This window comes from Dendropsophus ebraccatus, chromosome 12 (assembly GCF_027789765.1).
Source record: "Dendropsophus ebraccatus isolate aDenEbr1 chromosome 12, aDenEbr1.pat, whole genome shotgun sequence".
Lineage (NCBI taxonomy): Eukaryota > Metazoa > Chordata > Amphibia > Anura > Hylidae > Dendropsophus > Dendropsophus ebraccatus.
In genome coordinates this window covers 50,904,674-51,016,746 of record NC_091465.1, presented here as the reverse complement: position 1 = coordinate 51,016,746, position 112,073 = coordinate 50,904,674, and the positions used below count along the sequence as shown (strand labels likewise).

Genomic DNA, 112,073 nt, shown 5'->3' with positions numbered 1-112,073 from the left:
TATAGTAGATGACATCCTCTGTGCATCCCCTATAGTATATGGCCCCCCCTCTCTTTAGTCCCTACTTATAGATGGCCCCTCTGTGTAGTCCACTATAGATGCCCCCCACTGTACATCCCCTATTGTATACGCAACCCCTGTGTAGTCCCCCTTACAGATGGTCCCCAACTGTGTCTCCCCTATAGTATATGCTCCCCCCTGTAGTCCCACTTATAAATGACCCCCTCTGTCTAATGTCTCTTATATATGCCCCCCCCGTGTAGTCTCCCTTACAGATGGCCCCATCTGTGTTTTCCCCTGTACAAATGTTGTCCTTCTCTGCCCCCCTTATACATTGCCCCCTCCCCCCTGTGTTGTCCAACCCCTTATAGATGCCCCCTATACTGCAAAGCAGTAAAAAAAAAACAACAAACACACACACAACTCACCTAACAACACGCTCCCCTGTCAGCTGTCTTCTCTTCTTCTCCCCCGGCTGCTCCCTAAGGGGTGTCCCAGGCAGTGGCGTAGCTATAGGGGTCGCAGCGGTCGCCATGGCGACCGGGCCCCTACGCTAGGGGGGCCTGCACGGCCCCCCTTGCCACTTGTCTCTGAGCATCCCGAGAAGCTGCGGCCGCGCAGCTTCTCGGGATGCAGAAATTGCTTTGATGTTCCGCCCGCACAGTGAGCGGGCGGAACATTAAAGCGATCAGAATACAGGAGCAGCGTCCTCCTCCTGCATTCCCTCCCATAGGCTGCCGGCACTTCATACCAGCAGCCTATGGGAGGCCGGGACGTGACCTCTCCGGCAGGCGTGTTGATGTGACGTCATCACGCCTGCCGGAAGTCCCGTCCCTGCGGCCCGCAAGATGGAGCCCGAAGAGGAGGAGAGCTGCTGCCTGCACAGCGTGGATTAGGTGAGTAGGATGTTTGTTTTTTTAGGGGCACCTCTGGGGGCATTATTAGTATATGGGGTCACCTCATGTGGCATTATTAGTTCATGTGGGCACCTCTGGGGGCATTATTAGTTCATGGGGGCATCTCTGGGGGCATTATTAGTTCATGGGGGCACCTCTGGGGGCATTGTAAGTTCATAGGGGGCACCTCTGGGGGCATTATTAGTTCATAGGGGGCACCTCTGGGGGCATTATTAGTTCATGGAGGCACCTCTGGGGGCATTATTAGTTCATAGGGGGCACCTCTGGGGGCATTATTAGTTCATAGGGGGCACCTCTGGGGGCATTATTAGTTCATGGGGGCACCTCTGGGGGCATTATTATTATATGGGGACACCTCTGGGGGCATTATTAGTTCATGAGGGCCACCTCTGGGGGCATTATTAGTATATGGGGGCACCTATGGGGGCATTATTAGTTCATGAGGGCCACCTCTGGGGGCATTATTAGTATCGGGGGCACCTCTGGGGGCATTATTAGTATATGGGGGCACCTCTGGGGACATTTTTAGTTCATGGGGGCACCTCTGGGGGGCATTATTAGCTCATGGGGGCACAGCAGGGAATCCTACATACAGGGGGCACAGCAGGGAATCCTACATACAGGGGGCATCCCACATTCCTACTCGCTTTACTGCACATAACACCAAACAGTGCAGTTACTTTGGGAGCCTACAGGGGGGAGAAAGGAAAGGAAGTTGCTAGAAATGTGCGGAGCCTAAATTGTTTGTCTCGCAGGTTCTGAAAAGATGAAACATATCTGGAAGGAATCATCCTGGAGGTCTGGGCCGGATGGAGAGGAAAAGGGAAAGTGACGCGTCAGATCAAAGAAGACGTCACCTGTGAGTCCGTGTATGACACTTTTCTTATTTTGTAGAACATCATTTAGTAGGGGTGCCCCGAGGTGACAGCTACTACATTATCTGTACTCAGAGATATCACTGTGTTATCTGTGGTGTTACATAGGACTGCAGGTGACATCTACATTATCTGTACTCAGAGATATCACTGTTTTATATGTGCTGTTACATAAGACTACAGGTGACTACTACATTATCTGTACTCAGAGGGATATCACTGTGTTATCTGTGGTGTTACATAGGACTGCAGGTGACATCTACTACATGATCTGTACTCAGAGATATCATTGTGTTATCTGTGCTGTTACATAGAACTTCAGGTGAAATCTACTACATTATCTTTACTCAAAGATACCACTGTGTTATGTGGTGTTACATAGGACTGCAGGTGACTACTACATTATCTGTACTCAGAGGGATATCACTGTTATCTGTGGTGTTACATAGGACTGCAGGTGATATCAGGTGACTTCTCCAGGTTGCAGAAGTTCAAACTTCATCGTGCCCTGCTGACAGTTTATTATGGGAGTTGTAGTTTTGCAGCATGTGGCTCTTCAGGTTGCAGCACTACAACCCCCATCGTTTCCAACTGGCAGTTTATGATGAGAGTTGTAGTTTTTCAGCTGGAGAGTCAAAGATTGGAATACAATGATTAGACAATGACACAGTACAGTCCATTAATTATAGGGGGCAGTAGTGCAGTACATGAGGTGGAGGCAGTGGCAGTGCATTAGAACATGGTGGCACATTAGAGTAATTGGATATAACGTTACATATGACTTTGCCTGATCAGGTGAGATGGGGGGGGCCCCAAGCTAGTATTTTGCACCAGGGCCCATCAGCCTTTAGCTACGCCCCTGGTCCCAGGGATTCACAGGCAGCACAGGTACCAGTGAACTCAGTGTCCGCCACGACCTGTACTTCCGGCACAGGGAGCGCGTGTTAGCGATGCTCCCTGCGCCGGAAGTACCGGCCGGGGGGGGGGGGGGGGGGGGGGAACTGAGCCCATTGGTACCTGTGCTGCCCAGAGATAGGATGGAACAGCAGTGCGGTGGCAAAAGGGGGGCCCCCTCCCACGTCCCATCCTATCTCCAGGCAGCACAAGTACCAGTGAGCTCAGTGTCCGCCCCCGGCCTGTACTTCTGGCACAGGGAGCTCGTGTTAGAGACGCTCCCTGCGCCAGAAGTACCAGCCCTGGCGGACACTGGAGTCTGCGCTGCTTGGGAATCCCCAGAACACCCCTCCCCTGGATCCCATATAGCTGCAGTACCCAAGAGGCCTACACGGCAGACTATGTTAGCTCTGGGGGCCCCATAGCAGTTGCTACGAGGGTAGTTCCGCCCCTCAGATGAGCGAATTTACAGTACAAACTGCTTCATTAGCTCGGCATTCTGCTTATTAGCCGTCTGCCTTTGAAAAAGTACATGCTGCTCCAACCCAGGTGCCTGAAAAAGCTGGATCCAGTCCTGGGAGAAGTTTCCCAGGAAAGGATCCAGCTTTCCCAAGCACCCGGGGTGAAGCAGCGCAGACTTCATCTCTAGCTACAGGTATCATGTGATTAGAGGGGATAATACACTATTCTGCATGGCTGTGGGATGGACCCAAGCTTCTTGATCCAATAAGACCTGGTAAATATATTTTTCCTGCTGTGAGGTACACCAAAAGAAGCATGGACAATGCTTATTCAGGTGTAAGCCATGGCACGTACATGTTATTTTTCCTAGACCTTGATATATTGGGACAGTTTGCAGATTTCTGGGTAACAAAGACTGCCATAATATACGTGTTAAAAAAAACACATGGAAAAATGGCACAGATCAGACTAGTGTCCCTATCAGGAGGACCACTGCTTTAACATGTGAGGCGGAAAGAAATGACTAAATCCAGATGGAGTGTAAGGGTATGTTCACACTGAGCAAAAGAGGCGGAACTGACATGTTATTTCTTTGAGTGGAGAGTGACTGAAGCAAAGGTGCGCAAACCCTTCCATCGAGACACAGAGGCAGGCAAGGTTCCGTGGCGGAGAGATCTCACGCTCAGTGTGGAGAGATAGGAGGCATTTCTGTCTATTGAATGATGTGGGAGGTACATAAACCATTGCGGAAGCGTACTAGTCTGTTTCCCATAGAGAGACGGTCTAATGGAGAAAGCCTCAGTCTTTGCCCTTTTCACATGCTGGAGCTATTAGACATATATAGCAAATCCTGTATGTTTGGGAAAATCTATTTAAAAAAGCTTTGTAATCAAATGATGCTCCCTATGGAGACAAGTCTGTATTATCCTAAACACCACAAAAAAAGTCTTGTCCCAATGGAATCTAATAAGTACTAATTAATAATTTCTACAAAAATGGACCAAACTGTAAGGTTGAATCATATAAACATCTTTATTAATCAGAAATTTTTAAAATACATGATATAGATGAACTGGTTAAAAAGAGCCAATGGGCGTACACACAGAAAACAACCACCCACAGGACAAGTAAATCAATCAGTAAAGAAGCAGTATAGTATAAATAGTGAGCAATGGATCTATGTTAAATATTGCACAGTGGACTATATTCCAAGAGACACATTGCATGACCCCCCCAGCCTTTAAAGTGCAAGTGATAGTTGCATAATGCCCCGGTCCTTTGTTGTGGCTAAACTGGAGGTAAAAAAAAAAAAAAGAGTACTATTAATATTACCTGCGGTATGGATGTGTGCACGTCCCTCTCCAACGCATGTTTCGCGCGGAGCTTTTTCCAGGAGGACCTCCAGTTTGGCCACGACAAAGGACCGGGGCATTATGCAATTATCTCTTGCACTTTAAAGGCTGGGGGGTCATGCAATGTGTCTCTTGGAATATAGTCCACTGTGCAATATTTAACATAGATCCATTGCTCACTATTTATACTATACTGCTTCTTTACTGATTGATTTACTTGTCCTGTGGGTGGTTCTTTTCTGTGTGTACGGCCATTGACTCTTTTTAACCAGTTCATCTATATCATGTATTTAAAAAATTTCTGATTAATAAAGATGTTTATATGATTCAACCTTACAGTTTGGTCTGTTTTTGTAGGAATTAATAGTTTTGCAGCCAGGGACAGGCTGGTATTGAGCAATGTAGGAGTTTATTATTTTTTCTAATAAATACAAAGCAGAACTATGTGGCCACTGTATTCTTTATCAGCACAGAGACCACTTCAGGATTGGCTTACTTACAGAATGGTATCTAATGTTCTTTTCCTTTATGCAGAATTTGAGAAAATGAGATTGAGTTCAATTAATTGGAAAACCTCTAAAAAGATCAAAAGCAAAATGTAGTTATATTACAACATATCTGTTTTTACAAAGTGCTTGACAGCTATGGAGCCATTGGACAACTTATTATAGGTAATAACCTGATATTTAGAAGAAAAGACTGATTCCTTTAGCTCATAAAAATTCATTCAAACTTTATTGCGAATCTTTAAAATAACCAATGCGTTTTGAACCTGCCCAGTTCTTAGTCATGGTATCTAGAAACTGTATTGTCACCATGCATGCTCCTCACAGATATGCTGCCTAAGAGTTATATATAACTCCCTGGCAACCCTACAGGTGGTTACTATACCTAACCAGACCTTTTCAGACCCAGGTACCATGACTAGGAACCAGGCAGATTTGAAACACCTCAGTTATTTTAAAGATTTGCATGAATACATTGGCTGGGTGCTGACCAATCTTTGTTTCTTTGTACTCCTTTTATTCATTCTTGTTACATACTGTACCTATATAAAAAATATTGCAATGCATGGACTGACACAATGCTGATGTGGACATAATGGCTGGGGAGAAAAGCCGCTCAGCTAAAACCCTTTGTTACATTGCATGGTAGACCATCTTAAGCAATTGCACACAAAATGCTGCAGTTTTATGTGGTCTTTGTATGTGGTCCATACCTGTGGTAACTTTTGGACTGGAGAACAATATTCTTCCTAATACAGAGGTGCATACTGATCGCTGCTACTCTATAGACGTTGTTACTACAGCTTTAGAAAACTAGTCCAGCCATTGCAATAACTCTGGGTACAATAAAATTACATCAGTTTGGATCTTTGAGCCTTCGAGTTGCACACAGATTTCGACACCATCTCCAAGAAGAAAAAAAGAAAAAACAACTTGCACCAATTGCAAGTTTACAAGCAAGCAAGCACTATGTATATGTTGGAAATTACTAGCAGCAACAATAGGTATGCAATGGGGTAGGCCATGTTCTTCTTCTGGGCTCTGGCAGCAGCGGAGATGGAACAAAAAGGTATGCAGAGGTAACAGGTTAGGGCACCCAAAAGGCTTTTTGTGAACAGGTAGCTGTGGACCCAGTTACTGATTTTACACTGTCATCCAGGAGAGAGAAGGTATGTCTCTGCTGACTGATCCCTTATGCATCATTCACACTTGCATATTTTTCATCATTATTGTTAAATTGTTTAAAAAAACTTAAAGGGTAACTCATCACTTTTATGATGTCTGAACCAGGAGTCATTGGGGTGGTTCCCATCAGCTTCTGTCTGCACCACAAGCATTGGTCTCTCCTTATGGTCAAGCAGGCAGAGGATTCATTTTTTAAAGCTGGTGGGTCAGGGGGAAGCTTCCAGGGACCGCCCTAGTGTCTTGATCATAAAGACAGGTTCTCTTTAAAGGGGTTAGAAAATGCACAGCTTCTGTCCCTGTCCCCAGGTTGTAGTTGGTATTGCAATTCAGCTCTATTCAGTTCAATAAAACTGAGCTGCTAAACCTCCCTCAAAATAGGTGCTTTTTTTGGAAGAAAGCAGCCATGGTTTTCAAAGTCTTGACAACCCCTTTAAAATAAGCACTTTGGAGATCACAAATACACATACAGACCAGCCAGACCCCAGAACAAAGGTTTGGAGCAGTGATTTTCCATTATGCCGTTATGATGGACGGTCAAGAGAGCCCCATACACCTTATACAGATGACCAAACTAGCCGCAAACAGCAGGTATGGCCCACAATAGAATAAGGTGTATTGGGACCCTCACACTGTTGGCTGGAGCGGTCCTGTTCTGCTGTGTCTAGTCACTTTCTAGTAGCTACCGGAAGATAAATCTACATATTTATGTGTGTGAATGTGTTTAGGAGTATGTATGATGGACTGTGTTACAGACAGTAAATCTGAAGGCCACAAAAGCATAATAAAGTTACGTTATCAAAGAAATAAAATGAATGACACCATACTTTGTTGCTTTATTTGCATATAACAGTTTTGCATAGATATTACAAAACAGTATAAAGCATATAAACACATTCCTTTGTATGAGTTTTCTCCTTTATAAAAAGGTTAAAAAAAATTGAATAGCAGATCTCTGCAGTTACTATAAAAAAAGAAATAAAACTGGTAATACACATGTAAGGAGAATGGTAAGGGAATGGTTAACACAAAGGCAGTATTAACAGAACTAGTAATAGGGCAGTAGGTTGGCCTAGTACACAATTTGGCAGATAAAAGGGTGAAATGAAAAGGTATACACAACCTGCCTCCCGGTGTATATCAACATTACACAGTCCCTTCATTCACAAAACAGTCAGCACACTGCAATATATTAAAAAAACTAAAATGAACAGACCACTCAGGGTTTCTTCTGGTTTAAGAAAACAAAACTATACAGGGAATAAAAAGATAAAATAACTACAGCTGGTTATGTCATTTGGCTTGGTTGGGCTACCTAGAGGAATTAGGACAACCTTCATCCATCGCCCCTTTGAATCGCCGGGCATATCATGTTGCCCTTGAATAAACGCCATTGACCTGCTGATGCACTGACCTCCAGGAATGATTGGTATACGTAACTAAAAATGAATGGGAGAAAAGTGAACCTTCATGACCTTACTACTCTATAGAACAGAGCGTTTAAGAATTTTTGGTACAGTATATTGTCACCTTAAGGGCCTATGGCCAATTTAAGGAACGGAAACAATTTCCACACATAAGAGTGAAAAGCCCTTCAAAATATCCAGTCTACAGATTTCACAGCTTTGCCTTCTACAGATGCAGAACTTAAATTCTCTTATCTAGTGCAACTGTGCTTAGCGGAGCGTCACTAAGGTCCAAAAGGACCATCAGAGCAATCGCTAACTTAGAATTGTTCTAACACTTTACAAGTGCTTCTGCATGATCAGGGAGCAGCCACTTTCCTTGTCCATATAGCACTTTTCTCATTCTACAATGGCACTTTCTCCAGGTACATCTTTATCCACATTTGTACAGTCTCACCTTCTTAGCACTGTCTATATACACCTATTTACACTCTATTCTTTACTGCTTATCTTTCATTTCCAACTTTCTTCAAAGCCTTCATTTTAATTCTACATAATCTGTGCCATCAAGAAACGTAACTTCCTGCCTCGCTCATGATCCATCTTGTCTTCTCAATGTCCTATGACAGTCCAAATGTCTCTGAAGAATCTAGAAACTGGACTGAAGGAGTGTGATCCGGATGGGCTCCCTCTCTTCCTTGCAGAAGTCAGCGACCTTGCTCATACTCAATGGGTTATAATGCAGGTCCTCTATGAGGAAATCGTAGCTTGCCACCTGTCCGTTACACTTGGGTAAAGCAGAACCATCTTGCTTTGTGACTGGCCCGTGATCTCTGCCCTCTCCCTGCTTGTGTGCTGGCCAGTTCTCATAGTGTAGATTGTCTGAAAGTCGACTACTGAACCCGTCATTGGTCATGTCAGGGCTAGAGGCTTCCTCAGAACAATGCTGGTGGGGTGAAGAGGAACAGCAGTGCTCATCTTTCGTTGTATAGATTTTTTCATCTTGAAGAGAACTGGTTGATGTGGCTTGGCAATGGTCTCTGACTTCACGCTGTTTGCTGCCGTGAGAATCTTTTAGAAAGTCCCATGGATACACTTCATCTGATGTGGAGACGTCACTGTTTGTATCACAGTCATCAGCTAACGCTTTGGCTGTAGGAGAGAAATGGTGTCAGTCAGAATGTCATATTAATTTGGTTCTGACTAAAAGTTATTTCCATTTAGTCCTAGGGTTATTATTTCTATTCTGTGTGTTAAGTGTAATGCTAAAACATGCATTGTGGATAAATACAATGCAACAATATAAAGACATAAAACATTAGAGTAAGTCAGACACAAGCTAGAGAAGATCTAAGCAATCGGTAAAATTATAAAAACATAAAGCCATTACAAAAGGGGACGCTCGCTCAGAATACTTCCCTGCTGTAATCCAAAACTGACAGCTGCTAACAAGCAGCAGCACTTATACTGATGGATGCTATCCATGTATTACATGAGGAGCCATTCATGTGCAAGGATATTTCTGGCTGACCACAGCTTGCCCTGGCTAACACACATGATCAATGCAGGGACTCATTTATTTAAAAAAAAAATTATGTAATGTGGAAACAGATCAGTAGAACTTCTGTAGAGGAGTCTTCCAGAGTAATAATAATTCTAGGAATAAAGTAGTTATCCAGTATAGTCTTATTTTTATTATATATATATATATATATATATATATATATATATATATATATATATATATATATTTATATATAGATATATATATATATATATAAAACAAAATACCCCTTAAGTGCAGAAAGACAACATCAAAGCCATTCAGTCACCTGTAAATGTTTTTCCACGTTGCGAGGCCTCTGATGCAAGCGTATAGGACAGGTTGACAATCCGTTCCCTCTCCTCCTCCATTGAGATGTTGTAGCCATCATCAGTGCTAGAATATGAAAAGCGAACATTTACAAATAGGAAAAATGTAGGATATTTACTAACACTTGAAATCATACAAATAACTAAAATACGCGCAAACCTAGATTTATGCAACATCTCCCCCCCCCCATTAAATATGCCTACTATGCCTACGAGTAGACATGACAGTACCTGGTCCTAGACATGGTGGTTTTCAGTCTGTCCCCAGTGCTTGGCTTCCCTTCTTCGGGCTTTTTGACAGTTGCTGTGGTTTCTTCACCTGATCTGGGCTGAAGTAAATAAATAAAATTTTATATTAATAATCACATTTCCACAACATCACCAGAAATACACCATGCTATGGGGCAGGACTGCATGCATGTAACTCTCTAATACCTCACATGCATTTTTGACAGATTACTACTACTATATATGTTGAACCCATGCCCGACATCTAGTCTCAGGCCTGGCATACACTGCTCTGCTTACCCCATGCCTACTACATGTCAGCATAAAGCCCTGACAGTTCACATCACCCCTCTAGCTCGCCTTCAGAGCTCCCCCAGGGCGATCATACAATGCAGCACAGAAGCAATGGTTCTAGCATGCAAACAATACATTGTTTGAAGCTTACCCCCTGCTTATCGTAGCTGCCATTGTGCATGTCTTTTTTCAGTTGCATGCAGGCAGCAGTGACAATTTTACTGCTTGTTCTTAATGGAGGAGTCACCTTTACCATTGGTGAGATTTCATGGCTTGTTATGGAGGTAACATTTTCAGGCTGTGGCTCCATGACAACACTGTAGGTAGGGTCCTCGGGCATTGTATCAGATGAGGACTTTTTAGCATTGTTTCCAGTTTTTCCATGTGGAGGTGCAGATGCGTTGCTGGGGTAGAAGGAAGCGGTAACCCTCACCAGTGTTGGTTTTCTCTGTTCTGGTGCGGTTTTCTCAACTGGTTGAGAGCTTGAGGAAGAATCTGAAGAGGAAGATCTCAGCTGTAGGGAGATTGAAAATAGTAAATTTGAAATCTTTGCTAGAATCATTCAATACAGGCCCGACTAAATTCCTTAATAGGGTATTTGAAAAATTGGTTTCTAAATCTTATCAAATTCAAATTATACAAGACACAAGATAACAGAATGCAGTACCGCATAGCAGTATACTAGAATACAGAACGCAATACCGGATAGCAGTATACAAGACACAGGATAGCGGATGTCAATGACTTTAGCAGCAAAAAATAAAAAATAATAATCTTAAAATTAAAGGTAAATGCTTTCTTACTTGCTTAAAGCATAAACATCAAATGTTTTACTCAATCATAACATACTCACCCTGCCCCCTATTGGACCCGCTATAGATCTCTGGGAGTTTTGACGTTGTGCTGTAACACCAGGCTTAGGTTTCTCATGAATCTGAGCCTCCTGATGCCTTCGCATTCTCTCCATCTGCTCCTCGGCACTCATTCTTTGCTTCCGTACTGTTCCCATCTCTGGCACATTGGGTGGTGATGCCTAAAAAAATGCAGATATAATAAATTATAAAAGAAGTCAAAGTTTTAGACTAACTGGGTTGTAGAGATTACAAAAACTCCCTTACCTTTGGTTCCAGAATCATCCTAGGACCTGAAGGTATTGGTACTGGGCAGGAAGACTGGGCTGGCCGAACATCTATCATATCCTTAATTGGCAAAGCAACATCTTAAATACAAGAAAAGTGAAAATAATTTATTGTATTACAATTTGCTAGCAACCCCTTGAAATAATAAACTATAAGTTATAATTTGCATTAGCATCGCCTATATGCCCTATTGCTTATTTTTACAGCTAACATTCTGAAAATAAACATTACGAGTGATTTCATAAGAATACATTACAGTTGTATCAAATTATTATGATCACTAGCTAATATGCAGAGTAACCACAGTGTGCAGCACAGACAGCAGTTGACAGGGACTCCCACATGGATTAGTGGCCCAGAGAAGACCATGAAAATATTCCCCAGACCATAATGCTGCCACCACCAGCTTGCGTTCTTCCAGTTATGGTTTTCCTTTGATGTTTCTTGACACATGATTATCCATCTTTTCACTGAAGTAAAAAACTAGACTCAAAGGCAACCCTCTGAGGTCCAATGATCGCCCATCTGCAGCGGAACCCCATATGCAGTAGAGCTCACTGAACTGTTTTAAACATACACCTGGTAGCCCCAATTTGTTTTGACAATGAGCTTCTCCACTAACACACGTTAGTCCGCCATCATGTACCTTAGCAATCAAATTTAACCTTCCACATCAATGGCACGTGGTGCTCTGCAGTTTCCATGCTGCTTATTCTCAATGATGCCAGCAGCAGGTGAACAGTGCACCCACTGCACGGTTTTAGAAATACCACCAACCTTGGCCCAAAAGCCATTAGTCCTCTCTTTTTGCAACTCTGATAAAATTACATATGACAGCAATGCCGAATTAGAAGAGAGGACTCTTGCTGTAAGGCCTCTTAGACAGTTAGGTAATTGTGTGGGTGGGACTGCACAAACATAGCTAGCAATATAGGTGCAGCACTTGCTTTAAAAAGGTGTAAAATAAGATTACGCTTACCTCTCCACGATTCCCCGATGTCATTCTGCCTTGTCTCTGCATACCACGCTGACCACTGCCAAGACCATCTCGACAGTGACAGCCCGGTGAGCCAATCGCTGACAGAGACGGGACAGCCCTGAGGCCATCACAGTAAAGAACAATTCAGAAGTGGCAGCAGGGAACGCAGAGACAAAGCAGAAGAACACCGCAGGATTGTGGAGAGTTGTTTTTTTTTTATTTTTTTTTATTCAACCATTTTATTTTTTTTCCATACAAAATTTTAAAGAAAAGCACATATAATACCAACATTAGGCAGAAGCATTCCAATAACAATATAATCTCTTACAATTATGACCTAATACCGTTTACCCCGTTAATACACCAATTCATAATCAAGAGACATCTACTTTTCTCCATTTATTTTAACTTGCTTTGTCCGTGAACCTGCCAATCTGGCCCAGTCAACAAAAACTCACTCTAAACTTATTTAACTACTGCCTACTTAGACCCCTCTCCTCCATCCTTCCCCAGTATAAAAGGGTTTCAATTATGACTCCATGATATCCTGCCCGTACTCCAGATAGCAAAGCAATACCCCCACCCCTGTGTTTTATGGGAATTGTTACTATTACTGTAGCTCCAGCATCTTTTATCCATAATCAAAACTAAACAGAACCAACTCATCCATCCTACAAACTTTCCAAGTGGTACTCCATGGTCCTCCTGCTCCCAACCTGGGAACGTTCAGACCAGCCAGCTCCACTTTCTTAATTCCACATTTACATACTATTTCCGGTGACCCCATTCTCATGACATCACTTACACCTCTCCTGGTCCCTCCAGTGACCTTCCCAACCATTTATCATGATCAGTTGAACCCACCAAAGGGGACAGGTTATTACTGACATACATCTCTGGTTCTAAATAGATAACTAAAAAAATATCCACAGAGGAAAAAACTAAATAAAATAGGTAATAATAAATAAATACAAATAACTAAATAATAAATAAAAAAACAACTAAATAAATTATTATTTTCTTATCACAGTTTAAAGGGGGTGCCACTCCACCATCCTTTAAACACACCAGATGCTACGAAATCCCCCAGGATTGTGGAGAGGTTAGAACAACTTTATTATTTTCTGTACCCTTCAATCAGCCATCAGCCACACAACAGCTACGTGCGGCCGGAAGCCAATGGTTTTTAACTATATTGAAAGACAACCAACAACCCAGCAAACAATTGCTAGCTTCTCGGTTGATCACTGTCTTTATTACTGGGAGCGATACAATAGCTCTGTGTAACAGGGCCCTAACTCAACACACATGACTTCCTTCAGGAGCGGTGTGCTGTCGACATTAAAAGTAGGAAGTGGTACTTTTAATATGACTCATCTGTGTAGATATAAAAGAAAAATAGACATAAAAAGTTGTCACTTACCACTGGGTGTGCTGGGTGACTGGGGGGCTGCTGTGCTGTCTGACTGCTCAGATAATCGGTCTTGCTCATTCTATAATAAAAAAAAAAAATACAATACTGAATTTCAGTACGATGACCTTGGCTTGCCTAAAAGCAAATAGGAAAGATCTATCAAGGCTAATGCAAAAGAAACATGGAATAGTTGCCTATAAAAAACAGGTACTAGTATAAGATGGCTAGTATACGTAATATACTAATCTACTCTAGAGAGGTTTCACTGTTAGCGTTGAGCGATCCTGTCAAAATGTTTGATTCCCCATGGTTGCAGAAGTTGGATGCCGCTGTAGGGATTACTGGAAAACATGGATACAGCCTGTGCCAAACTCAAACATTTTGACAGGTTTGCACAACACGCATTATATCATAGATGTATCATGTTCTGTAACACTGTATGAATAGATTACAACTAACCTGCTCACTGACCAGCCCTCTAGTTTGTCCTTCAGGCTCAGTACTTGATGTTGGGTGATCTTTGGGTAGTGGTGGTCTGGGAGGGATGGCTTCTGACTCCTTTATCAAAAGAAATTAGAGCAATTTTTAAATCTATACACTTAGAAAATGAAATGTTATGTAATGAAATTAAATGGAGAAAATTATTCAAGCATTTGCTTTTAGTACTTGGTCAACCTTAGTGTTGACCTATTGGCTCATAAATATTAAGGAATGTTACCATAATGCAACAATTTGTTCTACAGAAGGCATTCAGCCTTGTTCATCTGCCCCCTGGTGCTGGCTGTTTCGTCAGTGGCAGTTAAAGGAGAAGTCCAGCGAAAATTTTATGAAAGTATTGTATTGCCCCCCAAAAGTTATACAAATCCCCAATATACACTTATTACGGGAAATGCTTATAAAGTGTTTTTTCCCTGCACTTACTACTGCATCAAGGCTTCACTTCCTGGATAAAATGGTGATGTCATGACCCGACAGCTGTGCGGGCTGTGGCTGCTGGAGAGGATAATGGCAGGGGGACACTGAGGGACACAGGGCACACTGAGGGACACAGGGCACTGGAGGAACACTGAGCATCCCTCTGCCATCATCCTCTCCAGCAGCCACAGCTCGCACAGCTCTGGGAGTCGGGTCATGACATCACCATTTTATCCAGGAAGTGAAGCCTGTATTTGTATGACTTTAAGAAGTCGATAGGTGAGAAGGTTTAATAGTAACCCATGTCTTACTATGAACACCAGCCTAGCTTGCAGCATACATATAATATCATAGCACACAAACATAAGGCCCTAGTGTGAAACGTGCTACATGATGGCTTCATTTCGACACTGCTAAGGAGAGATATAGGAGGGTCTTTGAGTTATAGAAAGAATAATGTCCCAAGACTTTGCACTACAGTATACACAGAATGCAGGAAATGTGGCTTGGCTTACATTGGGGGGTTTCTCTTGGACAAAGGGATTTAGCCCAGACTGATGGTAAAGAAAACTCCTCTGGAAAGTTGGCTGTGTCTCACTGGCAGGCGAGGGTGGCATCATTGCTGCATATAGAAATTAAATAGCATTAATACAACCTAGTAAGGCTTATGCTTTTAACTTCAATATAAGTGGAATAGAGAGAAAGTAAAAATAAAAAATCTAAGAATGGAAAAGAGTTTTTAAGTACCGGGATGTCTTGCAGGATCAGGAATGATGTGAAAGTTGTTTTTGTTAAATCTTAGACCAGATATGATGTCATTGATCATCCAGAGATCTCTCTGGGCTGCCGCCTGGTCCTGAAAAGAGGAGAGATTTACTAAATCCACGAAAAATCTGATGCAGGAAAGTATTTACTGCACAACTAGTAATGGGAGCCTTACCTGCGGGTGTCCGATCTGACTGACACGTTCCAGAGTTTCCCTCACAGTGTGCAGTTCATTGTCCAACATCCGGTATTCTTCCCAAGCTCGGTCTCTGTCCTAATTAAAAAAAATGCAAAACATAAACCTTAGTATTTCCTTATAAATATCCTCAGCCACGTCTGTATGATGATTGATAAAGCTAATGGCAGTAGGTGAAAATTTGGTACATGCAATATATTACATTATCCTGGCAGAATTATACTAGATTATGCTTTTAAAATGTGTGTATAAATTACTACTTGTACCACTATCCTCTATGAACTCCTGCACTCGACCAGTATTGTGTTGCTTATACCAGTAGTAATAGGCATAAATGCTATCATCATAGGCTTCTCTACTACTATGGCAGTGTGAGGCTGGGTTCACACTCAGTATATTTCAGGCAGTATTTGGTCCTCATATTGCAATCAAAACCAGGAGTGGATTAAAAACACAGAAAGGCTCTGTTCACACAATGGTGAAATTGAGTGGATGGCCGCCATATAACGGTTAAATAACTGCCATTATTTAGATACAACAGCTGTTGTTTTAAAATAACAGCAAATATTTGCCATTAAGGGTATATTCACACGGGCGGGCTCGCAGCGAGATTCTCGCTGCGAGCCGGGCAGGTCCTGTCAGTTCCCATAAACTACATACTTGCTGCGGTCTAAACGACCGCAGCGAGTATGTAATTATACCGCGCTTAACCTCTTCTAGTCCCGCCGGCTCCCCCGCTGTAAGCAGCATACATTACCTGTCCTTGCTGCACGGGTCCGGCGTCCTGCTCTCCCGTCCGGCCAATTAGTGGCTGCGGCTGGGCAACACACTAATTGGCCGGACGGGAGAGCAGGACGCCGGACCCATGCAGCAAGGACAGGTAATGTATGCTGCTTACAGCCGGCGGGAGTAGAAGGGGTTAAGCGCGGTATAATTACATACTCGCTGCGGTCGTTTAGACCGCAGCAAGTATGTAGTTTATGGGAACTGACAGGACCTGCCGGGCTCGCAGCGAGAATCTCGCTGCGAGCCCGCCCGTGTGAATATACCCTAAGGGTACAAACCCACTTGACGTATTTGCTGCGTGAATCAGTCTAAAAAATAAGCAGGCAAAACGCAGGTTGGCTTTATACAATTGTTCTGTGTTAAAATACGCAATTGCGCATTTTTGAAGCGTGAAGCTTGTTGTTAGCAAAGCATCAGTTGTTAACAACCTGTGTGAAAAACGCATGTAGCTTCACGCTTCAAAAATACGCAATTGCGTATTTTAACGCAGAACAATTGCATAAAGCCAACCTGCGTTTGCCTGCTTATTTTTAAGACTGATTCACGCAGCAAATACGTCAAGTGGGTTTGTACCCTAAATGACGGCCTTCCGCTTAATTACAACATTGTGTGAACAGAGCCTGTGTTTTCGATCCACTCCTGGTTTTGGTTGCTATGAGGACCTGACATGAGGACCAAATACTGCCTGAAATATACTGAGTGTGAACCCAGCCTGAGAGTGTTTTAGCAGACTTTCATGATCGGTGTGCCTATATGGGAATTACATAGGTTTCTGACAAGTCTTGATATAAACTGTGAAAACTTACCAAAGAGAGATCGCAAAGCCTGGCCCGCACGTACACCAGGTCGTCCTGCAGGAGCCTCTGCTGGTACCAGATATTCTCTATCACTTGTTCCTGTCCCTGGAACTCTTCCAGGTGTTGATGTGTTGCCTGAAGAGCATCTTCCAATTTTTCCTAATGAAAAAGTACAAAGAAAAGTGAATACTGTATGTGTGCTGTAGATCATGTGTACAGTCATTTGAATGGGCAGCTTGTATGCTTTATATTCCGTATAATACAGCTGTCACTACAACCTGTGGGAGTGCCAGTCATCAAATGAGAACCAGGATTCCTATTACAATTCATTGGCATACCCTATGGTTCCATTCCTTATGCTATGAAATCAAACTTAAAGCTTATGTGCTCTTAAGGAATCACTATACTTGTATCATATAAGCAATAACCATAGGTATATTGTGATGGCTCTGTATAGCACATACACAACAGCTGTTCTCTTTTAGGGTACGTTCACATGTACCGGATCCGCAGCAGATTTGATCTAAATAACTGAACACAGCATCAAATCTGCTGCAGATCCTGTACGTGTGAACGCACCCTTAGTGAGAGGTTGTTCTTCTGTTTCTTGTATGGCACTGTAACACTAGGCAGAACAATAAACCAACACTTTCCGTGGAGATAAGTAGTCTTATCACAGGCAGGATTACACTGAAAGGTGACACTAGTATAAAGATAAGATTGGATCAGACCATTTATAATAGACCAGGAAAGGGGAACCTGTGGCCCTCTAGCAATTGCAAAACTACATTTGTCATCATGCCTTTTTGGCTGCCCAGGCATAATTCTTTTTTAGCAGTTGGGGGGCTGCTTTTATATATTTTCATGTCTGTAGTGGGTCTGTATCTTGCCATTGCGGTGAGCTGTTGCATTTTTTGTGTTTTTGCAATTTCAGCCATAGCAACATGCTCCTGCCTAGTGTGAATGGTGTTCTAGGAGAGCTGGCAAAATTTGTCTTTTTTACTTTATATACCTAGCCACCATTATAAGCATAGATTAAAAAAAAACTACCTTCTCAGCTCGGAGATGAGCAGATTCCTCTTCAATTCCAGCAAGTAGTTTATCCTGACCACACATCTTTGTCAGTAAGACCTGGCATTGAAGTAAAAAAAAAAAAATTAGAGGCAAATAGTGATTAGATAGCCATTCATGTACAGTACATACAAACACAAACAGTTTAGGAGCTTCTGGCATCACATTGAGTCATGATGTTTGGAGTTCTGAGGTCTGATCTGCAGGACGTGTGTATGGCCCCTTACAGTAATGCTTCCATTAAAAGAAAATATATAAAATGTTAAAATATCTATATCTTCAAACTGCATAGAGATTAGTGAATGGAGCAGTAGCAGTCATTCCCATTCTGTGCATAGTGAGAATACCCCTTATTTTCATGGCTTATCAGACTCGGGCACTCTGGTACTCCAAGTATCTCAATCCCATTTATATATTCACACTCCATCCAAGTGGACTTATATGACCATAATGCAGAAATATATGGAAGTTGTATATTTTGCCATAAATGTCATCTGATTCAGTCAGAAAACAGCAGGGAGACATTTCTTAAAGGTTTTGTTTTGGAAATGTTTTCCTTATTTGTTCCCAAGACCAGATTTTATTATTGGCTCAAAATACACAGAACTACATTACAGCCACCGGAAAGCAGCCTCCATTGGTGTCCTATGCCCAACACACAATCTGTCCATAAATAGTCTTTTCATGGCATACAATTGTACATCCTAACGCTAATATTAAAAGAATAAACTAAGCATCTTTATGCACAAATTTTAAAAAAAACAAGCAAACAACAACAACAAAAAAACTTACATCAATACTATTCTCTGCCATGCGAGCTGGGTATGGCGTCCGCTCTCGATACTGTGGGGTTCCAGGTGGCTTAAGAATATGACAACAAAGCAAGACTTAATTTTAAATGAATACCACTACTGATAGATTAAAGAGTATAAAGACTGGCTCCATGTATACTCTTCCAATTTGTATTTATTGCAAAAATTTGGAAATCTTACCACAGCACTCAGCGACATCCTCTTTCCAACAGGTAGATGGGGGCGATTGGAACCAGGAGGCAAAGGTGGCAGCTGCGAATAACTCACCGAGCCCTGCAGAGCAATAACAGCTTTGTATCAAGAAAAATAGGAAAACATATATAAAAGATAGCTTGGGGAGTAAACATAACCTCAAATCACTCTATATCAGCCTAAAAGGGAGTTATTTAGCAGTCTATTGATCAAAATTGTATAAGCTGTTTCAAACAAACATTCACGTTGACACTACAACTTCTGGCAAAAAAAGCAGAACAAGACAATGTTTGATAGCAGAATATTCTGGCTTCATGAAACACAACTTAAGCATGTGATAGATTAGGTAAATGAATGCCATATGTTTTTGTTTTTTTTCCCAAATGAAGCAGAAGAAAAAAAAAAATGACGAAATCTTTCAATATTAAAGAAAAGTTTAACGACTAATCCCCATAAGCACTGACACAAGACTAAAATGCTAAAATGAGTCTGAAGGTAAAAACTCATCATCATGCAGCTAAGAGAAATAAAAATAGGGAAGCCAGTAGTAACAATAGAAAGGATTGAAAGGGTCCTTTTATTAAACACCCAGATTTCTTGGTTGTGGGGGTGGCAAACGAGTGCCATTAACTGGCTCTTTTGCTAAGCTTTTACATGGCAATAGAAATCTTGTATCATTCCTGCAGCCATGGAAACTGACAGCACAGATATGTATACATCCATACTGTCAGTTTCCAGATCACAAGCAGTTTACACTTACCAGCCATGCTGCTTGTGCCAGCTCTCTGGTCCATGAGACAGCTGTTTTTTCAGGCCCTGCCTCCTCCAGCTGTAAATCAATCCAGAGGAAGCGATGGCCTGAAGATACATCAGCGGCCGGAGGATCGGAGAACCAGATGCAGCAAGGCTGGTAAGTATAGGCTTGCTTGTGATCTGGAAATGGACAGCAAGAATATGTCAGTTTCCCTTTATCTTTCTCAGCCACACAAACCCTGTTCCCAGTCAGCTGTATGTGCAATTTGGTGCAAGTGTAAACAAAATGGGAGTATAAATCTCTGAATCTGGGGCTTCTATATTTTTTTTTGGTGGGATTTGTAGGAGCTTGAACCAAAAGCATTCAGCACCATTGTCTTCCATACACAAGAATGAATAGAAGCCACTTGTACACAATTTTCTAACAACCATGAACTAGAGGATAGACTGACACAGAGTACATACAAGTAACAGATCAGCATCCAGAGATTGGACACTATTTGACCTCTTACAAGTCAGATGGATTTTTATGTATTTTTGTGGCCACATAAAGCTAATGCACATTTTTTACTACCTACCTTCCCACTTCCTAATACCTAGTAATACTGTTATATGAACCCCTACAATGATTCACTCACCATCTTTGACAGGTGTCTCGGTGTGTTGCCAAGACCTCGACCGGAACATACTGCAGGGGGGAGAAATGACCTCTCCGAATACTATTGGCAGAAAGAGATGGAAAACTTATGAAAACAGGAAAACAGTTGTAAAGAGAATTTTTCCATTTGGTTTATGTTCTGCAGAATTACAAAAAAGAAACAAAAATCTATTTGTGATCCTAATATCCAGGTATGTACCCAATGACTACATTACTGGAAATCATGTTATACGCCCAACTAGAAAGTTTATTTGCAAACTGCAAAAAGCAATGTGAGCAGCATACATAAAAGACACCTACCCTTGGTCCTTGGCTCCTATGTCTTCTTAGTGATGGAGTCAGAGAAAGATCTGCAGGGTATTCTTCTGCTATGATCCTCTCTGATGGAGCGTTTGGTCTGACTTGCATCCTATTGGTGGGATACCCATGGACTCTGGGAGGCAAATTAACCCCACAACCATCTAGTCTTTCATCTTCTGCCCCCAAAGGTTGTGATCTTCTAGTATACCGATTAGGACCCTTTGCCATTGTAGCTGTAGTGAAGGAGTCATCAGATGGCAGAACATCGTACCTATCAGATGGTGTTTGAGGCCTTGATGCAGACTTTACAATGTGACTTCTGGTTCTAGAGCTGGCTACAAAATAGTCTCCTGGTCTTTCATCGCCGTGTCTGATAGTTGCAGAGTTAGGGACTCTGTCTTCTGAAGGAAGGATGTCCACTCTCCCAATTGGTGTATTGGATCGAACAGTTATTCTTCCCAATGATGGAGATCCAGTCACAGCCACAAACACATCCTCATTGGAAGCAGTTTTATGCTGCTGTGTTTGCACTTTTGGACTGAGGCTTGGTGTAAGAGGCATGTCCCTCTTGGTTGGACTTCCAACAGGTAACACAACATTTGCCAGAGAACCATCGGGATGGTGGGGAGATTTGTCACAAGGCAAAGGGCTTCCATACTTCAAGTTAGTAGGAGGACTTCTCTTTATTATCCTGTGTCTTGTAACTTCCGAAGGTGTCGGTGGAAGAGACTGTGATCTCGAGGCTTTAATTATCCTTTGAACTACATACTCCACTCTTTCTGGTGAGGTCCTTGATGGAGAACAAGAAAGTGGGGACATTTTTCTAGCATCATGTGTTTCGATAAGTTCAGATTGTGCCATGAATTTTTCATCTTTCAAGTTCCAGTTGCGTTCTGAAATGTCAGCTCTATATACATGAGAAGGGACAATGGCAGGAGAAGAAGGAGCAGAGCGGGAGTGAGGAGAGGAGTATTCATCATGTGGGCATTCAAACCCTTTTGGTGGATGCCTTGGAGGACTCTTGTCCTGGTAAGGCCTGCAGAAATAAAAACTATTAGTATATCTTAACAAAAGTATTAACACATGTAACTTGCAAGCACTTTTTCAGGCAGATCACCCATGTAGACAATTATAGTTAGAATAACATAACACAACAGATGCTTACACTGACAGACACTTATGAAAAGGCACCCACTCTTCATCCTCCGGAATGGAGTCCTTCCCCTCCACAGACATCTTGGATTCCACCTCGTGTCGGTTGTAAGTGAATTCCACATGCTTTACAACACTTTCTGGAGTGGGTGGAGGGACAGAACAGTTTTGGGATACAGAAGTATAATGTTGCATAGCATCTGTTAAAGACTCCCTCAGCCCACTGAACAAGCGATCTTTCTCCAAATCTCCGTTTCTGTCCTGGTCTGGAAGGCTGTCTCTGGAGCTCTCATCTTGTGATCTGGTTTCAGACAGATGGGCAATCTCCAAAGATTCGGCACTTTTTCCATCATCTCCAGCCGTATTTATTTCAGAGTGGGAGAAATCCTCATAGCTGGCATAAAGCTCGTCCTGTGGGGTCAGGCTGTGACCATGGCTATTCCTGAAAGAAAACAAAATACTTAATGTTCAATACTTAATACTTAAAGTATAACGCTGTATATTGGTTCTGTTGTGAGTCTCTATATATCTTATCTTAATGAATTAAAACATAACAAACTTAACGTAAAATGTTAACAAAATTTCTGTCTTAGGGTATAAACCCACACACCGTATACGCAGCGTATTTAATGCTGCGATATGCAGCAAATACGCAGCAAACACGCAGCAAACATGCAGCAAATACGCAGCAGATTAGATCTAAATAGCTGAACACAGCATCAAATCTGCACCATCAAAGCTGCTGCGTATTTGTTGCGTATCTGCTGCGTATACGGTGTGTGGGTTTGTACCCTTAAAGGGTTTTCTAGGACCTTTTCATTGATGGACTATAAATTGTGTCAGCCTCAAATGGAAGCCTGAACTAAAGGTATTACTATCTACATTTTACAGCTATCTTTTCGACAATCCTATCATCAAAAGGCTCTTTACAACTTCAATAGACATTTACATTGTGTGGAAAGTATACCATGCCAACTGCTAAAGTGATAGTCACATATTGATAGGATTTACTTCCGCTAACAATATCCTTTCTCTCTGCCGTTTGTTGAAGCCAAGGGTGACTTTCTTTTCTTATTTCTCTCATCACGTATATTCATACTTTCATTAGGATTCTGTCTGCAAGCCAACATGAAACTACAGAAGCCGCTCAGTTCACTGGCTTCAGATGGCTCCTGCATATACACAATATTAAGTCACCCAATATTCATACTTGTTTTTGTTGTCACCGACGACCAGAGCAGATTGATTCATGGCACGGATCCAGGCATTCATGTCTTCCTGAGTGTCGGCTCCAAAGTAATAAGTCCTCATGCCAGGATGTTCTGCCTGAAAGGTTAGAGTGCATTAATGCTGGTTACAATGTGCACAGAAAGGCGGTGCTATAAGCTTATATCATGAGCTCAAGTAATATTATAAGCAAATCAAAGTACACAAAGCAGACCTTAAAGCTGAATCTTCTGTTCTTTACTTCTCTTGGGTTAGCTGGCAAGATTTCATAGCTTGGTAATAAAATACTGCCAAGTACAGTTTCTTCTCTGCTGTCTGCAAAAAAAAAAAAATATATATATATATATAATAAAAATAATAATAAAATATAAGTTAGGCTATGTTTACACGTCAAAAATTGAGAAAAAACATCCGATTTCACTATTTAAAAAGAACGTCCGTTTTTGCAGCAATTTAACTGACTTCAATGCAATTGCATTGAAGTCAATGGGAAGACGGACGTCCTATGCACACAATGCATTGAAAAACTGACGCTTTTGCCGCGGACGGCAATATAATGAACATAAACATTATTTTCGGACGTTTTTTGCAAATAGCGTCCGTTATTTTAGACTCAAAATAACGGACGTAATTTTAAACAGAGCTGAAAAAAACGTTGTGTGAACATAGCCTTAGGCTATGTTCACACAACATTTTTTCAGCTTAGTTTAAAATGACATCCGTCATTTTGAGTCTAAAATAACAGAAGTCATTTAGCTGTCTGGCCTCCCCTTAGTGCAATGACTGGTGTTTGTACATTATTTTCGTTTGGAGTTACTAATTGGACTTTTGGATGTGGCTTAATTGAAAAGTCCATAGTAAAAACAGAGAAAGAACAGTGACAAAAGAAAAACTGTGTATGAACAACTATAAAAACACGTCCGTTTTTTTTATAGACGTCTGAAAATAATAATCATGTTCATTATTTTGAGGTCCGCGGTAAAAACGTCCGTTATTTAATACATAGTGTGCATTGGACGTCCGTCTTTCCATTGACTTCAGTGCATTGCCATTGCAGTCAAAGCGTGGCAAAAACGGGCGTTTTTTTAAATGTCAAAATCGGCCGCCTTTTCTTTATTTTTGACGTTGTGTGGACAAAGCCTTTGACTGCGAAACTGTCAACTGTGAGAAGGAGAAGTAGCATTGCTGCTCTACTTTACCTCTATAATAAAACAAGCAGAAGTCTGATAGCACGAACCACCTCCTCTTCCACAGACGCAAGCCTGCGCTGTCCTACAAGAAATAAAAAATGTTCAGAGCCAACATTCATACAGTTTGGACTTCAAGCCTTTTGTTTTGCAGGTTTATTACATAATTTATATAATGATCTAAAACATTTTCAATAAAATGATTAGAGATGAGCAAACCTTGAGTGTGCTAGGGTTCGTCCGAACCCACATATGTGGCATGTGATAACTGGTGGCTGAAGAAGTTGGATGCAGTGCTAGGAAGTCCTGGAAAACAAGGACACAGCCTATGGCCTATGGCTGTATCCATCTTTTGCAGGCAGCCTTGGGGTCCTATTAGACAAAGTGATTTTTAATAATTAACAATAAACAATCAGAAATGATCATCATTTAAATTAGAAAAATAACGATTTTTCACACAATAATCGTCCAGTGTAATAGGGCCCTTAGGACTGCATCCAACTTCTCCAGCCACTTGTAATGAAATGCAACACACTCAGGTTTGTGCATCTCTATAAATGATGTCAAGGTATATGTCATTTTCTAAAATGCCACTAGAGGGAGACATAACACCTTTCACCATTACAGTTATCGCTGCCTTTGGTTGGTTTTATCTTTTCTTTGCATGCAGTATACTTACTGTAGCTAAAAAGCAGAAAATCAATGGAACTTAAAATAACCGTAGCATCTATGTGCATGTGAGAAAATATTTTACACTTTACATATGAAACCAAGATAAATAAATATGATTGTATCCACGTTAGATGTATTCTATGTGCTTTCCTGCTTTTTTCGTCACTTACCTGTTTATAAAGCCAGCCCCGGATCACCACAGGAGAGTTGGGGTCCCTTTTAATAGAATACTCTCTTTTTCCAAACGTATGCACTCTCTTTACCGATCTGGTTGATCTGGTTGACGGCTTAACACAATAATAATGAGGTTCATGAGTATATTTTGAAGGTAACATTCATTTTCATTGTTGCAGATAATAAAAATCAGATTTGTCATGTCTCCTGATTAATGATGGAAGGAAATTGAGTGGAATGTGCGACTGAGTCACTGCAGAGCCCAGCACTTAGGCCTTTCCAAGCACGTGTTAGAGCTTTCTTCTCTAACAAGTGACATGTGCCTGAAAGAACTGGACAAGGATCTAACCTAAAGAGCCCAAAGCGTGGGTTGATTTATTCAGATCCATCTCATATCCTGGAAGTACAATGGTAACAGATACCATGCACTTAAAAGTCGATGTGCATGTTTTGTATAGATGGAGTAATGTAAAAGCAAGAAACCTCCAGTGGAACACTGTAAGGCTATGTTCACACTACGTATCAGACCGGCCGTTCCATGACCCAGGTCGGGTCATGGAACAGCCGCTCTGTGCCCGGATCATTGCGGCCTGTACTTGCGGCCCCGTATGGGATCCCAGCCGGAGCGTATACGATGTGTATACGCTCCAGCCGGGATCCCATACCAGATAAGGTTATGTTGCGCTCTGCAAAAGGTACGGCCGTTGTTGCCGATGGAAACAACGGCCGTACTTTTACGTAGTGTGAACATAGCCTAAGGGTGTGTGGCTAACGTTATGGCACAGAAATCAGAAGGGTAGCAGTGTGGTCACATACTAGCAGATACATTAGATTGTTACATAACTGGAAGTGAAATTTTGACATCAATTCTTTGGGCGGACAGGGGAATCTGCTGAAGCATATAATGGAGTCTATGGAGCCAGCGGAGAGGCAAGTGGGAGCACGTGGGGACAAGCGGCGGATTCTGCATGGTGTTTTCTGACAGAATTACTCAGTGTGCATATACCCTTAAGTTGTGTAAACTTGGCATATGTAGTAAACATTTGGATCAGGATTGCATCTGCCATGAGGGGAGATGAGCATCTCACCTCAGGCGTCCGTTGCGGGGTCCCTGGGGGGAGGTGGCATGGCCCACAGTGTTGCAACTCCACTGCTTATGCCCACTGTCCACACTAACTCACAGCCAACAAACTATAGGTAGCGTAGCTACACACAATATGTTTCATCCCCCCAATATATCCAGTTTCCCTGGGTAAACGAGGATTAGAATGTTTCTTTAGGCTGTACTCACCCTTGACCCTTGGTTGACAGAGGCCGTGGTGGTGATGCTGCTGGCCATGCTAAGCCCACTCCTGGGACGCTCCATTTCTTCAGTCATGGTTCACAGGATCTAATGTGACAGGGATTTTCACTTGCTGGATCAGAAGTTCATAAATGTCTCTGTAATATAAGCAGCTCATTAATGATCAATCCCTACTTAGTCAGCCAGAAAGCAAACTCTAAACAGGACACAATGTTTCAATGGCTTCCAGCACCATGCTGTGTGATGGCTAGATAGCATTGGTTCACAAGGTGGCCAAAGCAGCAAAAACTTTTTTTTTTAGTTGTGCTATTCTGCAAATACAAATCATGCCAGGGTTCAACATGCTCCTTTTAGGGGTCTGAAAAAGTGGAGTCACAACTTAGAGTTTAATCCTAATATTTGCAATTTACGAAACTTTCCTAGAAATGGGTATACAGATAAAACCATTTTGAGGGGATGGCTGAATAACTTCTTGGAAATATATTTTCCAGTCTAAACCCCAAATCTCTGCTTATTTCCCATAGACACACAGACATACTACGGTATCTTCCAGCTGTACTGCACAGCCGTACAAATAAATGAAAGCTTTGTGATCATAGACCAGTGCAATGTCTGCAGGGCCTGTAAGGAGTTCATAGTATAATCTTTGTAGATTCCTTCCAGGGGTTCAGCCAGGGCACACACTAGCTGGGGACCAAACATTGCTAAAGCTGGAAGTGCATGGGCCAAGGCCTGAGACAATGCCACCATTAATTTTCCATACTTAACTTCATTACAAGATCAAGGATTAATCATTTACAGTCAGTCATTTTATAATACTATTACCAAGCACTGAATGGACACAATTAAAGCCTATTAAAGTACATAGCCTACAGCAACATAATCCCAGTCCTGTAAGACTTCATATAAAGGCCTATAAATGGTCACTTTCTGTGCCGCTCCCCTTTTCCAAGTACTGCGAGATGAATGGCATTTATAGAGCTGCCGTCAGAATTCCAACAAGAGCTCCAACCAGTGTCAGTGGTTGGAGATAATAACCGGTTATAATAGACCACTGTCCTGCTGACACTTGACACGTTTAGGAATGTGATGAGCAACAGAAATAAGGCAAACTTAAAGGGGCCATTTAAATTTGTACAGAAAGAGGCAATTTTTCCCCATTAACTACTTTTTATTTGAATTCAAAAAGAAAAGAAAAAAAAATTGAAAATAAAGCAACTCGTTTTTAAAGGGCAGAAGATCTCAGCAGATAACTACAGAGGTTTCCCTGGTCATTTAGAAGGCCGCCTAATAGTAAAAAGTAACTGTACAAAAGACCTGTTCTGCTGCACAGTCATGGACACAAGACAAGTGCCAGCTGAAAGTTGTCCTGCCAATAGTTATCACAACCAATCCCTTCATTAACATGCACTGGCTGAACATCCATGTTATGTCCATGGAGAAATAAGGGACAAGCGGCTGCCAGACACCTCTAGTGCCAAAGAAAACCCAGCACAGCTGACCCTCTTTACTCCAGAGAATGGATGGAGCCGGTTAGTACACACTATATTGTACACAGTCTCCACCAAAACCTTATGAACTGATATAAAATAATATAAAATGGATGAAATATAAAAACCTGCAAATTTGTCACTCTGGCCAACTTAAAGAGAATCTGTGAGCGTTATACTATGCTCAGAGATTGTGTCATGAAGGTGTTCCAAGCAGCAGCATGCACACCTCCTCCCTCCCCCACCTGCCTTGAAGTACAGAGCTCTGCTGGGAGGAAGGAGGCGTACATACTGCAGCTCAGCATGACCTATAGGACTCTTGAACTTGGAAGGAAAATGCAATGTTATAACTTTGCATACAGCTATCAGCTAAGGGCCCTATTCCACCGGACGATTATCGTTCAGATTATCGTTAAATCATTTGAATCTAAACGATAATCGTTCGTTTGAAATGCAGTTAACGATTTACGACCGAACGAGAAATCGTTGATCGTTTCATAAGACCTGGACCTATTTTTATCGTTGCTCGTTCGCATTGAATAAGACATCGCTCGCTCGTTCGCAATAGATACGAACGCAATAGCGAATAAATAGCGAAGAAAACGATCGCAATTACGATCATAAGTAACAATTATCGTTCCATGGAAATGAGTGAACATTTTCAGGTCTTTCGCAATAGCGGTCGTTTGAGATCGTTAATCGTTAACAATTATGCAAACGATAATCGTCCGGTGGAATAGGGCCCTAAGAGACAGTCATTGTTTTATCTCCGTATTAGCTATCGGTCCATGTCTGAAGCTTGGGGCCTAGTATACAGTGGACAGATAAAAGTAATACAACTTTGTACCTGTCAAGATGTTAAAACCCCTTTAGGAAGGAACAAATTTTACCCCAAAAATGTGTTTGACTCGCATCATGGTCATCTAAAATGCATCACATTATATTCTTTATCTACCACCATGGGCCTGAACTAGTGCACCATGGAATCTGTTCTTCTAGTGTTAGCACTGGCTGCATGCTCCACTGGCACAGGGAGTGGCATGGATAAGCCTAGACATAAAGCTTTGGACTGGTATCATATACAGGTTGTCAACACACAGAGCTTATCTTTTATGTATAAAACTACAGAGAAACAAGAACACATTAGTCTAGCAAAGAACGCAGCAGTAATGCAGCGTTTTTTTTTTTTTCTTTACTCTAGTAAAACAATGAATCACATGTAGCTGGTTAGGATTGTGGAGATGGCAGGACACCTTGTTGTTTCAGCAGCTCTGCATTGACCCCACTGACCCCTCGCTATGAACGGAGGTGACTTTGTGTGTGAAACTTTATCAGGAAACGCTGCTTGCCAGAAACTTCCAACAAAGTTGAAACACAATATATACAAGTGAGAGAAGGAGGTAGATTAGTCTCAGACTGGGGCTGATCTCACTTGAAAAGGGAGTAGGTCAATGTAATGGTGTATCCAAGGGGGAGTGGAGAGGTGAGAAAGAATTTGGCTAGGTTCCACAGAAGGGATATTGCAAGCCTCACCGCTCACGCCGACCAATATTCCAGCATTACTCATGCACACTATACTTCTAGGGAAACGGCAAGCTCTCACCTACACCTCATACTATAGTCCCTTATTCAGAAGCAAAGTTTGCATAGGGTTAAAAATTCTACCCACTTGTTACTGAGGACTCTCCATCATATACAGTATGGCTTCTGAATGGCAATGCTACTCACATATGCATTGATTCAGCCCCCACCTCTAACATTGTTAACATATCAGCTGGAATTCCTAGTAAATTCCCAACATTTTGGTCCTGACGCTACAAAAATACAATTTCATGAGCCTCTCTGCCATTTATGTTAATTCAAATCATATTGGGAAAAAAATGCCTAATGTATGGACATCCAGCTGGCACCCCCTTCACACATTGACACCCATGGGCTATTATAGTGGGACAAGAGACGTTTAGACATGCGTTAGTAGCCGCTTTGTGTACGGCAGCCTGGGCTAGAAGTCTGGGGCCCATGCCCAGGATCAAGTGTGTGGGAGACTATGTCAGAAAACAAGAATCCATTAACAATGGAAAGAATGTTCCCCACCTACAAATCCGAAGAGTCAAGGTTCAGATTGGGGAAAATATGAATGTGCTATTCATGTAGACGCAAGAAAGGTCAGCAGCGGCTATTATTACATTAACATTTTTTGCACAGTACGGCAGCAATATTACTGGGATATCTATTGTCTCTGCTCACTAATAAATGGATGTCTACGGTATCAGAGAAACGACAGGGTCTTCTGTGCCATTAGGAATATGTAACTACTATCATACACAGGCCTGCTATTCTAAGGAGGTATTTGACCCCTAGAAGTATTGCTTCTAGGGATTTCTCCAATAAACCATGCCCAGTGGACCACAGAACCACAAAGTGCCCAATTATTCAGTAAATTTACAGCTTTACACACAGTGCAAGGTGTTAAAAATAAGCTTTTCATTGTTTTTAGTCAACTTGGCATGTTAAAAGTAGGTTCAAACTACAGAATCAGTGCGGATAAGTTCTGGCGGATTCCATGGTTTGTATCAATTCACAGTGGCGCGCCTATCCGCCCGTGCCATAGACACCATTCCATGTCCAGGCCAATTCTGCTTTCCGCCGAAAGAACTGACATGTCTATTCTTTTGGCGGAATGTGGAATCCGCCCGGCCATAGAATGGTGTCTATGGCATGGGCGGATATGCGCACTGCCATAGTTACATAGTTAATATGGTTGAAAAAAAGACATGTCCATCAAGTTCAACCAAGGAGGAGATGGATACAGGGAAGGGGGAGGGGTCATAAGTTTCGTCAAATTCCGTGGCTCGTACCTATTTGCACAGATTCTGTAGTGTGAACCTACCCTTATACTGTGTGACTAATGGATTTCTAAACTCATGGAGAGGCCTCCTAATATTCCGCTGTATCACTGTAATGAAAGTCTATCACCACTGGACTTGCTCTGCATTTCTCCACCTTGTTCCCATAGCTAAATACAGCAAATGAATGTGTGGTATTCTATGGAAAAGAAGGTTTGTATCATTGCCTATTATATAAATACACACAGTGCAGTTGTAGCTACATTTTCACTTACAAGGAAAGCTCTAAACACTTGAAGGAGAAAAGAACTCACACAAACTGGACAGTCGGAAACTATCAACAATCCTAGTCAAAGGGGACCCACTGTGTAAAGCACCCACCTGGGACCGGGTCATGACTTTAAATACTTAAACGATATTGCATTAATCATCTATTCCTTGAACTTGGTCACCTTTTGCCTCGGCAGATGGAGAGGAGAACAGACCTTGCGCCTTGCTTGGCTTAAATAAACAGCAGGTTCCTCAGCTGAACACAGAGCTGAAGCCATTAGACTGGTTTCAATTAGGGAATCATGAATTTACAACAGCAGTTTTTCTTTTATGGAGGGAAAAAACTTTAACAGTAAATGAAATCTTGGGATCGAATGGAAAAAAAGTTAATTCTATCAAAATAGTTACCACTGTACAAGCTGTATACAGTAGCCTCCTGAATATAGAGGCGTGTTCGCATATCTCGGTCAGGGTATGTGCACACTAGGGACTACGCACAGAATTTTCAAGAGGCCGTGTGGCTTCCCATTAAAAAAAATTTAATTTCCGCTTGTAGTCCATAGTGTGAACCGTTATTTTACCTCGTCAATCCACTTTGGAGGGAAAATGTTGGATAGACCACAGGGCAATGGATGAGACACCAGATGCAAAGTTAGTGCCTACTGGCATCCCCATCCTCTCTCAATAAAGACAGTGCTGGAATCCCAGATAAATGCCTAAGTACAACTATGTAACTATAGCAATAGAATAAGATAGAAAACTTTATAGACAACTTTCATGTGTGAGCGAATGTTGCTGTGGACTTTGTTGCAGAACATTAGGGGGGCAGTATGTATCACTAGTGCAATAATTTTCACTTGCTGCGCAGAAATCTCCGGTCTTTGTGCAAAACCTATCATTAGGCACTCGGGCCTTGATAAATTTTGCGCAATTGTTCCCACTTTTTTTTTTTTTTTTTTTACTAACAGCTTGTCAAAAAAATAAATAAAAAAAAACTCATGCCAGGGTCTCAACTGCTGAGCAATTATTTTTGCACAAGACAAAAAAACAAAAACACAAAAAAAAAAACAAAACAGCAGATCATACTTAAAAAGAAGCCAACACAAAACCATGCCACTGCACGAAAGAAATATGCGTAAAATTTTAGGACCTGCTCAAAAAGCTAAATACGCCAGAACAAATTACACAAAAACAATACATGTGCCCCCTGGGGCGTAAAATGTTTTCATAAGTGACATCCTCAGAATAGGTCATCAGTATCAGATCAATGGGACACCCAGCTCCCCCCTGTGGAGCCAAAGGCTAGTGGCTCCATACATTGTATTGTGGTCATGCTGACTTACTTGCAGCATATCCACAAGATACATGGGCTCCACAGGGCAATTTCTATATGAATGCAGACTTTCTACAGTGCATGGACTCGCCCACTCTGTTACTTTAATGCACGGTGGAAAATCCACAGCATAACCAGCCTACGGTAATATACCCTTAATGTTCTATCTAATGTATTGTTTGGAGGTATGAATGCAATAGACATGCCAGCACATCTGACCTCTGGTATATACCCTGTATAGTTGGAATAGCTGGCCTATGGTCACTTGTAATGCACACACTTGCTGAGTTACACCCCTGACCTTGAGTGTGGATCACAGGGGCTGCAGCTGCGTTTAGAAGGGGGGAGGTTTGTTTACACACACAGACAGCGTGTATATACAGAAATCTATTGATAGGTGTAGCCTATAATGAGCTATGGGGGGGGGATCTCTTGTCCGCATGACTAGGTATGAAAGAGCAGCATGCAACACTATCTGGCCAGGAACAGAACTTAATGTGCATTTATTCTATAAAGTCAGCCATACGTATGTGTTCTGATAACATAGCCCTTTTCATGCTGTTAACAATGGGACATACCACATTGGCCAGAACTACAGAAATTACCAGCAGACCGATCTCCTCCAGTCCATCCCAGTAACAAAACCTCCTCCCGCTGACGCAAGCAACATAATGACACTGAAACCACTTAATATGTGCTTGCATACACAAGCCACAGATGTTGTGCTTTAGGTCTCCAGACCACTGACCCCTGGAGTCTTACAATGACTGGGAAGCCATGACTTACTGAACAACTAAGTGAAGTTTATGCTACATAAAAGCTGGAAGACCCAGATAATGTATTTTACAAATGTAGTGGTAGGAAGCAAGGAACACGAGGAGAACTCCCCTATGTAAACAAGGCCTCTGACAGGTGTTGGCGTTGTTGTACGCTATTTCAGTAGCGCAGCTGCTAATGACTTGGCCTTTCCTCTCCTTGTCCTCTCTTTATCTTTACTTCCCACTCTTTCCATTTGCAGCAGTGACAGGCAGCCAGTGGAATGTGTGTCCTCTTATTCTCCATGGGAACTATCCTCACCTCTTTCCGGAGAGTGAAGAAATGATAGAAAAGTACATTATAAGGCATCCCAGCCAACATGGAGCTCTCTGCTGAATATTAGGATCCGGCCTAGTGATTTGTTCATAAAACATTTCCTAATACATGGTTTTGGCAGAATTGTTAGAAACACAACTATGGGGTTTCACTTTTGAAATAATGAAAATCAATTAAATATATATAAATAATTTAATATATATATATATATATATATATATATATATATAGATATATATATATATATATATATATTAATATTAAAGCAGCACTGCCTTAGTAAGTCTCTGGTTCCTACATATCTTGGCCTGGATCAGTGGCCGAATTTGAATATGTAGCAGATAATCCACAGCACTCCAACGTCAGCCAAACTGTGTTTTATTGAAACATGGTGCATGACACGTTATTTTATGCACCATGTTTAAATCAAACACAGTTTGGCTGTTTGAGCCAGACGTTGGAGTGCCGTGGATTATCTGCTATTAATGTTATTGAAATGGACCAAGCATCTTCACTAACAGACTATATTTAGTCCATTAACAAAGGATAAGCCACTGTATATGTCAGCATACTTCGGGACATTATTTCAATGTTTAAAATGGACATACAGTACTAATCTAATGTATCAGCATCACTGATCAATGTTAACCAGAGTATATTAAAGGGGGTATCCAGGGTTCAAAAAACATAGTTGCTTTCTTACAAAAATAGCACCACTTTTCTCTTCAGTTTACGTGTGGTACTGCAGCTCAGTTCAACTGAAGGGAAAGTAGCTAAGTTGTAATACCGGTTTATATAAGAAATAATCTATGTCTTCTAAACCTAGATAACCCCTTTACCGTCCACCATTTACAATGCATACTCCTATGTATTCTTATGTACTCATGCACAAGGCTCCATCTCCCTCCTACAGGCCCTTTTAGATTGACCGATTCTGTCTGTCTCTATGATGATCATCACAAGGCTCAATCGTGCACATAGGTCATTGTTGTATCATTTGTGTGTCTTTGTAAATGGTGTGCAGCCTATAATGAGTATTTAAATGGTGATAAAAAAAGATCCATTCAGCAGAACAACATGTGTCTGGACGTTCCTAGAAACGCTCATTTAGACAATGATCTGTCTATATAAAAGGGCTTTATCTCAAGTTATCCTTCCCCTTATCCTTATCTAGTTTTGCTTTCTGTCTTTCCTGCCATCCACTTATGCTATGGTCAGGCATAGCCATTTCTTTTGACAACACAACTTCCCTCTACAAACATCCACACACCCTTATTTTATCCTTTATTCTTTTACCTATCACCTCTTCTAGCAGTTCAAGTTCCTGGCTGAAATTACATTGCAGTGCAGGATTTAGTACCAGCCACATGTCAATTTATAGCAGACTTGATATAAAATAAAATTGAAATCAATAGGGAAAATAAAATCTGCACTAAGTTCACAAGAAAAGAAAAACAAAACAAACAAAAAAAAAAACACCAAAATCCGTGAGGATTTTTAAGAAAAATTGCTGTAAGTAAATCCTTCTAACAGGTAAGCAAGTGTCCACTTCATTACATACTATCCTTAAGAGACGCAGTTTTGTTTTTTGTTTTATAAGTATTTTCCTCACCTGAAACTATGGGAAAGGTCTTCTATTTTCACACCCAGGACCTTCTTTCTCAACTAAGAGATAAAAACTTTTAAATACAAGACTAAACCACTCGGATTGCAGTGCATTATTTCCCTAAGTTACATCGCATATATCTTCCTCAGAGTTTGCGTGTCAACGAACACACAATGTTCAAGGTTTTTTTTTTAACGCTCTGGAGTGTCCTGGACACTTGAACTGCTGGGACACATGTAATATACTTCCCTTCATATAGAGATGTAAATCATAAGAGATACACAATATTTCCTGTTTATTATTGGCAGTATATACTATAAATATTTGAATAAAAAAGTCACAAAAATAGTATACAGTTTATATACAATGTGGAATAGCCCCTGGCATCAGCTCGTCTAGGATTCACAAAAGGATCCTCGAAGTAGAGAAAATTTCTTAGTCCGGATCTCATGCTTGATCATAGATAATAATAAATATTATATAAAAAGTATCTTCTTGGGAGAACAAATACAGTCCAAAAGCAGTATCTGTAACAGGGTCCCCACCTACCATGTGCCATTTATACTACTTGTCACCCTATGTGCCAGGGCAGGGCCCGATTGTGTCTGCACACCCTACGGCTAGGTTTCCAACAAGGGAATGGAAAAGCATTTATCTAGAAAAGGTGGCTGCAAATAAATGATGATACTTTTCTGACCGTCATTAGTAATAGACGGACGTCTTTTCCAGATAAATCACAGCCCATTCCGGTAGTAAGGAACATATGAGGCTATGTTCACACACTGACAAAATTGCAGCCATCACTTCATGACATACAACGGCCGATATTTCATCACAATAGCCGTTACTTATATAATAACCGCCATTGTTCTAAAATTATGTCCGTTATTTGTCAATAAATGACGGCCGTCTAATTAAAAAGGGTCATCATTTTGATGGCATAAGGCTATGTATCCAAGTTGTCTAATGATGGACATAAAAATTATCATGATCATTATTAACAGCTGTAAATATTAATTTGCCTATAAAAAGATGCTGTGGGAACATAGCCTAAATCTGTAAGCACAAAAGCTCACCTTTGGGCACTTTGCCTATTTATGTCATGAACTGTGTTTTTTTTTTTTTTTTTTAACTAGTAAAATATGCAGAACCCTTGATATATATATATATATATAAAAATTAAACTACAACAATATAAGTGCAGAACTGTCTCACAATATTAAACCACGATAAGACAGGCAGTCGTAAATCACATGACGCTTAGCAATATCAATGTCAATAGTTGGCTATGTGCACTACTGTTGTCTGCCAACATCTAGCAAAAATTACCTAAATATTGTACAAGCTCACAGTGATACCTTCATGACGTTCACCACCAGATGAAAAACGGAAAAAAAAAAACAGCTTTATAATGTTGCCACACTTTTTTTAAATTAAGCTGAAAAGTGATTGATAAAAATACAATCTACAAAAAGTACAGTTTTTTTTTTAATAAGTTTCTGACAAAATCATAGAAAGCGAGGAGCCTACATAATCCAGAGTATTGAGTATTGAAAAATGTTGCACACAAACATGTTCCAGATGCAAATTCCCACCTGATGTCCCTAATGCGGTCAAGCCAGGTTTTTGGCAGTTTCATAGCAGTCTTTTAGAACTGTTTTCTTTTTAAGTCCGTATAACGGCCTATATTTTATATTGATGACCATGATTGTGCAAATCATCATTATAAAAAGGTTATTTGGATTCAAAATGGCAATAATAATAATAATAATAATAATAATAATAGTGTGTGAACATAGCCTTAAAGGGGTTATCCAGCGCTACAAAAAAACATGGCCACTTTCCCCCTACTGTTGTCTCCTGTTTGGTTGGGGTTTTGAAACTCAGTTCCATTTAAGTAAATGGAGCTTAATTGCAAACTGCACCTGAACTGGAGACAACAGTAGGGGGAAAAGTGGCCATGTTTTTGTAGCGCTGGATAACCCCTTTAAGCCGCATTTCTGATGTGCAATCACATTAGGATGGTGAATCATTACACCATAACATTGGATTGATTAGTTTGGGGGCAGACACTAATATATTGATGACCATCTCCTGTCTACACACAAAGTTTTTCTGATTCTTTTCTTCTATGACGGCATAATTTGGTATGTCTTAGGTAGCACCCCTTGTGGTTAGTGCAGACCCCCCCATTTTGTATGGCGTCATTTATGGGAAAAGGGTTGCTTCAAGAAGTGATTTACAGCCAAATCCTCAAAGTGTATGATCAATCAGGCCAGGAATTTTTCTCTGCCATATCTGGATACATTATTCATGGTCAGATCTCAGGCACCTGTACTACAATCCATTATCAAGCTAACTTTGATATACTTATTGATGCCAAATCCCCACCACCACCACAGTATAAAATGAAAGTTTGTCTGAAGTCGCTAATACATTTGACAGTCATAATTCACCTGAGCCTCTCCCTGTTTCAACTGCTGGAGAAACTTAAAAGTCTATTGTGTTCACCCACAGGAGCGTGTAATGCTTTGATCACAGACATCACACAGTGCACGCATGGTCCAGGGACAAAAATGATTGCTCAGGGAAAAACTGCGGATTTTCCCACCCCACCTGTTTCATTCTTCTGCACTGTAGCCCATACATTCCCACATTACCGTATGAGATATATATCTACCTTTATAGAATATATATTGTATTTATATTTATTATTATAGATGTCTCAGCCATCTCACAGCTCGAAGTACAGCAGGATATTTTTAAAATCAGATTTTTGGGGAAACCTATAGAGCTGTCCATCCTGTCCTTTCAAGTTCAGGAACATAACTGTATTTAAAAGGGAGCAAATCACTTTCATGTAGCCTTTCTAGGAATCTACAGGTCATTTTAGTTAGGAGGACCCCGAACAATCCAGGAGGGTTGGGAATTATTGCCTATGGTTAGAAATAACAGAAAATCGTTTTGAAAAACTTCAGTCTAAACAGCAACTATAACAGTACAGTTGGCTATAGAGATTTAACCAAATGATTGTTCAGCCAACAACCTTTGACCCTGACACCCATATCCACATTCACCTTAGCTGAACACACATGTTATTTCAATGGGATGGGGGGGGGGGGGGAAATTCTATGGTCATTTTAGCACAGCAATGATCTGTGACTTATTAACAGCATGGGTCATGAAATACTAATCTAAGGGTGTGACTGCTAAAATGCTACAGATACTGATTCCCCCAGATTCAGATCGTTGCTGTATAAGTCGTTTGTTTTTTTTTAACATTGTTGAAAAACAAACGACTGATCGTTGCCTTCTATTCCACGGGATGATTATCGGCCGTACTATACTAGTACGATCCTCAGGGGATGGTCTGGCGGCTTCTATTGATACTAATATAGCTTGTTGGAAGACCAGCAAGATACATGCAATCTGCCAACAGACATATCAGATCTAACAGTCTGTTTTATGTTTCAGCCTATGATTGCAGTTCCATCCCGCCTTCACATTAGTCACAAGACCGTTTACTCAATTGTGGATGAGTAATTTCAAAAGAAAGCAAACATTAGCATTTCAGCATCTTCTTGCAGTTCTAAGCCATTTGATAAGTGGATCCAGCGGTTCTAAGCTCCATCCCAGCTGGAGCGCTTACTTCTGGCTTTCTAACCTTCTCTTTGAAACAAAATACATCAGGATTCCAGTGCAAAATGAACGTTGTAAGAGACAAAGAGGAATTATGATCCAAATAGTCTCTTCCTCCCACAGCATTGTTGTAACCATTCCAGACAGAGAGATCTGATGGTGAAATGTGTTAAACGACAATGTGAGCAAGTGGAGCATCAAAGTAGTATGCAGCCCACCATGCATATATTATTTCTTGCCCTGCCACAGAACAAAAGCTTCCGTTTGTCTTCTGACTGTAAACAAACTTAAAATGTCATTCGCCGAGGATGAGATACAAACATATGTTATGCAGGAATGACGATAAATAGACAATATGTGGATACTGATGAACAAAAAAAAAAAAAAAAAAAGTGCAAAAGTATTAACTTTGTGCATAGTATATACAATGTGTCCTAAGGAGGACCAGTAGCTGTAGACCTAATAAACCCTGCCTGACCACTAATGTCCCCTAGGTGTGGGGGAGTATGGACCATCACTGTGTAAGTGGAGTCAGTACGGTCCCAAGAACAGGAGTAGTGAGAGATTTTGTGTTGCCTTCGGAAAAAAAGGTCTATAGAATAATCCGAAGAAATTGTGACCAACTTAGAGTCCTTGTTCAAAATTTTGTATAGCCCTGGTTTGGGTCATAGGGTGCACCCCAAGTCTTCGGACACGTTTTCTCTGCTTAGGTTAGTGGGTTTATCAGGGTGGAGGGGTGATGCGTGTAAATTTTCTGGTGCAAAACGGCCTATGGACGGCAAATTTTTCTCTCTATAGCTGGTAGGCTGATGATCTGCCACTGCAGACACAGACCCGTTTTTTGAATCCGGAGACCTTGCGGGGGGAATTAATTCACGCTGCTAGCGCAGCCAAAGTAGCGATTAAGCACAGCCCTAATGCGGATCATGGGAGCACACGTCTCCTATGCATCTCCCATTCGCTTGGTACTAACAAGGGCCAGTGAGTAGCCGCATAGCGGCAAGATTTGCACTACACACTGTCTAGCCCTATCATTCATTCACAGTCTACCTAGGTGTAGTAAGCACACATACAGACGTTCAAAGCAATTAATATCGATTGGGTAGCACTGTATTGGTATTTATTACTATATTGGTATTCATAAGCATATGTATCCACTATAAGTGGCTTGTTTGCTGGTTTCACTCCCCTGATGACGCCACAGTGACTAGTGGCAGAAACGCTTTGGGAGATCACAAACATTATATTGGATACTAACGTGGGGCTATATTGCCTCAGTACCAATTTATATAGATCATATTTTGTTGGCTCTTACGCATACCGGATGTGCGACGACCCAACATTGTTTTAATATTAGTAGCTTTGGTGATGGGCACACTGTCATTGGTGTATCTTAACCGTATTCATTAAAAGTTACGTTTTAGGCACTATTCCCTTTTTTGATTTTTGATTTATAGCTGGTAGGCCTAAGGAGAATACCAAAAAAGGTCCAAGGTGAGTATGGTTCATAATTCGCTGTTATGACCAGTAGTGAGGTCCAGATATCAACATGTTTTGCTTTGTGAACCAGTCATGGCATCAGACCATAAATACACAGATCCTGCAGCCAGAAAGTAGTGTGGCAGGAGTCTGGAGGCTACAAATAAACTGCAGGTAAGGTATGATAGGAACCTACAGAGAACTCCTGACACTCTCCCTCTTACATTCTGCATCACCTGTGCTCCTACTGGTGCAGGGTGAGAAATGGGACATTGTAGCCGCCAGTGAGGAAGGTCTGGGGGAGAATGCTACAGCCAGTGTGTGCACTACTGACAGTAGGAAGGGAGACAATGCTACCACCAGTGAGCAAGGTCTGGTACGTGAGCCAGTGCCGCAGCAATTGGGGGAGAAATTGGAAGAGGGACAATACTAGAGGTAGTGGGGCAGGACCATGGTATTTGGGGATTTTAGAGAAGAAATCCATTTTTATTATTTTTTTGGTACTGCAGGTACTTTGTGCTACAATGCATCCTTTTTTAACGTACACAATAGTGTGGCTGACTTATATATACTTATTCTGCAAGTAAAATGTAAAAACAGAAAATTCTGTGTAGGTATAAACCAAACTGTAGGGGTGGGGGGTAAACTCACTGGTGTCCTCAGGCATAACCTTTCTGAACAACATCTGCCTCCAGTCATAATAAGTGAAAAGTTCCCCTTACTTTAACAGCAGTTGCAGTAACAGTAGGAAGTCATTATAGGTTTATATGCTAGCAGCAATATAAAAATAAAAGTAGTGTCTATAAAACGTACAAAAAGTCATCTGTAATTAGATAAGAATGTAGGAGCCAAGAAATATTTGTACCCATACAACATATCATTTATAGCTTCTAATAGCCAGGGTTTGCCTGCAGCAGGATAATTTAGGGATGTGCACTGAGTGGTTTCGGGATGTACAGTAAAGTTTCATAAAGAAACATTCATTATTCCGCTAAACTGATGGCGTTGTTTGTAGTGTCCTATTACGGACACTACTAGTGGAGAACGTTTTGCCAGTGCCCTAAGTTTCCAGCCAGAGAGTCACCCTGCTGGGCTTCTTTACCATATATACCCCTCTGTTTGTTGCATGTTCAGAGCCATGTGATCCCAGCTTGATTATCGGCTGATGCGGGGGTCTTTTAGACAGGAAATAATTGGTCTATTTAGCTTCATGTAAAAGGTCCTTTGATCATTGTATGTTTTAACCCAATGACTATGTTTTCCAGTTATACCCCCCAAATTGGGTCCTTGTTTATCTATAATGATTAATTACCAGGGGCAGTGCAACTGTTATGGCTTTGTGTAATATAACAATGTGATGATGTATTAGAAGATACGCACTACGACAACAGTGGGGGTGGTGTAGAGAGGCCCATTTCTCTACTGTAATGCTTGTTTGGTAATATGTTCTTTTGCAGGTTACTACCACTGGAAGGGTACATGTAAATACTTATATCTGCTATATAGTGAAGTGTCTGAACCCTGTAGAAGCTGCAATCCAAGTTAAGCTCTGATTGGTGAAAACTGCTGTTCAGTGGTTGTCATACTAGGAAAGTTCCTCTCAGGATGAGGCCTGACCTGGCCAATGGGATCTCTTGCTTGTAAGCGGGGCAGTTGTCATGTTATATATTTGTTTTGAAGGCTGGAGGAACCACTATCAAAAAGGGATACGAGTGCCAACATTTGGTCACACTGTGGGTTTCACCAATCACGGCTTCAGATTGCCCTTACCTTACAGAAGGCATACAGGAGTTGTATGTAAAAGGTCATTCCTACATGGACCAGTGGCCCTGTTTAAAGACTGAGTTATTGGCCTAACCAGGTGACTGTAGTAGAAACAGTAATAGCAAGAATTTAAAGGGACAGCAGTCCTACATGTTGTGTTTTGAAAGTCTGTCACAACTATTCAAGTATTGTGCCTCCCATTTGGGGAAGAATCATATCCAAGGTGGCAAAAAAATGGAAAAGTTGACCAAGTTTGTGTGTACACTGCCACAGCAGCAGACGTTTTCCAATGCCCATAAACGAGGCAGTGGAGATCCCATTCATATGCATGTTGGATTTCAGTGCAGAATCATGCCAATAGTGAGGAGGATCATACTATACCCATTATGTACTGTCAGATATGTTAGGCACAATGAGTAGCTAGATACTCCCCTGAAAAAAAAATGCCCCTAGTGGAGTCTTATGGTACTTTTACACAGAGCGATAATTAGCCCAATGGCACGATAAACTATTTTTTTCCCTATAATGATCAGCGTTTAGACGGAACGATATATCGTACGGAAAAATCGTTTTGCGATCGCTTAAGCCTATCTCGCACATAGGTTAAATCGGTGAAAGACTGTTTACACGGAACGATCTGCGAATTTTTTGCGATTGACCAACAATGATTTGAGAATGTTGAAAGATCAAAATGAACGATTTCTCGCTCGTCGTTTGATCATTCGCTGCGTTTACACGTACGAATATTGTTCGAATTCGATCGTTATCATGCAAATTCGAACGATAATCGTTCAGTGTAAAAGGACCATAAGGGCCCTATTACACGGGACGATTACCGTGCGAAAAATTAAATTGTTCGAATTTAAACGATAATCGTTCTGTGTAATTGCAGGCAACCGTTGAAAAATTGTTTGTATGTCGTTGATATAGATCTTAACCTAAATTTATTGTTAATCGTTCGCTAATCTCGTTTGCAATCGTTTATTGTTCATCGTTAATCGTTTAAAATCGCTCAGTGTAATAGGACCCTTAGTATGTCACAACCATATGCCTTGACATGAAATCCCCATACCCCATAAGAGAACAATAACTAACATCAAGCTCTTTATTCCTAATGGAGACTTTGCCTATTGCTTCTTTGTGACATGTCTAACCAAACTGTTGATAGTTAATCAGTGAAGATCACACAGACAGTTTTAATCCACCTTCTTGTTTTTCTCTTGCCATCAATTCTACAAGTCGTCATGCTGTGTGTGCATGTAGTGGCTGACAGCGGACTATAGGAATAGGAACATCTCAGGTCAAAGAGATTATTCACCAACCACAATCATTCACTCATCAAGTCTCCAAACTCTGTCTACTAATGAGTGGCCATCTGGAGACAGCAACCAGACAGATCCCCTTTCATAAAACTTTTGTATCCATCTTCTACCACCCTCAGGAATTGAACAGATTAGTAGAGCAAAAAGGCAGCAATTAGCATTGCTGTGGCTTTACCCGGTTATAGAATTATAACATATACATTATACCGGAGGCAAAGTTGTCAAAAAAACAGAACACCAAAACAAAATCATAAAAAGAAAGACATATGCCTTTATAGTGAAGGGGTGGTAACCACAACTAGATTACTAATGTGATGGTCACATCATAGTACTGATCCTAGAAGATTATGATTTATATGATGGCATCCAGTCTCTTTCCCTATGCAGATGAGGAAGGAGAAATAGTAAAGAAATATTAACATTTCTGCAGTACATAAGCCTGCAGATGGAGAGGGACCTTTAGGTGTTTTATTATCTTTATCCTATTGAAATAAACATGCCTGATGCAGAATTCAGCCTAGTGACAACCGGTATAGAAGCTGCATCAGCTGACTTTGAGACTTGGCCCTATGCTGCCTGTGATGTGTCGGCGTGACGCTACCAAAATGATCCCTTTGGGGCTTGGTTCACACTACGTATATTTCAGTCAGTATTGTGGTCCTCATATTGCAACCTAAACCAGGAGTGGATTAAAAACACAGAAAGGCTCTGTTCACACAATGTTGAAATTGAGTAGATGGCCGCCATATAACAGTAAATAACTGCCATTATTTCAATATAACAGCCGTTGTTTTAAAATAACAGCAAATATTTGCCATTAAATGGCGGCCATCCACTCAATTTCAACATTGTGTGAACAGAGCCTTTCTGTGTTTTGAATCCACTCCTGGTTTTGGTTGCAATACTGACTGACATATACTGACTGAAATATACGTAGTGTGAACCCAGCCTAAAGATGCACAAATACAGTCACCATGGATATCAACAAAGTTGTTCATACAGACTCCTAAAACAATGGTAGTATAGAGAGATTTTATTTAGGTGACTGCATTATACACTGGCATGCTCCATTGCTTTAAATGTAAAAATTAGGTCATTTGAAATACCAAGGATCTTAAAACTATTGAAATTTACACCCATTATGAGTCATATTTCATTTTGTGAAACTAAAAACTCTACTCTTTTACATCATGTAAGTTTTAGGGCCAAGGTTCTGTGCTATTTAATCTCTTAATGTATCTTTATACTGGGCAGGAAGCTGTTATTCTAATACATGGCCCCAATCCAAAACATGTGAGTCAGGGTCGGGCAAATCTTCAGGTCCAGGTATGACTAGAAATCCACACCTGGTCCCTAACTTAAGTAAAATATTAAAAAAGGTGTCCAGTGGTTAAATTTTAGGCCGCATACACACGTTCCGTTACAGGCATTCCACGTCCATGTTCCGCGTGGAACACTGAATGTGTGAATGCAGGCTGGATGGAGCGAATACATGAAAATAAAAAAATTGTACTCACCTGCCCTAATCCCTTGGTGTTCTGACTGTGCTCATTTCCACTACACAGCACTTCCTGGTTTTGGTTGACACCAGAAAAAAATCTCTTAGCCAATCAATACCCACAGCAGTGACCTACCTTAGATAGGGATTCATTGAGCAGATACTTAAAGCGACTCTGTACCCACAATCTTACCCCCCCCCCCTCCCCCCAAACCACTTGTACCTTCGGATAGCTGCTTTTAAATCAAAGATCTGTCCTGGTGTCTGTTCGGCAGGTCATGCAGTTATGGTCCTAAAAAACAACTTTTACACTTGCAGTCCCATGCCTAACGGCCGGGGCTTAGATTGTGTATGCATTAGGCTGGCACAACCTCTCTGTCCCTCCTCCCTGCCCTCATCATCATTAGGAATGCTCCAGGCAGATTGTCATCTATTCATCAGCTGTGTGAATACTGAACATGGGCTGGATCGTTAAGGCACCTGTGTAATGTTCAGACAGGAGAAAATGTTCTAGGGGCATTCCGAATGATGAAGAGGGTGGGGAAGAGGGGTGGTGCCAGCCTAATGCATAGACATTCTAAGCCCTGGCCATTGGGCTGCAAGTTTAATAGTTGTTTTTTATGACAATAACTACATCACCTGCCAAGCGGACCGCAGGACAGATCTTGGATTAAAAGCAGCTATCCGAAGGTACAAGTGGTTTGGGGGGGGGGGGGGGGGGTCAGATTGTGGGTACAGAGTCACTTTAAAAAGACCAAGGAAGGCTGTGTAGTGGCAAGGGCAGTGGGTATAAGAAAAAAAATACATTTTTATATATTATTTATTTTTTTACCCTTCCCCAACAGGCTGAGGTCAGGTTGTTCATCTCATTGCAATTTGGTTCCATTCACTTCAGTGCAATTGAGCTCCAAACCACACCAGAACTGAAGATTCTCTTTGCATGGTCTGTCTGGCTTCCACAATGTCATCCATCCCTGCATCTCTAGAATTCTCCAACCGTAGAGAAGATGAGCTACCAGCATTAGGTTTGGTTTCACATTAAAATCCAATCATAATTGGTGTTTAGTAGACATTACCATATGACTCCTGCAATGTGATCATCAGCTGACAAATGCCACCTCAAGTTCATGTTACTCTGCATTCCAACCATGCTACTGAACCAATCTATGTAAAGCTAATGGAGGACCATCTGTGGACAGCGCTCATGAGAAATGTCACAGAAATGGGATACCCAGCTGTGCCCTTCAGCACATAGTATCACTCTACAATGCTTTAGAAATAGCTGTAAAAATATTTCGCTTTACTGCTTCATGACCACTTGGGCTCTGCACCTCCCTGGCATCCGAAGTGTTTATACCATAAAGTCCAGCATGCAGTATATTATTGTTCCTATTTTTAGGGCAGGTCAGCATGGTTTGGAGAGATAAACTGCTACAATGAGTGGTTGAGCATAATGTTGTTCCAGGAAATACCTTGTTCCTCTGGCTTCAGATCTCTGCAGGGGACTCCTAACAATTAAATGGTGATCACAAACAGATTAACATTGACTGTCTGCACTGGTCTGGCAAGCACGGCCTTAAAGGAGTTGTACAGGGTTAGATAAACATAGAAGCGTTCTGTTATTGTAGCACTGGTCTATTGATGTGAATAGGGCTAAGCTTTAATAACACACAACCTTTGGGCCAATATGGCACTGTTTTAGGCAGAAAGCAGACATTTTTCTAATATTTAAAAAAAAAAACTTTAAAAGGGAATGTGTCTCATTGAAAATGTAGTTCAGTCAATAGGTAAAACAGAGCAGGAGGAGCTGAACAGATCTATATACATATATTTGGGAGTAGATTCAGTATAACCATTTTAAATCTCTGCTCATTTTGGGCATAGGGGGTCCAATGGGCGGTCCTGATCAATGATTGACAGTTATCTTTGTATGCATACTCATTTAGGGTGGGTTCACACTGAGGAATCCCGCAGGGAAGTTCTTGCGGATTCCTCCGCCCGCCCAAAGAATTGACATGTCTATGACATGACAGGTGGAAATGCGAGCAGGAGCGAGCGGCAGAATACGAACTTCTCCGCACAGATTCCTCAGTGTGAACAGACCCTCAGAGGGGAAATGCTGCTAGTCACTAATTATCATTACCCATTGAACTCCTAAACCTAGGAAGAACAAAAGGTTTGAATGGATTACTAGTTAACATAATGCCTACATATTGGGCTGCATATTCAATGTGACAAATTACCCTAAATCCTTAGTGGAGCCTTATGTACTAAAAATAAGCAGGACAGACACAACAAAGAAATCTTATTTAGAAACCAGTGACTGCTCAAATACAATAGTAATATATTTAGGGAAGGTTACAAAGACAAATGTATAATTAATACATAAAAGAAACGATAACCTCTCTTTACAGATACTTGCAATATGTCAGAGCCCTTAGGGTACATGTTAATGGCTGTAACACGGCACCCTCCATTCATGCTATATTCATGCTGAACCATGACGTACACACTTGTGACACACAAGCTAACAAAGAGCTTCACAGTTACCAGACGAGAGAAGGAATTAGTCATCATGACCTAGAGAAAGGAGATTCCTAATGTCCAGTCATCAGGTGGGAAGCAAGACTCCACTTGCCATCAGGTCATACTTTAAACCTAAGCTAAACCTGTGGGTGATTACCTCAGAACCAAAAATGTACCACCTGCTTATCCGACCACAAGGAACTATTAATGTAAGGCATGGATATAGGGGTGCAGAGCTAGTTATAGGGGGTGGGCAAGTAGCTCTTCTGCCATATAACAACAGCACATAATAGGTAAGGTCTCTTCTATAGATTTTGCATTGCGATCCAGTTTTGTCTCTGTCTGCAACAAGCCCTTCTCCCCCTACTGTCATACTATGAAGACTGCAGAGAAATCTGTTGGGAGTTATAGTTACAAACTAGAGATGTGGATTCCCCAAGATGCAATGCATTGGATTCTGGTTAGACTTGGGTGCAGAGTCTCTGTAATCCCCTAGTTTGCTGCACTAAAATCCTCCTGTCCTGGACTCCAGAAAAACTATAGATGGGCAGTAGTTCTGACAGAGCATTAGGCAGGGTCATTCCTAAGAGAGTAGTCAAGATGTTACAGGCCGGACAATGAGGCAGTAGCACAGCCCTAGGGTCAGGAGTAGAATGGGTGCTAAACAAAGAGAAAGGCCAAGGTCAACCTGAACAAGCAGGCAAGGCATTGGAGGCTAATTGCCCTTCAAAGTTAGCAGTCTAGTCTGATGTCATCACCAGGCAGTCATCTAGCAATGCAACACTGCCAGCCAAAGGGTGGGGGGGGGGGGGGACCAAAGCTCCAGCCAGAAAGACTGCCATTGAAATCTAGACCAAAGAAGGTGGCATTCAGTTGTCTATTAACTGGACTCAGCCATCAGTTGGATCTGTGGCTTCTTGTTGGCATGCAATGGTAGAATCAGGTGAAGGGACATTGAGCACAAACAGCTTACACTGCATAGATATCAGTGCACACTAATGGGATATATGGTGGCAGTATGAAGAGCAGGCATATGGTCGATGAACGCTTCTCTCTAGGGATGAAAGGTGCCGCTTTAACCTGCAATTTAACAATCGTCAGCCATAAAACCATGTGTATGCTGAAGAGGTAAGAGTGTCAAATATATCAGTGCGGCTAGCAGGTTGTGTACAAAGCAATGGCCTTATGATGTGTACCACACAGTTGAGTAGTTCTAATACTTAGAACTAGAAGCACTTATGCTTGTATATTCCTTATCAAGTATTTCCCTAATATTGATCAGAATTGTTAAGATTCATGTAGTGGGAGAACAGAAAAGAAAATGTGATTTAGAGGCCTGTATTTAGCCACTAGCCATGTGGACCTGAACAGAAGCTGAGACATAGAAATTAAGCATGTAAGGGGTGATCTATGTATTTTTACACCTAGTCTACATTTTTTAATAATGAACAATAATCATTTTCAATGAACTCATACTGATGACTAGAGAGCCTGATCGTACGCATTGCACAATATCCTGCTGAGTTATTGGTTATATTGAACTAATCATAAGTTGCAACACTATTGACTCTTTTTGCATTATGTAATCTATTAAAACACTTATGTGGATAATGGGAGGAAAAGTTCTGTGTCAGTAAAGCCACATGCAGAAGGCAGGCTGCAGGCACTCCATGTGCCACCATGTAGTGCTCTGTATGGGGCCGATATTATACCAAATACCTCCATAAGCGCAGCCAGTGGAGCCAATATATATATGTAACAGCAGCTTATGTGGCTTTACTGGACCTGCTTACTGCCTGGGGACTGTCTAAGGGAGCTCTATATATATATTATGGCCATGTGATGAAGGTCTAAATTAAACCAAGATCAAAGCCACCATTTTCATGGTTTTCGAGTAAAGTAGAATGAGCGAATGGTTAATACCATTCAAGGCAGCTGTTAAATATGCTCTTTTATCTCTCCTTCATTATACTGGATCACATACTGTAGGTCTTTCTGAACGTCTGCCAAAGCCCCTCCACCCTGTTCTCAACAATAACGTAATACGTAAGATATATGGTAAGTGCTAGCAAATTGATCGACCTAACATGACCCATATAAGAGCATACAGCCAAACCCCTCGGTAACATCAAATATTCCTATCATTTCCAGTAGTGGGTACATTATCGCGCCAGGCCTACAATATATGCACAATACATGAACATAGCATACTTCTTTTAAGAATGCAACTAAAATGACTACACATAAAACCCCACTTATTGGCATCAGTCCCGCAGAACTGAGTGGTTTGGAGATCTGTAGAAAACAGACCTAAGTTTGGAAGGGTTCATTGTGGCTTTGCACTGCTATTTTTGCAAGTCGTGCAGATTATAAAAAATCCAGCATGGTTCAGTAATCTTTCCACAATAAGGAGAGAGCTAATTTAAAAACATAGGCTAGCTTTAATAGTTATGGATAAGGTTAGGTCATGAAAACTGCTCAGAAACCTAAAGTCTTACTTATTATCAACTGTGGCCTGTATGATGCATTCACATTTATTATGGAGCCAAGCTAAAGAAGCACAGATATCTAAGAAAAAAAAAAAGATATTACTAGAAAAAAAAGGAAAATTATTGTCTGGTAATAGAAAATATATATTTTTTTTAAATAATTCTTTTATTTTATATAGAGCTAACATATTCCACAGCACTGTACAGAGAACTAAGGGCCCTATTACACCAACAGATATCTGACAGATTTTTGCAGCTGAAGCCAGAAATGGATTTGAAAAGAGGAGAAATCTCAGTCTTTCCTTTATAACCTGTTCTCTGCTTATAGTCTGTTCCTTGCTTTAACTGCAAAAATCTGTCAGATAATCTGTTGGTGTAATTGGGCCCTAAAATTGCTCCTCGTAACCATTGGGAGTTTTGGAGTGTGGGTGGCTAAAAACTGGAGTACATAGAGGAAACTCATGCAGTCAGAGGGAGAATATCTAAACTCCGTGCAGATGCTACTGTGCTGAAACAGCATCCGGTCTGTTGGGCCAGTCCTGTGCTAGTGCAAGTTGGCGCCTTTTTTCTAAACTCCCTTTCAATATTATTTAGAAGAAAAAAAATACTTGAGCCTAAGTGTCAGACCTGCCCTTATTTCTTCCAATAATTTCCAGAAAATCTGCTTACAACTGAAATGTGTATGGACACAGAGAATGGAGTACGCGTACTTGATGCTCCTATGGAATTACAGCTTGAGATACTAAAATCATTTTTAGAACACATATGGCTACTCAATATGCGAGGCCAGACTCAGACTGCCAAGTGGAATGGCACACACGCTTGCAATGCCAACTACTTGGGAGGCTAAGATTATCTGATGTGAGGTCTGCCCTATGCAATGCTGATCCAGTGCCAAATGCGTCTATGCTATGCAACGTTCTCTATAGCGTGAAGGTGTAGACACATTCCTGTAAAATGAATTACACGAAGGGGCTATACAGAAGCTGTATTACAACAAAAGGACCAAAAGAATTAAATCAACAACATGTTATTAATTCCAATGTACTCTAATACAGTAAGTCCAAGATGTAATAAATGTAACTTCTAACCAGACTTTGCACTGCTCCATGTTGCCCCCTTAATTTATAATACTCAAACATGCCCCATATCATCTCCGATACTGTCTTTAATAGGGAACAATGTCTCCCATACAGATAATGCTGCTTTCTAAATATTGCACTGTGAAAGGTCACTGTATAAGGTCTCTGACGGACATGTGTTACTTATTGTCTATTAACCGAAACATTATACAAATAGCTGTAATGCCTGTAGTAAATCCCACAATTATTTTTAAAGAATGATGTGACTCACCCCAAAAATACAACTTTTAATCAGTCACTGATAAAATGTAAATGCAAAGTTAAAATCATAAATGTTTTTGCCCTTTCAAAAAAAAAAAAAAAAAAAAAAAAGAAATGAGGGATAGGGTGAATGGTTCCTAGTACTGCTGACTGGGCATATGAGGACAAAGGGGCAGAATAGGACCCTGGTTATATATATATTGATCACCCCACCATTACAGTTTTAAGTTTGCGCAGCACATTTTATCAGTAACTGTTTGAGTTATATTTTTAGGGTGGATTTTTTGCTTAAAGGGTTTTTTCACCCCAGACTTCAGCCTGTGGGTCTTTTGGTCAAATTATCCATTTCATCAAGGGTATTGCATTTACAAGGCTGGAGGAGATATGGCTAATACACCACAATGGACTAAGTAAAGCAAAAAAACTAAGAAAATAGGATGTTGGATTTTTAGAGCAATTCGACAACCTGGTATCCAGATTTTGCTAATTTAACAAACAATTGTTGAAGAGGTTGCCAGACACATGCCGCAGTGCAGACCAGCCACCATGTTCCCGCTTTAATAGGGAAGAATTTGTAATTATTACAGATGGAGTTTTAAAGAGAAATCTTTAGTGACTTATTAAGCATTCCTGGATTTTTGGAATAAGGAGTCGGTGGCCTCCCAGCATTGAACATGTTTTAGTGTCCGTTCTGAAGCTTAAATAAGCTTTTCTTTTGTGACTCAAAAGAACCAAAAAACATAGAGACTCAATAAGTAATTCATTGGATTCTCTACTGGAAGTAACTCAGAAAACAGGTGCCCTGCAGGGCTAGGCTGACTCAACATTACTGCACACCAACTCCAGCCCTGTTTACAGATGCCTTCAATACAATACATTGCTTTCAATAACAATAGTTACACCTAACACTATATTTATTGGCATGTAGATGAAGCTTTTATTTTGCATTACTGTACGTTCTAGCAGTCTGATTGTTTAGCCAATGAAATGACCAAGAGGGCTATGAAACTCCTTGATGGCTTCTCTAAAAAGTATTTTTTTTTAATAGCTTCGCATTTCCATGGACTGTCCAAATTAGTGTTGTTGGTAATGGTTTCAGCACCAAATTACAGGATATCCCAGACACAAACCTGCATGTTTCATAATTGATGTTTATGGATAGACCTCAGACATCTTTGCCATACACAGGGAGATGTCTCACCAACAATAACCTGGTTCCTGATACAGCTACATCATTCATGTGGAGGAAGAGCATCTCAGCCAATAATATATCCCAATCGGTGCATTCAGACAACTTATTAAAGGGGACTCAAAGATGGCCGCACAGTTTACATAAGTTTCAGCTGAACAGCTGTTCAGCCAATAATTCTTTCTCCTAGCCTTCCAGTACACACAAATGTTCGGTATGGCTAAATGTTTATGTTTAATCTATGAGGAAACGATATGCAAAATAGCTCTCACACCTCCTAGGCAAAGATGTGTATCGCTTCAAGTCAAGTCTAAGGGGCCTATTACACTGAGCGATAATCGCTGATTCGGCCAATTATCGCTTTGTGGAATAAATACAACGATCAGTCGATGACAGCGATCATCGACTAATCGTTGATATAGGTTTGAACCTATAATTGTCGAGCACCAACCGTGCATCGCTACGTGTAATAGCGGTGCGCGCCTGGCGACTAACGATTTACATTACCTATCCAGGCTGCAGGTCTCCTCTTGTGGTCTCCTTATTCCCGCGCGCTCCAGCTTCAGAGCGGCCTGTCTCAGCTGACAGGCTGCTCAGCCAATCACTGTCCGGGACAGTCTTGGCCAGTGATTGGCTGAGCGGCCTGTCAGCTAATCACTGTCCGGGACAGTCTTGGCCAGTGATTGGCTGAGCGGCCTGTCAGCTGAGACAGGCAGCTCTGAAGCTGGAGAGCGCGGGACCCAGGAAGAAGACCGCAAGAGGAGCCCTGCAGCCTGCATAAGTAATGTATAAAGTTTAAGCTCGGAAACTATGTCCATGCAGCCCTTGTTAACGATAATCGGGCCGTGGAATAGGCACAGTAACAGAGCGCCGATCTAACAGATCGGTGCTCGTTTACAGTTATCGGGCCCCCATCGGCCTGTGTAATAGCACTCTAACTCTATCTATGAGTCTTAGAACATTGACTAGGGATATTATGCTAAGCATTATGCTAAGCCAAACAATCCCTCCAAAAGGAAAGACTTCCAAACTGCAGAAAGCTGTTTCGAGGTTGTTGACCCTTTTCAATGTAGAGCACGTTGTTGGCTGGCTAGGGAGAGACCTATGGCAAGGGTCCAAGGTGTCCACATGCCTTTATGATGTATTCTCCTTAAGGGGACTTAAAACCCCTTGGACCCACCTGTTTCATCTATGGAAATGGAGGGTAAGCCACAGGCTTACAGCTCTGGTGGTGGCTCATCTAGTTTTATAATGTCAGGCACTAAAAATACAACACCTACAAACCCTTATACTGACTGACAACATCAGTCATGGGAGAGTCAGAAGGCTGCTTTGTACTTTGATGGTTGGAAGAACGTGCCAAAGTCAGCAAATTGCCTTTAAGGAGGCTACACACCTTCAACAACTGTTGGACAAGCTCTGTCCTTTCCTCCTCATTAACATGAACATGTGTTCCTGTGTGCTCTATAGGGAGGGGTAAGCTGCAGATAGACAGCTCTGGTTGTGGCTTATCTCTCCCAGAACAAAAGGGTCACAGAAATTCCAACATGCCTGACCCCCATCTTGATCAACATCTGTGGTTGGAGTCTCAGGAGACCCTTTTTACACTGTATACTGCCAGTGGAACCTGCTGCAAATGTGTGAGGATCTTAACTCTAAAATGTGTGAGCACCTTTTGAAAAACTAATGGCAGAATAAAAAAAAAAAAAAAAAAGTAGTGTTGGACAAACCTGCAGAACGTTCGGTTTCATCTGAACTTCGCGTTCAACTCCCATTGCCTGAAGAAATTGGATAAAGCCCTAGTGAGTCTTGGAAGACATGGGTAAAGGCACAGGCTGCATCCAAACTCTCAAGAAAGCAGGAGTCAAATGCAGAGCATTTAGGTTTGATCGAAATGAAATGTTTGGCTGGATTGCTCATCAGTAGGACCAGAGCATGCAGCATTTCATTATCGGTGGCTGACTAAGTTGGATGCAGCCTTCCAGGCAGTTCCAAGCAGCCTTAGCGCTTTAGCCAATTCTTTAGCCACCAAACGAATCTAAGCATGCCCAAAGATCGCTGTTCTCTACTCATCACTCAGAGAGTAAGGGCCTTATTACACAAAACTATTATTGCCCGTACTGGGCCAATTACCAACCGTTCCTGGCCGATACTATTACACACTGCTCCGGTCAATGATCCTTTGGTGTAATAGCGCCTTGTCGGCTGATCACGGTTTTTTTAACAGGTTGCAAAATCCCAATAATGACAGTGATGGTCTGCTGCAGGTCGCTCTGTGTAATAGAAGAGGCGGCAGCAGATCACTGCTGACTTCAATGAGTAACCCAAAGGATCTAAGGATTATCCGAACAGCTACTCCTACAGCTCGCCGCACCCTTTCCTTCCGCTGATCTGATAGGTCAGCGATCGCTTCTTCCTCTTGATCGGCTTTTATACATTATTTCTCATTTATTATACACTATTTCTCATTTATTTAGGTGCCATCGATCTGATGAAGGTTTAACTTAATAGACATGGGCCTTTTTTTCAACCTAAGTAACTATGTAACTGCTTTGCCATTCAAAACAGCCAAGAATCACCTATGATCAACAGCTAAACAAACAAAAAAAATAATCTAAATTGTAATAGGATCTGGGTAGAATTGTTATAACTACATTGGATTACCATAGCAATATGCTGAAGAGAGACAACTATGTAAAGCAGACATTTCTTGCTGAGGTACACAAAGTGATGAAAAGACATGCCAAAGATCACAACTAGTAAAGAAAGGAAATAAGCTGGCCTTCCCTGCTGGGGGTCAGTGTGGTTACAAGTCCAAGCCACTCCTGTTCTAATGAATTTGCTTTGATTTCCAAAGCCACTCCATTCCATGATATACCTACACATATAGTACTTGCTGCAAAGCGAATGAGGACGGCAGCAAGCGTCTCGTGGTTGGCACCCTCCCTGCTTTTTGTAGCATACTAATAGTACCCTGTTTGGTGGGTGTCACAGTCAAGTGCTTTTTTTGTCACCAAACTCTGACCGATGTTCATGTGAAATTTGCAACTTGTGGAATGAATCTGTACAGCAGATGTTCTGAAGACTTCTACCAAAACTCACAGGCCTCACACCAGAAGCCAGGACTGCATAATCCTGATATCTCAATCCACAAAGTCACATGTATACCTGCGAATTTAGGCTTCACAGCTGCCAAAAGCCATCACTGCCTGCCCCCCCCCCCCCAGCTGTATCCCTTTAGCTTTTCCACATCGCCATAACCCAAGTCAATGACTGCTATTTCACTGTTTTACAAGACCACAGAATTGGGAAAAGAAAACAAACTTCATGAAAGGTCTTGACGCAGCTCTATGCTGAAGCAAAACAACTGGTGAGAGAGTGCTAATGCTAATACCTTCCTGCAGTGACAGTGAGAACAACAGGCGCCAGGAGGCACAACTAGAAGTCCATCAGAAAACCTGCAGCTTTCTAGTTTTACCAGAATGTACAGGCAGAATTTCTAGTCATTCTTGTATTCAGAACCCGACAAAAAATACCAAGTTACAAAAAGGCTAAAATAGGACAGTGTACTCACACTAGTCAATAAATTGGAATTTTTGGCGTTTCACTATGGAATGGATCAGTCGTTGTATAAATACCAATTCACTTAGATGCATAAATGCACTGGCCATATAGAGCATGTTGTATCTCAGCAGGCTATCAGTCATTGCTGGCTTGTTTATACACATAATCATAACCTATTTCTGATATAAGAAAGGTCTACTTTGGCCAATGTGTCTCACAAATCTATAACCAGTATAGCTGAAGTGGTCACTAGTTTTCATTTGGGGCTGAGAAGTTCCCCCACTCTCTGTATTCTGATACACATCTCATATTACAGAAGGCAGACTTCAAACAAACCCTAGAACGATGGCCATACCCATGGAAATGCCTCTCAGGCAGATGATACAACCAACACCCTAGTTCAGCTCATTCTGGAATCAGACGCTTTACTTTTTATACGTGAAACATTCTTATACTGCGTTTACACGGAACTATTATCGTGCGAATTCGAACAATAATCGTACGTGTAAACACTGCAAATGATCAAGCGCCGAGCGATAAATCGTTCATTTTGATCTTTCAACAACTTCTTAAATCGTTGTTAATCGTTCGCAAAAAATTCGCAGATCATTCCATGTAAACAGTCGTTCACCGATTTACCCTGTGTGTGAGATAGGCTTAAGCGATCGCAAAACAAATTTTCCGTGCGATATATCGTACCATCTAAACGCTGATCGATATGAAAAACACATCGTTACTTTGACATCGTTAATCGTACGATCAGGCGAATTATCGTTCTGTGGAAACGTAGCATTAGAAAGTAAAATTGCCTTAACAGATCTATCAATGAAACTAAGGATTATGAAAATGGTACTAGGGGTCCTATTACACGGAGCGATTTTTGACGATTAACGGCTAACGATAAACGATCGCAAACAAGATTGTTCATCGTTAACCTGAAATCGATGGTTGTTAGATACGATCATTATTACGATCCTTTATTCCTTCTGATCTAAGGAAAACAATAAGCAATGTGCTATTACACTGAACAATTAGTGAAAAAAAATGTGGAATTACAGCAAACATTTAGCGAACTATTAACGATAATTTTAGGTTCAGATCTAAATCAACGACATACGAAAGTTTTTTCGATGGTTGCCTGCAATTACACAGAACGATTATCGTTTAAATTCGAACATTATAACGATTTTTCGCACAATAATCGTCCCTTGTAATAGGGCCTTAAGACCTACTATAAACTCTCACAGAAGGGTTTCTTCTGGATATGACTTAACAGTCTAGTGTGCACTTGTCCCAACATAGGTTTCTAAAATTCAATCCCTGTTGGTCGTCTTTTGTATTTACACCCCTTCAATAGATAGAACTCTAATGTTTACAATGCACTTATTTGCCACAGGCTAAATACAGTAGCTGCTTCCATTGTTTCCAGGTAGCAAGCGTGCTTGCGGAATGTGAAGATAAGATGCAATTGTAATTATCATGTTCATAGAGGCCATATGAGGACATTCATTTTTATAAATTCTAAGAACATATACCCAAAGCTAACCAAATGACTATGCTAAAAACTAAAGGACCTTTTACATGGGCCGATTATCAACCAGAAATATTGTTAGAAACGCTCCTGTGGCCGATAATCGGCCCATGTAAAAGTAACACTGATCCACCGGCTGATCGGGTCTTTAGAGCAGACTAAATTTATAAGTGTCGGCCACAATCTCCGGTCGTGTGTGGCCGATAACGATAAAAGAAAACTGACAGCACAGATATGTATATTTCTGTGCTGTCAGCTTAAAAATCACAAGCAGCGATCTATATTTACGTCCATGCTGCTTGTGATCCGACATCCAGGTCTCCCATCCTCTGAATGTTGGCTGTATCTTCAGGCCCCGCCTTCTCTAGAATGGGTGACAGATGGAGGAGGCGGGGCCTGAAGATACAGCCAACGGACGGAAGTTGGGAGGTCTGGATGCCGGATCACAATCAGCGTGGATGTAAGTATACACAGCTGCTTGTGATCTTTAAAAAGTGTCAAAAGTGCCAAAAGACATGTCAAAAGTTTTTATCGGTCCAGGTCTGAGTGTTCAGACCTGTACCGATCGGGAGACAGAGTGGTAAGAAGACGCACTGCAGCATGCCCACTCTCCGCTCTGAATTTAAAAAAAAAAAAAAAAAAAAAGTCATAATTATAACGGGCTGCACGAACGATCATTTGTGCTGCCTAAGCCCCTCGAATTGTCATGCCGTGTCAGGCACTGTAAACTAGCGGTTTACATCTAAAAGGTCCCCAAGAGTCTTTGTACCACAAATTGGACAATCCTTACAAGTCAGGAAGCCAATGTGCTTAGCAATTTATAGCTGCCAGCAGACATCCTAGGCCATCTAATGTGAGAACTGTGAAAGTTTCTAAAGGTTGGCCTGTTACATATCTGCATGTACAAGAAGACGTGCAGTTATTATGTATATATAAAGGGCAAAGCTACAAAATAATTTCCTTTGGTATTCCCAGGACCTGGATTAGATTACATATGTATGCACTTAGCCAAGAACATCAACTAGGACATCAGTAATAGGTTGATAAAGTTTACTCATTCCCCCCCCCCCCCCCCCCCCCCGGTATAAAACGGCGCCTCCCATCTTCAGTCAGTGACCAGTACACTCCCAGTTGGCAGGCTTTATCTGCCACAAACACAGAATTAAATTTGATGGGTAAATGATGGGTTTAGTAGAAAGCTTTCTGGACAGATAAACAATGCCTGGCTTTGTGCTCTGACAAGACTGATAAAGACCCATAGCACTATTCATAAAGGAGCAAGGTGAGCAAGAATGACCTTTTGTAGACATTGTGCACTGACTCACCACTCTGCTGATAAGTCCCCTCACTCTAATTGAAAGGCCACAAAAGCACACACGTCATATCTGTATGTACATAACATGCCTACCAAAACTTATTGTAAGTGAAAACTGATAGTGTCTGGCCGCTGCTCCCACCGCACCCAATGAAATATACATACAGGTCACAGAAAAACAAGTGACCTTCAGGCTGGTAACATACATGCACTTATTGATGTCATTTTAGGACCATAAATAGAAGTCTATCAGCAAGAAAAAGGTATAAGTTCTTGCCTTGTGTTTCCTAATTCTATGAAACTCCTCAAAAAAAAAAAAAAAAAAAAAAAACACACATGAAAAATTGTACAAAAATATAAATCGTCATGTGTAACAGAAAACATCAGCCAACATGAACCATGTCGGCTGATCGTTGTCTGTTGTTGTCTTTCAACATGTTGAAAGACAAACGACTTCAATAGCATCTGTGTATTATGTACCTCTGTACTGTATGCATAGAAAAAAAAAGAAAAAAAGAAAAAAAGTGCTGCGAATCTGTTGGCGCTATACAGGGTTTCAGGGCTCAGATGTGATTGGTACATCTGTGCTGCCTATAGATGACCCACTTAGTTGTCTTGCAAAAATGATATGATCAGCTATAGGTTCTTCAGGACTATACAACACTTCTTTGTAACCATAAAAATTACAGTAGAAGTAAACAACCTGTGTGGATCACCAGTTATTGGAAAACATTACCTAGTTGACTCTGGCAGCGGCACAGGAGCCAAATGTGGTTTAGGAACCAGAAGACAGACTAAACCCACATGCACTTGCCACTTTGCAGAGGGTTAAGAATTATTCAGCATGTTATAAGATACACACATTCCATACAACTCCCTGGTAAGGTATTGTTTTTAATCGGGGCTGGGTTACTAAATGTTTTGTGTTTTTCTAATTTGCCTCCAATACAAACAGAAATCAGCATAATAGGAAACCTATAAATCCGAACAGCCCTAAAGCAGCACAAAGCCTTCCGGGGGCTAGAACAGGGAGGTCCATGGATCATAGTCTACTGGAAGCCCCCTACTGTTGTTTTGTTACTTCTCATCCTTATGGACAATGGAGTTCACTAAATAAAAACTAAGTAATCCTTCCCACAGACGTTTAAAAGCAAAACAATTCCGTCCAGAGAGAGGCGTTTCTTAGAGTCTGTAATAGGGATCACTGTCCAAGACAAGCAGAAAGCCCACATATGAAGGCTCTTCGGAACAAGCAACTTAAGGTCACCATGCTTTCATCGGCCTTATACACCATGAGTATTAAAGGTTTAGATTATTAGAGCTAGCTTGTCTTAAAGGAATATCCCAAGTCAAAACACATATGCCAGACCACAGGAGGCCTGACTTCTGGGACCATATTCTTGGTGGGACACACCAGTCATTGTCTATGGAGCTGCTGGACATAGCATTGTACCTAACTGTATTTGGCAGCTCCATAGACATAAATACAGTGGCTCCAGTAATGCATAACTCACCAATCCATTCAAAAACAAGACTCAGGTTCTAGTTCTTGTGGGATCCTTTAACTTGGAATACCCCTTTAAAATGTACCCATCGTTATAACCTTTAAAATCTTTCACCTGAGATATACATCAGGAGGATTCCTCGAAATCCATTCTCTAAGGGTCCTATTAGACGTAGCGATTTTTACGAACGACTAACAATAAACCATTGCAAACGAGATTGTGTATCGTCAACCTGAAATCGTTCACCATATTACACAGAATGATAATTCGTTACGATCGGTATTGCGATCGTTACAATGATTGTTTACTCCTTCTGATCCCAGCAAAACAATGAACAATGTGCTATTACACTGAACAATTAACGAATGTGGAATTACAGCGAACGATTTACAATAATTTTAGGTTTAGATCTAAATCAACGATCAACGACATACAAACGATATTTTGATCGTTACCTGCAATTACACAGAATGATTTTAGTTTAAATTTGAGCAATTTAACTATTTTTCACACAATAATGGTCCCGTGTAATAGGGCCCTAAGGAATACCTCTGATGGTATCCATTATACATAGGCTAAAAAAACAACAAAAAAACTGCTTAATGTATCTACCCAAATGGAGGCCAAAGTTTTGGCCTCCATCGCGTAATAAATGACACAGTTACCATATAAGCTGAGAGATATACTACAGCATATAGTAAATAGACATGGCCAATAGTGTCAAAAGAACTTGACCCTATACAGAAGGATCAGACAGAGGAGGGTACGTTCACACCTTGCTGTTTTGGAGAATAGATAACATGCATTGTTCTCAGCCAAAACTGAAACTTTTTACCATTGTTTCTTCAATACACGCCATAAGCATTTCTAAAGACTGGAAGGTGAGGGTGCTGTTCACACACAACTTTGAAGCATTGACATAGTCACTAACTTCCTACTATACCAATTGCTTGATAATAGCCTAAATATTCTAACAATGATGTCATTTTGGAAGAAACTGACTTTTACTTAAGTCCCCTGTAAAAGAATTGTACTAAATCTGATCTATGGGAAACACCAGTGCCACTAGTAATCTTTCCTCCTACTATTTGTAACATTTCTAAATAAATGCATCCATTCTCAAAGACATTTAGAATTAGAAAAAAAAAAAAAGTTGGATAATCTGCCATCAGGCCCTTAAAGTGACACTGTCACCCCCATTATTCATTTTTCAATCTTTAAAGATGTGTGTAACCCTCAAATAGCTCTCTGCATACCTTTTTGTATTTTTTTTTTTCATGAGGCGGGTTGCTGAGAAATTATAACTTTGCTGAGTGTCTTCTAGCGCCACTGGGCGGGGCTTAGTCCCTGAAGCGCCACATAGCCCCGCCCAGTACATCGCCGTTGACCCGCCCCCTTTGGCACGTCATATCTCCCGGCCGACGCTCACAGTCTTGAGTACTCCAGGACGTCGGTGACGTGCGCGTCCACATCCCCCTGCGTCCGTCAAGTGATGCGCACGGGTCACCCACATCCTGCGGATTATACCAGCCGCACAGTCCCTCGCCGTTCCGAACGCTCCTGAGCCCTCGCTGTGGCTGTGAATCTCCTCACAGCCAGCAGCGAGGCGCGGAGGTTCTTTTCGGCGCATGCGCAGTGCAAGGTAGACGCCGCAGTGCGTCTGCAAACTATCTCTGCACCTCGCTGCTGGCTGTGAGGAGATTCACAGCCGCAGCGAGGGCTCAGGAGCATTCGGAACGGCGAGGGACTGTGCGGCTGGTATAATCCGCAGGATGTGGGTGACCCGGTGGCCACCTTCTGCGCCTGCGCATCACTTGACGGACGCAGGGGGATGTGGACGTGCACGTCACCGACGTCCTGGAGTACTCAAGACTGTGAGCGTCGGCCGGGAGATATGACGTGCCAAAGGGGGCGGGGTCAACGGCGATGTACTGGGCGGGGCTATGTGGCGCTTCAGGGACTAAGCCCCGCCCAGTGGCGCTAGAAGACACGCAAAGTTATAATTTCTCAGCAACCCGCCTCATGAAAAAAAAAATACGAAAAGGTATGCAGAGAGCTATTTGCGGGTTACACACATCTTTAAAGATTGAAAAATGAATAATGGGGGTGACAGTGTCACTTTAAGGGTATGTTCACACCTACCGGATCCGCAGTGGATTTGACGCTGCAAGTTAGCCGCAAAATCCACTGCGGATCCAGTACTGTGAATTTGAAGCGGTCCCATACACGCAGTGGATCCGCTACGTGTATGGGACCCGGGCCCCTTTAACCCCCGTGCCGCCAGCCGAAAGCCTGATCGCCCGCAGCCCCAGCCCCCCGTCCGCCCGCACCACCGCCCACCCCGAGCATACATTACCAGCTCGGCGCCGCGGTGAAGCTCCCGGCTCCCCTCGGTCCTCTTCAGCCAATCAGTGCACTATAGCCCTGATTGGCTGAAGAGGAGCGAGGGGAGCTGGGAGCCTGAATCAAGCCGTGGCGCCGAGCCGGTAATGTATGCTCGGGGCGTCCAGCGGTGCAGGGGGCTGGGGGGGCTGCGGGCGGGCAGGCTTTCAGCCGGCGTCGTTGGGGGTTAAAAGGGGCCCAGATCCCGTACACGCAGCGGATCCGCTGCGTGTATGGGACCCATTCAAATTCACAGTACTGGATCCGCAGTGGATTTCGCTGCTAACTCGCAGCGTCAAATCCGCTGCGGATCCGGTAGGTGTGAACGTAGCCTAAAGGAGAAGTCAGGCGAAAAGTATTGTATTGCCCCTCAAAAGTTATACAAATCACCAATATACACTTATTATGGGAAATGCTTATAAAGTGCTTTTTTTTCCTGCACTTACTACTGCATCAAGGCTTCACTTCCTGGATAACATGGTGATGTCACGACCCAACTCCCAGAGCTGTGCGGGCTGTGGCTGCAGGAGAGGATGACAGCAGAGGGACACTGAGGGACACTGAGCTTCCCCACGCAATCATCCTCTCCAGCAGCCACAGCCCGCACAGCTCTAGGAGTCGGTTCGTGACATCACCATGTTATCCAGGAAGTGAAGCCCTGATGCAGTAGTAAGTGCAGGGAAAAAAAAGCACTTTATAAGCATTTCCCGTAATAAGTGTATATTGGTAATTTGTATAAGTTTTGGGGGGCAATACAATACTTTAATAAAAATTTTCACCGGACTTCTCCTTTAAGGTTTTCATGCTCGCTGATAATTATGATAGTGTTGTATGAAATCAATGATCCAGTCTCATCAGTTCTGTATATTCATGATAATGCCAGCAGACTTGCTGGATTATCAGACTGTTGGATGTTATAACATTTCCCTTCTTGTCTATTGATTTTCTGCAATACAGACTAGAATGAGCCTCTTCTCGGAGAACACTCCTCTCTGTCTGCCCGTGGGATATGTCTGTTAACACACCTACTGTGATTTAGTGATGACACAGGCTGAATCATAATGCACACTTTGTTATTATACTTTATCGTTGGAGGGGTCATAAAAACAATGTGAAATCATTTCCAGCTGGAGATTAAAAGTATTACAGGGAATCTAAAAATGAAGTCACAAACCGAAAGGAGCGCACACACCACAATGCCTTACTCTACATCTGCTTAACCATAATAACACTTTACAGGTTAAAAAAAAAAAAAAAAAGGCACCATACTTGGGGTTTCATTGTGATGTGTGGCAGAACATGTAGTCCTAGGCTTAAAACAGAAGCCCCATGTTCTATTCACAGGAAAGTGTGAAAGCAGCCTTAGGCTATGTTCCCACAACATCTATTCCTGTGTGTTTAATGGCCGCCATATTTGGCCAGCCGTCATTTTGGCACCAAAAGACGGCTGTTTTATGCAAATTACGGCTGACAGCTATTCCTCCTTACTCCATAAATAACCAATAACAAACATTTGCCAGTGCCAAGCATACATGTTTTTTGCAATAGAGAAACAAGCTGCTGCCAGACACCTCTGGCAGAGAATTACAGAGAATTATTCCCTGCAGGTTTAGCTGGAGTTTAAGTAATGTGCATCATCACCTTTATCATTTCCCATTAGAATATTAGATTATAACTGAAGACATTTCACATAAAGGAATTGTCTTATCATGGATAATATGGGGCCATCACTTGGGGTCAGGCTCTCAAGACCCCCATCCAAACAGCTAATCTTGCTGGGGAAAGCCATGGCCAGCCACACACTTCCCCTGCAAAGTTCACTAACAGACATAGCAACTATTAATATGAATGGCTATCCATGTAACTCATGGAACAACAATCCTGCCAGGGCACGTACTATTGGTTGTTTGTAGCCCTCTGCTCTGGCACATTTATGATGTCCGTATACCCTAGGAGGACACATGGACAGGTATTTTTCTGTTCACACAACTTTTAATTAGGAAATTATATATAAAAAAAATTTACTAAGTGAGTGTTGGAAATATAAGAAAAATAGAACAAAGTGTGAGATTTGTAACGGCAGATTGCACCAGGAAGCACAGACAGTTTATTGTTAGAGATGAGTGAACCGGGTTCGGGTTCGAGTCCATCCGAACCCGAACTTTCGGCATTTGATTAGTGGCGGCTGCTGAACTTGGATAAAGCTCTAAGGTTGTCTGGAAAACATGGATACAGCCAATGACTATATCCATGTTTTCCATATAGCCTTAGGGCTTTTTACAACTATACAGCAGCCACCGCTAATCAAATGCCGAAAGTTCGGGTTCGGATGGACTCAAGCATGCTCAAGGTTCGCTCATCTCTAGCTATTATCTATAGGGACTCCTAGTGGCTACTGATGGGAGGAAAAATAACACATATTAAGCATCTTTATGAGGACATCATGGCCAATGGCTATGAAAAGTGGTGAACGTTATTTCAAGAAATGTCTTACAGTATTAAAAAAAAAACAAAAAAAAAAAAACACACACATAGAAGCAGGGCCAATTCTAGGTAATTTGGACTACAGGGCGAATATTGCTAAAAGGCCCCCCCCCCCCCCCCCCCCCCCACAAAAAAAAAAAAAAAAAAAAAAAAAGTAATTCAGCGACTCACAGGTGATGTCTTCTTTGATCTGAGGTGTCAGTTTCCTTTTCCTCTCCTTCTGGCTGAGACCTCCATGATGATTTCTTGCAGCAACAGTTCATCTCTTGTGAACCTGCCAGACAAACATCTTAGGTTCGGCACTTTCACAACAACTTCCCCTTTTTTGTGTCATGTGCAGTGAAGTCAGTAGGTATGTGGGTTGCCCCCTGTATGTAGGATACCCTGCTGTGCCCCCATGTAGTAATAATCCTCCCTGTGCTCCCCCCCCATAGTAATAATCCCCCTGTGCTCTCCCCATAGTAATAATCCCACCTGTGCTCCCACCATAGTAATAATCCCACCTGTGCTCCCACCATAGTAATAACCGTGTAGACCCCCAAAGTATAGCCCTCCCCCCGAGTAGCCCCCCATAGTATAGCCCTCCCCCCAAGTAGCCCCCCATAGTATAGCCCTCTCTCTGAGTAGCCCCCCATAGTATAGCCCTCCCCCCAAGTAGCCCCCCATAGTATAGCCCTCTCTCTGAGTAGCCCCCCATAGTATAGCCCTCCCCCAAGTAGCCCCCCATAGTATAGCCCTCTCCCCAAGTTGCCCCCCAGAGTATAGCCCTCTCCCCAAGTAGCCCCCCCATAGTATAGCCCTCTCCCCAAGTAGCCCCCCCATAGTTTAGCCCTCTCCCCAAGTAGCCCCCCCATAGTTTAGCCCTCTCCCCAAGTAGCCCCCCCATAGTTTAGCCCTCCCCCAAGTAGCCCCCCCCAAGTAGCCCCCCATAGTTTAGCCCTCTACCCAAGTAGCCCCCCATAGTTTAGCCCTCCCCCCTGTGTAGCCTTCCATAGTATAGCCCTCCCCACAAGTAGCCCCCCATAGTATAGCCCTCTCCCCGAGCAGCCCCCCATAGTATAGCCCTCCCCCCTGTGTAGCCTTCCATAGTATAGCCCTCCCCCTGTGTAGCCCCCCACAGTATAGCCCTCTACCCAAGTAGCCCCCCATAGTATAGCCCTCTCCGAGCAGCCCCCCATAGTATAGCCCTCCCCCCTGTGTAGCCTTCCATAGTATGGGCCCCTTTATAGCCCCCACTTGGCAGCATTTATGAGAAGAAAAAAAAAATACACTCACCTGTCCTGGATCCTGCAGCAGCGTCTCCCAGCGTCTGGTAGCTGAACTTGCAAGTACAGTGAGCTTCTGGCACTACTACTGTCCCGGAAGCTCACTGCTGTAGCCCCGCAGCGCCCGGACTTCTCTCCTCTCCTCAGCAGCTGACATGTGACGTCATCACGTCACATGTCCACCGCCAAAGAGGAGAGAAGTCCGGGCGCTGCGGGGCTACAGCAGTGAGCTTCCGGGACAGTGTGTGGCGGGCTGCCTGTGCCGGAAGCTCACTGTACTGCAAGAAATCCGGCGGCCGCGGCTCCTTAACGCCCCTGGAGGGACCGGCCCGGGGGGCGCCTGATCCTGCCGGGTGGGGTGGCGGCGGGGATAAGATGATGGGGCGGCAGAGCGCCCGGGGGTGGAGCGCGCCACAAGATGAGGTCTGGGGGAGGTGGGGAGAGGGTGCCACCAGCGCCCCCTAGCTGTCGGCGCCCCGTGAGGTCACCCGGCCCGCCTGCCACTAGAAACGGCCCTGCATAGAAGTGACTGGGCACCATTCATATGATGTGAGGGACTTCAATACATCACCAAATAGACATCTATGTAGTACCAGTAAAAAAGAGAGATGAAGGAGCCACATTCATCATCCAACGTTCTCCAACTCTAATTATTCCAGAGTAAAAAGTGGACAGACACAGTGTGGACATATACAGGACAGACCATGATGAGTGTGGCTACTTCATCTCTTTTTTACTGACACTTTGTTGTTAAAGGGGTCATCCAGCACTACAAAAACATGGCCACCTTCTTCCAGAGACAGCCCCACTCTTGTCTCCTGCTTGGTTTTGCTGCTTGGTTCCGTTAAAGTGAATGGAGCTTAATTGCAAATCACACCTGAACTGGAGACAAGAGTCATGTTGTCTCTGAAAGAAAGTGGCCATGTTTTTGTAGCACTGGATAACCCCTTAAGCAGCTATTTTTTAGCGAGCACCTCCTGACCTCTCCTGAGCGGTGCCTTATACAAAGAGACAGTAGTGCCTGTCGATTTGAAAGACATTTGTAGACCATTGGTGCCCAAAATGTGACAAAACTAAGACTCTCATCAATGCTCTGACAGCTGAAGGTTGTTACGGCATGATGGGAGTGGTAGTAATACAACAGTTGAACACAGTTCTAATGTGTATGTGCAGACTACGGAATACGTGCGGAACTTTCAAGCAAAGTCCACGATGCGGACCCCCTGTCCCATAGATATTCTCAAACAAAATCCACTGGGGGAGATTTATCAAACATGGTGTAAATTTAAACTGGCTCTGTTGCCCCTAGCAACCAGTTTCCAATTTTTATTCCTCACAGACTCTTTGGAAAATGAAAGGTGGAATCTGATTGGTTGCTAGGGGCAACTGAGCCAATTCTACTTTACACCATGTTTGATAAATCTCCCCCACCGTCCGCCCAAAGAATTGACATATCAACTGAACATAATACATGTCAATTCTTTGGGCGGATGGCAGATTTGTTTAAGAATATAATTAAGTCTATCATTAAGTCTATGCGAAAGGTGGAACTTAAGCAGAGTCTGCCATGCGGACTCCACTTGACAGTTCTGTGCGTATTCTGTAGTGGGAATATACCCTAAGGCTGAGATTCTGCATGTGTTCAGGTAGGTATTTTGAACACAGTAGAAACCATGCCCCTGTTTCACCCCCAATTAGCGGCACAGTGTTATCGATCATCCCAGCAACAGTGTTCCACTATTGAGGGAGATCGGGGAGCATTCAGGATGCATATGTGGAAAAATGGCCTCACGTGTCACAAAATTGAATAAAGGCATGGGCACTAAACAAGTCAGACAGTGAAACTGCGGTTTCGCCAGCAAACCCCATGCAGCCATTGTTCTTTTTGCACACAACTGCTACAATATCTGGCACGGGCTTCACCAATGGGTCCTAAGTGATGTGCATAACATTTAACAACAGGGTAAGTTCACATGGGGCAAATTTGCTGCAGATTTTAGTTTGCCATCCAGTATTGTTTTGCAGTATGTGGAGGACAGTGAAATCTTACACACTTGCCTGTGACTGTATTCCATTGTAGATTTTACCTATGCATATCTAAAGGTAAAACCCACAGTATTACTTTCACATGTGAATTTACCCTTAGGGTGTATTCACATGTTACAGTAGAGGAACGCAGCACTCCTGCAAAAACAAACAATGGCAAGTGCATGGATATACTGCAGTGGTCTTTTTTTTGTCAGCGACTTAGTTCACATATGGCAGATAAGATCTAACGTTATAGGGATCAAAACCCAGTGACAATGCTGATCCACAGCGTATTGGGAAGCACCAACTGTACATTCATCTCCGCTCACTTGTAAGAAAGCGAGGCTAGCAGGTGTGTTAAGGGCCATAGACAGAACAATGCGTGCACTATATTCCTATCCACACCACCTTTATTAACCTGACAGTCAGTCCATGTACTTAACTCTTTGGGTGCTATATCCTGAATTGTAACACAACAAACTAACCATAGGACTTACATAAGTTAGTGACGGATAAAACTATCATTTTCATGTCAGCGTCCTTCCGGAACTGCTGTGAAAAGTGACATCACTACTTTTCTTTTTCTGTTTGCTTCTTTCAGTGCATTTTTAAACCACATGGCCTTTTGAACCTTCTCATTAACTGTAGTTAGTGAGAGATAGACACTGTGCTTTTTGGCAGAGATTTTGCCAGTATGAACATACCCTAAAGCAGGCAGAGTCCAGTCTTAGTGGTGGTGTCTCCTGGCTAGCTTTCGGGTTTGTTTACTAATCTTATTACTATATTGAGAGAAGGGAGGGCTAGCCCATGCCTGGTGCCATACGTCGCAGATGTGCGCCTGCCTGTCTGCTAGATCTAACAAGGGATTGTCACTTGTACATATAAAGACTACAGCAGCTGAATCTAGACATGTACAGTGAGTCAGGTTTATCAAAGCAATGATCCAAAATCAATGGTAAATAGAGCTTAAAAAAAATAAAAATAATAATAAATGTGCACACTTACATACTCTATAGCAGTGTTCCCCAACCTATAACAAAACTACATCTCCCAGCATGCACTGACAGCTGAAGGTTGTAGTCCTGCAACAGCTGGAGAGCCACAATTTGGGGATTACTTTATGACCAGTACAGGACTAGTAAAACACAAACATTCCAATAAACAAAACAATGTATCCTTCTACTACAACACATAGAGAGTCGCTCTAACACATTCATTAGTTTTCATCAGGGCTTCAGTGTATACAATGCCTCTATGCACCTGAATCCAGACAGACACAGTAATCCCTCCATTGTGAGACTAATACTAAGTGTAACATATTCACACATTTATCTAGTCTATTGGTCAAAACAGGTGCAACATTGTTGCTAATAAACCACAATATGCTCTTCAGCGCTGATAAAGTAAAGTCGCAGCCCAATACTTTGTAACCGTTCACACTATGAAAGCTATAGCTGTGCACATGGGCAGGCAGGCAGGTGGTGTCTGGAAAGTTAGTAGCGAAAGAGTTCACAAACCTTTCAGATAAAGTAATGGATGAAGAGCATGGTTTCCTTCTTACCTTGGAGGGAAGGTGCTGCCAGGCTGGTCTTCTACTGGGTGGGATGAGCTTCCATTAGGACCACAGGGGTCTGCCTTGTTTCTTGTGTTGCTGTGTGTAGTACTCCTGGTCAGTGTCTTAGTGCTGTCTGCTCTCCTTCCCTGACATGCTCTGTTTACTTTCTCTGCTGTCTTTTGATCTGCCTTACTCCCTTATGTACTTCCTTTCCTCCTCTTCTCCTTCCTCTCATTCACTTCCAAACTACCTAGAGCCCCTCACTCCTTGTTCCCTTCTCTCTCTCTCTGCCTGTGTGTCTGCACACCTCCCCCCTCATGCCTCTCCCCTTCCACACAGCTAGAGGCAGGGTCTCCCTAGAACAATTGAAGGCCCAACCTCTAGCAACTCCCAGATTCCAAAAGGCAGGATAAGGTTTCAGCCTGTCCACTCCCACACTCGCCTGTTGATTCCAGACGTGTCTCAAGAGACAACAAAAAATGCCAAAATATAAGAATATATCTAGTTATTTGCATCCAGTGGTTTTACATTCCTGGTAGCCGGGGAAACTTTTCCAGACTCTGCATTTGCAGGGATATCTCTTGAGGGTTTTGTTAGTTACCTCGCTCATATAACCTGTCTGTCTGCCTTTATCTTCATCAGCTAGGGTTAGGAAGGAAATCCAAGAAGTCTGTGCTCATACTTTTCCATCCATCCAGTCAGCAAAGCAGAGTGAGCTGGATTGGGTGATTTGACCACAGTTTGGAACTATAAAGCAGTCAATCAGTCAATTTTATATTCAGATACATGGAGGTTTTTTATATATTTTGTGGTTTTTTTCACCAAATCTTCTTTAATATTTTTTCTTGCTGTTAATCATTTTCCATGGTGGTAAAGTTAAGTTTAAGGCTATGTCCACACACTGTAATACAACGGCCGTTGTATTAAAGCGTAGCACCGGCTGCATTTTTACATGTTCTGCCATATCGGCCGCAGGAACATTACCGAATGGTTATATGAATTGTGGGCACCTTTGGGTGTGCCTGCAATTCAATTAACCTATGACATCAATACAATTTATGGCCGTGAGAACGGCCATAAAGTGTGTGAACAGACTGAGAATAATGGCCGTTGTTCATAGTCAGATATTTTCACGTCTCCAGGGGAAGAGCGGCCATTGTGCAATCAGTGGATGCTGTTACCCATAAGATTCTACAGAGTGTATTCTTTTTTTTTTTTTTACAAGAACGGCCATTGTTATACTCTGCAACAACAGTCATTCTTGTCAAAAAAGAACACACTGTGTGAACATAACCTTAAGGGGTATTTTGGAGAAACACAATATATATATATATATTTAATTTATATATGTCCTTTTTATTTATTTATTCATTCATATTTTTAGCAGTTTTGTGGTTTTCATTGACTGGCAGCAGTAAGGGGTGACACAGTCCCTCTGCTACCACCAGTGTAGGAAACCAAAAGGCTTTAGAAGCACTGGTCCCGGCGCAGTTAGATATCGCTAATAGAGATGAGCGAACTTCAGGCACGCTTGTGTTTGATAATCGGTGGCTGAAGAAGTTGGATCCTTGTGGTTTTATCCATGTTTTTCAGGCAGCTTCAGGGCTGCATCTAACTTCTTCAGCCTCAGGTAATTGAATGCAGAGCGTTCAGGTTTAGCGTTGTCGAGGTTCGGTCATCTCTAATCACTGACGCTGCTCCATGCAGAGATACGGAGCCTCCCCTAATGTGCGCTGTAATGCATATTAGCATAAGAATAGACAACTGGGGAAGCTATCTGTGAGAAGAGCACCGCAGCCGCAGCATAATGAAGCAGATGAAACAGTGATTGACAGCTATCCATATTTTCTCTGCAGAGCTCCTGGCACAGACAGCTTCTCCAGTTGTAATTTCTATTCCTATGTTAAAGTATAACTCCACATAAGGAAAACTTGTTTTCTATTAAGGACATTAAAAGTTATATGGATGTGTCTATATAATGTATTACCATATCCGTGCGGTTCTACCACACTGGTAGCTGATTAAAATCCAGGAAGTCAAGAAAAATGGCCTATGTGCCAATTCACATTGTCTCCTGCTCCCACTGCTCTCCCACCTTAAGGCCCTATTCCACGGAACGAATGTCGTTCGTATTCGGCCGATATCGGCCGCTACGAACGATAATCGTCCCGTGGAATAGAGTGCAACGATCAGCCGACATTGTTCATGTCAGCTGATCGTTGCAGTCGCTTGTTTTTCAACATGTTGAAAAACAAGCGACTGATGCAGCAACGATCTGCTGCCGTCGCTCCGTTGAATAGGAGCATCGGCAGCAGACGCTGCTGTATCCTATGGGCTGCCCGGACGATCAGCGATCCTCCGAGCAGCCCCCCCCCCCCCCCGCAACTCCCGACGCCCCTCCCGCACTCACCCGCTCACTGCAGCCACGCTGAATAGCAGCGGCAGCGAGCGGGGAACGAGGAGCAAAGGAGCGCTGAGAGCGCTTGTTTGCTCCTCTTAACGACCGGTGGAATAGGGCCATTAGGAGACAAAGATTCCATGCCTCTGTCTCACATTGTGTGTGTTTGCTAGACACAGGCTGATGATGCAGACAGGGGGCAGGGCATGATGTCACAGGAGACTTGGCTGGATCCCCCAATCCCCTGAGCGATCCACCATCTCTGACCGGCCAGAAGCAGCTGCTGCAACTTTGCTGATTGTGCAAAACTCTGCAGTGAAATTAGGACTAAGTTCACACACGTTGGAGTTCCATTGCAGTACTGCAGCCTATTCATAAAAACAAAGAAGTAACACAATTACATGATGCTAAACAGCACAGAGGATCAGAGCCGGCACTGCCAATCCCACCTGGAGAAAAAAACAAGGCATAAACAGTATATCCCATGTAAGATAATATCGGATAAAGTCCTTATTGTGGGGCTCAACCTCAAAGATAAAAGATGCTTGATCATAATATGAGCGTGAAGATAAAAAGAAAAAAAAAATTACATTTAAAAAGTTCTTTACTTTATTCCAATATCAGCGTGCCGTGTGGACGGGAACCAGGCCCGCTTCTGCCATGAGGCGGAATGAGTATTCCGCCTCAGGCGGCAGATTCTGCGCTCCTGCAGGGGGCGGCAGACAGCAGCCCTGCAGCCGCTTGCCTGTCCTGTCATCAGCGCTCACCACTGTACCCCGCCGGGCTCCCGCGCCGTCAGCCAGCATCTCCCTTTGCCCTTCAGCCTGTGGTGAGTGTCAGCGAGGGCTGCAGTCGGATCGGTGAGCGCGGGAGCGCCGGGGGGGGGGGGGTATTCCTATAAGGGCTGCATTCCCATGTCGAGGAATGCCTGTAACCGGAGTCTCCCCCGCCCGGACAGCATCTGATAAGATGCTGAGAGCGGGGGAGAACTGTACTGATACGTGCGATGCTGTAATGAATCAGCCGCGCGTGGTGCTGTCATTACAGCGCGGCACATATCAATAGAGTTCTCCCCCGCTCTCAGCATCTTATCAGATGCTGTCCGGGCGGGGGAGACTCCGGTTACAGGCATTCCTCGACATGGGAATGCAGCCCTTATAGGAATACCCCCCCCCCCCCCGGCGTTCCCGCGCGCACCGATCCGACTGCAGCCCTCGCCGACACTCACCACAGGCTGAAGGGCAAAGGGAGATGCTGGCTGACGGGAGCCCGGCGGGGTACAGTGGTGAATGAGTGGTGGTGGTGGTGGGGGGGGAGGCAGGGGGGGTCGCTAGTGTGGGGCGGCCGCCTGAGGTTTGCCTCAGGCGGCAGAGACCACAGAAACCGCCCTGACGGGAACACAATGAAATGATAAAGTACTGCAAATAATTTAGTAACACAATGAAACTACAATATGTAAACACAGCCTAGACGTTCTGCAACAGCTTTGGGTGGGGAATGGGAAGGGTGGAGGACTGTGATGGACAGCTCAGGGACAGCAATGCATTCTGGAACCTGTAGTTCTGTGTACAACTGCTCAACCAGGAAGTACAGCCACACAATACAGAACAAAAAACCCCAAAACAAATGGATTTTTGGTAGTTTCAAAAAATATAGTAAGTAATGCTAAATGCTTCTGCAGAAGTTTAATTTTTTTCCCCTCTACCTGGAATTTCCCTTTAAAGGGGTACTCCAACGAAAAGCTTTTTCCCAGTAATTGAAACACATTACAAAGTTGTGTAAGTTTGTAATATGCTTCAATCGCCTATCTGCCCCTTTTCCCTATCTTTTCCCCCCTCAACCCCCCACCAGGAAGTGAAGTAAACTCATTCTTACCTAATGACTGTTGACCCCTAGCTTTTCTGTGGCGGCCATTTTGTGACAATGACATCCTCAAGAGGGAGGCTGGTCTAAGCCGTGTTAAGCCAGCCTTCCTTTGTCAGATGACTCAGGTTGCTCAGCTCTGATTGGTTGAACAAGCTGTAAGCCATCTAACAGTTTTAAAGAGTCAGTTAGACATCACAGGAGACAAAGTGCATCATGGGAAAGCCCAAACCAGGAAGCGAAGAAAAAAATGAAGCCACAAACTGGAGCTTCAGGGACCTGCAAACAGCTGGAAATTCAGAAATTCAGTGGGAAAACTATGTTTATAATTGATTGATTTTTTTTTATTTTTTATGTGCGCCGGAGTACCCCTTTAACATGCAGTAGCACAGTGCTTCTCATGGCCACCAACAGGTCATGTTTTGAGGATTTCCTTAGTATCTTACAGGTGATATTATTATCACAGGCGGTCTTTGTATGGGATATCCTTAAAACATGATCTGTTGGTGGGTCATGAGGACTAGAATTGAGAAGCATCAAGGGGAGGCTCAGTTTCTCAATATAGGCAATATCCATGGGCCCTATTACATCACTAAATATCGTTATATTGTTCAAATTTAAAAGATAATCGTTTTGCGTGTAGCTGGCAACGATCGAAAAATTCTTTATGTGTCGTTGATCGCATCTTTTAAGCAGACCATAAAATCATTGTTAATAGCTCGCTAAATGTTCGATAAATATTTGCTAACTGTACACATTGGGGGTGATTTATCAAACTGGTGTAAAGTAGAATTGTCTTAGTTGCCCCTTGCAACCAATCAGATTTCACCTTTCATTTTTCCAAAGAATCTGTGAGGAAAGATAAATGGAATCTGAGACAATTCTACTTTACACCAGTTTGATAAATCTCCCCCATAGTTTGTTCATTTGCAGGGATCAGAAAGAGTAAATGATTGTAGCTAGCAACTATCATTCTGAGCGATGTCAGGTTGTTCCCAAAAGCTCTTGATTGCAATCGTTTATGGTTAAAAACGTTTTGTCTAATAGGAACCTTACTCTGCAGGGAACAGGGCTTCTGAAGCTTCTGAAGTCCCTGACACAGCCACTGGGGGCAGCAGAGGGACTGAGTCATCCCTTAGTGCTGCCAATGAAAACATTAAAAAAAGGTAAAAATTGCATTACATATTTTTAATAAAAAATATAATAAAATAATAATAAAAAAGGAGAATAATATTTGATATATTTTTTTTCTACAGAATACCCCTTCAACTATACAAATTGGAATTGCATTAAGAGTAAATATCTAATAGAATATTGTTGTTGTAAAATGTTTTATATTAGACCTAAATGGCTGAGGAAGGAATTGCATTTACTGCTGCTTTACATTCAGTGTCAACTGCTACACCTTGTACAGCCTCCTTGTACAGTCATGATGTATCCCTGTTAGACTAGTCTTAAATTGGATTTGAAGGGACATTGTAGACATAATAACTGAATGCCTTTAAACAGTCACTGACGTTTTAAAACAGAACTGTATGCCTTTAAACAGTCACCGATGATTCAAATAGCATCCCTTTGTGTGATTCCTATCATTTACTCATTACCCCAGGAAAAAAACACCAGGGGGGGAGATTTATGAAAGGGTGTAAATATACACATGGTGTAAACTGCCCACAGCAACCAATCACAGCTCAGCTTTCAGCTCTGGTAAAATATAAGAGGAGCTGTGATTGGCTGCTGTGGGCAGTTTACACCATGTGTATATTTACACCCTTTCATAAATCTCCCCCCAGGTGTCTCCCATGTTCACTGCCAATTGTTAGGCTCAGTCTGTCTCTAGTGACAGAAAGATCAAGACAGGAATCACCATTTCCCCTTCATCTCAGCAGCATTGCCCCTTGCTGTGCTGCTACTGTATTTTTTCTGCTTACATAGCACCTTTCAAAGTCACCACACTTCTTTTCCCTCCATGTGCTATCTATAGTAGTGTGCTATAAATATTCCCCTAACAAAGTACTGGCCTATTCAGCCCAGTGCATCTTCCTTCCACACTATCATGGCATAGCATGAGTTGGCACTGTGTTCTGCTGGGATTGACCAGGCAGCTAAGGGAAAGGAAGTGCATGTGGGAGTAATGTTGGCAAATTCTCCAGCTCTGGGCCCTCAAGGACTCAGAAACAGCAGTATCTTCAGAAAATCTTTTGCACATGTGGCAACCAAGGTATGGCTGCCCATCTAATGTTTATGTTTGCCTCCTATTGCTCCACTGATAGAAAATAGGGAAAACTGGGGGGAAAGAATGGTCAGGTATGTTGGATTTCAGCTGCCCGGTCCATTTGTTCATGAGACAGTAAGCCATTTTCAGAGCCTTTACCCCTCTCCCCATACAAAACAAATGCATGCACAGCTGACCCGCGCTTGCTTGTGTATAGGGTTAGAAGAGACTGCTATCAGTGGCATGAGAATTCAGCCTACAGCTACCTTGTGTATGGTCAGCTTTACAGTTGCATACAGTCTGCCATTTACTCCCACTAAAACACACACACACACACATACACTGTAAGATCAAGATGCTAAAGTGTCTCAGCCAAATGCATGGCAATAGGACAATTTATTGAGGCACACTTGGCTAATACCTATAGTGACCGAGCACAGTGGAAACCTATTCTAACTGACAACTGGAGCCAGCAGCATAATGGAGAAGCAAAGCGCCCGAAAGGTGGAGGAAACACTGCAGACATTTACCCTCACCTGGATGATTCAGGAGAAGGTAATTTAGTCAGATGACACCTTTTTGGTATCAATTCCCCTCGTCGTGTTTGGAGGAAGAAGAAGGATGAGTACAACACCAAGAACACAGTCCCAACCATGAAGCATGGGAGGTGGAAACATCATACTTTGGGGGTGTCGTACTGTAAAAGGGGCAGGATGACTGCACTGTATTGAAGGGAGAATGGATGAGGCCATGTATCATGAGATTCTGGCCAACAACCTGCTTCCCTCAGTAAGAGCATTGAAGGTGGGTCGTGGCTGGGTCTTCCAGCATGACAATGACCTGAAACACACGGCCAGAACAACTAAGGGTCTGACTACGGCCCAATCATTTTACTGGACCTATTACACGGGGTGATAATTAGGCAGTAAAGGCTGCATGGACATTGTTAGCGATGTCCATGCAGCCCTTGCCCAAACATCTGATACCTTACCTCTCCCTGCTACCAGTTCTCACTCCTGCGTTCTGCAGCTTCCCAGTCCTGGCAACAGCAGCGTCTGAGCAGCCTGTCAGCTGACAGGCCAATCAGCCAATCACAGGCAATGAATGGTTTATTGGCTGATTGTTGTCTCTATTACACGGAGCGATAATTGTCCGAATCTGCCTGATTTGGGCAGTTATCGCTCTGTGTAATAGGGCCCTAAGGAGTGATTCTGTAAGAAGCATTTTAAGGTCCTGGAGTGGCCTAGACAGTCTCCAGACAGGATCCCAATAATAAATCTTTGGATGGAGGGAGCTGAAACATAATGTTGCCCAGTGACAGCCCCTAAACCTGAAAGATCTGGAGAAGATCTTTATGAAGTACAAAATTTTCTTCTTTTTTTTTTTTTTTTTGTTGCCACCCTCCAACAATACCATTGTTTTATTTTTGCCCACGTAACCATATTAGGTTTTTGTTTTTTTGCAGGACAACTTTTACTTTTTCTTGCCGTCATTTTAGCATTCCAGAAACGAAATAATTTTTATTAACCTTTTTTTGAAGTGATAATGGAAAAAAATTACATTTCTTTTTCTTTTCTAATATTAAACTTACGCTATAGGCCATTCAAAGCCTGCCTGTTTGAGATCCCCTTCATCACCTTCATCCACTTTATTTAAGACCATTCAGAGTATTATGAGGTCTTTTTTTTCTTTTCTTTTTTTGCGATACCAATTGTACTTAGTAATGGGAGTCCTTATTTTTCAATAAAATATGCTGCAAAACATTATTTGGGAAGGAAGTAAAAAGAAAAGCTATTTTCAATGGGTTTTGTGTTTATGCTATACACCATGTGGTAAAACTGACATGTTATCTATATTCATGTTATCTAAGTCAGTACGATTCCAAATAAAAAAATTATGGGATATGATGTGACCAAAAAATCTGCAGTTTTACACTTTGGAGGGTTTTTGCGTTTACATGATTACCATGCAACATCAAGAATGTGATCACTTAATAGTTTGATAATATTTGAAATATTTTTTTTTATATATTTTTTATTTGGAAAAATTAAAAGGGGGGTGATTTAATTTTTTATTATGGGATAGATATGTGTTATTTGTTTTTACACTTTTGCAGCCCCCAAGGGGACTCATCTGAGCAATACCATGATTGCTCATAGGGATCAATGCAGTACATATCTACTGCATTGATCCATAGAACCTGCACTTGATTGCTACAGGCTGCTGAAGGCTGCCTTTAGCAATCACAGTTCTCAGACACTGTGCCCATCTCTACTAATCACCCATGCAGTAAACAATGGCTTTAATGTATACTATCACTATGGCCATTGTCCCATTAAAATCAATGGGATTGTATCAATTTAATTAACAATGATCATACAAAGAATGGCTGCTGTTAATTAAATTAATACATTGTGTAAACATAACATAAAAGTAACACATGTGGCATTCTACTGGTTTTGTGGCATAATTGGATCTAGAATTCTGGTTAGTTTTGCTAACTGAAAATGTATTATAAAGTTATGGAGAACACCCTGGTGTCCCAACTCTCTGCCTTTATGTCTGGAAACAGAACTGACCCTTCAGTCTGTAGCCAGAGGTAAGGTGTGGTTCTGCTGTAATGAGATCTGGAGCTGCAGGGAGGGGGCTGCTTCATTATGGATATGAAAATATCCAACATATGTTTCATATTCTTATCTGTCCACATTATTCATCTACTTATTTATTTAAAGGTTTTCCGACTGTGAAAATCATTAGAATGACATAGTGTTATGGGTAAAATAGCCTGCAGGAGAACACAGCTGCACAGACAAAAGTAGAGCGATACATCAAGGATAAAGAACAAACAGGAGCAGGATGGGGAGAACTAATCCTGGACTTGCACATAAAGCCACTGTTGTTTTGTTTGTCAACAATGTTTTAAAACTAGAACATTTTAAATCCTTCGCAATCCAATTTATAGCCCACACTGACAGCCAGACACAATGGGGAGACCGCCAAGATGATCCTTACGTAGATAATGCTCAGAGCTGTCCAAAAATGAAAGACCTGCTAACAATGCAACGCGATTGGTTTACATGTTTTCTGTAAGTTTAATTTCCATTATAAAATTTTTAATTTTATTTTAAAAGAACAATGTTAGCTATGTGAAATAACACAGTATAGCACTAAAACAATGTGTTAAGGTTCCCATACACTTTCAGTAGCTATCAGCCAAACAATTGCTTGGCCAACAGTTATCTCTTCTTTCCTCCCCATACACATAAACATTTGGCCTGGCCCATCATTCCGACCCCCTAGCTCCACCGACATCAGTGGGGTGTCCCCACACACTCTATACAAGCTCACTCTTCGGCTGACTAAAGTATAAGTGAATGGGCACCCTTAGTGAACTATATAAAGTAGAGAGCAAAACCAAATTTGCCAGTGCAACATCAATTGGGAACATTTTCGGTGATGAACAGTTATTTGGTGTGTTCAATGTGTTGTTCCTGGTGCTGAACACAGAGCTTAAGGCGTTGTTGTTTCAACGTTCTTTGAATCCCAAAAAATATTGCAAATCCAATTGCGGCAATCAATTTCCAAGACACTTCTGGTCTTCTTTCATATGGTGCCTGACCACCTTACCATTGGAAAAAACTTGCCATTGATGCAGTGTGGTAGCTTTCAAGATGATGGCCAAGTTCCAGACATAGTCTAAAAGATAGCCCCCCTCACCCATTACTTGCTGGGTTATTCACATATGTAATTTTCCCTTTTGGTTTCTGAAATATAAGGTGTCCTGAAACTATTTACTCATTATGTAGTGCCAAGTTGACAACTGAGGGGGAATTAAAGGGAATGGGGCTGTTGCCAGTACACTGCAATAAATGTTAGCATCCTTGTATACCAGCAAAGAACTGGTAAAGCATGATGTGAACCCAGCCTAAAACAGACGCCTCTTTTACTTTTTTGCACAGCACACAAACTACATATAAACCAGCCTTAGGTGATTTGAAGGACATTGTGAAAAAATAGGTACAACTAGAATTTCCCACAATTATCAGAGTTATTTTGAGCATTTTTTTTGTAAATGGGAGGCACAGATTAGCAAATCCATGTCTGCTATGTATAGTAATGAGGATAAAGCTGTATTAGCATGTGACCCTTTTGCAGTAATATACCTATTTGCTGCTTGTTTAAATGTCACTTTGTTGATGGCCGTGAGAATGTCATGAGGGAATGCTGCTTGAGGCTTCCCCACGAATATTACTTGCAGGCTCAAAAAAGCAGGCAAAACCCTCACTTGATAATGCCCTGCAACCTCTCTGAAATTTCAGCATTCTTGTCAGCATGCCTCCGAGCAGTTGTCAGTGGTGGCTGCCCGCAGGCTATATTTTAAGCCTCTGTTTAAGCACAGGTGGCACGGCCGAAACAACTGAGCCTAAGATTACATCACTGGAGCTAAAGGAGGACTAGCTGTATAACCTATAATCTATGTATTGGGGTTCAATCATATACACGTTTATAGTATGGTGTCACACTGCAGCAGAATTTCCCGTTTTATGGGAAAAGTTAGAAATACAATATTCATCTGATCTTGGGAAAACCTACAGACACAGGAAAAAGGTCATTTCTAGAGATGAGCAAATCAGATTTGTTTTGCTTCGTACAAAGTAAACCTGATCTGTGCTAATTTACCTCAGGCTGGCCGCTCCGTGCGGACCGCCTGGATAACATGGATACTGCTAGTCATGGGAGATGAGCGCAGTACGAAGCAAAACAAATCTGATTCGCTCAGCTCTAGTCATTTCATTGAAAGTTCTTTATTGTTGAACATTAGGATCAATGCCCGATTCTCATTTGAATGGTTGCTGTCCCTCTATTTCATAGCCTATTAGTAAAATATTTGTAAATCCCTCAATCTCTATCCCAAACATCTCTAAAGTCCTGGCCAGATGTCTCCCTACTCTTCAATCTACTGTTGTAAAGCTCAGTCCATCTCTAGTAACAGGGAGACAAAGATGGAACACAGAAAGTGGGGACAGGGCTTAGCATCTTGTATGTGCTGGAGAGAGAAGGAGAACATGGACTGTGTGCCTGCAATTTCCAAGGTTGTCTGCCTTCACCATAAAATCCACCAAGTGAATGAAAGTAAGTTAAGTCTTTCGTCTTAACTCTGATCACCCATAAAGCTATGTGCAGCTGTATTTTATGTAAATACCAGTGATAGTAATGTAGTGAGAGAGCAGGTTCCCTCACTTGGCCTTTAAAGGATGACTGGCTCACTAGCTTTTTTGCCATGGCATGTGCTTTTTTGCCATCACCTTATAAAACACCAGTCCATGGTTTTGGCCATGACTAACCCCCACCACTGACCTAAATCTCGATCCTCCTATACCAACAAAATAGTAGTGGTGGTGGTGTGTGTGTGTGTGTGTGTGGGGGGGGGGGGGGGGGTACCTGTTGATTTGTCCTCTCTTACTGCTGCCCACCCTTACGGTTGTGTCTTATGGGTGTTATTACTAGTTTATTACTAGTGTTTTGATGACTTGACTGACATGAATAGTTACAAAGGCTCATTACAAGGAGAGATAAGGGCTGAACGATCCTTTCAGCAGGACAGGTCCCTGTTTACACGGGGAGATGGGCTACTAGAAATGGTGGTTTTTAGTGTTGCATAAAAGACAGATTCAGCCAAGAATATAAGCGTTTTGTCAGCTGGGCATTTTACACAGGGCAATAATTGGGCTATTTGGCTGATAACTACCCCTTGTACGAGAGCCTAAAACAGCAAATAAAATAATAAACTGTTAGGTCAAAGAAGATTAAACATCCACATCGTAGACGGCGAGAAGTAAGTTATTTGGTTTGTTAAGTGGTTTGGTTACAAAAGTAATGTATTATTTTGATTATTTACAATAGGCATATATGAGGAAATCACTACACAATAAAATATCAGCCACATTATGACCAACACATGAAGAGCTCCAGGAAGAGGAACTCACATGTAACATGTAATGTCATTGTCAGAATGAACAGTGAGTCAGCAGGAAGTAGACGGGCAGGTGCTGGGAACCATCAGTCAATGGAAGGGGTGATTCCAGACAGTAGTAGAATAGGAGTTTATCTCCCCTATGACTACATTCACATATTCCTGGATTTATTAGGAATGTATATTATGTCCGCATTCTTCGCCCACAATCTGCAAAAAGACACATTCATAATGCATCCATAATCTGTATTTTTTGCAGATCCGTAAAAGTGGGAAGTCCCTTGTTAAAATGGCTGCCAAGAGGCGCTATACCTGTGACATCAGAACTACAGAGGCATATTTTGTAGCCGCTCCCATAGACTTCTAAGGGATAACTTTTCTGTAATTCCTGATCCTTAATTTCAGCCTAAAGTACAGAATGTGTGGATGTAGCCTATGGCTTTGTTCACACACTGTCTTTTTAAATAAAATAACGTCCGTTGTTTTGTGTCATCAATGATTCACATTGAAGTTTTTGGAAACAATGGCCGTTGTTTGCAGCAGCTGTCAAAGTAATGTTCAGGGCCTTATTTTGTATCAACTAGCGGCCGTTAAAAATGTTGTTTGAACATAGTCTGACTACAATTTCTGCCATGAATATAGCAAATATAGCCTGCACCAGACATTGACTCTATGTTATGAGCAACAGCAGTTTAGGAAGTTATATGGAATTTGTCATCCCATATTACCTATTGGTTAAACCAAGTTTTTGTGTGAGGAATATATTTTAAGAATTTTTTGTCATGTTTTCTAATTTTCTAGGTTCCTAATTTTAGTATATACTGTGTAAAAGCATCTAATTTTTTCACTTCATATTTCATGAAGTGAAATAGTCAAATTTGATTGACAGCTTTGGTGGGACTTGTGCTGCTGTGAACTCCCCCCATCTGTATCTTGGGATCGCAGTGGGCCTGAGGAGTGAGACTTGCTGTGATCAGTAACATTTGACAAGTCTTCTAACATGTCAAAAGTTACTACAAAAGACAGTAAAATTGTTGTACCATAAATTTTACCAAAGAAAACTTAGTGAAAAATCAATGACTTCCCTTTGCACTGTTCAGGAGCTCTTATATGCAGGTTTATCTATGTATTTTTGTAAGTCATGTAAGAAGGAGAATGTCCAGATCTCCTCCCCCTAAATCCACTCCTGGCTTTGTCTAAAAAATCTGCATCACAAAACTCCACGTTAACTCCACATGCATCAAAAAACATTCAGACCTGATCCTAAGGTGCAGGAGCTTTTTACCACACATAATAACCAAAATACAGATATATAACAACTAAGTATTTTCACAGCTGGTTCCATGAATGATGTTAACCACAAGCCACAAGTGAAGAAATTCAAAGCAAGTTTTACAAGGGGGAGATTTCATGGAGTAGACCCCTAAGCAGTGGAAGCCCTATGGCAATTGCCTCTTTTGCCTATCATATAATATTTGTAACCTATTGTATGGCACAGGAGGGCTGACAATACTGATTATTTTAGTTCAGCATTACTAAAGTTGTATGAATGGACAGGTAGCGTTAGGGCGGCAAAACCAACCAATAATATTGCATGTCTTTGGCACAGGTTACAATCTTGGAATAGCTGGACTAGTGTGTGCCCCTGGTCCACCTATCAGGGATGTGTTAAAATAATGTGTATTCCCCACCCCCACCCACAAACTTTTACCTCCTTCATGATTTGTTATTTTGCCAATTAAACATAAAGATGAAGGAAGTTTGATATGGGAAGAATACTACATTATACTAATGGACAATCATATGTACAGTACTGTATGAGTAAAAGTCAATCTATATCATAAAAATGAAAGTTTGTCTGTCTGTCTTTCTGTCTGTCTGTCCCGTATAGACTTCTAAACGCCTGAAACATTTGACCCCAAATTTGGCCCACAGATACATAGGGTGCCCGGGAAGGTTAGAGCGAAGGTCCCGTCCCCACCAGATGTACAGGAGAGGAGGGGGATGCAGACGAGTGCCCCATAGAGATGAATGGGAGAATTTCCACACTGCACACACAGGTGATATAATTAGCACTGCAGCCGAAACGGCAGTTGGAAGCCTTAGCAACCAATAGGATTACTACTTTCATTTTCACAGGGAGCTGGAATCTGATTGGTTGCTAGGGCCAGCTGCCTCACAACATTCACAGAAATAAATACAGTAAGGGTGCCTGCACACCTACCGGTTCCGCAGCTGATTTGACGCTGCGAATTCACAGCAAAATCCGCTGCTGATCCAGTGTCATTCAACCCTATGATACTACATACTCACAGTGGGATTTGTATCTCTATAAATACAAAAAATCTATCCGAGTTGGAGAAGGCAAAAGGACTTTGGGGGAGATTTATCAAACATGATGTAAAGTGAAACTGGCTCAGTTGCCCCTAGCAACCAATCAGATTCCACCTTTCATTCCTCACAGACTCTTAAGAAAATGAAAGGTGGAATCTGATTGGTTGCTAGGGGCAACTGAGCCAGTTACACTTTACACCATTTTTGATAAATCCCCCCCACCCCCACCCCTTTGTCTTTCTTACATTGAGTCCAGTATGGAGGTTTAAACTTTTGTGACAGGAACGTGAACAGAGAGTAAAGCTAAGAGCTCTGACAAATGGGCCCTGTCCCCATGTGTGCATTCTGATACAGGGTTTGGGGTCTAAGGAAGTCTGCATAGCTTTCAAAAGCCCAAACCATCACACACTAGCGATCCTGGCCGGGATTCCCTCTAGCTGCAGCACAGTGTAAGTTCAGTATTAATCAGGGCCGTGTTGCAAATCAGCAACGGCCGTGATTAATACTGAATTTACGTTGTGTGAACATAGCCTAGGGGTGCGTTTATATGTACAGGATCCGCAGCAGATTTGATGCTGCAGATATCAATGTAACTAAATGACTGAACACAGCATCAAATCTGCGCCATCAAATCTGCTGCGGATCCTGTACTTGTGAACTCCCTACGGATATCTTCACACGTATTGGATCCGCAGCAGATTTCACTCTGCGGATCCGGGTATAGTGAAGTTCTATTTTCATTTTACTGCAGATATGGGACTTGGCCCCTTTACCCCCAGCCGCCCGCAGCCCCGTCCCGAAGCATACATTACCTGCTCGGCACCGCGGCTGTGTGTGAAGCTCCTGTCTCACCTCGCTCCTCATCAGCCAATCAGTGCTGCCATGCACTTATTGGCTGATGTGGACCGACAGGAGCCGGGAGCCTCACACACAGCTGCAGCGCCGAGCAGGTAATGTATGCTTCGGGCCAGGGCTGCGGGCGGCCGGGGGTTAAACGGGCCGTGTCCCATATCTGCAGTGGAATGAAAATTCCGCTGCGGCCATGGGACTCCATAGAACTTCACTATACCCGGATCCGCAGTGGATTTCGCTACGTGTGAACTCACGTGTGAACTCACGTGTGAACTCACCCTATAGGAGGGTTCTGTCTTTAGAACTTACTGTAGTGGTATAGAAGAAAAAGACTGGTCTACGTTCACTCATTGCTTATTGAACTATGTCAACTCCAGACTCTGTAAAAGCAGACAAATTTTTTCTCATTTCAGACTGCATGCTCCTTAATAATAATTCACACCAATATTTTTTATGTATATCAGTATATAAAATACTTTAACATCGGTTACACTCTGAATTTGTTAAGTAAATAATAAAATGCAAAAACCCACATTCCACTGAAAGATGTTTAAATATTTGCAGATCATTGTGTCTCTGCATTTAATGGGGTTGAAGTCCATTTTTATGCCATTTATGTGGCTGGACGGCTGATAACATGGACCTTCCCCCATCTAGTGATTACAGATTTGAATATGAAATTCTCACTTGGGAGGTTGACAGATTTGAACTAGTTTACTACCATAGATACATGGTAAGTAGGACAGATACTTGGGTTTATGGATAAACTTAGTCCAAAGGGACAAGAGATCATTGTTCCTTCCATATTTTGACTATTTTACCTATTATAATTTTGTGGTTGAAGCAAACATTATACAGATGTTTTACTACTTTTGGCACATAACAATTACCAAATATTTCTTCTCTGTGGAGTAAAACCACCTGGACATATCCTGCAGGACTCCAAACCGGAAATATATACTCACATACACATATGTAGACTTTTTCCTGTACCAGTGCTGTCATTTAAAAACTGACAGTAAAATCTTTGGGAGTTAATTTTGACACAATTTATGTCAATTTTTGAGTTTGAGTCAGATAAATCACTTTTTTGGCCCATGTTCACAGGAAAAAAATGCACACTTTGATATAGGATCTTGGTCTCCTTAGGCGGCAGCTTCCCTTATTACACAAATACTGTACAAATCAATCCAATGAGCATTGACATTATAGTCAAAATTCTCCTATGCCTGATAATTGTGCACATATTAGTGATGTATCTCCTGGAACAAGAAATCACATAATGCTGTGTTGTACTGCAGATATGTTGCTTGCTGCTACATAGCTATAGGAGCCTAAACTCCTATGTGTGTGTATAGTACCTTAGTATTTTTGATTAAGTCAAAAGCTTGTTTGTATGATGTCTTCTCCGTCCCCTCAGATCCAAAGTAGGTTAGAAGTATGTTGGGAGCAGGCCCCACTACAACCTGGCACTGGCCCACCGAGAAACGTGTTAGAAGCTTGACCCTTACCAGCCACCATACCCATGAAAGGAGTGATGTCACTTGAACTTTGTGGGCTGCATGCAACACGCTGACTGGTTGCAGTGGAGCCGCCGGCAGGGGCCCGCTCCCAACACACATCTAACCTACTCTGGATCCAAGGGGACGGAGAGGACATCATACAAACAAGCCTTTGACTTCATCAAAAATACTAAGGTATCAGAGTACGACCATGGGATACGCTATTGTGTTAGCACTATAAGGATCAGTGCACCGCAACTAGTTGTAGCGCTGTATACTATTATATAAAAGTTTTCAATTGCGCACATAGTATTGAGTTACCCGGAAGAAATAGAATGACATAGTATTTGTGCCAGTAGTAAGGAAACATACTTAGTACTAAGAGCATTTGCTGGCACAGTATTGTGGGCCACAATGTAGTTGTATTATGTGGACACTGATAACGATTTGTGCCTAAATTAGACTGTGGATATCACTGGGAACAATCACTACATGCTTATGTTCTGTTTAGCACTACAGAATACGTCAGGCCAACAAAACACACAATAACTAGGCAATACATGCAGTGGTGAACAGAAATCTTCATTTGCTGATGCAGGGCTTTAGACCAGGGCCTCTTCTACAGGAAAGTGTACGCTTGTGTAAAGAAACTGGAGCATACTGCAATCCACATGATCCAATCAGCTATGTACTGGGGACTATGTTATTTCCTGTTTGACTGATTTTCTCACTCGGTGTGGTTTAACCATCCAATAATAACAGAACAAAAGTAAAATGAAGAGGCCAATGACATAAGTTTTAGAAACTGAAATATACATATAATGTATGTGGGTAAAACCTAAAGACCCCCGAAACAAAAGAGCTATGAAAGTATTTCTAATACTGCATAACACACAATAAAAGACCTTCCAGCCAGGAAATGTAGATGAAGTGGGGCCAATTACAGGACTATGGGGACCCCTGGGCAAAATATGTGTGCCTCCTTTTTTTTTTTTTTTTAGGAAAGAAGATACTGTTGAGTAATACTTCCATACTACCACATATTAAAGTGACTCTGTACCCACAATCTGACTCCCCCAAACCACTTGTACCTTCGGATAGCTGCTTTTAATCCAAGATCTGTCCTGTGGTCCTTTCGTTGATGCAGGCGATGCAGTTATTGTCCTAAAAAACAACTTTTAAACTTGTAGCCCGTGCCAAATGGGAGCATCTCTGCCCTAACTTTGCACCACCCCTGCATCCCTTCTCCCCATCTTCTTCATTATTAGGAATACCACTGGAACATTTTCTCCATGCTGAACATGTGGTTAACGATCCAGCCCATGTGCTGGGCTGAGACAGCTGATGAATAGGAGACAATCTGCCTGGAGGATTCCTGATGATGAGGAGGGTGGGGAGGAGGGACAGATAGGTTGTGCCAGCCTAATGCATATGTATTGTAAGCCCTGACCGTTGGGCACTGTGCTGCCAGTTTAAAAGTTGTCTTTTAGGGCAATAACTGCATCACATGCCGAACGGGCCCCAGGACAGATCTTGGATTAAAAGCAGCTATCCGAAGGTACAAGTAGTTTGGGGGGGGGGGGCAGATTGTGGGTACAGAGTCGCTTTAATACCATCCTCAGACAAAATAATATTCTGAAATATTGTACCACAATACAGCTGCAAACTTTCTACTATAGTTAGTCAGTATACGAAGACCAATATTACTAATAACACCACTATACAAGGCCCATGGGGTTTCTGGCAAAGGTGAGGCCACTGAACTAGGCCTGTGGACCACTCAGGAAAGTTGTGTCACTGTTCAATATAAACTACTTGCTCAACTCCATATGGCACAAGTTAGCACAGTGGCATCTCTTTAGTCTACATCAGTCTATACTCCTGCTTGCCACACATATGAAGAACTGAATGGGACAAGGCTTCAACACTGTGCACAGCTGCTACCAACAGTATGGTATACAGCAGTGCTTTTCAAACTGTGAGGCGCCCCTTAGTTGTTTGTGAGGCCCAGCTGAGGAGCCAGTTTTCACAAAAGTGACTATGATCTGCACAGTCCTTTTGCTGTTTGCAAAAATATCAATTTTAGCAACATTATTAAAGGGGTTATCCAGTGCTACAAAAACATGGCCACTTTTCCCCCTACTGTTGTCTCCAGTTCAGGTGCGGTTTGCCAGCATCCCCGGCCGCATCCTGCAGCCCGCCTCATTAGCGGGACCGGAGCCGGCAGCCTTACGGCAGCCGCGCCGCCGAGCAGGTACTGTATGCTCTTGGCGGCAGGCTGCGGCTAGGGATAGGGGGATGGGCTGATGCGGCCGGGGATGGGGGGATGCGGCCGGAGATGGAGGATGGGCTAATGCAGCGGCGTGGCTGCGGACAGCGAGGGGTTAAAGCACATATACACAGTGGGATGTCAATCCCGCTGCGAGTATGTGCTCTCATAGGGGTGAACTGGATCCGCAGCTGATCTCGCTGCGAGTCCGCAGAAGTGAGATCCGCTGCAGATCCGGTAGGTGTGAAGGCACCCTAAACAATACTTACAAGTTGCTATGGTCATTTATCTGATATTTGTTTTCATCCATACTTTGTTTAATTCATCTAATGTCTGGTATATGTTGTCTCCTGATGGACCCTAGAGTGCGGAGTATGGTGTGGTATTAAGGATATTATGATGTATTTATGGTATGAAAATTGTTGAATATTGTAAAAGAATTGTTATACAGTATATATGTTTAAAAAAAATAAAAAAAAATAAAGATAAATTTAAAAAAGTGCCTGTTGCAACCCCATGGGAACTGTTTTAGCAAGACCCATTGTGGTTTCAAAGTAGCTTCTCAAAGAGCCACAGCAGCACAGCAGGTCATACAATGTAAAGACAGTAACTTTGGGGCAACCCAACCCAACCTCTGTTTCTGGACCACTCAGGAGACTTGTTCCACTATTCTATCAAATCTCTTTGTTCAAGGTCTGCGTCATTCAGAGTAGAGTCACCGACAAGTGTCATATTGCGCTCCTGTAATACAGCATACAGTGGTAAAGGAACACAAAAGGGTAAATTCTGCAACTTAAGATCAATTCCATACATCTATATGAAAATGAGATTTCTGCACGATCTGCAGAAGAATAGTATAGCTGCCGACATCACTATAACAAATCTGCTACTTCTGAATATATCCCAATAGTAACATACAATGCATGTATGATACTACCATGCGGTGAATGCTGTGCTTAAATAATACTACTATGTAATTATTAATTCATTGTAGACATTTTAATTCTATACAGTGGCCAAAAAACAGTGCAGCACCATAGTTGGTTCCTGTGATGTAAATTTTGAATAAAGGCCCTATTACACCAAGTGATTATCGGCCATATTCAGCTGATTTTCAGGCGTTACAGTCGATAATCACTTGTAGTAATAGCTCCTGTTAAAAATCACAATGTTGGCTGATCTCTGTCCTTCAACCCTTGAAAGATTTTTGGATGATAACGACGGTCTGCTGGCCGTCGCTCCTATTGCCTGGAGCAGTGGCGTAGCCACCGTGGTCGCGGGGGTCGCCGCCGCGACCGGGCCCGCCACAAGGGGGGCCCGCGGGGCCCCCCGATCAATCACTCTTGTGACCGCAAGCATTGTTTTGCTTGCGGTCACAAGAGACTGGCTCTGTCTTTCCCACGGCTTCTGCGCGGCTGCCGGGGATGTCGCGTCTTACCCCCGGCAGCGCGCGCATCCCAGAACTCCCTGCGCGCCTTGGGCCCTGACTTCCGGTTTCCGGCGCACAGGGAGTTCTGGGATGCGCGCGCTGCCGGGGATAAGACGCAACACCCCCGGCAGCCGCGCAGCAGCCGGGGACAGACCAGGAGGAGTGAGGATCAACGTGGGAGCGCGATGTCAGGTGACTTAAGTTTTGTTTTTTTTATCAGCCTGTACGGGTGGGGGGAAAGGAGGGGGGCATCTATGAGGGTGGGGGGAAAGGAGGGGGGAATCTATGAGGGCGGGGGGAAAGGAGGGGGGCATCTATGAGGGTGGGGGGAAAGGAGGGGGGCATCTATGAGGGCGGGGGGAAAGGAGGGGGGCATCTATGAGGGTGGGGGGAAAGGAGGGGGGCATCTATGAGGGTGGGGGGAAAGGAGGGGGCCATCTATGAGGGTGGGGGGAAAGAGCGGGCCATCTATGAGGGTGGGGGGAAAGGAGGGGGCCATCTATGAGGGTGGGGGGGAAGGAGGGGGCCATCTATGAGGGTGGGGGGGAAGGAGGGGGCATTTATGAGGGTGGGGGGAAAGAGGGGGGCCATCTATGAGGGTGGGGGGGGAAGGAGGGGGCCATCTATGAGGGTGGGGGGAAAGGAGGGGGCCATCTATGAGGGTGGGGGGAAAGGAGGGGGGCATCTATGAGGGTGGGGGGAAAGGAGGGGGCCATCTATGAGGGTGGGGGGAAAGGAGGGGGCCATCTATGAGGGTGGGGGGAAAGGAGGGGGGCATCTATGAGGGTGGGGGAAAGGAGGGGGGCATCTATGAGGGTGGGGGGGAAGGAGGGGGGCATCTATGAGGGTGGGGGGGAAGAGGGGGCATTTATGAGGGTGGGGGGAAGGAGGGGGCCATCTATGAGGGTGGGGGGGAAAGAGGGGCCATCTATGAGGGTGGGGGGAAAGGAGGGGGGCATCTATGAGGGTGGGGGGGGGGAAAGGGGACCATCTATAAAGGGGGGGAAGGGGACCATCTATAAGGGAGGGGGGGGGAAGGGGACCATCTATAAGGGAGGGTGGGGGGAGAGGGGGCCATTCATAAGGGAGGGTGAGGAGAGAGGGGGCCATCTATAAGGGAGGGGGTAGAGGGGGCCATCTATAAGGGAGGGGGTAGAGGGGGCCATCTATTTGGGGGGGCAACATAGGGGGAGAGGGAATACACAGAGGGGGGCATATATTATTAGGAGGTCACATAGAGTCAGGGCTACCCACTAAATGAGGGTGTAAAGGGGCCAATACAGATGTGCAGTGTGTAGAGAGATGGAGATGGTGTCAGAGTGTGGAGCCTAATATGTCTGTCTGGCAGATTCTGTGGATTCGTGGCTCGGAGAAGTTCTCATAACGGCCCAGGACGGATGGAGAAGAAGATGAAAAGGAAAGAACTCCGATCAGAAAAGACGTCCCCTGTGAGTCACCTGATATAACTGCACAGTAATGTATATGGTGTATACAACCTGTGTAGAGCTGGGGCCACCTCTATATGACTGGATGAGGTGATTTAGTATACTGGATTTGGTCAGTAACAATATGGTGGTGATGGTAGTGGTTGTGGTGTGGCGGTAATGTTTCCTCCCTATATACTGGTATTACTGGTAATATTGGTCTCAGTATACAGGATTTGGTCGGTAACAGTATGGCGGTAATAGGTAATATCTGTCTTGGTGTGTGTGTATATATATATATATATATATATATATATATATATATATATACAGTGGTACCTTGGTTTAAGAGTAACTTCGTTTAAGAGCGTTTTGGTTTAAGAGTTCACAGTTTTTCAAAATTGTGACTTGGTTTAAGAGCATTGCTTTGGTTTAAGAACTTCCTGTATTGGGTGGGAGCGCGAGTGGAGAAGGGGCATGGCCTGCATAGCGGGGTCTACAGCACTGTACTCTAAACACCTTCCAAATCATAGCAGATCCCCTTCAGGCTGGGGCTTACATCAGGGGACAGGACTGTGTGTGGGGGGGTAATCTCTCCATAGCTGTAACCCCTCTCTCCCCGGGCAGAGAGTGCTGCATGTATGTGCCCACATCTGTCCGGCTCATTCCTTCATGCTCCCTGCAGTCTCTATCAGCCCTTGTGTTTCCCATCCTCTCCATTACTGTACAGTACAGAATAATAAATATATTTGGGGTGTGGAACCAATTGTCTGCATTTACATGATTTCTTATAGGAAAATTTGCTTTGGTTTAAGAGTGGATTTGGATTACAAGCACGGTCCTGGAACGAATTATGCTCATAATCCAAGGCACCACTGTGTGTATATATATATATATATATATATATATATATATATACACACACACACACAACAATAGCATCACTTGGTCGTGAAAGGAGGGGGGGGGCCCAAGTTGGCCTCTCGCACCAGGGCCCAGGAGACATTAGCTACGCCCCTGGCCTGGAGCATCTCCTATGGGCTCCCCAGGCCATCTTTCGATCCTCCCACAGCTCCCCACACACACACTTTTGCCCACTCGCTGTCTGTGCGTGTAATAGCGCCGGCAGCGAAAGAGCAGCGGAGAACAAGAAGCAATCGAACGCTGATCTGACAGGTTGGCGCTCTCGTGCTTCTCACGATCAGCCTGTGTAACAGGGTCTTAAACCAACAGGGAGATGTGATAGTGGAGCCCCCTAAATATCATGCGACAAAAGAACAGACTATTTTATAGTGACAATTACATTAAAGGGAACCTGTCACCCCCCGTGCCGGGTGACAGGCTCCCGACCCCCCGCTACAGCGCCCTTTACTCACCTGATCCCGCGGGGTCCCGCTTCTGGATCCGGTCGGGTCACGGAGATCTCAGCCGCTGCAGCGCGGCACGCGTGCTGAGAGCGCTGGACTCTCCGTCATTCTCTATGAGCGTTGGACTGCAGTGGCTGATATCTCTGTGACCCGATCGGATCCAGAAGCGGGACCCGGCGGGATCAAGTGAGTATAGGGGGCTGTAGCGGCGGGTCGGGAGCCTGTCACCCCGGCACGGGGGGGTGACAGGTTCCCTAGCAAACAAACACAAGGATACAGTCACACACTACGCTGCAGGTATGATTTTTCTTCATAATAATAATAATAATTTTTATTTGTACAGCACCAACAGTTTCTCTTTTTTTTTTTTTTGCTTGGACAATACAGGGGTTGCATTTACATCCACACATTACAGAATTCAATAACTACATAAAAATTCAAAAGGAGTGAGGGAGCTGCTTGCAAGAGCTTACAGACTAGGAGGACTGGGGGGGGGGTGACACAAGAGGCAGTAAGTGCTTTTTTTGCAGATGGTCCGATTTGTAATTTACTTCTATTTAAAAATCTCAAGTCTTCCCATACTTATCAGCTGCTGTATGTCCTGCAGGAAATGGTTTTTTTTTTTTCTCTGAAACAGTGCTCTTTGCTGACATCTCTGAGCCATGAATTGTCCTTACAGGAGAAGTTTTCTGTGGGCATTTGCTACTGCTCTGCACAGTTCATGTCTTGGACAGAGGTGTCAGCAGAAAGCACTCTGTCAGACTAAAAAGGATACATCACTTCCTGCACGACCTACAGCAGCTGATAGGTATGGGAAAACTTGGGATTTTTAAATACAAGTAAATTACAAATCTATATAACTTTATGAAACTAGTTGATTTGAAACAAAAAAAATTCGCTGGACAACCCCTTTAAACTTAAAGGGGTTATCCAGCGCTACAAAAACATGACCACTTTCCCCTCTACTGTTGTCTGCAGTTCAGGTGCGGTTTGCAATTAAGCTCCATTTACTTCAATAAAACTGAGTTTCAAAACCCCACCCAATCTGGAGACAACAGTAGGGGGAAAGTGGCCATGTTTTTGTAGCGCTGGATAACCCCTTTAACTAGGTTTGAACAATGCGGCAGTGAGACCCATCGGAATAAGCCTTGCTGGAAATCACACATACTCAACGTAACTTTATTAAAGCAATGTATATAAAAAATATGTTACTCTCCAGGTTATAATATTAAATGTACCTTTTTTCTTGGTATGTAAGAAAAATAAATAAAAAAAAGACTGTGCTTCACTGTATGCATCCTTAAATGCTGGATTGTCCTGTGAGCCTACCATGTAATAACTCTTATAGTATAGTGTATAGAATGCTATCATCATAATTCTGATGTTCAATACAATGTGACTACTAAAAAGACACTTCTGATCACTGATGCTTAGTTGCGCTGCAATGCATATAATGCTTCTTTTTGCAGTGGGGGAAGCACGGAGTACTAGATTGCCATTTCATTAGCATAGCGATCCATGCCGCAATATGCAGTCTGCAAAACAGTAGGTCCTATTTTTGTGCGTCACGGATTGCGGCGTGTGAACAGGGCCATTGAATAGCATTGGTCCTATTTTCTGTCCGTGATTGCGTGCACGCAATTGCAGACAGAACAACGCGAACGTGTGAATGTGACCTTATCTCTGCACTCATATAGACTCTCCATATATACCTCTCCACCCACCACTTAGATACACAACCAGTACCACCAGTGATTACAAACAACTATGGGGGAGATTTATCAAAGAGTGTAAAATATCCACTGGTGTAAACTGCCCACAGCAACCAATCACAGCTCAGCTTTTAGCTCTGGTAAAATGAAAGCTAAGCTGTGATTGGTTGCTGTGGGCAGTTTACACCTGTGTATATTTTACACCCTTTGATAAATCTGGGCCTATGAGTACCAGTACTCATATCCATGATAAATGACACCTCTAGTCTTTACATTACACATCAGCCTTTATAGACCGGTCGTACATTATATAGCCACCATCCCAGGCCTTATATAAGCATACATAGTAAAGCACTGTGTAACAGGTCGTAAACATACACTTACCATAGTGGCTGGGGGATTGCACAGACAGTAACATCCCTTTCAGCTGAAATGTCAGTAGCAGAATCAAGCTGAGCAGGAAGCAGAGAGTGAGGGATAGAGAAAGCGGTAATGTTTCACATGTAACCTATGACAGGAGCTGTACACTTTTGTAGGTTGAAGCAACCACAGCAGCTCCTTTCTCTGCTCTCTGCTTAGCAGACAGGAAAAAAACTGACTGAACTAGAAGTACAGCTCTGAGGCAACGAAGCCTTCTCTGCACCACAGGCAGGGGGCAAGTGAGGGACAAACTCTGGTCAGGAAGGCCACTTACTGCACTCTCATGAGCCCTCTTCAACCCTAGACCCCTTTGCCCTTGATTATAATACTTTTGTATGATATAGGAGCACTCTTCTCTAGAGATGAGCGAACCGGGTTCGGGTCCGAGACGATCCAAACCCGAGCGTTCGGCATTTGATTAGCTGGGGCTGCTGAACTTGGATAAAGCCCTAAGGTTGGCTGGAAAACATGGATACAGCCAATGACTATATCCATGGTTTCCACATAGCCTTAGGGCTTTATCCAACTTCAGCAGCCACCGCTAATCAAATGCTCTTAGGCTATAATATGCACTCAGTGCAGTAACACTTCACTGTCCATGGTAACTACCACTACTATCTGCCCTTCTCTGATATATGGACACTGCACAGTATTACTTCTCTTTCCCTGTGAGACGTATTTCTCAGTATCTGACCTTATGCTGTGTATATATGCACACTGTACAGTACAAGTTTTCTTGTCCTATGAGTGGTAATTCTCAGTATCTGACCTTATGCTATATATAATATATATAGACACTGTACAGTATTACTTCACTTGCCCTGTGAGTGGTAATTCTCAGTATCTGACCTTATGCTGTGTATATATATATATATATATATATATATATATATATATATATATATATATATATATAGACACTGCACAGTACCACTACCACCTCTCTTGTCTTGTGAGTAAAGTGTAGTTCCAAGTATCTGACCTTTTCTATATAGATATTGCACAGTACTACTTCTTTCTTCCTTTGTGGGGACTAATTCTCAGTCTCTGATCTTATTCTGCATATATGGACACTGAACACTCAGTACCACTTGTCTAGTCCTGTGTGCACAGTATCATTCTGATATCTGCTTTCACTTACCAATTGTGAGTTTTTGGTTTTGTTTAAAAGTTCTCACTATCCTGCCCTTATAGGAGACACAAGCAGTACAAAACTGCTCTAGAACTTATTCTCTATTTGATCCTCGCCAGTTTTTTGTTTACATGGCGGCAGTAAATACAACACAGTGCAGGTGGGTGTAAAGCATTAATGTTCCAGCAAAGGTGGTGTCAGGACAGGCAAGAACAGACAGGACAGAGACAGTGGGCCCTGAATCTGAACCCACCACTGACCCTGCCTAATTGCCTCGGCCGACCCTAAACGGTCGCGGACAACCACGAAGGCGTTCCCTACGCTGCGTAAGTGAAACACAGAACAGCACGGACAGACAAACACAATAAAGAATAGTAGAACAAGCTGGGTCAAACCACACAGGCAACGCAGTACAAAGTCGGAACACAAGGGATAGTCGGAGGTCAGGCGGAGGTCAGAACACGAGCAGTCAGGCAGAAGGGATTAGGACGGGATACGCAGGAGAAGGACAAGGGGAGCTGTGACGGAAACACCGGTGGCACATATTTTTTCAGCAAGGCTTTATGAAAAACAGAATGAATCTTTAGGGACGATGGTAGTTTAAGCCTGAAAGTTACTGGGTTAATAACCTCTACGATAGTGTATGGCCCAATGTATTTGGGTGCCAGTTTTCCTGATTGGACTCTCAATTTCAGTTTTTTTGTTGAGAGCCAGACTTTTTCACCTACAACATATTGATGGCCAGATATGCGTCTTCTGTTGGCATACTTTTGATAGGTTTCTTGGGCTTTCACCAAGCTCTGATGAGCTTGGGCCCAAACTGTGCACAGTTTCGAGAATATATCTTCAGCTGAAGGGTTTACAGATTCGGCAGAGTGGACGGACGAGTATCTGGGATTAAACCCATAATTACAAAAAAACGGCGACATACTAGTAGAGCGCTGCTCATGGTTGTTTAGGGCAAACTCAGCGAGTGAAATGAAGTCACGCCATTTGTCCTGGATATTAGACACAAAACATCTTAGAAACTGCTCCAAAGACTGATTGACCCTCTCGGTCTGTCCGTTCGTTTGAGGGTGGAACGCAGAAGAGAAAGACAATGAGACCCCCAGTTTACTACAAAACTCTCTCCAAAATTTAGCAACAAATTGAACACCCCTGTCAGAAACAATGTTCTCCGGGATCCCATGCAAGCGTAACACATGATTGACAAACAGCGTGGCTAATAAGCGAGCACTGGGTAGTTTACGTAGTGGAATAAGATGACACATCTTAGAAAAACGATCCACGACCACCCAAATGACAGTTTTACCCCTAGATAGTGGTAGGTCCGTGATAAAATCCATGGATAAGTGCGTCCAAGGTCTCGTAGAGACCGGCAGAGGGTGTAACAACCCCTCCGGTAGGCTACGGGGAACCTTGGATCGAGCACAGACCTCACAGGCTTCCACAAACGATTTAACATCTCGGCTCCATGTTGGCCACCAGAAATGACGTGACAGCAGATATTTAGTTCCAGCAATACCAGGATGTCCTGCCAACACAGAACCATGAATCTCTTCCAATACTCGGAGACGGAGATTCGGCGGTACAAAAAAGAGAGACTCAGGAGTGTTATGGGGGGGCCATACTCTGAGACTGCGTGACAAGAGTCACTAAGTCTGGTTGCAAAACAGATATTACAACGCCAGGTTTTAGTATCGTATCAACACAGTTTTCGAGCATGATTTCAAAATCAAAGCTGCGGGAGAGGGCGTCAGCTCTGATATTACGAGAACCGGGTCGATAGGTGATTTCAAAGTCGAACCTAGAAAAGAACAGTGCCCACCCGGCCTGCCGTGGAGAAAGACGTTTAGCAGTATCAAGGTAAACTAAATTCTTGTGGTCAGTGAGTACAGTGACTTTATGTTTGGCCCCTTCCAAGAAGTGCCTCCATTCATCAAAGGCCATCTTAATGGCCAACAGTTCTCTATTGCCAATATCATAGTTGCGTTCTGCTTGTGAAATTTTTTTTGAAAAGAATGCAACCGGCCATAGGTGGGTAAGGGTGTCTGACCCTTGGGACAAGACCGCCCCTACCCCCACCTCGGACGCGTCTACTTCAACAACAAACGGGCGTTCGAAATCTGGCTGAGTCAGTACTGGAGCTTCTGAGAAGCAATGCCGAAGTGTGTCGAATGCCTCAAGAGCCTCTTTGGACCAGTGTACAAGGTCTGCCCCTTTCTTGGTCAAATCGGTAAGAGGCCTAGCTATAAGAGAAAACCCCTTAATAAATTTCCTGTAATAATTAGCAAAGCCTAAAAACCTTTGTAAGGCCTTCAGGTTGTTAGGTCTTTCCCAATTTTTTATGGCCGCCACCTTGACCGGGTCCATACTAAACGAATGGGGAGTAATATTATAACCCAAGAACGAGACCTCCTGGAGGCCAAACTGACATTTCGACAACTTGGCATAAAGATTATTTTGTCTGAGAAGCTCCATTACCGTACGGACGTGCAACACATGGGAAGACCAATCTGGGGAAAAGATTAAAATATCATCGAGGTACACCACAACAAACCGTCCCAGATACTCACGAAAAACATCATTGACAAAATGCTGGAAGACAGCCGGAGCATTGCATAACCCAAAGGGCATGACAAGATACTCGAAGTGGCCCTCTGGGGTCACTGCGGTCTTCCACTCATCACCTTCCCTGATGCGGATTAAATTGTATGCTCCCCTCAGGTCTACCTTGGAAAACCAATTAGCTCCTATGATTTGGTTAAACAGATCAGGAATTAATGGCAAGGGATGCTGATTCTTAACCGTAATCTTATTCAACTCCCGGTAATCAATACAGGGACGGAGACCCCCGTCCTTCTTCCCAACGAAAAAGAACCCCGCCCCCATGGGAGAAGAAGATGGGCGTATATGACCTTTACGCAGACTATCCTTTATATATTCCCTCATAGCTTCCCTCTCAGGACAGGACAGATTGAAAATCCGACCTCGAGGGTATTTGACACCAGGAAGTAGCTCAATAGCACAATCATATGGTCTGTGTGGTGGTAATTCTTCTACTGCTTTTTCGTCGAACACATCAACATAGTCTGATAAAAATTCCGGAACCTCCCCTTCTCCGGAGGAGAATTCCGCAAGAGACACAGCATTACAGTGGGAGGCACATCCAGGCCCCCATCGTACCAGCTCCCTGTTGGGCCAGTCAAAGACAGGGTTGTGAGTCTCCAACCAGGGCAACCCCAGAATCACGTCAGATGACAAGTTATGCATGAGTAAGAAGTCGAGTCTTTCCACATGGACAGACCCCACCTTGACCTCAAGACAAGGTGTCACATAACGTACACTTCCCTGGGCAAAAGGGGCAGAATCTGCTCCAGTGACATTAATAGGACGCTGGAGCAGCAGGGGACATACCTCCAAACCAGAAAAAAACATAGGATTAACAAAGTTGGTTGAGGATCCAGAATCAACCTGGGCGTACCCATTAATACTTTTATTCCCCACAGACAAAGAGATTGGCAACAATAACTTATTTTTGAAGGTTACCTGTGCGCCTGAGAGACCCCTTCGACAATCTCTCAGGCGCTGAAGTTTTCCGGCGGTGGCCCTGGCCTGGAAGGGCATTGCCGAACTTGGTGTCCTGCTTTTCCGCAATAAAGACATAAATTATTCTGCAGGCGATGGGCGCGTCGGGCTTTAGCATCGGTGGCATCCACCTGCATCGGCTCTTCGGGTGGTGGTAAGACTGGGAGAGAGGATTTGGGGTGTGAGAGCGGTGATACAGGGGTTCTAGGGTGGTCAGGGGTACCCTTCTCTCTCTGTCGGTCCCTGAGTCGTCGGTCAACCCTGATGGCTAGTGTCATGCTGTCCTCAAGTGAGTCAGGAGTAGGATATGCCACCAACATATCCTTCAATCTGTCACAGAGACCCACTCGAATACCTCCAAACATGATCACATCTACTGTCCAATATAACCAATTTTCACACCTATACTTTCACCCTTATGTATTGAAGTGTGGAAGCTGCACAGCTGAAGTGTCTCAAAGGGTTATTAAGTTTGTGTGTACCAAAATATGTGAACCAGTAGGATTTACTTTACTTTCTTCTGTCCTATCACCTCTTCACTCTCTGCTCTTCTGTTGCACTCTTTCCACCCAACCACAGCGCGTCTTACACACGGGATAGGAAGTGAGTCACATGGAAAACAGGAAAGAGAAGTAGTCTTAGTCAGTACTCCTCATGGCAAGGACGCTGGACAGTGCTCTGTTACAAACTTCTCCCTTAGTACCTATACCCTGCATGATGCAGTGTTAAACCTCTCAGGAGAGGACTAGCTAACAGATCATCTCAACCCACGCCGTGGACTAGGAGAAATAGCCATGCAGGACAATATCCACTACAAAGCCAAAGAGCTAGGAACTGATCCAAGTGGAGCAAAGTTACTGTAAAAGTCTATGAACATCTTGCAGCGCGAGTGTCAGCCAGAAAACCCTCAGCACTCTGCTCATCCCAGGTGACAAGGTCTGGGGCATGTGTCACCTATTAGTACGGTTCAGACAACTCTAGTGGGCATCAGGTGGTGTGAAGACTATAGAAAGGTCAATACACAAGCACAGGTTTCTCTCATTCTTCTTCTTCTAAAGTATTCTTCTATATATATCCCGGAAGAGCACACTACTACTTGGGTTGAGACTCTCACGGCACCCTCCTATCTACTATGCTACCTTAGTACAACTCTACCAACTGTACTACATCCTACTCAGCACTTATCACACAGATCTGCACACCACTTCACCAGGCTACAATAAACCAAAAGAAGCAAAGACTAGACATCAATCAAGAGTGCACTCCACTAGAAATTATGAGAAATTACAAAAATATTTTATTTTATTACGAATCACATAGGACACTGCAAGACATGGTTAAAAACAATTAAAAGTTCCAATCCGGAACACAAGAATTCATGCTCAACCCAAACAATAAACAATGGGCATATGACCTACAGGGGGTTGCATACAAATAATATTGTTACCATGACCCAAAAAAAAAGAAGTATATGAAAATGATATAAATGATAAAAATGAACATTAATTACTTCGTCAGGGTGACGATACGCATGGAGTCTTTCATCCAGGGGTGTTTGCTCCATGACCTCTTTCCTACCCAGGGACCGTTTATTACTTTGTGACCGGGTGATATGATTTATATGGTTTCTTTTTTGTGCAGTTTGTTTCTTTTTTCTTTGATATTGCGAGATTTGATGCATTTTTGGGATCCTCAATATTATGACTTGAATACACTATCTCTCTGACTTATATTAGGTTGTCTATTTTTCACTGCATAATATTGGCGTTACTAGTTTCCTGAGTTTGCTGCACGTTGTACCTGGGGAATTAATGTTCATTTTTATCATTTACTAGAAAATGTACCCGGCGCTGCCCGGGTATAAAGTGTCAGTGTGTTAATTAGATTTGTTCTAAGGTGTCCAGGAGGCCAAGCTAAAGGTATTGTTTTATCTGAGTTAATCAGTGGAATTAGTGTATACCTGTAGTTTATAGTTGGAGGGGTTCTGTATACCCACAATGTATAGTTTTTAGGGGTCTCGCATATCTGTAGTGCATAGTTGGGGGGTCTGTATACCTATAGTGTATAGTTGGGGGGGTCCTGTATACCTGTAGTGTGTATTTGGGAGGGGCTGTATACCTGTAGTGTATAGTTGAGGGAGATCCTGTATACCTGCAGTGTACAGTTGGTGAAGGTCCTGTATACCTGTACTGTATAGTTCGGGGGTCCTGTATACCTGTAGTATATAGTTGGTGCTGTATACCTGTAATGTATAGTTGGTGGAGGTCTTGTATACCTGTAGTTTATAGTTTGAGGGTCCTGGATACCTGTAGTGTATAATTGGTGGAGGTCTTGTATACCTGTAGTATATAGTTCGGGGGTCCTGTATACCTGTAGTAAATAGTTTGAGGGTCCTGTATAACTATAGTATAGAGTTGGTGGAGGTCATGTATACCTGTAGTGTATAGTTTGGGGTCCTATATACCTGTAGTATATAGCTGGTGGAGTTCCTGTATATCTGTAGTATATTTGGGGTCCTGTATACTTGTAGTCTAGAGTTGGTGAAGGTGCTGTATACCTGTATTATAGAGTTGGTGTAGGTCCTGTATACCTGTAGTGTATAGTTTTGAGGTCCTGTATACCTGTAGTGTATAGTTTGGGGTCCTATATACCTGTAGTATATAGTTGGTGGGGTCCTGTATACCTGTAGTATATAGTTGGTGGAGGTCCTGTATACCTGAAGTATATAGTTGGTGGAGGTCCTGTATACCTGTAGTATATAGTTTTGGGGTCCTGTATACCTGTAGTGTAAAGTTTGGGGTCCTGTATACCTGTAGTATATAGTTTTGTGGAGATCCCGTGCACCTGTAGTGTATAGTTTGGGGGTCCTGTATACCTGTAGTGTCCTGTATACCTGCAAGGTTGTATTTACCCGTATGGCAGTGTTATTCAGTCACAGTGTGTCGGTATTGGTCATGTCTGGTATGGCGGTGTTATCCAGTCACAGTATGGCGGTATTGGTCAGGTCTGGTGTGGCGGTGTTATCTAGTCATGGTATGGTGGTATTGGTCAGGTCTGGTATAGCGGTGTTATCCAGTCACAGTATGGCAGTATTGGTCAGGTCTGATATGATGGTGTTATCCAGTCACAGTATGGTGGTATTGGTCAGGTCTGGTGTGGCGGTGTTACCCAGTCACAGTTTGCCGTTATTGGTCAGGTCTGGTATGGCAGTGTTATCCACTCACAGTATGGCGGTATTGGTCAGGTCTGGTATGACAGTGTTATCCAGCATAGTATAGCGGTATTGGTCAGGTCTGGTAATGGCAGTGTTATCCAGTCACAGTATGGCGTTATTGGTTAGGTCTGGTATGACAGTGTTATCCAGCATAGTATAGCGGTATTGATCAGGTCTGGTGTGGCGGTGTTATCCATTCACAGTATGGCGGTATTGGTCAGGTCTTATATGACAGTGTTATCCAGTCACAGTATGGCAGTATTGGTCAGGTATTGTATGACAGTGTTATCCAGTCACAGTATGGTGGTATTGGTCAAGTCTGGTATGGCGGTGTTATCCAGTCACAGTATGGTGGTATTGGTCAGGTCTGGTATGGCAGTGTTACCCAGTCACAGTGTGGCGGTATTGGTCAGGTCTGGTATGGAGGTGTTATCCAGTCACAGTATGGCGGTATTGGTCAGGTCTGGTATGGCAGTGTTATCCAGTCACAGTTTGGTATACCTGTTGTGCCCTGTATATACATGTACTGTATGGATGGAGTAGGGGGTCCTGTATATACATGTACTGTATAGATGGAGTAGGGGGTCCTGTATATACATGTACTGTATAGATGGAGTAGGGGGTCCTGTATATACATGTACTGTATAGATGGAGTAGGGGGTCCTGTATATACATGTACTGTATAGATGGAGTAGGGGGTCTACCAGTTATTACTGTGGATGTTGTGAGGCAGCTTCCCTAGCAACCATTGCTCCCTGTGAAAATGAAAGCAGTAATCCTATTGGTTGCTAAGGCTCCAACTGCCGTGTCTGCTGCAGCTAATTATATCACCTGTGTTTGCAGTAAGGAGATTTTCCCGTTCATCTCTATTGGGCGCCCCTCTTTCCCCTCCCCCACCCCTCCTGTACATCTGGCGGGGACGGGACCTTCGCAATAACCTTCCCGGGCACCCAATGTATCTGTGTGCCAAATTTGGGGTCAAACGGTTCAGGCATTTGGAAGTCTATAGAGGACAGACAGACAGACAGAAGGACAGACAGACAGACTTTGATTTTTATGATATAGATATCATTTTCATATACTTCTTTCTTTTGGGTCATGGTAACAATATTATTTGTATGCAACCCCCTGTAGGTCATATGCCCATTGTTTATTGTTTGGGTTGACCATGAATTCTTGTGTTCCGGATTGGAACTTTTAATTGTTTTTAACCATGTCTTGCAGTGTTCTATGTGATTCGTAATAAAATAAAATATTTTTGTAATTTCTCATAATTTCTAGTGGAGTGCACTCTTGATTGATGTCTAGTCTTTGCTTCTTTTGGTTCATTATGGTCATAATCTAGGCATTGAGTGGCACACCGTTTTCTTAATTATTCTTGGTAGAGCCCCCTATTTTGTTTTTTCACTTCACCAGGCTACAGCGATGTCCACACAATAAAAAATTCCAGCGTTTCGATAGTAAAACTACCTTTCTCAAGCATAGGTACAACAAGAACAATACATAACTTTATACCCCCTCCTAGTGTGAGATTGGTTCACACACAGAGGTCTTGTATGAACAATCCGTGCAAAAACACCCCCCCTACTATCCCATAGGTACTAAGCTGCATAACTTCGCCCCCTCACTGTCGCCTAGGTGACTGACATATACACACATAGAGAGAGATCATCGGTTATATACTACAGCTCCAATAGTCCATAAAAATCATCATACTGTATCAGAGGCGTTTCACTGGTGGTTTTTATGTGTCAAGGTGTCCAGTGCTGGTTCCTTTTCTTGTATGCTGTATCACACAGATCTGATGGTTCTATGTTCAAGCATTTATTGGAACTTTGTCAAGTGTGTTTCCAAGCCCTTCTGTATCTCCTGTTGCCCATTAGCCAATAGTAAAGCAAGTCAACGTTATCCATGAAGTCTGTGATTATTTACTACCACCTGCACAGCATATGCACTACAACCTTGGGACATCTCCCCTTTCTGTGGGTGGTGGGTCCTACGCCGCTCTGACCACCTGTGACTATAACATCCGTGACAACACTATCCCAAGGGACCCGGTAGTAACCTGACAGGACACTGACCACAGGGGAAAAGGGTACAACCGGCCTTACATCTTAAAAGCAGCCGTGCCATTACACCTGTGTGCCCACCCAGCACTGGCATCACGTGACAAAACCCTAAGGTCCTGCTGTATGTCGGCCATCCACCACAGGAGTGGCATCACACTTCCATCTAGCAAGTGTCCCACCGCTATAACACCATCCGGGGACTCACCACATAAGCATGGTAGAAGTTTAACGTTGGTGGGGCATCTGTGGAAGCTACGCGGATGAACAGCTTAAAGGCCACACAGCTTTAATTTTTGAGCAAGCGCTGAACATGTTTTTTTGCATTGTATGTGTGGGGGTGGTGACTGCCTCCCACTGGTTTAACCAAGTTTTCTTTTACCAGTATAGGATAAAATTGGTCTCTATCTGGAATTCGGAATGTAGGCCTAAGGGGTAGCAGTAAGTTTCCTGTTATGCAGGTACACTGTGTGTTATAGTGACCCATAGTGATGTTGTCTTCTTGTTACACAATATGAGTTCTGAGCACCAACAATTCAAAATCATAGTAAATACAGCAGTAATGCAATCTAGAAATTGTCATTTAAATAGATGAAATTAGAATACAGTTTCCCCCCCAGAAGTTTTTACTACATAAAGTATATAGTTATAGTAGACATTTCAACTTTTCTATGCATGAAACTCCCAATCACCTAATCATTACATCTTGTCAATACTACTGTAATAATCATAAGCTGTTTAGGACCAAGGGCGCCACCGGGAATACCACTACAATATTTTCCATATGGGGTACCACTTAGGATCCTGATTTCATTGCATGCTAAATAATACATTTTATGTAACCAAAAATCTAATGTAACATATTGCAATAAATGCAATTGAGCTTGTGTGTATTTTTTCATGCCAAATCCTTTATGCTACAATTTACATAAAGCAAACGTGGTTAGGATGAAAGTTTCTCCAAATCCTAGGTATATTAACCATGGCACCATTCCCGTGCCCATGACATTCCTGTGGTTGGTTACTTTCCACACATGACAAGTCGTATTATGTGAAAGTCTATTGAAGGAATTTATAATGTTTATAGAATAAGTAATGGAGGATTGTTAGCGTTTAACTGCGAGATTTATTTGTATTGTGTCTTATTTCTGGACATATTCTGACTCGCTGGACAATAATTTCCCACCCCATATGGCTCCCCCACAATCTATAAAGGTGAATTCCTTTGTACTGTACTCAGCATTTTACTTCAACACACTCCGAATTGTTAAAAACATGTTAACTAATAAACAGACAGAACAAAATTCCTTAAAGGGGTACTCCAGGGGTACTCTTTCAAATAAACTGGTTTCACAAAGTTATATAAATTTGTAAATTACTTCTATTTAAAAATCTCTTCCAGTGCTTATCAGCTGCTGTATGTCCTGCTGAAAGTTGTCAATTCTTTCCATTGTCACACAGTGATCTCTGCTGACACCTTTGTAGGAGACAGAAACTGTGCAGAGCAGTAGCAAATACCCATAGTTCTCACAGCTGATTTTCATTCCATTGCAAGTAGTAGAATGTAGTGAGAGTCGGATTTAACTAATTAGCTGCCGGGCTGGTAAAAATAAGAAACAGCAAATGCTTATCTGCTCGCACTTGCTCGGAGCGCTCTTGCTTCAGTCTCCTGGTCGCGGCTAACTAACGACCCGCTCAGCCAATCACTGCCTGTGGCAAGACTGAAGCAGGAGCGCACAGTGGGAGTGCGAGTAGGTAAGCATTTGCAGTTTATTTATTTTTTTTACCAGCCTGGCAGCTAATTAGTTAAATTAGTTTACTACAATGAATAGAATACGGACCCACTAGTTTAAATTGCTCAGTTCACATGTCTGTACGGTTCACACAGATTCATGTGGATCGCTCTTGTATAATAAGTCAGTTGACTGCAGATGTGAGAATGCTATCATCTGTAGGACTGTCCATAGCTACAGGTCCATAGCTATAGATAGCTGTATGTGTTAATGTAGCCCAAGTGTTTCTCTCACTTTGAAAAAACTTTTGAAATCTTTCAAATATGTGAAAAGTTTGGTGGGGATCTGGGGCCCAGATTTATATGTATAAAACAAAAATTGGTGTAATTTGCCTAAAGCAACCAATCTGTGTTATGCTGCGTTTACACGGAACAATTATTGTTCGAATTTGCACGATAACAAGCTCGAACGATAATCGTTCGTGTAAACGCAGCGATCAAACGACGAGCAAGAAATCGTTCATTTTGATCTTACGCATGTTCTTAAATCGTTGTTCGCAAAAACTTCGCAGATCGTTCCGTGTAAACAGTCGTTCACCGATTTAACCTACTGTATGTGCGAGATAGGCTTAAGCGATCGCAAAACAATTTTTCCGTACCATATATCGTTCTGTCTAAACGCTGATCGTAATAAAAAAAAATCGTTACTTCGAAATAGTTAATCGTACGATCGGGCGAATTATCGCTCTGTGTAAACGCAGCATTAAACTTTCATGTTTTCAATGCTTAAAGGAGAAGTCCGGCCAAAATTAATTTTTGATATGTTGTTACTTATGAAAAGTTATACAAATTTCTAATGTACATTAATTATGGGAAATGCACATATACTGCTATTTCCCTTAATTTAGTAGATCAGGAAGTGTTAGAAATATCTCTGAAGAAGTGACGTCACGACCCAGGGTGTAATTCCTATGGAGTGTCCAGCAGGGGGCGCTCTCTATATAGAAGTCTATGGGACTTTATTGTTTCTATGGGTTTCTATGTAATGTAATGTAATGTAATGTAGTGTACAGTGCTTTATTGAATGAATACATCTATGGAATACTTTGGGGAGCAAGTGTCCTTGCTCCCCAAAGTATTGCATAAATGTATTCATTCAATACATTCAATACACAGTAAGCCCGCCGATCCGCCGCATTCCCGCCGATCCGCCGCATTTCCGCTGATCCGCCGCATTCCCGCCGATCCGGACCATATACATTGAACTACAGCTCCCATCATCTGCTTATAGTATGAACAGGTGATGGGAGCTGTAGTTGGGTAAGGGATATGACATGCCGCCGGGCGCAGCCGCTCAGTACACAGGAGCTCTCCCCCCTCCTCCTCCTCCTTCCGTGATAACTTCCGCCTATACCAATGCTGACTCCCTGCCTGGCCGCCGCTCTCCGCTCACATATACCGGCTCCCGGCATCAGCGCGGACACCAGGATGCATCGGGAGCCGGTATGTATGGGGGGGAGAGCGGAGAGCGGAGAGCGGCGGCCAGGCAGGGACTCAGCATTGGTATAGGCGGAAGTTATCACGGAAGGAGGAGGAGGAGGAGGGGGGAGCGCTCCTGTGTACTGAGCGGCTCCCCCCTGCGCCCGGCGGCATGTCATATCCATTACCCAGCTACAGCTCCCATCACCTGTTCATACTATAAGCAGATGATGGGAGCTGTAGTTCAATGTATATGGTCCGGATCGGCGGGAATGCGGCGGATCAGCGGGAATGCGGCGGATCGGCGGGAATGCGGCGGGAATGCGGCGGAAATGCGGCGGATCGGCGGGCTTACTGTGTATTGAATGTATTGAATGAATACATTTATGCAATACTTTGGGGAGCAAGGACACTTGCTCCCCAAAGTATTCCATAGATGTATTCATTCAATAAAGCACTGTACACTACATTACATTACATTACATTACATTACATAGAAACCCATAGAAACAATAAAGTCCCATAGACTTCTATATAGAGAGCGCCCCCTGCTGGACACTCCATAGGAATTACACCCTGGGTCGTGACGTCACTTCTTCAGAGATATTTCTAACACTTCCTGATCTACTAAATTAAGGGAAATAGCTCTATATGTGCATTTCCCATAATTAATGTACATTAGAAATTTGTATAACTTTTCATAAGTAACAACATATCAAAAATTAATTTTGGCCGGACTTCTCCTTTAATAATGTATAAAAGTTGAGCTGTTATTCAAATTACAGCAGTTTTTGTTTTTCACACAGATCGATAAATCTGTGCCTGGGTGTTCAGACCCTCACAGAACATTAGATCCTCGGGTTGCTGAGATCTCCGTCTTGCTGCAGGAGACTGGTGCTGGGAAGCAAGCAAAGGGCAGGAGAAGACTGTGGAACATGGAGAGGTAATGCATGAACAGTTTAGGGCAAGGGCTGGACAGACATCGCTAACGATGTCCGTGCAGCATCTGCAAAACGATAATCGAGCTGTGTAATAGGCTCATTAAAGGAGCGCCGATCTTGCAGATCGACTCTCATTTACATTATTGATCAGGCCGTCATTGGCCCATCTAATAAGACTCTAAGCCAAGCTTCTCCTAGATCTGACAATCAACCGAATCTAGTTATACTGAATATATTTCCACAAAACTATACATCAGCTGCTCTAATGACATGGAGATCAGAATGCTCCAATAATGTAGCAGGTTACCTTTAGTAAATCAGAGTAACCCTAACAATAAGCTGTGGCCAGTGGCTGATTATACTGGGGGTGCTTTGAGCAGCTTATACAGTCTTATGGGGCCCATCAAAGATTTTTCTATCTCTAACATCACTCCTTACTTTTCTTATGTTGAAGTTAAAGAGATGAGAGGAAGCTGGTGGTCACAGGAAAGGTGTCGTGGAAGCACATGAAATGTGGTTAGAATCTACTGCCTTTATGTTCTGCCTTTAACGTCAGATCTGGTTACAGCTCACCCAGGTACTGAGATTGCCAGCAACAATGGTTGTCACAACAGTACAGGAGCTCCTTGGCTGGTTGTGCTGATGTCCACTGCCAAGTAGTGTCAATGGTTATGTGGAGTGTAATAAGAACTGACATAGTAGAACACAGGTTCTAGCCATATATATGTACATCGCTTCCATTGCATCTCCATCACCTCTGATTTCCTCAACTCTTGTGTAGGAAAAGTAAGGAGCTGTCATATCATTTTAACTAATAGCACAATGGTCACTTGCACTTGATAAGTAACTTACGCAGTGACTGTATAAGGCACAAAGAGCTGTGGAGAGTCTAATAGGGATGTGGCTGCAGTTATGTATTTACAGAATGTTAGAAGCTATATATTAATGGTTGCCAGAGCCTGCAACCATCAGAGCCCTGCCACCATAAGAGCCTGCCACTACAACAGCCCTACCACCATAAGAGCCCTGCTACCATAATAACCCTGCCACCATAGGAGCCTTGCCACCATAAGAGCCCTGCCACCATAATGGCCCTGCCATCATAAAGGCTCCTGCAACATAACAGCCCTGCCAACATAATAGCCCTACCTACATAATGGCCCTGCCACCATAACAGCCCTGATAACATAATGGTCCTGCCACCATAAGAGCCTTGCCACCATAATGGCCCTGCCACCATAATGGCCCTGCCATCATAAAGGTTCCTGCAACATAACAGCCCTGCCAACATAATAGCCCTACCTACATAATGGCCCTGCCACCATAACAGCCCTGATAACATAATGGTCCTGCCACCATAAGAGCCTTGCCACCATAATGGCCCTGCCAGCATAACGGCCCTTCCAACATAACAGCCCTGCCAACAATGTGTGGTGTGCCACCGGATGATGTTGTGCTATGTTACTATGTTGCAATACAGCTCAGCCAGTGATGGTACTGCTGTGACGCCAGTGCTAGTTCAGCACAGAGGGGTGATGGTATACTTGCTTTTGGTGGTGGCTGACTGTACTGTTCACCAATGGTCCATGACCTGCCGGGTTGTGATAGGTCCCTTGGGCCCTTGTCACAGTGGTCCAGAGTGGAGAGATGACCCACCCAGACTGTCGGTACCTCCAGCCACAAAAAGGGGAAATTAACTCAAGGAGTATGTAGCCAGTATGTGTAGGTGCTGGTATAATGATCACTGAATCCCAGTAGAATAAATAGAATGGCTTTACCTATAGTCTCTTACAATACAGGATACGCTGGTAATAGACAACTTCTTAGGTACAGACTCATGTTCACTGGAGCTTGTGGAGCTTAGTGTTAAGCAGTGAAGAGAAAAGGAGAGGAGTTTGTGGTGAGAGCCCCAACCCAGGGTAGTAGTGTGCTCTGACGGAAATTGAGAGATACTTGATAAAGGAATACTTGTCTCCCTGTTTTATCTAAACCACCTTCTGCCTTGGAGTGTCGGGGTACCTGTCCTATCAGGGTGACACAAGCCCCAGTCTTGGTTACCTGAGAATAGCTAAGTGTCCAAAATTATCCTGTGTCACCTGCGATCCGAGATAGAGTACGTAGACCATTGTACGGTAGCTTTACTCTATCCAGATCAGTTCCTCTATAC

At 42.8% G+C, this 112,073-nt stretch overlaps 1 protein-coding gene across 5 annotated transcripts; it reads right to left on the bottom strand.

Annotated features, from left to right (window-relative positions):
* Window positions 1-7,013: 7,013 nt before the first annotated feature.
* On the bottom strand, window positions 7,014-70,291 carry LOC138769528 (pleckstrin homology domain-containing family A member 4-like). 5 transcript variants are annotated; one of them, XM_069948069.1, is made up of 24 exons: window positions 70,002-70,291; window positions 26,469-26,617; window positions 25,174-25,290; window positions 24,344-24,416; window positions 23,359-23,459; window positions 23,128-23,243; window positions 21,931-22,359; window positions 20,766-21,801; window positions 20,446-20,526; window positions 19,043-19,135; window positions 18,843-18,911; window positions 18,030-18,110; window positions 16,989-17,138; window positions 15,376-15,474; window positions 15,183-15,291; window positions 14,951-15,057; window positions 13,980-14,078; window positions 13,530-13,599; window positions 11,107-11,207; window positions 10,842-11,021; window positions 10,140-10,502; window positions 9,698-9,795; window positions 9,427-9,533; window positions 7,014-8,746 (listed from the first exon to the last, which is right to left on the bottom strand). In XM_069948069.1, the coding sequence occupies exons 2-24, from the start codon at window positions 26,553-26,555 to the stop codon at window positions 8,244-8,246; spliced, it is 4,269 nt and encodes a 1,422-aa protein (XP_069804170.1). In that variant the 5' UTR covers window positions 26,556-26,617; window positions 70,002-70,291; the 3' UTR covers window positions 7,014-8,243. The 5 variants fall into 5 exon arrangements, with proteins under 5 accessions (XP_069804170.1, XP_069804173.1, XP_069804174.1 ...); XM_069948072.1 differs by having other exon boundaries at window positions 10,236-10,502; XM_069948073.1 differs by having other exon boundaries at window positions 10,242-10,502.
* Window positions 70,292-112,073: the final 41,782 nt, after the last annotated feature.

What these genes read in the sequence shown, in the direction of transcription:
- LOC138769528 (XM_069948069.1), bottom strand. Translation starts at nt 26,555, where the DNA reads ATGACTGAAGAAATGGAGCGTCCCAGGAGTGGGCTTAGCATGGCCAGC. An exon ending in TGATCCTGCAAGACATCCCG is followed by an intron (nt 15,058 to 15,182) that starts GTACTTAAAAAC and finishes TTCTATATGCAG; the next exon opens with CAATGATGCCACCCTCGCCT. An exon ending in CGGGTCCAATAGGGGGCAGG is followed by an intron (nt 10,503 to 10,841) that starts GTGAGTATGTTA and finishes ATCTCCCTACAG; the next exon opens with CTGAGATCTTCCTCTTCAGA.